The sequence below is a fragment of the Protopterus annectens genome, chromosome 4.part0 (genome assembly GCF_019279795.1).
Source record: "Protopterus annectens isolate FY-2018-M chromosome 4.part0, PAN1.0, whole genome shotgun sequence".
NCBI classification, from domain to species: Eukaryota; Metazoa; Chordata; order Ceratodontiformes; family Protopteridae; genus Protopterus; species Protopterus annectens.
Window position 1 is genome coordinate 811921568 of NC_056733.1, and position 144179 is coordinate 812065746.

Sequence of the window (144179 nt, forward strand, 5' to 3'; positions counted from 1 at the left end):
ACGGACAAAACGTGCCCATGTGACTCATCTAACATTCAGACAGGGTCAGGGCAGTCCGTGCATAGTGGGCGGACAAGACCAAACCCAAAGCACCACAGCAACACCCTGACAATTGAAGGCCTGTATGCGTATGGGATATAAGCACCTGTCATCTGAACAGCCCTGCGTAACGATATATGCATCCTGGGCCATGAGCGAGGGGAATTAGGAATGTTCAACATGCAGTACCGCACCTTTCCCAGCAGGAGAATGGATGCCTGTGATGTGCGTGTGTGCGGGGGGGGAGATATGTAAATGTACATAGGTACCATGGGTATGCATATTAATGACAACGAACAGCTAACGGTACTGGTCACAGTAACCGCAAACGTGAATGCAGTCACGTTTGAATTACGACTATAGAACATATAGATGTGCACGAGTACGTAATGCGTCCATGCTGCAAAGACTGTTACATATATAAAGCTGTAAGTGCTTTCTGCACACGTCCGTCAACCGGATCAGACATATGTTACCGGAATAGTCACAACTAACGCAAAACACGTAACCACACAGACACTGTAAACATATATAAACGGACTACGGATATGCATGTGCGCCTGCGCGTAACCCACAATCCGGACATGCGAGTGTGCGTGTGCGTGTGTGATCCAGTGGAACCAGGGAAGGTTAAGGATGTCTCCTCCACACATTTACATTCATAATTGTAAAATATATGCTTAAATAGTACTTATTGATTCCATGCTTTGTTATCGTAATGCTACTATTATACACATTGATATACAATATCCTGATCAACACACTACATTCTAAGGTGCACTCACAACAATTATCAACTATGTGTCAGGATACTGATTGTATTTACCAATATTGTATATATATTAACACATTGTTGCCGTATTATTGTTTCCATGAAGTAAGGCATGCAACACTGATATGTATATGTCACGTTATAATCAAGACTTGGAGCACTGTCCACCTAACTATGAGCAGGTTTATTGATTATTTCACTTTAAACCGACTCTGAAGGAAGTGTATAAGGGATGGCTATGTCATGCATTCCGTACTCCGACGATGCCCCATGTTAGTAGGTGAAAGAGCTCAGTATCCTTTCACTGTGGAGTCTATCGTATTTGACAGTGTCTGTTTTTGCCGATATATGTTCCATACTGTCGTTTATGAAGGTGGGCAGGACGCAAGGTATGCTGTATTTCCGCATACTGGCACGTGGATATAGATAGGCCATGTAATACAAACGATGGGTAGTCAAGCAGACATCCACGATTGGGGAACATACAGCGGCAGTCAATACCACTGGCCAGATGGTGACAGTCCAACACGTTCTACACTTTACAAATGCACATCGGTGTCCATTGTAGGACTCCAAAAATTATGGCGCTTGTGTTATCCACCGGGATCGGCCAATCAGAGTACTAACCGTGACTACGGCACAGCTAGACATATGCACCACCAGCGTGTTTAAGGTTGATGATACCTGTCCATGACATGCAGGACATATGAACAGAGGTCCCCAGACTGCCGTGTCCATACATGTCGCCCATATCCCAGTTCCGCACACATGAAGGATGTGTCATGCGTGCGTGGGGGGTTGCAGCCATGGTATCCTGGGTATGCAAAATGGGGCTCGGTGTTGTTTGGCAGATAATCCCTTGTCCCACCCCGTGGGAGGGCTGCGGGTACAGGACGTGCCTTAGTCCCCACTAAGGATGCAAAGCATCCACTGGGTAATGCTAAAGGCAGGTGTGAAATGTGTTCAGCCCTACATCAGTGTCCAGTAGGCATTTCCCAATGATGGACAAACGTACAGACAAGATGGCACCCATAATAGCAAACCTGGTGGAATCACACAGCCGTAGTAAGGCATAACACAGGACATACAGATGGAAACAACAGTAGATACACCCCGTAGACATCCATCCTGCCGTGCGAATCCCAGCGTACACAGCAGCCAAGGTGCTATCAAGTATGTGGGGATCACCCGCTTCCACTCTGCGGAACATACGTGCGACCTGTGGAACACATATTAATGGCACACCAACAACGTCAACTAGGAAGGTCATACTATGGTTAAAATATGGCATTACCACACATAAATAACATACTGTCATGAATAAATAGGTTCTACATGTACCGGCTGTGTTATAATGACAATACAGTGGCGGATAGTTCACAATGGTACCTCTGAGGATTACTTAAAGCAGTTGCCAACCTGCAGTACTACAGTAACACCATATGGGTAAATTGTGGAAGGACACGGGTTCCGTAGCACTACATAATATGGGTAGGCGGACAGACATCCGGGACTGGGGAACATACGGCGGCAGTCAAACCCACTGGCCGAATGGACACAGTCCAACATGTTCTAAACTTTACATATGCACATCGGTGTCCATTGCAGGACCCAAAAATTACTCCTTAAGTAAGTGTGAGCAGCATAGTGTGAACCGGAAGAGGTGACAGCCGTGACTACGGCACAGGTAGATATATGCACCACAAGCGTCTTCAAGGGTGATGACAGCCGTCCATGAAATGCAGGACATATGAATAGGACTCCCAGGCTGCTGCGTCCATACACGCACGTTCACATCCCATTCCCGGACACACGAAGCATCTGGAAGGGGTACTGTCGGGGGTTGCAGACATGGTATCGTGGGTATGCAAAATGGGTGTCGGTGTGCATTGGCAGATCATTGGTTGTCCCGCCGCGTGTGCGGGACTTGGCCATGGCATATGCGTTACTCCGCAATACTAATACCGATCATCCACCGAAATGGAGAATGCAGCTGTGAAATGTTGACAGCCCGATACTAGTGTCCAGTAGGCAGTTCCCATGGATGGACAAACGTACGGCCAAGATGGCACCCATAGCTGCAAACCTGGGGGAATCCCACAGCTGTTGCAAGGCATAACCCAGGGAATACAGATAGGGTCTACAGTAGACACTCCCCATTCAAAGCCAGACCGCTGGGCAGATACCGGCGTACACAGCACTCAATCTGCCAGCACATCTATGGGGATCACATGCTTCCATACAGTGGAACAGATGGGTCACCTGTGTAAACATACCAATGGCACAATCTCCACGTCTGCTGGGAATGACATACGATGGTCAAACTATGGCGTTGCCACCAATGAAAGACATCCTTCGGTGAATTAATAGGATTGATGTCAATAGACCATGGCAAACACCCAATGAACAGGGAAGACTTGCTGGCACCCTATGGCCACAAACCATGTCACACATAGGTAGATGGAACAGTCAACTTAAACATTTCGTCCACGACAGGTCGCATATGGTATCCAAAGGTACTTCATAGACATGTATGCGCTATCACCCGTTGGCCCCTGAGACTTACACATAACATGGAAGTATCCAGGCTTTAAATGTCCACCCTTACACTTCCATTTGTCACTGTCTATGCGAGCAATGGAGATGTAGCCACAGCATAGAAAGCAGAGACGCACTGCTAACGAAACACACACATGTCAACATCACAGAAAGCATACTATGAACACACGTATTACATGATATTGTACTATGAAACACAAACAAATCAGCAACCTGCAGCAAGAATAGTCCCCGTAGTTCGACACAACACAAGTCTTCGTAACATTTAAACAGTTCATTAAAACATGCAACGTTTTCGTTGTTTCCACAACGCAGCAGAAAAAGAGCTATGTCTAAGAATGTTCACAATCAACAATGTGAGTCTTAACATGATTTTAAATATCACACTGTTGATTGTGAACACTTTAAGGATTTGCTTATTCAGTTGTATTTGCGAAAGCAACGGAAACACACACACACACGGAAGGGACGGGAGATGAACCTACGCCTATTTACATGAACTCAGTACAGTATGAAGCATTTACAGAACGCGCTACCGAGTTAACTGACGTGAGCGCTGTCAGAGGCATACTTGTAGGCTGGTGACGTCACCCGCAAGACAATAGTTGGCAATAGCCAAGGCATGTGTTGCGGAGCGTCTAAAAGCATAATCAGTCGCAGAGGCAGCTGGAAACACACACACACAGAGACACACACACACACGGAAGGGACGGGGGACGAACCTACGCCTATCTACATGAACACACTACAGTATGAAGCATTTACAGAACGCGCTACCGACTTTACTGAACAGAGTGCTGTCAGAGGCATACTTGTAGGCTGCTGACGTCACCCGCAAGACAATAGTTGGCAATAGCCAAGGCATGTGTTGCGGAGCGTCTAAAAGCATAATCAGTCACAGAGGCAGCTGGAAACACACACACACAGAGACACACACACACGGAAGGGACGGGGACGAACCTACGCCTATCTACATGAACACACTACAGTATGAAGCATTTACAGAACGCGCTACCGACTTTACTGAACAGAGCGCTGTCACACGCATACTTGTAGGCTGCTGACGCCACCCGCAAGACAATAGTTGGCAATAGCCAAGGCATGTGTTGCGGAGCGTCTAAAAGCATAATCAGTCGCAGAGGCAGCTGGAAACACACACACACACACACACTTATCTACATGAACACACTACAGTATGAAGCATTTACAGAACTAAGCATCGACTTTTATTGAGAGGCGCGCTGCCACGCATACTTGTGAGATGGTTGATGTCACCTTGAAGACAATAGGCACAGCCAAGCAAGGCATGTTATGGAGTCATTTAAAAGCATAATCAAATGAGGCAGCTGGAGACACACACACACACACACACACACACACACACACACACGGAAGAGACGGGAGACGAACCTACGCCTATCTACATGAACACACTACAGTATGAAGCATTTACAGAACGCTACCGACTTTACTGAACAGAGCTGTCACACGATACTTGTAGGCTGCTGACGCCACCAAGAAGACAATAGTTGGCAATAGCCAAGGCATGTGCTGCGGAGCCGCCTAAAAGCATAATCAGTCGCAGAGGCAGCTGGAAACACACACACACAGAGACACACACACACACACACACACACACACACGGAAGGGAGGGGGGACGAACCCACGCCTATCTACATGAACACACTACAGTATGAAGCATTTACAGAACGGCTACCGACTTTACTGAACAGAGCGCTGTCACACGATACTTGTAGGCTGCTGACGCCACCAAGAAGACAATAGTTGGCAATAGCCAAGGCATGTGTTGCGGAGCGTCTAAAAGCATAATCAGTCGCAGAGGCAGCTGGAAACACACACACACACACAGAGACACACACACACACACACACACACACACACACACACACACACGGAAGGGACGGGGCACGAACCTACGCCTATCTACATGAACACACTACAGTATGAAGCATTTACAGAACGCGCTACCGACTTTACTGAGCAGAGCGCTGTCAGGAGGCATACCCCTACGTGAGTGGTATCATTTGCAGAGGCAATGCACCCGATTGGGAGTTAGGACAGAGTGCGCAGTCACGCAGTCTGTTACCATCCCAAGGTCGCCGTACACTAACACGTTAGTGCTGCAGTCGGGAATAACAAGTAACTACTGATCAGTACATCACTGCCTACTGGGCATGCTCAGACACTTAGACTCGGCACAGAGCAGACATGCATACACATGGTGCGACGGCATGGGTGGCGGAATGTGGACCGTCGTGTGTCCAGCCACACAACAGAAACCTGGCCATGCCACAGACTTGGCCGTTCGTAGGGGATACAGGCATGCACCGGGTATAACTGCAGACGGGCGCGGTGTGCACTGTGCTGTGTGTCTATCTACACAGCTGCCTACTGGGCATGCTCAGACACTTAGAGTCGGCACAGAGCAGACATGCATACACATGGTGCGACGGCATGGGTGGCGGAATGCGGACCGTCCTGTGTGTCCAGCCACACAACAGCAACCCAGCCATGCCACAGACGTGGCCGTTGCTGCGGGGAATATCTAGGTGCAATTAACCATGTGCAGGACTCGCCTACCGCTTGTTGCATGCTACAGACAACCCTCCCAAACACAGGATACCTTCACAGATGTCCGGAGGACACTGGTGAGTGGGCATGCTCTCACAACAGCACCGTATTGGGTGACATGAACCACCCATACATAGCCTGGGAACATTACCCATGGCACAACACACTACGCCAGCAGTCCCAGGTGTTCACACACCTGGCCACTGTTAAACAGCCATGCACCATACATACTAGGGGGGGATGTCTGACAGTTCTGCCCATCACACATGGTGAGGATATGCCCCACACAGGATGTACAGCCCTCAATGGTGATGCAAGACCGTATAGTGGATCCACTGGTCATCCACACCCTGTAACCAACACCAGCATGGGGGACCTCAGTGATGACCTCTCCACAGAAAACCACACACATCATACGACCGGTGTGGTACCCTACAAGTCCTCCATGCCAGTGTTGAACACAGGCCAGACCGGCAAACGCCTAACAAATGCCTTCCCCGACCACCCACATGCATGTCTGCAACAGGCAAACATGATGACATCAGGACCTTGTCCACCACAGGTAGGCACATGGTGTGGTGGACCGCAGCCACTGACTACCTGTACATCAACAGTTGGAGCTAATACATGGCAGAGCAATGACAGTACCAGGGAAACCATCACCCATTCATACCGGCGTCACCATACGGCCCCACATACCATCATCCACGGCCACTTGTGGGAGTGGTACTGCAGAGGGCACATGAGACAACCATAGGGCCTTCCCTAACTGTGGTAAGGACATGGTTGGGGGCACACAGACTTGGCTGGAAATGGTCCAGAATGGTACAACAGTCACTGCACCCACACACATTGTCTGCAAACCAGAGGACATGTTCCATGCATACATCCCCCCCCCCAAGAGGGAACATATCCATCCCACCAGAGTGTATCCTCCCAAACATCTCATATGGCCTGGAGTGATCCCATATCTCTATGGCGGTTGACACGTCAGCAATGGGCACCGATGGTGTCCCTGGCTGTGTGCTACCCATCCTCATTGAGGCCCTCGGCCCACACATGCGGCCACTGTGTCATGTTAGCCTTACTATGGGCTATGTCCCCAATGGATGCCATATGGCATCTGTGGTCCCACTATGCCAGGGTAGTGCTCTTATGGACTGTCAACAGCCACACCCTATACGCTTGACAAGCGTTGTCTGCAAAGCTGTGGGGAGGTCCATACAGGTGGCCATGGTTACAGATAGCGGTGTACAGCCAATACCGGAACATACCCACAACTACATAGTCAAGGCGGATCCTGCCTCCCGAACCTGCTCGCCCAGTCTGGAGTGGTCACCAAGGCCATTGATGGGGATACGTGGGTTTGCACACAGTACCATGACCTGTTGGGAGCGTTCAGAGCACACTACACATGGGACCCATGGAAAGGCTCGCCAGCATACATGTGGGGACATATGTCACCCGATGCTTCTCAGACAGGTTGGAGGTCACACCACACAGGGTTGGTGCTCAAGGTGCCTTGTCACACTCATATCTGGACCCAGTGGAGGCCCACAGGGCTCACTCCTGGGCCCCTGCCATATGGCATCCGACCTTCCAATGTGCATGCAATCATAGGGGATTGTAGCAGACAAGGTATGCAGATGACTACGCACCGCCAACATACCCAACACCCCATGTTACACGGACATCCACCTAGGGCGCCATAGACATGGATGCCTGGTGCCAGAGCCATGGCCTGCTACTAAATGCCAGAGAAGGTGCAGCCCTACCCAGTGTGAAGGACATGTTCGTCCCAATGTCACATGTAGGTGGTACGCCATTAAAGATGGTGGACATGTTCAGGGAAATGGCTACCACACCTGTCGGCAACCTCTGTCAACACACACAATGGCAATGTGGGTGTGAAGACATTCCATTGTGGCCTCCTGGTCTGGATGGAATCGCAACCACATCAGGGGTGTTCATTGTACCCCTGTACACATCACACACCAGAGCAATGACTGCATACAATGGCACATGTGGCCTGTAGCTAACCTGATGCCTGCAGCACTCGGAAGGACCGCAAACATTCCACAAGACGGGGATGACGGTGCTAGGACATGTGTCACAAGCTGCACGGCCAAGGGGACACCGGCTGTAGATCTTCACAGCACATCTGCTCCGTGGTGATCTGTGCCTGACATACACAGCCATGTCTGACCTGGGTGACATGGGCACATTCCACCTCCCAGGCTCCATGCAAACACGGGCACAGAAGTGACTGTCAAACACCTCAACACAAAGATGAGTGGGACGTGCTGGGGGAACAGGGTTAACGGCCAGACACCCCCTACAACATGGGGAGGAGTGCCAGGCCATGTGAAGGAAAGGCCCTGACTGCCTTCGTCCAGGACTGCTAATGACGTGTGGATGTGTGACGATAGTTATGTGCCAGGCAACATCTGTGTGTCACTGCTAGACCAGGGACTGGGGACTGATGGATATGGCATCCCCATCCTGAGGGGTGTTAGACGCCACACACAGTCATGCTAGGTCCACACATGTCGTAGGGCACATATCCTGTTACGTTCATGTGCGCCTATGTACCTATGTAGGGGTCCATGCCGGATGCGGGTAACTGTGCTATGCTGATGTTGCCAGACATGCCTGTGGGTACCCCATGACTACACGTGGGGAACTAATTACAGTGCTCCCAGTAGGCACGTGCAAGTACACCATCAGTATCATACGGGTTAACTGCACCGACATGGTGCTACACATGTAACCACCACACATACTGTGTACACATATCAATGAATGCTGCACCTGTCCTGCATGGTATGTCTGCTGCATGATGTCCGTGCACAACCCACATCACATACACACCTGTCGCCAGCCATACACACACACCACAACATACACATCACGTACTATGCGGACACAGGTATCACATACACCTCTCACTATCGTGTCCACCCTGTGCATCAGAATATGTTAGCTTAACCGCAGTGATGGTGTAGCTCACAGTTATGCGGCAGAGACTTCATCATATGCACAGGGTGATATGTGTGCCACAGGCATGGGCTGTACCAATGGATGACATCATGTGTGTGTGTACGGGCCTGTGCATTGAGTGGGCATGACTATGTAGATTGCATGTGGGTGTGGTGGAGCCCTACAGTTGTGTCTGCTGTGTGTGGGTGTGTGTGTACACAGTTCAGTCATCTGTGATGCCTACACGAGGTATGCTTGGCAGCCCCTGACTGTACAGTGCAGGTGTTATGGCTCACTGTGTCTGCCGGCGGCGTGACCGCGCCTGCCTGGGGTCGCACGGCACGACCGGGTGGAGGTACGGACTGTCCACTCTCCGATGTCACATGTCCGCTGGAAGCGTGCCACGACGGGCCATCCAGGGCCACGCCCACGCGGCCTGCTCTGTCCTGGTGTGGATGGTGTAGTAGCAGCTGCACTGCTGCTGCTACCAGCACTGTCTGGGTGGGCATGGGAGGTGGCACGCACGCTGACCTGCAGCAGGTGGTGTTGCTGGCACGCCCACGTGCCCTATGCCTCACCCCTACCTGGTGTTCCTGCACGGACTGCGCGCTCAAGGAAGGCCATGCCTCTGTCGAGGATACCAGCCATGTCACCCAATCTCCTATCCAGAACATCGGCAAGATGCTGTTGTGCATTCGCCAATGCCTGGATGTTGTCATTCAAGGTACGGATTGCGGACCTCTGCAGCCTCTGCCCTTCCTGGTTCTGCCATTCGGCACGTGCCTGCGCCATTACAGTCTGGAACATGCATCTGGTTATACCAGCTGCTGCACCCTGTATGGCAGGTGTATGTCTAGCGGTGCTCCCCCTACGAGCAGCACCTGCCACATGCCTGCGTGGCACTGCACCAGTCCTTACACTGGCAACATCGTGTGTACCCACACCTTCTGCAGCCACCACACATTCCTGCTCGGGGCCAAGAGACGCTGACTGACCGTCATCTATGGGCAACGGTGTTGGGGTATGTGTCGGCATCTGAACCGTGAGCGGGGTTGAAAGGGACGTATGTGTGATGTTCTCCAGTGGCACAGTGTCTGCCTGTGACGACCCTGCCTGTGCCTCATGCACATGGTCATCACCACTAGTATCTGTGGGGACACTAGCATCAGATTGACCGCAGGAGGAACTCATCTACAGCACCTGTCAATACAAAGACATACCATCGGTTACAATACAGACACACACACACACACACACACACACACACACACACACACACACACACACACACACACACACACACACAGACACACACAGCATGCATGTGATAATGCAGGTGGCATGCAGCATTCACACAACACAGACCAGTGAATGCAGACCAGACATTCATAGTGGCAGTATGTACACTGCCCTGGTGGGGACAGTACAACAGGCAGGTGTCATTTAGTAGGCATGCAGTACACACATTCATGGTAGTTCGCATGCATCAGCGTGATACACCGTGTGGCCACGGGCGAGTTGAGAGTACACATGGCTGCCGACACTATGTAATGTACACCGCAAACATGTGCGGTATCATGTGGACATGTGAAGATGGTGTCCCACCGCATGCACCACATCACAACGGCTGTCACGGTGCAGTGTTATGTGTAGAGTCTACAGATACAATGTATGGGTAACAGTGATGTCTGTGCAGGTACGTTGCTGTCAGCTGTGTTCATAGCTATACAGTGTGGACTGCGGGCTCTGTGCCACTGCACAGTAGCAGGACACAGCTATGTGTCTGTCCCATGAGTCACCTGGACGCATTACATTGCTATGTCTCTAAGTCAGTTCTGCTGCTCAGCAGCATGCATATGGTGGACATTGGAGGCACCTGTAGTAGCTGTGGAGAGGCATTCCATGTCACTGGTGTACTACATCGGATGTCCAGGGGGTCCACTACAGTGATGAACCCACTATGTGTGTACAGGGTGCAACGGTGACTACCCACTGTGGATGTGCTGTGTGGCACCATGCCTGTAGGTATCGACCATGGCCTTGTCTGTCTGAGTCATTGACAATTGTGTGTGGTAGACATCGTGCACACGGCCCTGTGGTGGCCCATGTGACATACAACCATACTAGTGTGAGGTGTCACATTCTCTATGGATATGCTGACAGTGTGGATGTCTGCTATGTTGTGCATAGGTCATGTCATGGTGTGACAATGCTGCAGCCAGACATCCACGTGCATGGGACATGGCATGTGCCATGTCACAACGCAGCACCGATGCAGGGGCATGGGTCACATTGGTAACACCTGTGCTCTGGCCAGATCACAGCTCACTATGTGGTACTGTGTGCATACTGCACTGGCATACCAATGCATACTACACATGCAGCCATTGTGTAACACCTACACCATTGTATGCATAGCTGAATGCACGTAACACACCAATAGGTTGTGTGGTGTCATACCACTCACGCTAACAGGTGTATCTACTGTACATGGGTGGTGTGTGTCGGGTGGTGCGAGCTGTATACCGTGACTGGGGCACACACAGGTGAGCATGTCATGCCTAGACACATGGGGAATATCAATACAGCAGAACATGCCTTTGACTAGCAACAGACTTACCTGCAACAGACCCTTGTCCTTGCGACACGCCAGATGTACCTGTAAAGGCATTACACAAAGGTATACACATTAGCCATTACTATCTCCACGGTCAGCACTGTGCATGTCACATCATGCATGTGTGTGGTAGCAAGTGCTATGCACATGTCTGCTAACACAACATAGCATACTATGGTTTGCATCTTGTGTGGCCATATACCTGGCATGTATTGCTATATCATGTGTTGTACTATGACACCCACACCCATGTCGCTCATCATACAAACATGCAACACTGACTTACCATGCGGCTCCAGGCTCATAGCTCGGGAGACACCCACCTCCACGATGGACGCAAGTGTTTCTGCGTGTTGTTCCGTGGGTGTCGCCAGACTGGCCAGGAGCTCCTCCATGGCTGTGAGTGGGGGCTGGGTTGGTGGCCCACCACCTGTCCCACGTTGTTGCCTGGCGATTGCAGCGGCACGCTGTCTTGCATGCCGGATCAGGTCTGTGCAGTGCCTGCGGATTTGCTGATACCTGCGGTTGTATCCACCCACGCTGTTCACCCTCCTGCACATCTCCTCCCACATCTCCTGCCATTCCTGTGCCTGCTGTGGCACATGGCTAAATAGCGCGGTGTGGTTACTATGGAGGTATGGAATGATCACCTCCTCCTCCTGTCGGCTGAAAGGTGGAAGCCGGGAACGTGGCATTATCTGGAAGACATAATGATGGTGGCAGGTCACATTCACACTGCTGTGCTGGCATACTGTTGGAAATACATTGCTATGACATGTACGACATCTGCACAGTGATCTGTGAAGGGCATCGTGGCAGTGACACAGCCGATGTTGTGGCTTCACACCATTGAGCACTGGGTGTCACATCATATCTGTGTGCCACCCCATCACACTGTACATGCACCATGTAGATGTTAGCCTGCCGTGGACATGTGTACCTGGCTGCACCTATGTCCATATCAGTTGGCATAGGTCCCCATGTGACGTCTGTGCTACTGTTCACCTGGATGCTGTGTATATGTCAGTACACATCACGTCTGTGTCCATTGTGAACGTCAGCAGCGGCACTGTACACATACACATGGACACCTGCACATGCATGTGTTGTGCCATGTACTTCCACACAGCACTGTACGGGTGCTGGACAACTTGCCACAGCTCACCTGTGTTGCACATGTGATAGACATGGAGCAATGTGTAACCATGACACATTAGCAGGAAAGGCCATGCATAGCATGTACACACACACATTGTGCAGAGCATCACACAGCACCTGTAACATGACAGGGTGCATCACCGCCACATTACTGCTGTGTATGGTTGATAGTGAGAGTGCCTTTGTCCATTGCACCATGTAGGACTGTGATAGCTCATGCAGCCTTGCTGGTCAGGTCTGCATGATATGGCAGGGTATGCCACATACATGGCACTGGGTGTGATCCACCTGGGGTTGACGGTATTGGCAGGGTGGCTGTCCATTGCATATGTCATAGCTGTGTGAATATGGACATTCAACATGTTTATCACCATGGTGTGGACACTGTCCTCAAGCGAGGTATGCTGTACGCTGCTTGCTGAGGGTGTGTCTGGTGCATCACACATCCATGCATACACTGTAGCCCTGGCAGGTGCTATGTGCTGGGATATTGATCGACACAGTGCTGTATGTGGACACACACCGCTATCCCATGCACATGGATGGCTGCCTGCACTGATGTGGGTACCACATATGTGTACATCCAGTGCCCGCTGCCACCCACATGTCTGCTGCTGCACTACACACCGCCATCCCTCCCTCTGTGAATGTGGTGTTGGGCACAGCAGAGGTATCCATGTATGGGGACAGGGATGTTCACATAGCAGGCCCACTGATGGTATCGTCGATCTGACCATACACATATGACGCACCCCTCACACATACAACCCATTCATATTGTTGTTCACAACGGTGACACAGCTATATTGCTATGCCGGAGCCATTCACAGACATACATACACAGAGGCATGCACGTCCATCTGTGGCATTGCCTGGACTATTGCTGTGGTTCAGCACCTAACGTGTTTGACTGCAGCTGGCGCAGACCTACTGTGCACATGTCTACACGGTAGGCCTGTTCTACGGTAGGCATCTGTGATGTGCTGTGCACATCTCATATCTGCACATTTGGTTGGTGTCCATCGGTCCACGGGCCAGTGGTGGGACATACAGGGATGTTGCTGAACATATATGCATGCAACCCTGTACAGCTGTGATGCTAGCCTCTCAGATGCTCATGTGTCGTGGACGTGAACACCGTACACACATGTGGTTGTGGGCTGGCGTCCGTACCCATCTCCACCTGTGGGTTGCTATCATCCCACACACTCCTTGTACTGTATGTTCAGGCTATGCACCTATGTGGGGCTTGTGTGCATGCAATACGATACTATATGCCTTTGCACCCTTCACAGACAATGTCACACAGGTACACCGGCAGCTGTACACATCGCAGGTTGTTGTCAGCACGTCACATGTGGTACACACCTAACACATCTCCTGTGGGACATGGTCATTTGTACGGGCATGTCCAGTAGTCACAGACCACAGCTACCCCTACATGACGGCTATGCAGGACATGTGTGTACAGCTACTGTGACATGTACACGCAATGCCCCCTACCTACATCACATGGTACTACCTGTGGAGTATGTGTGTCTGCATCCATGCTATGGCCATAGATGACAATTGTACATCAATATGTGCAACATACCTCATTGGGGGTTGTCATGTGCACATGTTCCATGTGTCAATGCATTGTTTGTGTCTGTTGGGCGGTCATTGTTGTGCATGGTTTACATGGCTGACATAGCGTACTGTGTCTGATTCCAGGTACTCCATTGGGCTACCAGCATTGTACATTTCTACAGCACATTCCAGCCATCATGTAGCCAGCTTAGATGACAGTGGGAGGTGTTCCGCCATGTGCACATATGTCACACAGTACAAGGGTGACTGACACACATTGTCAGGACTGGGTTCTGACTGCTGTGGATGTGTGTACTGGTGTTGACAACCATGACTGCACCAGATGGTGTCTTCTGGATGTGTAACATTCACAACACACACCTACATTCACATAGCAGCACATCGTCCACGACAATGGACATTCCTGCATGAACACTGTGTGCGGTATGTCTGTATGACCACTGCATATATCACTGGTAGCCACCAGCATGGCTGCCTACAACAGCAGTGTGTATCCTGTGCAAACATGGGTTACACCAGTCACAACACACCTGTGTCAGATGGCCCTGTAGTGGGTGACAGTGCAGTTCCATTCATCATGTAACAGTATACATCGTGCACCAGTATGTTGCAGACATGTGAACGGCTGTGCTAGTCGACATATGCACACATGACACATCACCTGGTACACCGTGTCTGCCTTGCCACCTGCTATTGTGACCACCCTGTGATGACATTGTACGGCCACATGGACTGGGACATGTGATGGCTCAATGGTGAATTAACCCTCCAGGTGTGTGTCTAGCCAGGTGTCCAGTAGCCAGTGGTCTGCACGCAGGGACAGTGTACATTGGCCTACTCTGTCACTGGGACTGTTGACTATGGTCATACTGTAGTTATGCAGGCATGTGGTGTTTGTCTAGTCTGATAGTCGTGTTCAACCACACTACCGTGGCACACATGACCTGTGGACATCTGCCTAAGGTGTGCAGCCCACATGTACATCTTCACATGCTATGCTGCCTGTGCAGCGGTGTCACATGTCTTTCTCCGGCAGGGCTGTCACAGGTAGGCACGGCATGCAGTGATGTGTGACAATGCTTACACCCTCCACTGTGCTGTACACAAGCACTGCACACACAGTACAGCACACATGTCATTTATCTGCAGTGCCTGGGACCTGCCTCCATGCCCTACACGGCACACCTGCCAGTCCAGATTGTACACAGATCATACCTCCCAGGCACATACCTGGACTGCAACACACACGGGTGGGTGGTTCCCACACCACACCGTGATTTACTCACATACTGCATATTCCCATGACACATTGCATCATAGGTAATCCATGTTCAGATACCCATGTTCGTGACCGCCACGACATTGTGACACGCGACAGTGAATACACTGTGCACCACAGGTTACATGCCGGTCGTGTTGGCATACTGTACATTGTACCTAGGACAGTTGCTACTGCTATGTATTGACAGCAACACGCCCTTCCCTAGTATGGACTCCCATGTACCCACACATGCTTGGCCATGCAGTACGCATAGCTGGGTGACACATTACACGACACATACCATACCTACACTGCCTCAGCATGCACCAAACCTCCATGTGTCTGTATGCTAGGCCTACACACCTCCCCTCTGTTTGCTGAACATCCATGCTTCTCATCCCTGCTAGCCACACCCTAAACACACAACCATAGCAGCATGCATGGTACATACACACTACAGCCGGTATTACTGACATCCACTGACAGAGGTAGTTGATGGCATGGCACTATACGATGGACAGTCTACGTGCCTATGCCAACACTGATCACAGTGCACTTCTGCTACATTTACACACTGGTAGGGACCATGCTATTCCACACTGAGACATGGTGGTACTGGCCTTTTCACAGACGCCACAGTGGTATTCCTGTTCCATGCACACGTGCTGTATGGGCACATGTGCAGGCTGTTGCACGGTAGTTATGTTCACCTGTGTGTTGTGTGTCACTTGACAGTCATGGTGTGTCCTCATGGTGCATGACATACTCCACAGCTAGCTACCTACACATGACTGCCAGACATTGCAGTGTGGGCCCTCATGCAGTGTGGTGGTATGTCTCTGCTGTTTGACTACATCCACATTCAATGCGGCATACCACAGTCATGCAGGCATTGCCAACACAGATGTTGCTGGCATCGTGCCTGCCAGTGGGGTACCTACCAACAATACACACTCTCACTCAGTACAGGGTTCCAATCCTTGGCTGGACATTGTATTAACCCTGTGGACACATACATAGTACTGCCATGCACATGTTATGTCCGGGAACACAGTCCCAATGTCACCTCAAACCGCCATAGTTGTTGTATCCCGCCAACCTGGCTGTTACATGTCTCTGCAGCAGCACACTGCAGTGACTGCTAGCCCATTCATGTACGTTGTGTACCCTGACCACCACACTACCACATCTATCACACTACACATGGATGGTACTGCATTGCACATATGGGGCTGCATCTCTACACCCATGACTGGGCCATTCAGTATGGCACTGGGCCACATCTTGACATACATGCTTCACACACTCATTGACTACCTGCATGCCTTTACTGGCACCCTTGTTGGGCTTCTGTGTGCAACAGCACCACATCCCATGCTGGCCACCTGTCATACTATTGCATGGGTGGTTGGGGTGGTACAGAGGGTATCACATCAGACATGCTCCGCTCTTTGCCCTTCAGCACCATTCCACTTTATGCTATTGCCAATGTACACATCCAGCATCACATCGTACCCTATGTCTCGGGATGTTACGCCATGTGCCTTCTGTACAGTTCACACAGTGGTGCAGGCATATCATGCTAACTACAACAAGTCAAGGACGTGTGACATTGCACAGTCCTCAGACATGTGGCCCCTCATGCTCAGTATTTGCATATGTACACTACCTGCTGTCACACAGTACTGTACATGCCTACATATACCACTTCTACATACCTGGCAGCATTCTAGCTCATCCTACTCATGTTGCTGACACCCATACAGGTGTCAGTGTGGCAGATATATCATGTAGATATCATTGCATCAGTTACATCACACATAGTGCATACACATCACCTTTGCATACTGACAGTCATGCGGTGTGTATCACATGGATACTGTCCCTATACAGACATATCACATTGTACATGGTTGATGTACACACACATGCCCCACATGGTGCTGTGGTTGCCATATTCCACCATGGCGTGGGTACACATGTGCAGGATGACGCATTTCTGGACCGTATGTCTAGCTGATACCTTGGGTGCCCTTGTACCTGTGCCATACACACATGTACACGCAGGCCATGTTACAATAACACATGTGTGGTGTACCTTACACAATGGATACAACGTTACATGTCTCAGTATGGTCATGCTGTGCTCTCTACCCAGCTCAGACAGTTTACATATGCAAATGACAGTCATGTAACACATCTGTACTCACCTACATGCCACTAACACAGGGGTGTAATCTACTCTGCCATGGGCCATGTTCTCCACAGTACTGATGCATGTAGTACTCCTACATGGCGTTTGCAGTGGGCAGGGTGGGAGGAGCAGTCCTGCATGTGTGCACACATGCCACATTTCTCGGCCCGGGCGTCTGTGTGACATCCACAGACTGGACACACACCGTGCTGTGGGACATAGGTCCTGTGCACATCCCACAGGGGCACACTGTGTCACTAGTCATGTGATAGCTCCCTTGCTGGTAGGGTGACACAGACCCATGGTACCACCACAGCGGACGTACTGTATAGACATAACAGTTGACATCCACTTCTGCCGTTCAGTGGACACTACCATGGGGGGGATGTCACTACTGTGTACATTGCACATGTGTTTACACACAGCCCTGCTGGACATCATTGTGGCACACATTGCACCTGCTACGGAACGTTTGGACATGGTTACTTGCTGTTGCCTCCATTTCGGGTACCTATTCTGCTACTACATTGTCCCATATGTGCAGGCCATACATATCTTGTGTATGTACATAACATTAGGCCATCCCTCCATCATGCATGCTGTGCCTGTGATACTGTCTATGATTTCTGAACATATCCATCATGACAGCTTTGCATTACACATAATTGACATAGTCACCCCTACTGCGTGGGATACGCGCACGTCGTGCGCACATTCCGTATGACATCGACGGTATATGCCCATGCACATGTGTGCTGTGCCACTATACATACATGTCCTATCCTGCTGTGGCACTTCATTGTTGGATATCCACTGCCAGCATCAGCGTGGGTGGTGGCATTGTTCTGTGTTTGCAACCCCTATGGCAGACCTGGGGTAGGGTTACCACCTGTGCCACTTTGCAAGGGACAGTCCCTCTTTGGGCAGTTGTGTCCTGACAAAACATATTACAAATGGCAAATGTCCTGAGATTGTAGGACATAATTATGTCCCATTTTTATGTAAGAGTTGCATAACATAGTTATTTATGTATGTACATTCCTAAATGTTACAAGACACACAATAAGCAACTTAACTGCTACAAGACTACGCTTTTATTTAGGCAAATGAGTACAGTTCTACCCTTTGTACTGACCATGGGTATGTGTCCACCTGTAACATCTGATGTGTGTCCCGAAGATGTCCCACTTTGGCCATTTGAAAAGGTGGCAAGCCTAACCTGGGGTTATCCCGTGTGTACATGTTGTCCCACTGCTCTGCACACGTTGTCCACAGTCGTTGGTATGCTGCGGCTTAGCATTACATAACCAACCTTCACCTCTCTCTGCCTGATGGACAGGTATCTTTACCTACACACACCGCTCACATACTGTACAGATTCGTCATACCTATATGCGTTACACACCAGTACATGTCGTGGGTTCAACATACCTTTCCGCCTTTGGTTCATGCGTTCTTCTGTATTTACTTGTTAGTCCTTTAGTATTCCTTCTTTGTTCGGTATGAACATACGGTTTGAATATCCAGGAGTCTTCCTTATATTCGTCACCTGAGGCATGTGGGTTAATCAGGCCAATAGCTGTTCCTCGGTGTGTACTTATGCGCATATCACCGGTGATCCCCCTCCTTTCGTTACTTACGTCGGCACTAGGACATGGTTCTTTCCTCGTGTGGCCGTTGGTTATTTGCAATACCTTCGTGAGGATGGTATGTATTGTATCATGTTTGTGTGACTGCATCCGCTATGTGTGGTGTCGGGTACATTTTGCTGTGGTGTTAGCCGTGGATTGTGTGTGTTGGGTATGGTATTCTGTTCGACATGTGGGTGTCCGTGTCCTGGCGGTGGCTGTCGATGGCGTTGTGCATTCAGATGTGTAACATAGCTGTTATATTCCTGTACACAACGGATGCAAGGATGCATCAGCCGCTGCTAGTGTTTCCCACGAGCTTGTTGTGGGTATGCCACTGTCATTGACTGCCTGTATGTTTTTGCTACGGTTTTAGCTGTTATCCCTTTGATATGTGCGATGGGGTATATCTGCGGATGTGGGTAAGGGGTACGGGGTGTGAGTCTTGCATTTATACATACGGGATATGCTTGTGTGTGTGCTCCATCCCTGCTTGGGGGGCTGCAGGTTACCTGTCTGTTGTTCCGGGAATGTTTTTTTGTTGATGTCATGTGCTGTCGGTATCGCCTGCATGTGTGCTTCCTGCACGTATTCCTCCTTCACATGGGTTATATATCTGCAGATGTTCGTCCGTGCCTACTATCCATTGGCATTTTGTCACTGATAGTTACGGTGAATGTGGTCCTATACTTGGGACGGCCTGTATGCTACCGGTAGCCTCCTATTCGTGTGCCGCTTGCTTACTTCACGGTCGTGGAACACACAGCGGTATTTACGGGACCGTAAGTGTTCCCGATCGGTGCCGGGATAGCACATTCGTATTTTCGCCGTACATGCCTGATGCTGTGTAACGTTGCCGACGGACCGTGTTGAGTGTACCTTATGGCCGCCATACATACGGTCATGGTTTGTACATGCGTCCTTTGCATCTCCTGTTGGCTATGGCCCTGTGGTACATTCTGGGACATTTCCGCTTTGCATCGTTTTACGTCGCCATGTGCATAGCCACTGAGGAGATGTCAGTACTACTTTGTGGGTACTGCTGTACATACGCCTATGGTTCCTGTACTGTATTACACTCCGCCTGTGACATGTCATCTACATACACATTTTACAGTGGCACACACATTACACACACACAGCGGAACACACGACAACCTCACCTCACACATACACATATTGCCGCCATGGCTCTCAACCTTCTATTTCCAGAGTGAGGAACACACACATTAGTAATGTGAAACAAATGGGCATAATGTGGAACACATAGTAATGGCATAGTGACAAATTCAGCTAAGTAGGTCATAGGTTGATTATAATATGCTGATTTACTTACAGTGAAGAACCTTTAATGAATTACTATGATTACATTCTATTTACCAGGATGTCATTTATATACATTCCTAACAATGGATGTTTGACAGACATTTTCAATGTGGAACTTTGAGGAACTGCGAGGAACATGAACTGTTTTACACCCCAAATGAGGTACGTTCCTCATAATGTCGTACACTTCACTGGTATGCTTGCCGCTTTCGCACCGACGGTTGAACACAATACGTACGTTGGCCGCATCGCCGGTGGCGGCATGTATCTCCGCACTCATATCCTATGGATATGACACGCATATCCGTTACTGTACCGTGGACTGGTGACCATCCCGACACGCGGATATGTATTGATGCAGGTTGACATTTCCATGGCTGGCGTTACCTGCTCTGCCACCCTCCCGGATGATCGGGTTGTCGGTCACTATGTTTACTATGTGGTGATTTCGCGTCTTACTTATCTGTGAACTTGCATCCCTGGGTTCCATATTACCCTGTTGTACTTTATATCTGTGTATGCATATATTTCTACATGTGTACTGATATCTATTTCCGTATCTGTGTATGCACATGAGTACATATGTGGTCGACTTGCGGCGATAGTGGCAGCATCGGCTACGCCGTGTGCTGTAGAACCGGCGGTGAGGGGTTGGCGTTCCATGCTCTGCTGGCTATTGGGTGTGCAGTGTTTGGGCGGTGCCTTTGTTGGAGTCACACATACGTCCGCGCATACGGTACACATTACGGGCGGACATGTTTGTGTGGCGTCCATTTTACTGTGTGTGCAGGTCAGGAGGTGTCAGTCCATGGGGCCTACACTGTCAAAGTATGTGCTATCGTTCCCTCTTTGCCAGGGCGTAGGCATATTGATGCGCCTCTGTCTACCTACTGGGGCTGGCTCAGTGTGTCCATGGCGCTGAACGCCCTGTGCCTGTGCTTGCCCTGGCAGTTGTGGTGGGCTTGGTGGCCCTCCGGCATTATGTCCCTGCTCCAGCTGTTTCCGAGAATCATATTGTGTAGCATACAACATACTATGAATATGTGGGCACTTGTGCCTGGAGAGTACTGCAAGGCTCCACGGATGTATCCAAGCACCGGAACCGTGATTTCAACATCCCAACACACGCTCTATGATTATTCTTGTTTGTGCGTGTGCCTCATTATGGCGTTCTTGCATGTGTGTGTGTGCATTTCTGATGGGTGTCATCAACCACAGCTCCAGTGCGTAGCCAGCATTCCCCACAAGGTGACCTTGTGTGCTGTCCCCTGGCGGATACCTGATACAGCTGTGAGGCATGCCAGATATGGGAGTTGTGGTAGCTTTCAGGGCTGCCAGCACACACATCCATGATAATGCCCTGCGCATTGCACACGACCTGGCAATTGATGGAGGGGTATCCCTTGCGGTTTATGTAGCGTCTACCCTGCTCCCGGTGGTGACTTAATTTCTATGTGCGCACAGTCTATCGCACCCAGGACCTCCGGTATTGTGCCACCGCGGTGGAAGCGCATATTGCTAGCCAACTCCTCCTGAGATGTGGGGAAATTTATGTGCTCATGGGCATGTGGTAACATGGCATCCAGGAACTGGTGTAGTACCCTGGATGCTGATGCCTGTGAGATGCCCATTATGTCCCCGGTTGGCCTTTGAAAGGTACCTGTAGCCAGTATTCGCAAGCTCACACATACCTTTGTGTCCACTGGGATGGGCTCCCCTCTGTTGTCTCTTGTTCTCAGGCGCGGCCAGCACAGCTCCACTATTTGCTGTAATGTGTCCCTGTCCACCCTGTAGCGCTCTACTATCTCCAGGTCTCGCAGCCCCTGGTAGGTCACCCTTGGTCTGAACACTCTCCTTCTCCTGTGAGGCCTACGGTAGTTGTCGGCACCACCCTCCGCAACTCCGTCTGTCTCTGCCACATACCTATGCATCACGCCACAGCGGCACCCAGCATATACATATTAAAAGTTCCCGTCTGTTTACACCCTACGGTGCGGCGTTTGGGAAATCGCTGTGTGTTGTGTGCATTCACACTTAATACTGTTGTGCTGTATACCCGGTGATGTCATTGGGTGTGTCTGTGCAGCCGTATCCATGGCTTATTTCCGTGGTTTTACGGTTGCAACTGCAACGGTACTGCCTGTAGTGTTACATTACAGTTGCCTGCATTGCCTTGGCTTTGCATCTTACATTACTGCATCCTGCAGGCACATGGCATATGATGCATTTTATCTGCAGCCGCAGTTATGCTACCTCTGTACTTGGCTGTGCTATTTCGGTTATTTGCTCTTTGCATTTCTGCTACATCCCCTACTATCTTTGCATTCATATGCCTCCCTTTCCTGTTATGCAGGAGTCTGCATGCAGAGTTATCAGCTGCCGCCGTTTGCCCTTCCTAGATTGATTGGTGTTGATTGCTCATTACGGCTCCATTTACACTGCTTCCGCATTTCCTCGTATTCTCCATTACCTTCCTATATCCGTGGTTGTTGACGGGAGGCCGTCACATGACTGGTTTAGGGAACGTAGTCATCCTCGTGCACATGCATCTGTACGCGCATTATGTACTCTCAGCGCATCTATTTCCTAACACGCCAGTCCTGATGCTGTGATGTGCATTGTACAGCCCAGATTTGCTGACCTCCAATATCCTTCCTCCAAATGTGGCACACCCTCTGTGGTTGACATGTATCTCGTGTAGGCTACTCCTCGGTGTAGTACCGCTACGCTAATTGCTCCATCCTTACACCGGCGCCGTTTTTGCGATTCACTATTATCTGCCTCATTTGCATGGAATTGACTACTAATACATGGTTACGGTGCCGAACACCGCCACCACTCCTTGACAACCATTGCGCTGGGGTTGACGCTTTACATACATACTATGGTGTGTGGTGGCTGTGCAGCTGATGTGTGTTATACTGCTCTTTTAGGACATTGTCATATTATTTCATTGCTTTGCAACTTCTGTGCACATATCCCGGGGGTCTGCTGTTCTTTCTACGTACGTGCCATTTATGTCGTTTTTTACATTTTGTGCATATTTTCTTTGGACATTCTCGGTGCCTTTCCACATTGGCATATTGCACCTATATGATACCTGACTTTGACAGCCTTCCATTACTCCTCGGTCATGTTTGGGTAAATGTAAACCGTTTTTTTTGGTTTACATTGCCGTTATACGCTACGCCTGCGCCACTTCGTGGATTGCTATTTGCCCTCATTTGCATGGTGCAATACCGCACACAGTGTGTTTTGCATACCTACGCCGGGGGAGGAGATGGTCCGGCGCACGCCGGTAGTGCACGTGGAATTCATTCATACCTGAATCGCTCAGCAGCCATATTTGGCGTTATAACGCCGACGCTATGCTGGCGCCTGGCGCAAGGTTCATGAATCCCGGAGACAGTTTACAGGTATTTCCATTCAGTGCAGCATGATCAACTGTCTGTAAAATAAAGATCTGAGGTTTCTTGTGTTTTTACATTAGAAGGGGGGGCAGTTTGCATGCAGATGTTTTAATTTCAGGTTTTGAGGTGTTGGAAGAAGTCAGATTAGTTATAAGAGGGGCTCCATATAGTAAAGAAGGTAGAAGGTAGGTAGTTGCCAAGGTATGCCTAGAGGAGTTGGAGAGAAAGAGGTTATTCCTATAGAGCATACCTAACTTTTGGTGGGTTTTCTTTATGTTTTGTTGTATGTGGATATTGAATTTAAGGTGTTCATCTATGGTAATGCCAAGAAGTTTTGCAAAAGGGACCACTTCTATAGCAGTGTTGGTTTGGCTTAGGACTTTGAAAGCATTTTTGTCATAAGAGAAAGCCCTGAGGGAGAGAAAAGTAGGATTTTAGATTTATTTGAGTTGAGAGAGAGATGGTTTTGGTGCATCCAGTTCTCAGTGGTTGAAAATGCAGTTTGGGTTTTAGTAAGAAGTTCAGGAAGGTTAGAGGCAGCACAGACTAAAGTTGAGTCATCAGCGTATTGGATAACTGTTGTGTCAGGGATGACAGTGTGAAGGTTATTAATGAAGATGTTGAAAAGCATGGGTCCGAGGATGGACCCCTGGGGAACGCCGGTGGGTGTTGGCAAGAAGGAAGCGGTAGAGTTCTTCCATCTGACAGCTTGAGATCTGTCTGATAGGTAACTGGAGAACCAGGATAGAGTATTAGGAGAGAGATTAAGTTTGGCAAGATGAAAGAGAAGGGGTTTGTGGGAAATGGTGTCAAATGCTTTAGAGAGATCTAGGAGTACTGTGGATACTAGTAGTCCAGAATCTCGGGCTTGATTGACTGTTTCTAGGAAGGCTAGTAGGGCAGTTATGGTGCTGTGGCTGGGGCAGAAGCCATGCTGGGCGGGTGTTAGGAGTTGATTCTGGGTTAAGAAAGGCATAAGTTGGTGGTGGACACATTTTTCTAGAATTTTGGATATTGGAGAGAATAGGGCAATGGGGCAGAAATTGGAAATATTGGTGTTTTTGCCTCCTTTGTGAAGAGGAAGAATATAGGCTGAGTGCCAGAGTTTGGGTACATATGACTCTTTTAAGGATCTGTTTATTAGGATGCTGATTGGGAGAGCAATACCATCAGCAGCACATTTGAGGAAGGAGGAGGATATGTTTTCAGGTGCATTGGAGCATGGCTTTAGTTTGGATATGAACCTTTTTATAATAATGGTTGAAACTGGTTTGAGCTGGAAATTAAGGGGACAGTTATTAGGGTTGTTGGGTACTGAAGAATGAGAGTTGTGTGGATTGTTGTTTGTGAAAGTTTTGGTTAGGTTAGCTATGGATTCTGTAAAGAATAAGTTGAAATGTGAGCTCAGTTCAATGTCAGTTATACTTGGGTTAGGGCAGGGATTATTCCTGGACCCTGGATGAAGAAGGGAATTAACTGATTTCCAGAATTGTTTTGGGTTCTTATTATTGCTGGACTGAAGCTTATTGTAGTAGTTTTTTTTTGTCCATGGTGATTAGTTTTTTTTACATGGTTGCAGAGTTGGGTGTATTGAAGCAAGGTAGTAGGCATTTTATTTTTCTGGTAAAGCTTCCAGGATTTGTCCCTGTGGTGCATGATTTGTTTTTTTTTTCTTTGGACAGCCAAGGAGCAGAATTAGCTTTGATTCATTTGTTTCTTAGAGGGGCTAGGGAGTTAACAGTATTTAGGAAGACAGCGTTGAAATGTTCTGCAGCTTTGTCAAGGAGAAGCGTATTTAGGATTTGCCAATTCATTTGTTTAAAAATGTTTGAGAAAGTTGTGGGGTTGAAGTTACTAAGATTACGAGTGGGAATGTAACGGTGTAGATATTGGGTAGAGTTAGCTGAGTGACGAATGAAAGCAGGGAGATGGTCACTAAAGGTGTCTGGGATAGTGCCAGAGTGAATTATTTTGTTTGGATGGGAGACTAGGATCCAATCTATGATGGATCCTGGCAGGTGAATTTTGTTAGGACGGGTGGTTGAGTGGATTACGTGGGTGAAGTTGTAGAGGTTAATGGATAGGGAGGGAAAGGGCATGTTGATTTTATTCCAATCAATATTAACGTCACCTAGAATGTAAGTTTCATACTTTATTTCAGTTGAGGCCCAATAAAGAATATTTTCAAGGGTAGAGATGTTGTCACCTGGGGAGCTATATAGGAAAATAATGCAGATATTCTTATGTTTATTCAATCGTAGGAGACTTGCTGTTAGTTCAGTATTTTTGAATTGTGAAGTTGGATTTGAAGAGGGATTAAGGAAAGAAGGTTAGAGTAGATTAGAGCAGAGCCGCCACCTTTTTTATTTAATCGGTCATTTCTGTGGATATGGAAACCAGGAGGTAAGATTTCAGAGTCCGCAATATGGGGTTTTAGCCAGGTTTCGGAGATGGCTAAGATGTCAGGTTGGTTGTGGTTAATCCAAGCTTGTACTTGGTGTACTTTGTTATTAAGGCTCTGGGCATTGATAGTGAAGAACTTAAGAGTGTTGTGAGAGAAGGCAGAGGAAGAAGGGGAAGGGGGAAAGGGTTATATGTAGTGGGAGAAGTAGGAGGTGGGGAGAAGGAGTGTTTGTAGTGAGACAAGGGCCAGGGTTGGGATGGATATCTCCAGATAAGGCTAGGACATTACAGGAAATAACTTTTAGCCTTTTGGGTTTGTATAATATGAAGCTGTTTGAGGCTAGCAGTAGTTTATGAGTAAAAGTTTTTGTTGTGGTGGAGAAGTGTTTGGGATAGAATAGGTACAGTAGGTTAGGTGGAATAAGAGAAGAGGATATAGAGTGGAAGTGAGTGCATAAATGTGGTTGCAGGTGAGTGTAAGGGATAGTTTGAGTAGAGGGTAGGCTTGGGGGTGCTTTGGAAGAGTAAGACGTAGCATAATAAAGAAGAATTAGTAGTACAAGAAGGGAGCAAGGGACCCGGACAGTATAGAGGATTGGGGAGGGCATGTTTAGAATGGGGTGTATTGAAGGGAGTATTATAGTGGAAGTGAACTGGCTTATTGAGGAGGAGAGGTATGGAAGTAGATGGGGTTATATTAATTTACAAGGAGGAGAGGAGGAGACTAAGAGTAGAGAGGGGTATGGGATAATGGAGTGGGAGGAGTAAGAGTCGGAGGGGTAATAAGGATAGGACTATGATTAGTTAATTGATATGGGTGGGAGGAGTATGGGAAGAATAAATGTAGAGGTGCTGGGGGCGGGTGGAATTTGGGGGCAGGGTAGGGGTGTGGAGTGGGCCCGCAGGGCAAATGGAGTGGTAGAGACAAATGAAGGGAACAGTTCAGAAAGAACAATCAGTAAGAAAGCAGACTACTGAAGGTAAGTCAAAGGTAGGTACGTAAAGAGGTGAGGGAGCCAGGAGTTACAGCTGTAGGAGGACAGTTGGATGGTTGTAGTAAAAAAAACTAAGAGGAAGAAAGAGGTTATGCCATAATTAAGTGTTGAGGCCAGAGGAATGAAAATAATTATATTATAAGCTGTGGGATAGGCATATAATGTAGGGCAAGATACTGGTGCCACCTAGTGGACAGATATTATATTGCAACAGATGTTCCTTCAAGGAAAAGGCTAGGCAGGGAATTTGGAAGGCAATATATTCAGCTAAGGGGAAAAAATAGAGGTGAGAAAGGAATACTGGTTACCATATAGAGGGTAGGGGGGAGTGAGGCTGCTGGCTGCCCCGGCTGGGAAGCATTCTTTAAACAACTTTGAAATGTTAAGGTTACTAACGTATTCTTTTATTGCCAGCTTGGTTAATAACATACTTTCTTGCTTCCTTTTCAGTGAGGGTACAGGGATATGAAGGCAGTAGGATGAGACTGCAGGTAGCTTGAAAGGGTCCTTGGTCATCAGGTAGGCAGGTACTTAATGTCCTGGTTCAGGAGTAGCAGGTTGGGAAGTTGGGAACTTTTTAGGAGAGATAGAAAAATGTATAGGCAAGAAATTAACAGGAAGTCCTTAGTAAAAAGTACAGGCAAAAATATCCTAGGCAGTTGAAGTAAAACACCATTTTTGTCACTCAGCAGACATAGATACCATGGAATAACAATTGCAAGCTAGATATACCTTTTGCCTAAGTTAGTTAGGTGCATGTATTTAGACAGAAGCAGTGCAGTGAAACTCTAGAAGACACAATTACACATTCACAAAATGCTCATACTTAACCAAAAATATAATAATATTACTGAGGTACCAATTATGCAGATAGTAATTGAAACAATGTAAGCATGTCTCAACAGACAGCTACACTAGGTATTCACATACTAGACTAGAATGTCATAAAGCAAGTTATACCAAACAATAAAAACTCCAAAACTGTTAAAGACAACAAACTAAACACACCGGCTCCAAGATAAAAACAGTCCTGCACATGAAAAGTTCCTTTGAAAATAAAACGGCACTCCAATTATAAGCTGCACATGTAAAAGTTCCTTTTAAAATAACGGCACTCCATATATATTACTATTCAAATATATAAATTCGATAAATGTGATGAAAACAAGACAGGCAACTCTACTGTGAACTTAGGATTAGCAGAAAAAATCAGTGTACCAGGATAAGAAAAACTTCTTTCTAAATTTACAAAGAAAATATCAAAGAAATCCACAAAAATTCTGGGCAGGGATAAATAAGGTACTTCAACCAGGCAAACCTACTACTCCATCCCCAACAGTTACCAGTAACCAACCAGGTGACATAGCTGATAGCTTTAATAGATACTTTACAGAAGTTATACTATCCCTTGCCAACCAGCTACCAAACCAAATAACCAGCCTTCCCCCAACTTCCCCAATACCAGACCTCTCTTTTAGACTCCAATCAGTATCAACAGATTATATCAAAAATCAACTGGCCAAACTAAAACCTACAACCCTAGCTGCTGATCAACTCCCAGCTGAATTCCTTCAAATTGCATCAGATGCCATAGCTGTGCCAATTTCAGTCCTTATTAATAGATCAATAACTGAATCAACTATTCTCTCTATTTGGAAAATTGCCCATGTTATCCCCCTGCACAAAGGTGGATATATCCAATTATATACCTATAGCTATACTCTCTCCTTTAGCCAAAATCTTGGAACGGTGTATTCACAAGCAACTCATGCAATACCTCATCAAAAACAATCTCCTATCCCATTCTCAACATGGATTCAGACCATCCCACAGCACAACTACTGCATTACTGACATTTACAAATACCATTAACCTTTATAGAAACAGTGGAAAGTTATCATCTGCTCTCTTCCTAGACCTTTCAAAAGCTTTTGATATGGTGAACCACTCAAAACTGTTATACTCTCTACAAAACCTGGCCTTAGACAATCACTCTATTGCTTGTTTTAAAAATTATATAGAGGGTAGACAACAAGCAGTTCTCTGGCAGAAAAGCCTATCCTCTTTACTCCCAGTATCCATAGGAGTTCCACAAGGCTCAATTATTGGCCCCCTTCTATTTTCCATCTTTATAAATGACGGGAATACTGCCTGTCCAGAAGCTAACATCATTCAATATGCAGATGATTCTAGACTCATCTGCTCTGCATCCTCAATGAGTGAATTGCAGGAAATTACCCAGTCCAATTTTACTTCTATTGAAAACTGGATAATTAATAACTGCCTAATATTAAATCCTAAAAAAAAAACAAGTTGTTACTGTTCACACCCACTCATATCAAATCTCTTCCAAACTTTTGTATCACTTCCAGTAATGGCACATTAATTGCCTCTGACTACCATACTAAACTGCTGGAAGTGGAAATTGATAACAACCTAAAATATGACCTGCATGTAAATCAGATAATCAAAAATACACATAAGAAACTGGGCTGCCTTTACAGGAACCAATCCTTCCTATCTCATAATGCCAAAGTTACCATTGCTCATACTCATCTCCTTTCAACTCTGTTGTATGCATCTCCCATCTTAACTAACCTATCCAAGTCTGAACGAAACAAACTTTGAGCATGCTATAATAGAATTGCAAGATTTGCCACTACATCCGCCAATCAAACTCATTAATGTCTTTCTCTCAAACAACTTAATTGACTGGAATTTCCCCACATCCTCCATTATAACCAACTTGTATTTGAATATAAAATATGGGTCTATATTACAACATCAAAGTTTCAAAACTATGAATATTCTAATATCGACCCCTATTCAGCGAAACTGAAAATATTGAAGCAAGAGAAAACCAAATTTTTTCCTAGGGAAAGAATTCTGTTGTCCATTTCTGTTGCTTCAGATAATTTCAGCGCTGTGGTGGAAAGTTACTGGTCAGGTTCAGGTAAGTGTGCAATTGAGTGCGGGTTAGGCTAGTTAGGGTTAGGGTGCAGGTTAGGTATGTGTGCGATTGTGTGGATGTAAGGGTTAGGGTGGGGTAGGTGAGTTAGGGTTAGGGCACAGGTGAGGTGAGTGTGCGATAGTAACAGACCTTTGGGTTAGGGTTTGGGTTAACGGGTTAAGGTAAGTAGACAGTTAGTGGTGTGTGTATAGTTTAGTGTAGCGTTAGGTGTAAGATTTTAGGTGTATGTGTGTGGATTGCTGTTTGTTTGGTGTGCTTGTGTTGTGTGTATGTGTTTTGGAACAGCAAATTTTTTCCCTAGGAAAAAATTTGCTGTTCTGTATGTTCAATGTTTTCAGCTTTCGCTGAATAGGGGTCAATATTAGAACATTCAAAGTTTTGAAACTTCGATGTTCTAATATAGACCCTAAAATACTATATCAACCAGACAGAGTTCAATCACTAAAAACATAATTATGCCTCATACCACTGCAAGACCTCTCCGGTCAAGTGACAAGCTTCTACTTAAGGTCTCCAAATCAAATAACTCAGCTGGGGATTCTTTATTTTCCACTTATGTTGCTAAATTATGGAATTCTCTCCCAGTTGCCTTAACTATTGAATCCTCTCACATAGCTTTCAAAAAAGCTGTTAAGTCACACTTACTGGATCACTGGATCTGCCTCTGTTCATCCCTTGGTTGATTCTATTTCCTCAATACTTACCCTGTAAATATCTTTCTTTACCTACTTTCAACTTCCCTTCTACTTGAGACTAATATCCTCCATGTTAACTAGCCATTAAATGCACCCAACACCCATTTAAGTATTAGATATCCTAATCTGGCTCTTACTTTATAAGGAATCTAACTAACTAGTATTTTATGAAGAATTTATCACTATTAATGTCATTATTTCAATATATGTAAATTTTGATGTATAGCTGCAACTTAATGCATGTTCACGCTGCACTGATTTTGATTGTATTCCATATCTTGTTATATGTATACTGATGTTATATATTTGCCTTATTTTTTGTATGCCTTGTTTACTTATTAGTTGGAGCTTTTCTCCCCGGGCCTCTGCTGAAAATGGATTTGTATCCAGTTGGACTTTCCCAGTTAACAAATGTAAAATAAATAAAATAAATAATGAATAATTTTACTGTATGTGCAAGTCAGAGAGAGGTGTCATTCCCTGGGCCCCTATCATGTCAGTATTTGTGCTATGCGTTGCCTCTTTGCTAAGGCCTGAGCATACTGGGCACGCCTTCTTCTGCCTAGATGGGCGGGCTCAGTTAGTTCCTCCTCTGAGTCACTCTGTGCCTCTGATGGCCTTGGCAATGATGGGGGATGTCTGGCCTTGCCCTGTGCTGTTTCTGCTGCAGCTGTTTCCACAGGATCATATTGTGTAGCATGGCGCATGCTATGAATATTTGTGTAACTGTAGCTGGAAAGTACTGCAAGGCTCCACCAGATATGTCCAAGCAGTGGAACCGTGACTTGAGCATCCCAAAGACATGCTCTATTATTATTCTGGCTTGTGGGTATGCCACATTATAGAGTTTTTCAGGTGTGTGTGTGCATTTTTGAGGGATGTCATCAGCCATGGTTCCAGTGTGTAGTTATGTCCCCACTGGCAAATGACTTGTACAGCTGAGTCATATGCCAGATGTGGGAGTTGTAATAGCTTCCAGGGCTGCCAGCACACACATTCAAGATAATGCCCTGGGCATCTCACACAACCTGGCAGTTGATGGAATGGAAGCCCTTGCAGTTTATGTAGACCCTACCTTGCTCACCGGCTGGTGCTTTGATGTGTATGTGCAGTCTATAGCACCCACTACCTCAGGGTATTCTGCTATATGGTGGAAGAGATGCATATTGCTGGTCAACACCTCACGGGTGTTGAAGAAATATATGTGCTCACCAGCATGTGTTGACATGGCATCAAGGAACTTGTGGAGTACCCTGGATGCTGATGCCTGTGACATCCCCATGATATCCCCATTTGGCCTTTGGAAGGTACCTGTGGCTAGTATTCTTAAGCATAGACATACCTTGGTATCCACTGGGATGGGTTTCCCTCTGCTGGTTCTGTGTGTGAGGCGTGGCTGGCACAGATCAACAATTTGCTGTAGAATATCCCTGTCTACCCTTTAGTGCTCCACTATCTCCAGCTCATGTAGCCCCTGGTAGGTTACTCTAGGTATGTACACTCTTCTCCTCCTCCTCACTGTGGGTTGGTCATCAGCATTCACATCCTCACCACCCTCAGCCTCTTGCACATATTGATGTATGAAAGCGACAGCAGCTCCTAACATTTTTTTAGTTTTGTCAGGTAAAATTTCCCCATCTGTATGCACCAGTGGTGTAGAGTTTGTGTGAAAAGCCAGACTGGTAGATGTTTGCATAGGTTATAGTAGTGTGCTAGGTTGTCTCATGTGTAATTGGCTGATTCTGATACATTTCACCTGCCAGCTATGCTAGTTCTCCTTGATTGCCTTCCTACTGCTATTTTCCCTTCTCATTGCCTTCCCGTTTAAGCCCTGAGGCATGGTGCACATATCCAGTGCTCAGATGTGAACAGAGCTGCTATTTCCTGTTTTTTTTTTTTTTTGTTTCTTTGTTTAAAACTCGGTGCGTGGCATGCACACATTTAGGCAATGCAAACACTGCTAGGCAGCCTCAGACACACACCCTTCCTTAGTTGTGCTTAGCTATGGGCAAACACAGGCCACAGAGCTCCAATAAGCTTACAGCATGCATGACACTCGCCGTTATAAGGTCCTCCACCTCTTAGACTTATACAATGGTGTTGCTGCACATACACGGCTGGGCGCAAGCTAACACTGAGAGGACATCTGTGATTCAGTATCAGTCCCCTCATTTGCATAAAACAGAAGGCTAATTCATAGTTACCACACTCACACTGACCCTTCTCCCTTAGCAACCACTATTCCCTGGTATTGTTGTCTAATGCATGCTATTTACTATTATGGCAAAATGCTGATTTGGGTTTAAAAGCTTATTTCCCTCATTTTTCTTATTTTTAGGGCGATTACGTTTGCGCACCACTGGCCTATGCTTAAACAGCCAAGATCAGCCAAAAAAAAAAAAAACTTATTTTTTATAAATTTGCAACAATTTCTCATGTCAATATCCATATATTTAGCCATTGGCATACCTACTACATTGAATACATGATTTATTTTGAGCTGTCATGCCTCCGTTTTGTAATTTGTAAAAATTTATTCAGTTAGTAACTGAATACATTTCTGCAGTTACAGTATTCCTGCACTGATGCCTGCCTGCTTCCTGGATCACTAATTCACCTCATTTGCATAGTTTTAACCAGCAAATGAGGTAATTAGCATATAGCAGTGGTATCCATGCAGGAATAGTGTAGGTGTGCTTGTGCACGTCTCGGGGTCTCGTTCCTGGATCGTTTGGTGGCCATATTGCATGCAGCAGCTCTTACAGTATTCTGGCACTCCATGCAGAGTTTACTGAATCTGGGGGATTTTGTAGAGAGGTTGGTGAATATCCATACTTTGTTTATAAAACAGGGCAAAACATGAAAAAGCTATGTGAACAGAATAACAACTATCATTAAACAAACAAGGTATCAGAAAGTGTGGGTTTTGTTCGCAATGTTCTAAAAATTTTAAAGGATGAATGTGTTGTTCTGGACAACATTAACAACATAAAGATTTATTTGTGCCATGGAAGTTTTGGGACCAAATAGGTGGTGTGTATTGGAAGATGTTCAATGTGTATGAGTTTTTATTTCAGTAAAATAGGATTCTTCACAAGAGAATTTATGAGCACTATTATGACATTGCCAAGGGCAATGACAACAATGTGTTATACATTCTTCAAACTGTCCCAGTTTTTGTGGCTTTAAATTTCCTGTATTAGTAAAACTTTTATGAGACCTGTGTGGTAGTATCTGGGAATACAAGTTAAACAAAAGAAAGTAATTTAGCAATTAAGATTGGATACCAGTATCTCCCACCCCAGGTATTAATGAGACTATTTCTACTGCACCAGTGTTAAAGCTGATGGCAGCTAAGTTATAAAATGTAATTGATATTTTTTATGTTGATTACACAACATTGGCAATAATTAGTTACAAGTGTTTAATATGTTTACATATGAGTTTATATTTTATGGAGTATCTGGAAATATTTATTGGATTTTAAAATGTTTTTGGTAAAATGAGTTATACATGAAATTACTATTTTTTAATATGGTACTAACTTTTTAAATAGGGCATCACATATGATTAGTTCTTATATATACACTGTGCTTCACTGAATTTTAACTATGTTCTGATGAAGTCCCTTTCATTTGCTTTTTAAGGATGAAAGTGATTGCTTAACATTTTTAATAAAGTATTTTACTGTTCCATTTTGTGGCCCCTGCCTTGTTCCACACACCTGCAGTTTTTTGTTATTTGTGGGTTTCTGGTGTGCTTCTGCTTTGCATTGTTTCCTGGAGAAGTGTGGATTAGATGATCATGCCACGGGAAAAGTTTTACTACATGTGTGATATGGTACACATTTGAAGAGAAGACCTCATCATTGTGTTACAAAGCAGATATTTGCCCTAAAAGGGATTGAAAATGTAGGGGACCTTACTCCCCATGTAAATGTTACTTTTGATTGAAACTGTATACTCCAGATCCTACCTGCTACTGTAGTCACACACAGTCTCACTAGTTAGTCATTGCTGAATTTGAACACCTGCCTAAGTTCACTGTCTATATAACTTGATATCAACTGATAAAGCCATAGAAAAAAATCTCATGTCAAGCATCAGACAGACTATAGTTGTAGTTTACACAACTTTTGGGTGAATGAGCACTGTATTGTGAAAGACACACAAAATAGCAAAGTGTTGCTCACAACTTACTACATACTGTAGGAATAAGTCACACATCACATCATTTGCAGATAGTGCTGTGTTGTGTAGTGAATGATATATATGTCTGTCATGTTAACTTGTATTGAGCAGTTATGTGATAGCTGACACTTACAGTTGTCAACCAGTGAAGTACCACCCCTACACTCTGGAATGGTCATCTCAACATCATTGTATAAATTCTTGACTTAGTCTGGGAATCAGTGTGAAGACATTATGCTGTGTGTACACTGTGCAAGTAACTACAAGTCATGCATGTAAAACATATGCCACTGCACTCATTAATACCGCTTTGCAGATATGTGCCCAATGATGCCACTTCATTGTAACACATTTGGAAAGGTGATGTGCCTTACTGCAAAACTCATTTAAATTACGGCGTGACTAGACTGCATCACAGTGAACTTATATTTTAAAAACAATAAGCTAGTAAACCTTGCACAATGACTACAAGTCACTGCAATAATTTATTTCTATGAAAATCATTTACTATAACTCACTGCTGGCAAGCACATTTGTGCAGCTGATGGTAAAGTATTATCAGATATATAATTTTTTTTTGAACAAACTTAAAACAGGTAATAACAGTGACCTCATGTGCTTGCTGCTAAGTGTCACACAATGGCAGAGTACAGACATGTACACATTTCAGTTTCTGAGTCATTTCAGAACTTGTCTCTGTTGTGCAAATGTTTTTCCCGTCATTATCACAACATGTGTCATGATCATTACAGCAAAGTTTTCATAATTTGTAGCATGCAGTGCACTACATAATAACATACCTCTATGTGTCAAACTTCATATCATTCAGGAAATGCATGATAATGTTAACCCTGTTATTCTAGCAACTTTCTAAGTTTATAAGAACAATAATTATAATCTGTCCCTATTTCTTGACCCTCTCCCCATTACTTTTGTTTTTGTTCAGAGTTCTTGCACTTAGGGGTTAAAAGGTATGAGCAGGGTGGGATATTGGTTGTTGTTGTGTCTTTCGGCTTTTCCCGGTTAGGGGTCGCCACAGCGGAACTCCGGTCCGCTAATGATTGGCAGTAGATTTTTACTTGCCAAATTGCCGGCTCTGACGCACAACCTTCAACGAAGGTACGCCCATTCATGCATCTCTCCACACAGAAGACGCTCTAGCTGAGAATCGAACTGGACAGCGTCTTACTGTGAGGCTGCAACGCTACTGCAGCACCATTGGTAGACTAAGTAAAATTATTTATTTATTTATTTCTTTATTTGTCTTTATTTATTTGTCTTTGTTTACCAGGAAAGTCCGAATGCTAATATCCATTTAAAGTAGAGGCCCGGGGAGAAATGTTCCATTTGTTTACATTACATTAGACTAAATTACAGTCAAACACAAGAGTAGTTACATTTTTATTTACATTTATACACAAACTTGAGCTACATTTATACATGTAAACAACAAAAACTGAGCGTGTGTCCATGCAGCTCAATTAAAAACTCAGAAAATCCAAAAGAATCTCACATAGTTTAGTCAGAACCAAACAAGCACACTATCTTTAAACCAGTTTAAGTAATAAATTCACAACATCAATATCTTTCAAGAAAAATCTCCTGCAGTGAAAAAACAGGATGCCGAATGTTGAAATAGCAAGACTGGGGTTGCAGCAACATACTGCCTTAAACCAGTTTGAGTACTAAATTCCCAACAATAGTACCTTCGAAGAAAAAACTCTTGAAGTGAAAAAACCAAGTTGCTGAGTGTTGGAAAAACAAGTTTGGAGTTAGCAACAGCTTTACTTTATTTAGAATTAAAAAAAAAACTTGGTTTAGCACTTTAATGCCTGTAATCAGTAATGGGACTTCTTCAGAACCAAGGTTAGTTAAAAATGCACAGTTTAAGTACCTGAAAAGATTACCATGTGACATTCAAAGCCACCATTAACTTAGAGTAAATTTACTTGAATAATGGGTCGAGTTAAAACTTCTAAGTAAAACTTCCTGTGAGATCGGCTGCAGTCTGAACCAGTTTGGCATTTTAGAAATTGTTTCAAGAAATGAATGGGGTCCTTAGGAAATTCTTTTGGAAAAAAAAAAGAATTGTATTGGCAAACTAAGTTGAATGCTTCAGCATACCCAGGAATTAATGAATCTATTACTTTTTCTCCTACCTAAAGCTAAAAGCTTTAAAACTTTAACGTTGTATAGCTTCCATGAATTTCATCAGTCTTAAACATTTTTACTTGCTTTTAAACTAATTACACATATGCACTTCTGTTATTTTTTCTTCTTAGATTCCTTTTCACTGCACTGCATTTCATATTTATAAAAAGATGTTTTTTAACCTGTACTATTTTTTTTTTGTTTGAGCTTAGTGCACTTATTTATTTCTAATTCATCATATAATTAATTGTATTCTCAGATATTTCACTTTTTAACATGTTTACACAAGTTTTATTGGTTTACTTCACAAGGCTGGTTCAGACTGCAGCAGATCTCACAAGTGATGTATGTTAAGCCTCCACAGAGCAAGTTGTACTTTGTTACATCTAGTAGTCAAAGAACTGGTAGAGTAACTGTTGCCAAGTACTACCTTTACTCTGTATTCCAACAGAGCAGCATGTTTAAGCACTTTTGCACAAGGATAACTGGACTACTAAAGCATTGGTAACAACTGACCAGGCTTTGCCATAGGACATGAACAACCATTCACTATCACTCAACACTGGTGCGCAATGTCGATCTCTGATCTCTGTACAAAAGCAGCATCAAAAAGTATAGGCTTTCTTATGGGCCATTTCTGGCCATGTATGTTGTGAGTGATTCTGTTTTTTGACCAGATTTAACATGTGAAAAAGGGTTGATTGGAATTTGATGAAATGTGAGAGGAGGCAAGCAGAAGGGAGGATACTGTGGAAAGAATAGAGGAATCTGCCAGATGGTAATGGAGACAACCATAGCTATCCACTTCTTCACAGCATGTATGTAGAACTGTAGATATAATTTGCTGAATTTGGACTATCACCATACAAAGGGTAGGTGACAACAACAGAATAATGCTGTAGAGACAATTGTACCAAATCAAGTGTGTCAAGAAGACACATAGGTGAAGTGGAGAGAACTTTATTTTTTTGGACAGGTGTCCATTTTTTATTTTTATTTTTTATTTACTTTTTTTTTTACTTTCAAAGAGAGATGAATGTTGAGCAATGGGCTTTGGAATGTGAGGGTCAGGTAGGTTGTGCAGGTCTGGAAGCAGGCACAGACATACAGGACAGACAGGTATGGCAATAAACACAACGTTTGGGAGGCACCATGTTTGGGAATAGGTAGGGGATATCAGAGTCGCACTCACATCAAGCCTGAGAACAGTGAGAATCTATTCCTCTCCCTCAGAACTGTCATCACTGTCTCCTGGCTCAGTTTCCTGTGTTAGTGCTCAATGTGGAATCTGCTTGACAATATGACAAAGCACCTTTTCTGCACGGCCAATTCATGCACTGAGGCCCCTTTCCATTATACCTTCCACCATCCCTGTCAGCTCTTGCCAGGTAACAAAATCATCACCTCCACTACTACTATTTCTACCTCTTCAGGGTACCAGTGCACCAGCAGCTGGGGCATAGCTACCTGATGCAAGTGAGGCAGGTAGAGCAGGGGTTATGAAGGCAATGCTGACAGATTGACCCTGAAAATTTTGAGTGTCAGTGCTGCAACCTGTGGAGATATGGTGGGCTAATCTGCAGTGGTCAGTCCACCTCTCTGTGCTGAAGGTCACTTTTTGCAAGTGGAAATGTATGACAACAGAACATTTTAAGCAATATAAAATATTCCAAAAAATTGAGAGAGTAGGGGTGGGTGCGACAAAAAAGAAATAAATAATTAGATCAATGGCATGCTACATGACTATATAATTTCAGTAAATACTCATTTATTATTATGCAGTGTATACAGCTTTGCTACATCCAGGTATGATGGGAAGGTCTTACTCTGTTGTACAAAGCCTCTGTCATATACTGAGACCAAGTATAGTCCCCCTGCAGTAACCTAAAGCTGTAATGCTTCACAAGGAGTGCCACAAAAATCTCCTCAACACCCCACTTCTGTGCTCTAAATTTACCACCATCTCCCTCATCAACCATGTCTGCAGAAGTCAAGCATCAATTGTATGTCTGAATTGGAGCCAAATTACAATCTTGCATTTAACAGCCAATGCACAAACATGCACACCCATTCCACACATATTTGTGCAATAGAAAGCAGAGAGGTCCATGGCCAAACAGAGAATAAGGTATTTTATCAAACAGCAATAAAGGTGTTAAACATAGCAGTGAAATTTTACATGTGCGATGCTCAACCTATTCACACATTTTTCCATCTATCAACTTTGACATGCTTAATGGCTAGGCTTAGACTTTAAAAGGTTAAATAAGTTGAGTTGGGACTTAACGTTTTGGGTCTTGCACACTGTAAAAAATTACTTCTACAAGATGCGATTCAAAAATGCATAAATTTCAAGGCAGTTTATTATATCTCAGTGAGACTTCTCTTCAGCCATGGTCATTACAGATATACAACATTGAGTATGAATGGAGATATACTTTGTATAGTCCTGTAAGTGTGTGTGACTTTAGAAGTCGTGGAAACTGCATCCCATGAAAGAGGCAGTATTACTGTTTGCAAATATATGTCAGGTGGATAGATTTTCATGAGCTGAGTAATACTGTCCTAAACACAGGGATGGGCTATTTGAGGAGTCATAGATATGCAAGTGCATTTAATTAATTATCATAATTGTTATGCTTAAATCAAGTCCACATCAATCAATTAAGTTTTATAAGTTATTAATTAGATATGTAACCAAGAAAAGTGCAGGCATCAAAGCATTACTGATACATTTCTTGCAATCAACCTATTTATGTTACCCACTTGTATGAAGTGTTACCTTCCTAATCAAAGCATTGTAAGAAGCAGCATTCCGACACCTTTTGTAAAAGATATTTGTTAACTGGATTTGAACAATAGCTCACCAGTGTTTTCTTTCTAAAAGTTACTGTCCTTATACATTGTGCCACAGTGACACAGCAGATGCATGTTCTCCATTCACTGCTGTCCAGAGTACTGATGACTGTGCATCACTACTAAGCCTGTTTGTGCTACAGAAGGCTGCCCAAATAAAATTTGTCACTTTCTTCCTTAAGCAAGTAAGCTTGATTGTGTGACGCTCAGCAGCAAGCAACTGAAATGCAAGAAACAAAAAAGCAAATGAAGTTGTAATGAAATTGAGCCATACATTTAGAGTAATCTTTTCCACATTCCTTTCATACAAGACGGATTTGAACCCAAGAGCAACTCTGTTATGAATCTAAAGTCACTGCATTCACAGTCTGTACTACATCAAGAGGTATATATCATGTGCATATCACTTACTCATTGCAAATACCTTGCAGAGGTGACAGGAGTGTTTACACTAATGAAGACTGTGGAAATTAAATTATTTACCTTTTCCTTCACCTTTGAGCCCTGTTTGCTCTCTGCTAAGCAGTGTGCAAATTACAAATGAAAAAAAAAAAAAAAATATATATATATATATATATATATATATATATATATATATATATATATATATATATATATATATATACATATGAAGCAATTTATAGTCCACTACACAAAACACAAGGAAAAACATGACATGTATTTCCATTCATGATTAATAGTACGATTAAAAAGGCATGGCACATAATGCCTTTTCACATGTGCTGTAAATATTGCAATCACTATGTGACTTCAAGCTGGATTCAAATGCTGCATCCTCCCTCCTGTTTCTTTAAATTCATTTCATTTACACCATGTGCTATAGTGATACTTAGGTGAGATGTAAAATTTCTTCTCTTACCGCTGTTCAGAGTGTTGTAACAAAGCACACCTGTGCCACTCTGAAATACACTAATGATGGTATTCGAAATTAAATTTCTCAATTTGTACCTTGGGCATTGCACTTTTGTTTACTGCCATGAAACACTGCCAGTCCAAAATGCACTTTGCAAAAACACATGCAAATGATGAGCCTAATAAATTAAAAAAAATGTCAGTAGTAGCAAAAATTAGGGAATAATAATGAAAATGGAGGATTGTGTGGTTTCCTATCTTTATGTGTTTGTTACAGCCTGATCATATGTAAGGAAATATGCATTAACTCTCGAACACAACACGTTATCTGGATTTGAACTCTCAATTCAATGCAATAACGAAACACACTCAGTTGTGTTTCCCATCACTCTTTGCCACAAGCACAGACTTAGTGTAGTAATCAGAAAATATAGATACCCTACAGATCTGACTTAGAAGACCACCAATTGCAGGTTTAGCAGAAGAAAGATCAGAAATAGTTCCTTTCTCATTTCTTGAACATGTCTGGATGAATGTGATATTGACAAATAATTTAGACTTATAATACACACACACACACACACACACACACACACACACACACACACACACACACACACTACATTAATGTAAGATTGCCTGCACTGCTAGCTTTTCTCATTATTATCAATGTTATTGGCATGTCTTTGCTTCAGTGTGTAATATAGCTGATTAGCATTGCAGAAACATTTTTAAGCACATGATGGACAGTATGCTATTATTAAAAGAATATCAGTGTTCTTAATATTGTTCCCTCTTAAGTGTACTCTGCATGGTGCACACAATTCCGAGAGAAGAGTCACTTTGGTGTTGTTTTTTTCTGTAGTTAGAGTAATCATTAACATTTGCAAGCCATTAGCAGCTAACAACTGTTATTGTTCCTCCCTGAAGTCTAAGATGTGTGCATCCAGTTGTGCAGCTACTTACACCATCTTTATTTCCCGCAAACCACGTGAGGTTTTTTTGTATTTAGGAATGATAATGATTTAACACCCCATTTGCATCCTCACAATGCTGAGAGGGCTGAATGTACACTATATAAAGGTAATGATGTAGCTATGGAAGTGGAAGGGGAGACTGATTTAATATAGCTAGACTGTTACTGGTATTTACTTGGAAAAAAGATTTTCTACAATTACTGCATTATTTCATAAGGTATGTTTGTTCTCTTTATAAACTGCTTAAATTATCATATTTGGAATGTATTTCAATATGCAATATGTTTTTATCTGTATGCATTTTTTCATTCACTGTTGGTATACTGCAGATTTGTCAGTTCGTTCTGTGCTTTCAAAGGTTATTAATGAATGATATGGTTACAATACAGCATTGTGTTACCATTTGCTCTTGAAATGTTGCCATTTACTGCAGACAAGCATATTGTGTTTGTTATCAACTTTAGGGGGGTGTGCATGTGTAGCTAACAGAGAGGTGTTAGGCTTCTTCGATATCCTGTGATGATCTCCACAACAGTGTAGAGACCAAGAAAATTGCCTTGGAATTTATACTTTGAATTTTTGTCTATTTATTGATAATATTGCCATCCAGTAGTCAGTTACACAACTGCTGTCCTCATTACAGAAATGTCAACAGAATGTATGCATTGCTAATGTATTACAATTTCTCTTTTTTAGGGGGTGGCTGTCTTAGCTTGTGTGTAATCTGAAATGAGCATTATGTATTCAATGGTTTTGTGCTGATGATGGGTGAACATATTTTATTTTGGGAGAATAATTTCTGTATGTGCTACAATTGTGTTTTATATTTTTTTATGTTTATGGCATACAGGATTATGCTACCCAGATCATCTGTTCAATGTAAGTGACCATTCTGTAATACAGAGAATGAAGTCATTGTTGAAGTCTTATGCTGCCATAGACCCTTCCTGCTTCACAGAGGCTGAAGTGATATGTCTGCCGGAAAAAGCATATGGCAGCAGGTGGCTGCTGACATAAACGAATTGGGCAGCCATGCCAGAAACTATGATGAGGTGTACCACCGTGCCACTGATAATGATAACTGAGGCAGTCAGGAGAACAGCTGCAGTACCACGAGAACAGATGGCTATGGGGGGATGATCTCACTACCGAACCACCACTCACTAAAACTGAGGTGTTCCTGTCCACTGTCAGTGATCCCAACAGCTCAACAGAGGGTTCACACAGACTCCTTGATGTTGATGTTGATGTGAATGACAAGCCAAGTGTGTCCCAAGAACTTCTAGTTGTGCTATATATATATATATATATATATATATATATATATATATATATATAAATATAAGGTATTTATTGCCATGCTAGACATCTTTATGTGTTAGTACTTGTGTATTTCTGATGTATCTGGAAACTCTGAGATGTGTGCTTTAGAAGAGACAGAATCCAACAGAGACTGTGTTGTGGGGGCAGAGAAGATGATTAGTCTGATTGATTCGGAGATATTTGTTAAGGGAGGGAGAGATAGGCAGAGCATTATTCTTTGTCCTTGTGTCATTTGCATTTTGATGTTTATTAGCCTTCTGCTGTTGACTTCTTTGTCCAGGGACATCAGAATTACCATCTGAAAGAAAACCCACACATGGTAAGCACAAACGTTCATGGATTAGTTGTAACCATTTGTTACACACAAGTCTGAAGAGGGAGAGTAAGTATTGTATTTCTTTAGCATTTGAAGTTGTTTGACATGCGTGTTTAGAACATAGTTTGGATCATTTCTAGTCACTATTGCTCTCCTTCTTGTATTGGTTGCTTATTATCACAGGTGATCCTGACAGTGGCACAGTAGAAGTCATATCAGCTGATGTCAGAGTATTGGGAGCCTTTGATGATGATGGTGGTGATATAGAGGTACAGAACAGCATACAAAAACAAACTAAACTTTTTAAAATTAAACTTGTCAAGAAAGCCACAGCTGAACCACAAACAATATGTTAGTTGCTTTTAATCCACTGCACACTTTTGTTCGACTCTCTGGCCGAACGTCTTCAGACTATAAAAAAGTTAACCAAAAATATTCCATTTAAAAGCATACAAAGTTAAGTCACATGTTTCAAAAACACCTATGATAATATACTAACCTCACAGTAATCAGCACAATGATTAACACATATCCACCCCTTGCAAACATCCATTACATACCTAATCACAATCAGTGGGCGGATAAATCAAGTCTAACTTCCACATATTTAAAAACAACCTTATTAAAATAAGCATTTAAGATCTAAAGTGAGTATGGCAAAAATATGTCAGACGTGGATAGAATAGATACTTCAATTAAATGCATAAAAAAATATATATATTATATATATATATATATATATATATGTGTGTGTGTGTGTGTGTGTGTGTGTGTGTGTGTATCAGGCACAAATAAGATAAATCCCTTAATTAAATGCATCAAGAATGTATCAGGCATGGATGGAAAAATACATGGTGCCTAGTCACATTTCATAAAAACAGGACACAAAACAAACAGTTATGATGGCGTTGTATCAAACATATTAAAATGTGTTTTAAATACTTTATATTTTGACCTTAATCACATCAGCCTTATTCAAGGCTGGATGAAATGTAAATGCCTTAATATAACTTGTTTTTAGGAAGATTTGCTCAATTCCTAAAGCAGCAGGAGCCAGAGAGTAAATCGGATTCAACCCGACCCTCCAGCAGCTGACGTACTCCCAGATCTCTCATCACAAAACTCCACCCTATAGGGCTCACTCATAACTGGGTGGGTGTGCTGTATTATCACCAGGCTTCCCATTCACAAACCACTAGCCCAGCACTACTCTTCATACTAAAGCAGTTATGGCATGCATCCATCAGTGAAAAACGCTGGTACTAACAATAAGAGCCAAATGTAGTTGTAATAAACATATAGGGTCTATATCAGAACATCGAAGTTTTAAAACTTCAAATGTTCTAATATTGAATCATTTTGAGTGAACGCTGAAAATAGCGAAGCTGCAGAACACCGAATTCTTTCCTAGGGAAAGAATTTGGTTGGCCGGTTCTGTGGCTTCGCTATTTTCAGCACTGTGGTGGAAATGTATGGGTCGGGTTCAGGTAAGTGTGCAATTGTGTGGTTGTTAGGATTAGGGTGCAGGTTAGGTGAGTTAGGGTTAGGGTGTGGGTTAGGTGAGTTAGGGTTAGGGCGCGGGTTAGGTGAATTAGGGTTAGGGGCGGGTTAAGTGAGTTATAGTTAGGGCACGGTTAGGTGAGTGTGTGATAGTGACGGACCTTAGGGTTAGGGTTTGGGTTATGGTAAGTGGATAGATAGTAGTGTATGTATAGTTTAGTGTATGGTTAGTTGTAGAATTATAAGTGTATGTGTGTGTATTGATATTTTTTAGGTGTGCTTGTGTTGTGTGTATGTGTTTCGGAATAGCAATTTTTTTCCCATGGAAAAAATTTACTGTTCTGAATGTTCGATATTATGTGGTTTAGATATTTTAGGTTTGATGAAATAGCGTTTTCTATTTTCATCTTTCGATAACGTGATATAAACGCAACATATAGTGGGCATGTTAAGTTATTATGTAAACGACAAGCTCACAAGATATAGGCATGACATATGCAGTGCATTATGAAGTTAAATTATACAACTAGGTTATATTACAAGCATATAGTGAGCGTGTCAAAATATTACATAAACTACAAACTCACAAAATATAAAAATGACATGCACAGAACCTAATGGAGTTAACTTATATGGTTAAGTTGTAATGTACATTGCAAATATAAACCAATTAAGCTCATATTTAAGTAAGGTTAAAAAACTTAATTGATATTCACCTTATTTCATATTATAAAATATACGTTGCATAATATACATTATCTTCCCAAGCTTTTCAACTTAAGGATACATTTGATCGAGCAAGTGTCATTCAACCCTAGGTATTTATAGGCATCAAGCTTGATTTGCCAAAGCAATTCAAGTTCTTCCAACTTTAAACTCACAGGACCATGCCTTATATTGTGTGCAACATGATCAATAGCTAAATATTTAAATGAATGGCCTGTGAAACATGAGACATAGTTCATCAAAGCGTTCTTCATCTTGCCCTTACTGATTGCATATTGGTGTACATAAATATTTTCATGGACCATCCGTTCCATTTTGCCTATATAATAGGCAGGGCATTGTTGGCATTTAGCGAGACAGATGACAGCTTTTGAGTTACAGTTGAATTTACACCTAATTCTGTATTCCATACCATTTATATGGAATGAATGAGTTACTCCAATATGCCTACAAAAATTACATGTCTCACATCTAAACATGCCGGCCACCTTGGTTTTCCTTGTTATTTTACCCTCCAATAGGTTCTTCAAGTTAGGACCCCCTCTTAAATATAATCTTCGGTGGACCTCCTATTCCACTCGCCAAATCTGCATTGCTATTGATTAGGTCCCAGTTTTTATTTAAAATATACCTAATCATCTGGCTTTTCATGTTAAAGGTAGTGATCAAACATGAGGGGAAGTTAATTACACTATACAAACCAAGCTCTCCGCTGGTATTACTTGGTTCCATTTCGCTAGTGGTATTACCCCAGTTAGTGATACTCAATATGGGAGCATTAATCCCTTTATTCCTCTTGAGTTTCACTTCCAAGGTCAAGAATTTGATCAACTTTTCAGGGTAGGCCAGACTGAGGAACATTCTTTTTAATGTCATGCATTCATTTACAAAATCTTCTAGGGTTACTATCTTTGCCAATCTTACCAATTGCCCTTTACCTACGGAGCATTTCTGGTGATAGGGGTGGCTACTTGAAAAATGTAAGAAGGAGTTTGAGTATGTGGTCTTTCCATATACTCTTGCTGCATAGCCCTGATTATGGACATCATTCTTTAGACTGATGTCCAAATAGCTAATCTCATCTTTACTGAAGCTAAATGTAAATTTTAAAAAGCTTGTGGTGTTACTGAGATAATCAACCAGGGTCTTTGCTTTGTCTCTATCACCCTTGATAATAATGAAAATATCATCAACGAAGCGTGTATAGAAAATTATTTATTCCTAATTCGTTTGATTTTGAAAATAAACTCGAACTCCCACTAGACCATGACTAAATTAGCCACACTTGCTCCACAAGGTGACCCCATAGCCACCCTTATCTTTTGCAAATAATATTCCCTGTCAAATAGGAAAAAAAATATTGGATAAAGTTAAATCCAATAATTCAAGCACCAGACCGATCTCCATTTTAACAGCACCCCTCCTATTCAAGAAATAACTTATTACAGTCAGAAGGTGTAGAGGTTCAGTCTAACAGTGAGGTTGTGGCTCACATATCCACTAGCCTTATTTTGGATGCAGTTAGTATACCTATGCATACCCATTCCTTTGACCCCACAGATATAGGACAGATTGATGGTGACACAGATGACTGTGGTACTGTGGTTACTATAATTGCAGAGCTGGTTGAGTCTGCTCATAACCATTGTGACGGTGTGGTATCACACAGGCTGGTTGGTAGAAGTCTTCAGAGGATTTGCACTGCCCACCCTCCTCCTGATCCTCCTGATCCTTGCTTGTCATTACATGCCACTGGTGGTATACATAGGGCCATCACAGAGGTGCAGGAACATTCTACCAGGGCCCAGAAGAAATAGTGCGAGTCCTAAACATGATACAGTCTGATGTGTGTGACTGTCTAAACCATGTAGGTGACTCCTTGGATAGGAGGAGTGACTCACTGGATCAAGTAGTGTCTGTGATGGAACATCTGCTGGAGACTGTCGTCATCCACATGTCCATAGAGCTGCAACATCTTTTGGTGTGACGTGAATATGCCTGATCCCTCTTTCATAATTGCACTACTTCCACTGCTCTGACAGTGTTTGAAGTACTCACACACAGACTTGATAGGCCACAGGGCCCTGGTCCTGGACATAGTCATGAAACAAGCATGTCCAGCAGACATTGCTCACATTGAGGTAGCACCCCCCCTTTGAAACTGGGATGTGAGAATGGTAGTGCAACTCCTGGCAGAAGCAGTTCCCATAGTCAGTGTAATAACACTGCACTGGCAACTCTACCATGCACAGCTCACACCTGCCTGATATGCCAGGATGTAGTGCTAGCATAGGGCTTGATTGTGTTCATGCAGACACAAACACATTTCACAAAAAGTGCCCATACTGACTTACACACATGCATGCTAAACAAATATTAATGTTGATTGGGATATGTCTCCTGTTAGTGGCCCAGTGATATTTCTTACTTTACTGAATGTTCTGTGCTTCTTACTCACACACTAACTACTTTGGTGTCAGCCTTGGCTACTGCTACCTACCCCCACCCTCTGCAAGTGATGATGACTGTGCCATGCCCTTTGTTCATTCTGGTTTGAGTTAGGGTTGCATAGGTATCTGATGCAAAATGTGTAAATAATGAATACAAAATAGTATGCGAGGCACACACCATAGCAATACAATGTGCAGCCATTCATGAATCCAACCTATAATCCTTGTAAATATTAAAAGAATTCAAACCAAATTACAATATCATTATAGCCAATATAACAATACAACAGTTAGGTAAAGTATGTTTATTAAAAATGCAAATATTGGAAAAATAATTATATAACCAAAACACATGTGCCTTTAAACTCAGCAGATCTTGACAGCTATAACAAAAATCCATTACATTAAACTAACCCTGAAAACAGAGGCAACTGCTCCCCTTTATGACTTGGAAGTATCAGATATCCTATGTGACATACACATACCAGCACTGGCATTGGCATTAACCTCTCTTTTTTCCCCATTTTGTACATGGGATCAGGGTGTCACATCAACAGTGATCATCACCTAGAACCTATGTTCACAATGCCAGGTGGCTAACTATGAAACATTTAGAGTTGCAAAACACAAGACACTGTTAGTTTCTAAATAAGTTATCAAAAGCAATAACATGAAAGTAGGGAATATGAAGATTACTTTAGAAAAACATTTAAACTCTCCAGTGCAAATAAATCTACAATAATCTCTAATAACACATATAGGAGGTTAGGGGCTGCGGGTTGCCATAATGATTAAGGTGTTGACTTCACAGACGCAAGGTAAGAATTTGATCCTCACCTTTGAAAGTGAAATTGTCTTAGCTTAAAATGGCCCAAAAGGGTAGCAGTCCTAGTACCAGCTCATGATTCTACAGGGGGATACCATTTACCAATAAAATACCATTCATAAATAAGCATGCTAAAGAAATCTTAAGATGCACAGACTGAAAGCAATTAAACCCAGTACAGAATACTAATAACCGCAGGTCAAGAAAATGCACACATAAATGCCAAACAATTATTATGCTGTTCTGATGACTCTTATAATAATATCTGAATAGTTTGTTAGCGCTTTCGTTTACTTCTCATAGGTAAACTTCATCAGACCTGATGACGTTTACCTATGAGAAGTAAACGAAAGCACTAACAAAATATTGTGATTGGGTGTTCATTTTTCATTTTTGTGTTTATTTTTGTAATATCTGAATAGTTCTCTTATTTTATAACTTCATACGCTGCATAAACAAAACACCAGTAAACCAAATATTACATTTCACAGACTTTGTGAACTACAAAATTGTTTAATGGAGGAAACTCTGCTCCATGGAAATTAAAACATTATATTAAAGCCCTTGGAAAAATAAATTAATTGCACAATGTCCTCATTCATTTTCTATTGTCACCAGAACATTTCAAAATTTAAGCCTATATAAATGAATTCCGTATTCATGCCTAACTCTTTTAAAGAGTTGCCACAGATATCCATTTTAGGGTAATTATGCTGTAAAACTGTTAAAGCATACCAAACTAAATAGTATAACTAAATGTCAGATAAAATCTACTTTTCTGCCACATTTGAGCACCACAGGCGCACCAATGATGATTCAGGACACATTGGTGATTATGCCATGCATGATGCAGACCATTTAACATTGATGGAATAGCATCTCTTTCTATTCCAAAATGTTATCCTGACTTCACTCAGAAACATGTTTAGGACTACATAGATATAGGGCCAGATTCATGAATGGCAACATGTCACACTATCGTGTGTGAGTCGTGACATGATGTAACATGATAGCATGCTATTTTGTATTCATTAATTGGCTCTACACATTGTGTAGAGCTGCAAAACAAAGGTGAACAGAAGAATATGCTAATGAAAGCACAAATACTTGAATTACATGCTAATTAACTAGTCCTAGAGGGCAGAGCTATTCAGAAAGCTATAAAGTAACCATGTATACTTTGTATAGCTCTTTGCTTAGAATTTCAAAACACTACTGGAGTATAGTCACCATCACACTTAGGGGCTGCTGCTGCTATCTTGCATGTGTATGTGTGCCAGTCTCACATCTGTGTTGCTGATGCTGCTTGATAGACCTCAGCCAAGGAGAAGAAGGGTGTTCAGACCCTGTTTAACACATTATGGACTGCATGATATGGAAACATTAGAGCTACACAGGATTGACAGAGAAACACTACAGGAACTCTGTAACCTCTGCCACCCCACCCCCTGATCCAGAGAAAATAAGGTATGTGTAGCATTACAGATATTAGCTACTGGTACATTACAGCGACCCACAGAAGATATGCTAGCCATGTCACAGTTCTCAGCCTCCAGAATATACCAATGTCTTAATGCTATGCTAGACCATGCAAGGGACTAAATCTATTTTCCATACACACCAGAGGAGAAAGCAAGAATAATGTGAGAATTATATGCTGTAACAAACTTCGGGCCACAGACTACACTCACATAGAAATAAAAGCCCCACCTTATGACAGGAAGGATATACATCAGCAAGAAGGGGTTCCACTCAATAAACTGTAAAGTTGTCTAAAATACCCAAAGGATCAACTTTAATGCATGTGCAGGCAACACAGGCAGTTACCAGGACTCACACATATGGCACACTTCATGACTTTACACAAGGTTTGCTATGGTTGATGTTCCAAAAATACATCTACTGGTGATGCAGGTTATGCACTTTAACCATGACTCAGTACTCCCATCAGAAGTCCACCGACACCAATAGAAGAAGAATATAGTGATACCCATGCTCAAACAAGAAACATCACAGAGCTTGTGTCTGGCATGCTGAAAACACGGTTCCACTATCTGGACACATCAGGAGTTACCTTGCAGTAAGACCCAGGCACCTGCAGAGAAATTCTCATTGTCTGTGCCATGCTGCACAATATCATCTAGAAGAAATGGATGCAACATGGACAGCAAGGGTCAGGACCACATGTTCCTTGACCACAGGCAGGGACAGCACCTCCAACAGATACAGATGAGGATTCTGAGGAAAATCACCAGCTGCAGAAAGAGCTGGCATATGTAGGCTGCACAATATGCCCCTGCCTTGGCTATGAGGCAAAGGATCGCTCACACATTCATGACCTAAGAAGTAAAGGATAGTACACACACTCACCAACTAAGAGGCAAAGGATAACACACACACTCACCAGCTAAGAAATGCACATAACAACCTAAGCGCATATAAATATTAAAACTGATGCCAGCTAATATCCAAAAACTTTACTTACCCATGTAGTGGCTGTGTACAGCTAGTATCAGACAGAGACAGCCCCAAAGGACATGACTCATACCTGTAGCAATGTCAAGGTAAGTGTGGAACTTATAGTACATGGACAAATGTGTAAGAAGATAAAATTAACTGATATACCTGCATACTGTTAGTCATAAATCCACCCAAGTACAACCTGTACAAGATATCCACAAATGGGATTACTGGCTTATAGGAATGATATATGCAATGTACAGCTATGCATTGTACACAATAACCAGCATTAAGTTGGTTACTTACCCACTGTACACAAAACAGCGAACAGGACAATTATATCAACAGTTTCACAAGTACAGCAATAAGGTGGAATGCAATATCAGTGATTTGAATGCATGACTTACAATACTAACTGAAAAAAGCATTGTGAAATGAGCACATGCAAAAACATCCCAAATTTTCTTATGTAATACATATACATAAAATCAACATAGTAAGAAAGACTCATGTAGCTATCCACTCTGTGCATCATACATGCATGCAACCTTAAGTCAGACCAAAATGAACAAAAGCCATGACACAGTTACCATCATTTATACTGGGGGATCAGGAGGCCAAGGCTGACACCAAAGTAGTGAGTGTGTGTGAAGAAGAAACACAGAACATTTAGTACATTAGAAAATGTCTCAGGGCCACTAACAGGAGATGTATCACAATCATCATTAAGGTTTGCTTAGCTTGCACGTGTGTGAATTGGTATGGGCATTATTTCTGGTGTGTGTGTGTGTGTGTGTGTGTGTGTGTGTGTGTGTGTGTGTGTGTGTCTACATGAACACAATCAAGTTCCGTGTTACCATGTTGAACAGGTGTGAGATGCATATGGTAGAGCTGTCAGTGTTCACTGTCATCATTCCTAACCATGTAAAATGCCTCTACCAGAAATTGCACTGACACTTTATGTCCACATTTCAAAGTGGGGTGCTACCTGAATGGGATTGATGTCTGTTGGATGAGCTCTCTTCACATGTATGTCCAGGCCCACAACCTTATGGCTTATGACATCTGTGTGTGGATACCTCAATCACTGATGGAGCAGTGACAGTAGTGCTACTATGGGAGTGGGATCTGATATGGCTGCGTTGACTAACACCAGCAGATGTTGCAGTTCTATGGTCATGTAGATGCCAACCCTCCCCCTGCAAATGTTTCATCAGAGACACTGCCCGATCCAGTGTGTTAGTCATCTTATTCAAGGAGTCACCCACATGATTTAGGCAGTCATGCACATCAGAATGCATCACATTTAGGACTCGCACTAAGTCTTCTGAGGCCATGGGTGAACATGCCTTTGCCTCCAAGATGGTCCTGTAAGTCTGGTAGCACATAATGGCAAACAAGGATCAGGAGGAGGGTCAACAGTAGTCCTCCTCTGAGCACTTCTATTAACCCTCCTGTGTGGTACCACACCCTCACAATGGCTATGGGCAGACTACACCAGCTCTGAAACCAGAGTAACCACACTACCCCAATCAACTGCATCACCATCAATCTTTCCTATATTCGAGGGGTCCGTAGAATGGATATGCATGGGTGGGATCTGTACAGATGCTCGACTGTATCTTTCACCAAATCCCAATTTGATAAGCAAACTTGCAAGAAAGTACTGTTCACCGAAGCAGCACTTGCTTGTAAGTATGCTTGTTGTTCTGGTCGTACTACGGTGCGGTAAGGGAAAATTCCCTTTTTCCCACTGTAGTGCGACCTCAAAGTGAGAATATTAAAGTAGTGGGGGTGGGGGACCATCCTCCTACATCGGGGGGTAGAGGGGCTTGCCCCCCTGCTTTCAGTTAATGAAAGCAATTTTTCATTGAAAGCACTTTTGTTAAAGTGCTTTCGGGGGTATTGGATTTGGGCTTTTGCACTTTCATGCAAAAGTCCTAGATCCACTACTGACTGTGACTGAAATAAGCCTATAGGATGTGTAAGCTACAACTTCAGTGTCAGACTGAACCTCTGCACCCCCTGACTGTGCTTCTGTATCTCCACCATCAACATCACAGTATACTGATACTCTGACATCAGGTGGTACGAGGTTGACACTGTCACTGTCAGGATCACCTGTGATAATAAGCAACAAACACAAGAATGAGAGAAATAGTGAGTAGAAATGATCCAAACTTTGCTCTAAACACTCATGTTAAACACTTGCAGATGCTAAAGGAATACAATATTTTCTGTTGCCTCTGAGTTGCATCTAACTAATGGTTACTACTACCCAAACAACGTTTGTGCTTACCATGTGCAGGTGGTCTTTCAGAGAGTAATTCAAATGTCCCTGGAAAAAAAAAGAAGGCAGAAGAAAAAAGACTAATACATATCACAATGCAAATGACACAAGGGCTAGAGAATAATACTCTGCATATCTTCCCCTTAAGAAGATATCTCAAAGTCCAGCAGACTGACCATTTCCCCAACACAACCTCTGTTGGACTGTGTCTGTTCTAAGACACATGTTTCACTGTTTCCAGATGTAACAAAAGTATACTACTGTTAACACATAAAGTTGTCTAGAATGGCAGTAAATACATTAATTCCTCAGTTTCAGTGAGTGGTGGCCCAGTAGCAGGACCACCCCCTGTAGCCATCTGTTCATCTCCTCCCACAGCTGCCTTCCTGTGTGCTGCTCTAATCATATCAGTGGCATGGTGCCACACCTGATTATAGTTTCTGGCATGGCTGCCCACTGCATTTATACAAATGACCACCTGCTGACATATGCCTTTTCTGACAGATATATCACCTTAGCCTCTTTCAGGCAAGAAGCATCCATTGTAACATAAGGCTGCAATGATGAGATCTTTCTCTTCATCACTGAATGGTGGCTTACGTGGAACAGATGGTCTGGGTACCATAATCCTGCAAGTCATGAAACAGAAAAAAAAACAAAACACATTTGTAACACACACAAAGAAATTATTGCCCTAAAATAAAATTTGTGTACCCATCATCAACACAAAACAATTGAACACATAATGCTTATTTCAGACTACATACAAGCTAAGGCAGCCCCCTCAAACAAAAGAAAAATGTAATACAATAGCATTACATTCATTCTGTTAACATTTCTGTAATGACAGCAGTTGTATAAGTGACTACTGGATGGCAGTAGCCACTGCATCCCTGCAGCATCATCCTCCCTTGTAAGATTTGACCATAAAGCAGTCAGGTTTGGAGTCACCATCTCCCCCGATCCCCCTCTAGCTCGGGTCAGTCAAAAAAACTTCTCCAAAGCTGATTACAGCCTCCTGAGGGATGGTATAAACAGCTTCACAGCCCCCTCCCCCTCTCTAGGAACTGGCACCAGTATCCAAAACTATACCAAATTACCATACAAACATTTATGTAGATGCATGGAATCAGGAATACCTGACAGGACTAAATCATCCTCTCCAAGGAAGAGTAAACCTGTCTGGTAGACATCTGCAATAAACTATAACAGAAGAAAAAAATTGTTGACCAGGACCAAGAAGGAGCAGGTGCCCAATTGGAAGCAATATCTCCTTAGCCTAAACAAGCAAATAAGAGCACTAGTGAAATCCTCCAAAGCAAACTTCGAGTCCAAATTGTCCACATCTACTAGAGACAATCATAAGGCCTTCTTCACATATGTCTGTAATCTCAAACATAGCATCCAGATCTGTTCAGAACTGATAGTCAAGGACACCACATATACAAATGCTGTAGATATAGCAAACTTGCTGGCTGACAGATTCAGTGAGAATTTCACCCCTCTGTCCCCCCCATCAGTAAATCAGGACATTCCTAGTACCTGCCCCCTTCCCCTTATATCTAAGGATCAGGTCATCACTGCTATCTCAAAGGCAAACAATACAGCCTTCATGGGACCTGATGTCATTCCAGGCTGCATCCTACATGAACTCAGGCAGGAACTTGCAGCACCATTAGGCACCCTATTTAATCAAAGCCAGAGTACCGGTTTTGTCCCAGCTGAGTGGAGGACAGCCACTGTCATGCCTTTACACAAAGGTGGAGAGTCCACTGATCTGGGAAATTATAGACCCATAAGCCTAACTAGCCGGATCTGCAAGGCCATGGAGCAGATTATCATGGACCTCATAAACAATGACAATGGCAACCTCCAAACACTTGATCCCACACAGTTTGGCTTCATCAAGGGGAGGTCATGTCTGTTAAATTTGGTCGAATTTTTTGCAACAGTCACCAAAGCCATGGATGAGGGGAAGACAGTGCACACTGCCTACCATGACCCGGACAACTCCTTCGACACTATTCCCCACTCAGGCATAATAGATAAACTCTCTCAACTAGGCATCAATCCGTATGTTACCAGATGGGTAGCAAACTGGCTCACTGATAGAACCCACCTAGTCAAAATAGGGGAAGCAACCTCAAGCAGTAGACCCGTATCGAGTGGCGTACCCCAGGTTTCAGTCTTGGGGACCCTGTTATTTGGGATATACTTTTCTGAGGTACAGGTCAAAACCAGTGGGCTATGGCTGACCAAGTTTGCAGATGACTGCAAGTTGGGAGCTGTCATCAGTTTTCCTAGTGACATGGATATCCTCCGAGATGGTCTCACCCAAACAAATGAATAGTGCCAAGAAATATGGCCTCAAGCTAAATACAAAAAATGCATCATCATCCTCTTTGGGGAAAGAAATGTCCCCACAAAGTATCACATTAATAACAATGTTCTAAGCATGCAGATAGTCGTGAGGGATTTGGGCACCCAGATTGATAGCAGCCTGACTTTTTTTTTTCTCAAATTTTTTTTTTATTTTTCAAATACATTTGAATGAATTCCATATTATTTATACATAACATCTTAAATAACTATGTACACTATTTACATTAGCCTGACACTATAACAGATCTTAATATATACAGTTACTTTATAAGTATGTCCAATCCATTACCAGAGTGTCTGATCAATTATTGTATAGTGTCAATCAGTGATAAGACTTTTCCCCAAGGGTTGTTGATAAATGGCTTTGGATAAATTCTTAGCTCTTTAATTTTAATTTCCAATAATGCTGTGAACTTCAGTCGGCTGTAGAAGTCTTCCAAAGTTGGTATTGTGTTTGTATTCTATCTTCTTGTTATACACTTCCTTGAAATTGCAAGTATAGTCCATACTAGATACATGTTTAACCTATTCAAATGAGGACCTTCATTCACATTTAATAATACAAGAGCTTTAGTCAAATAAAATGATTCATTAAATAAAGCTTGTAGAAAGTTATTAATACCATTCTAAAATGGCTTAATTTTAACACAATCAAAGAAAATGTGGTTCCAATCTGCATCGTGTACTTGTTCACATCTCTAACATATTCCTTTTATAGCAGCCTGACTTTTGACCACCATGTTGCTTCCATTGTAAGGAAAGCTTCCTACATGGCCCACCTCATAAGTAAGGGTATCTCATCCAGGGACAAGGAGGTCATAACATCCCTGTATTCTTCCCTCATAAGGCCCATTATTGAGTACAATGTCCCATTTGGCATGTACCTAGCAAAGCACATGCAGCAGCTAGAGAGACTACAGAGATTCCTCACAGGAGAATCCAGGGCCTCAAAAATCTACCATACACAGATAGGCTAAAAGCTCTATGCCTCTACCCTGTTTCATACAGACTCCTCAGAGATGACCTCTGTCTGGCATACAAGGCAATATCAGACCCTACCTTGATGGGACTGATGAATATCCATAAGTGAAACTCCACTCGAGAAACCCACACACGCGGCCTCAACCTGGTCTGTGACATCAATAGGACTTGCTGGTGGGACAGATTTGCGTCCTAGGGACTGCCCCATCAATGGAATAAACTCCCTCTCCATGTCAAGCAGAGTACCTCTTTACCCCCTTTTAAGCGCAATCTGGATAACTGGATGGAAAAGAGAAAATATATCCCTGGGATTCCACCCATGTCCCTGCTGGACAGGGGCATCGGGTGCTGATTTGTCTATGTATGGGCTAAACTCTTGGCTAGGCTTATAAGAGCCTCAGGATCAATAGCCTAGTAACTTCCTATGATCCTATGAAAAATTCAAAGTAGAAATGCCAAGACAGTTTCCTTGTCTTCTCTGCTGATGTGGGGTCACCATAGGACCTCTGAGAAGCCTAACACCTCTGTTAGCTATACATGCAAACCCCTTGAAGCTGATAATAAACACAATACAGTTGTCTGCAGTAACTGGAGAAATTCCATGAGTAAATGGTAACAGAAAACAGTGCTGTAACAATACCATTCATCAACAAAATTTGAAAACAGAGCAAGAACTGACATACTTACAGTATACCAACAGTGAATAAAAAATAAAATGCATACAGATGAAAAGAAAAAATTCTACTGCACATTGAAATATATTCTAAGCATAAAAATGTGAACAGTTTATGAAGAAGGCGTCATAACTTATGAAATAAAATGCAGTAATTTGTAGAAAAATCTTCTCAAAGTAAATACCAGTAATGGTCTATCTTTATAAAACCAGTCTTCCCCCTTCCACTTCTATAGCTACACCACTACCTTTATATTGTGTAGATTCAGCCCTGACAATTGTTAGCTGCTAATGACTTGCATGTGTTAATGAATACTCTGACTAAAACAACAAGCAATACTGGAGAATCTTCTTTCTGAAATATATGTATCATACAGACTAGACTTAAGAAAAAAATGTGGAAGCACCTTGAGAGCAACTGTAAGAGCACCAATACTATTTTAATAATAGCACACTTTTCATCCTTTGTTTAAAAATTGTTCTGTAATGCTAATTGGCTGTATTATACGTTGAAACAAAGATGTGAAGAAATGCTCATGACATTGAATTTCTTTTAGTTAAGCTGAGAAGAGGGGAACATGCTCAGAAAATAAAGAGAGAAAATAACTGCTAGTGTTGGCACCCTGACATTAATATGGAGGGGCTATTATTATTATAAATATGCTGTCAATATCACAGTCATCTAGACATGCTCAAGCAAATGAGGAAGGAATATTTTCTGATCTTTCTTCTGGTGGAACTGTAATTCGATGGTCTGCTAAGTCAGATCTCTATGGAATGTACATTTTCTGATTCCTCCTCTATGCTTTTGTTGATGGGAAAGAATCATTAGAAACACAACTGAGCATGTGCTGTTATTGCACTGAATTGAGGGTTCAAATCCATATAATGTGCTGAATGGGAGACTTAATGCATATTTCCTGAGCATATATTCAGGTTGCAAGACAAACAACGTAATGAAATTTCCCAGTCCTATATTTTCATTATTATTGCAGGCTGGCTGCCAGTATTTAAATGTTTATGTTTCATTTTTATTGTGTTCAACCGTTGCTCCCATTTTGGCAAAGTGCATTTAGACTGGCAGCATTTAATGGCAGTGAAGAGTCCACTGCCCAAGGTGCAAACTGCAAAATTAAATCTTGAATGCCATTTTTAGTGGTAGAGTTATGCTTTGCTACCGCACTCTAAAAAGTAGTAGGTGAAGAAATTCTGCACCTCACCTAAGTATGACTGTAGCACATGATGGAAGTGAAATGAGGTTAAAAAAACAGGACAGGTGACGCAGGGTTTGAATCTATCTTGCAACTATTTTTATTTTTAAGTGGATATACAAAAACTATAGAATAATAATATGTTTTGCTTGAAATAAGAATGTGATAAATGCTCCATATCTTATCTGTAGATCATCTGACTTGAGTTTGCAAATGTGTTGCTGCTGTCTAGTTACCTATTGTCCAGTATTCTAGCACAAAACGATTAACATGAATACTGTAGACAGATGCATGGCATGCTGTACAGACTTACACAGTCATACCTCATCACAGTAGAAAGTACTTCTTTATGGCATACTTTGTGTCCTGACTAATTGTATGTAGTTTGTTAAGCAAGACCTTGTGTCATTGTCTACATGTCCCCCTCTGATCCATTGACACTACACGACATGCTGATGATGTGTTGGTCACATGCTGCTTGTAATGTCTGAAGCAGATGTAAAAATGCAGCATGTTCCCTTTTAATGCTATAACTGTTGATGAATGGAAATATAAGTCATGATTGTCCTTGGCTTTGTGTGTGGAATATATATTTTATCTGACTTTGCAATTTGCACACTGCTTGGCAGAGTGCAAACAGGCCTCACAGCTGAAGAAAAAAGGGAAACATTTCCATGGTATTCATTAGTGCAAGCACTCCTTACACCACTGCTCAATATTTGCAATGGGTGAGTTATGTGCACCTGATATATACCCCTCTCTGTGCCAGAAACTGTAAATGCAGTGACTTTGGAACCATAACAGAGTTTTTCTGGGGTTCAAACTATACCGTGTGAAGAGAATGCGGAAATTATTACTCAATATTTCTGACTTACTTTCATCACAACGTTTCTGTTTCTTGCTCGCTTCTGCTTCGCTGAGCACCTGCTTAAGAAAAAAAGTGAAAAATATTATTTGGTCAGCCTTCTGAAGTGTAAACAGGCTTAACAATGATGCAGGGACTTCAGCACTCTGGACAGTACTGAGTGGACAACATCCACCTACTGCATAAATATTTCTGTGGCAGGAGGTATAAGTGTAGTGTCTTTAGAGATGGAACACAGGTGGTCACGAGTTCAAATCCATATAACATGCATTTTTAAAAATGGTGTCAGAATGCAATTTTTAATAACACTTACAAATGGCTATTCTAAGAAGGTTGATTGTAAAAGAAGCATTAGTAATGTTTTGATAACTGCAGTTTTCTGTGGAACCATATCTTATGAATTACTTAATTATGAAAACCAGTTGATTGTGTGTGTAATTGCTTATGCATGACAATAACAATAATTAATGAAAAATGCACTATCATACCGCAACCTGTATTACTCAGCTCATGAAAATCTATTTGTAATATTTTTACAAACAGTAATCCTGCCTTTTACATGGAAATGCTGTTCCCAGAACATGCAGGTCTATTGTCAGTAATTCTTCATTCATACCAAATGCATCATATCTGTAATGACCATAGCTGAAAAAGAGTTATTGAAAGAAAAATGATAACCTAGGTTAAAATTTATGCATTAGTTTTTCATGGGTTTGATTCTCACCTTATACAACTAACTTTTTACAGTGAGTAAGTACCAGCAAATCATGGTCCAAGTCATCCAATTTAACCTTCTAAAGACCAAGGCTTACAAGACAAGCTGTTAGGCATGTCATTGTTGACCAGTGGAAAATGTGTGAATAGGTCACACATGGCATTTCTTACTGCCATGTTATGCACCTTCATTCCTGTTTGTTGAAATGCCTGTCTCATTGTCTGACAATTGATTTCTCTGCTTTCCATTGCACAAATGCAATTGACATGGTTGTGCATCTTTGCATACCGGCTGTTAAATGCAAGATTGGAATTTTGTACCAGTTCAGACATAAGAGTTGTTGCTTGACTTCTGCAAACATGGCTGGTGTGGGAGATGATGTTATGTTACTAAAATTAGAGCAAATAGGTAGCGTGTTGTGTAGTCCAATATTTTTGTGGCACTCCATAGGCTGCTGGAGGGGAACTTCTCTGGGAGTCATTGTAAGCTTGAGGCTTGGAACAGCTTAGCCAAGGTTGTGTCCACTGCAATTGGCATCCCGAATTCTGTGTAGAATTGTCATAACCACTATAGTGACCTGAAATGGCGTAAGAAGGACCTCCTTTGCTGATGGGAGGACAAGTTTAGAACTGCTCACACCCCTCACTTATGTAAGTATACCCACCTATCAGCTTTCAATTATATAGAATGCAGTAGACAGCCAAGACTGGTATTTATTATGCTTTCATGTCTCTTCTTCTCTATTGTAAAGCTGCTGAAGACAGTGCAGTGAACAGGGATGTGCATCAAAAAAGGTTGAATCACCTCAGAGATACATAAGGTATGTATGCACCAGCTCTGACTTTAAGCCTCATAAGTATTGTAATTATATGCAATATGGCAATAGTGAAATAAATAGTTGAATTTATGATATTATAGCAGTGTAATCCATTAATGGGACAACAGAGTAAGACCTTCCCCTCATACCTGGATAAAGCAAAAGTGTACAGGCTGGATAATCATTAATGTGTATACAGTGAAATTATATAGTTATGAGACATGCCATGGATCTAATTCTCTATCTTTTTTGTCTCACCCCACCCCATCTCTCTCATTTTTTTATTTGGAATATTTCTATGGCTTAACCATGTTTTGTTATCATGCATTTCTGCTTACAAAAAATGAAACTGAAGACAGTTAAGTAGATTGACCACTGTGGATCGGTTCATCATCGATTGCAGCACTGATACCTGGCACTTGTCCCAAGCTGTCAATGCTGTCAACTCACAGCCCCTGCCCTAGCTGCCCCATCTACATCAGGTAGCTCTGCCCTTGCTGCTGTGTACTGGTACCCTCCAGGAGTAGTAGTACTGGAGTTGGTGATATTGTCACCTGACAAGAGCTGACAGGGCTGGTAGAGGGTATCATGAAAAGGGGCCTTAGTTCCTGAATTATCCATGTAGAAAAAGTGCTTTGTGGTATTGCAAAGATGATGCCACATCAAACAATGACACAGGAAACTGAGATTGGAGACAATTATGACAATTCTTAGGGTAAGAACATCTCAGGCTTGACGTGGGTGCACGTCTGGTGTCCCCTACCTAACCCCAATCATGGTGTCCCCCAACCTCTGTCCATCACCATCCCTGTCTTTCTTGTATGTCCTGTATGTCTGCATCTGCTTTCTCACCTATGCTACCTATGCACCTTTACCAACATTACTTTTTCTTTGAAAGTAAACAAAAAAAAAAACAAAAAAGAATATAATGGGCACATGTCCACAAAAAAGACCCGTACATAGCTGTCCACTTCACCTATATGTCTTCTTGACACACTTGATTTGGTACAATTGGATTGACACACTTGATTTGGTACAATTGGATGTAAAACATTATTCTGTTGTTGTCACCTACCCTTGGTGTGGTGACAGTACGAATTCAGCAAATTCTGACCACACTTGTACATTTATGTAATGATGAAGTGGATGGGTATGTCTCTCCCAATACCTTCCTGCAAATTCCTGTATTCTTTCCCCTGTGACCTCCACTCTTCTTGCCCTCCCCCCAATTTAACCTTTTTCCTAACAACCCCTTTTTCACACATTTAATCTGGTCAAAAAATAAAATCACACACAACACATGTGGCCAGAAATGGCTATAAGAGTCTTCACTTTTTGTCCTCTGCATTTGCGTGGAGTTTGGCATCATGCAACAATGGTGAGTGACTGTGAATGGCTGTTCATGTCTTATGGCAAAACCTGGTCAGTTACTGCCATTAGTTTAGTAGTCCAGATATGCTTACACAACGGTACTTAAACATGCTGTACTACTGGAATACAGAGTAAAGGCAATACTTCCCAACAGTTATTCTAACAGTTCTTTTGACTACCGGATGCAAAGTAATGCAGCTTCCTCTGTCCAGTGGGGAAATAAGTTACATCTGAAGACTGCTTTTTGGCTTTAGCATCAAGGGTTCGATTCCAGATGTGTGCCACATTATTTCTTACTGTAATGTCATACTTATATGATATGTTATGACATCTTAATTTTTATCCAGTTAAGACATTTAATGAACAGATTTTGAATGCTGTTGCAAATAAAAGCATTTGCAAGCATATCCATGCCCATATGGAAGAATTATTATTATTTTTTTTTTTTTACTGAATAAATTTTTATTGATTTTCAGAAACATAAATATATCTACAGTATGTGTATCAAATAAATATTTACATAGTCAAAGCTTAAAGTGGAGAAACAATTCCAAAAACAAACATTGCAAAACCAACTATTTACATAGGATGTCTATACTTGAAAAACTTGTTTTCTTAAATGTATCTTTGAATAAGATTATAATTTATTACAGTCTTTTGTTTCCAGCCCTTGATTTACTTTCTGCCAGGCAATGCTTAAGGAAATAGGTCATTCTGTTCTTTCCTTGATTGTTTTCAATTCTAATTGCTAGACAGATAAAACCATTTTCTTAAAATGTTTAAAATTGGGAGGAGTTACAGCTTTCCAGTTCTGTGTAATATTTTTCCTTGCAATAGCAAGGAGAGGCCACAAAACTACATATTTTTGCCTTGGAACACAAGATGCTATAGGTATATTCAACAAAACTAGAGATTTTGTAAGCTGGAAATTAGAACAGTGTCTGTAACAAATAGTTAATACTTTCCCAATGTTCTTTAAGCAAATGGCATTCATAAAACATGTGTTGCCAATTGGCTAGTGATTGTGATTTACACCTCCAACAATTAATATCTTTATTATATATTAGTTCTAATTTGTGTGGTGTTAAGCATGTTCTGTGTATAAATTGCCATGTGAAAAGTTGCCAATATAATGATAAAGATGTTAGTTTTGGAAATGTACAAATTAGTTTTTTATTTTTATCATCCGACATTTTACCATTAACTGTTTCATAATATTTCCATATATTTTGTTTATTATGAACTCTTGTTTCTTTAACAAAGTTATACAATGCTGATAAAATTCCTTTCCCATTTGTGTGAAATTCCATGAGTGTTATTAACTGCTCTTTGAACCTAGGAACCTTTTCCCTAACAAACGTCTGCATTATTGCCTGTTGGTTTAAAACTGTTTGTCTTAATCACTGCAGTGTTAACCACATGTTATTTTCAAGGTTGTACACACTAATAATTTGCTCTATCTTCTTTCTTCTTCTTCTTCTTCTTTCAGCTTTTCCCGGTTAGGGGTCGCCACAGCGGATCATCTGTCCGCTCATGATTGGCAGTGGAGTTTTATGGTATCGAGTTGCCAGCCCGGCGCCCAACCTTCCATGGAAGGCATACACATGCACACACTCACACCTAGGGCCAATTTAGAGTGTCCAATCCACCTACTGCATGTCTTTGGGATGTGGGAGGAAACCGGAGCACCCGGAGGAAACCCACGCAACCACAGGGAGGACATGCAGACTCCGCACAGAAGGCACTCCAGCCGAGAATCAAACCAGAGAACCCTTTGCTGTGAGGCGGCAATGCTAACCGCTGCACCACCGTGGCTGCCACTTTATTATTATTTATCAACTGATTCCCGTAAATTAGACCATTCTTACGAAGTGTTTTAACTGCTGCTGAGTCCTGATTATAATATTATTTTGTGTATATGCTATTGGGAATATGAAAAAGGACCATGCTTTTATATCTGAATTTTTGTTTACAAAGTACATAAAATACTTTAGGGCATTGATAATGTATTTAGAATTTATATTTTTATGTTTCCCTGTTGCCATATATTCCTTCAATAACCAAAGTAAGCTATTCAGTGCTATTTCCATATGTTTATCTATTGTATCATGAGTGTTTTTTTAACCAGAGTTTTTCAAGTACTAGTTTTAGTTTGGAAGTATATTCTTTGTTTATCCATAGAGAAACTGTAAAACTGACGATTGTATATATCCTTCTAAATCTGGTAAGCCTATTCCACCTTCTACTCATTTGTCAAAAAGATGTCTTAGGGCAACTTTAATAACCAAAGTAAGCTATTCAGTGCTATTTCCATATGTTTAGCTATTGTATCATGAGTGTTTTTTAACCAGAGTTTTTCAAGTACTAGTTTCAGTTTGGAAGTATATTCTTTGTTTATCCATAGAGAAACTGTAAAGTTGACGATTGTATATATCCTTCTAAATCTGGTAAGCCTATTCCACCTTTTTCCCATTTGTCATAATGATGTCTTAGGGCAACTCTAGGTTTTTAGGGTACCATTAGAATTTCATATTAACCCTTCAAAGTGTTTTAAATATGATATAGGTGGAGGTAGCGAGCAAGCTTGTATAAAATACAGAATTTTGGGCAATAGAATCATTTTAATTATATATACCCCAGGATTCATGAAGCTCGGCACAAGGACGGCGGTAGGCTTGCGCTGACAGTGCGGCATGAAGATGGCGCAGTAGCACCAAATGCATATTAATGAAGGCGCGCTGCCGCCACAGCCACGTGCACAGGAAAGGAGTGCGAGTACATAGGGCGTGTCAAATTGCCGCACGGAGGTGTGGAAATGGCAGCTGTCGACGTGCAACCTAAAATGCTTGCATATAACAAGTTGCAAGATATTTAATCACATCTGTCAGTGTCCGTGGATACTGGAACATATGCAAAGCATGCAAGAGTGTTCCTGCAAACACAAAGTGAAGAAGCAAACACAAATGCACGGTATGGAATAACGGGTCCCTATCCCGCGAACAAATGACATGGAAGACAGTGTGGCCATAGTCCAACGCAGTTTAGATAGCTATACCAAGTGGAAGTGAAACACATCATATGTTAGCGAGCCACCAGTAGGTACGTTCAGCCCAATGGTGAGGGTCACCAGCTGACCCATAAGGTGAGGGAGGGTACACAGCTGGGCAGATGTGTCCATAACAAAATACATGATAAATGTAGATATCTAGCAACCGTATGTCCGAATCATATCCCACAAGGCATGTAATAGTCACATACAAAAGGTACATCTGTATTTCACATACCAAATGTGATAGGAAATAGAATAAGCATGTAAACAAAACAAAAGGAGCATATAAACAGCTACAACAATAAGGAAACATGTAGGCTGAAAGCAACAGTATTATCCGTACCGTCAACTGTGGGGACGTGTTGTCCAGTATAGTCGGATATGTGTATGGAATATATCCCTTCCTGGACATATGAAAAGGTGACATCCTACCAATGAGTAGAACAGGCTGCCAAAATCTGGAAATCAGCGTTACAAGCCGAACTTGTCAGGATGTGTCACAGTTGAACGGGTAGTACCTGGGTAAACCAACCATGTAATGAAAGTTAAGTATGGGCGTGTACCTATGTGCGTGAGGTATAGCATGTGGAAAGCAAACATGGCAGGGTAATCCACACAACCAGACAGGTATCTGACACATGTAGGGTATTCAATGTGTTACTCTGGCCGTGTCATGGGCCAACAACCAAAGCAGTGATGTAAGGGGTGTGAGGAATCTGTGTGTGTGGGTGGATGGGTAATGGTACAATCCTCCAAGGTGATACTGTGTCGTATGCAGAATAGGTGAACCGGAGGTGTATGAGGGAGCAGCGGGTGAAGCTGAAATAAACACAAACACATGTATAAACAGCTGCAATACAAGCAGACAGGCCATACTGTAGAACACAATCCCACAAACATATGAATATTGAAATGTGCGATACAAATCGATAGACATGTCACTGGCACATATCCACAGATTGGTCCTGATGGAACTGGCCATAACAAATGCAACACACCTGGATGCATAATGAACTATCCAGCATCCCCTCCACATCACACAACCCGCTCCCGTACCTGAACGTCCACCAAATCCAGCCATACTTGGCCTACTGGTTTGGTGCAGCCACAGCTACACATAGTGACCACTACGCATATGTAGTAGGTAGTGTCACCCTAGGCAGTTGCAGGATTGCACACTATGTATCCCTTGCATGTAAAACCCCCAGCACATTTTCATAACTCCAAAAAGATGTTCGTTAGTTCACTTGTTGTGGATTGGTCCAGTTTTTGGATATCCCTCATGGGATACGTAAACTGTGTAAACATTAGAATGGAAGACACGAAGTCCAGTCCAGTAGATATCTGGACACAAGTTGGAATGTGCATTAGAGGTGAACAACACTGTCCAGCCCTAAGTGGTCATGCATAACCTACCACCCAGGATCAAACACCTGCCCGTGATGCACGTGTCCCGACATGAATAAGCGGGAGAATATATTGCACACATTCACATACTGGCACATGGTATAAGGGTGATGAAGGCACTCACATAAACAGGATACCCCTAATCCACTGTGTGAGGGACAATTAATGTGTGTGTAGGTGTGACCTGACCAACAATGGTACAATGCCAAATGTCTTGTGACAGTAGGGAATAACTATGCACCATACTGCATGTAACTGTTGCCTAAAGTGGTCATGTCAGGATAGAATAAACATAAGTCGTACAAGAAACAGGCAAACAACAAAAGTGAAAAAGGTATAAGGCTTACAACTAGGAAACAAATGACTGTTCTAAACCTGTAGTGACCGGGGCTATGTGTTGGCCCAAAAAATCTGGTGTCCGCAGTAGGGCTGTCATCTGTCCCGCATTGCGAGGGATAGTCCATCATTGGACAGTTTTGTCCTGACAAAAGACATTTCAAATGGCAAATGTCTTGGGATTGTAGGACATAATTATGTCCCATATGTTATGTAAAAGTAGCAGAAAATAATTATTGCAGTATCTACAATACCCAAATGCTACAAAAAACAGAATAAGCAAATAAACCGCTACAACAATAGGCTTTTATGTCGGCAAATAAGTAAAGTTCTATCTGTTGTACTGACCGTAGGTATGTGTCGGCATGTAAAACCAGGTGTGTTCCGAAAATGTCCCATCTTGGCCATGTGAAAAGGTGCCAACCATAGTCACCAGAATACAGCACAACCCTTACATATGACAATGTCAACAATACCAATGGTCAGAGCATTCGCACAATAACTGGCTAGACCCTCAAAAACTCACAAAGCCAGTGCCCTTTGGGGGAAAGGTGTTGAATGAGAATGACTACTCATGCAGGTGTTTGGGCACCTCTTACCACATTATTGGGTCAGTGCTACATAATTTAGGGTGGGGAGTGGTTCCACTACATAATGCAGATTGTCCCTGAGTTGTCATAGCCTTGTCCCTGTCACAGGGTTGGGAGGGTGGCATAATGGTTAAGGTGTTTGCCTTACAAGCACAAGGTTCAGGGTTTGTGTCTCACAAAGGATAATTGGCTAGGCTTAAAATGGCTCGCAAGGGCAGTTAGCTTAGTACTAATCTATGAACCTATGAACAACAATGAAGAGTACTAGATGCATTTAACTGCAGACAATTAGTAGTATTACGAATCTGTCAACATATTCCAAGTTAATAGTACTAATATGGTAGAAGTGTCCATGATTGTCCCTGAGTTGTCATAGCCTTGTCCCTGTCACTGTAGACATGAGTCCCCAACTATCAGAGAGGTCCGTACACAGAAGTACACCAACCAACTGTCCCAGCTGTTGACTAGACTATTGCATACCTGTAGTGATTTCATAACAGATGTCCAGAATAATATTCATTGCATGTATAAATGAATGAAATAGTCAAATGGGAAGGGAAACCACACCCCCCCAACCTGCATTATGTAGTGGAACCACTCCCCACCCTAAATTATGTAGCGCTGACCCAATAATGTGGTAAGAGGTGCCCAAACACCTGTGTCTGTAAACACAGGTAGACTGTGAAACTCTGGACTAACTCTGGCCATGTGCTACGTCTGATCTTTGAACAGCGCCAGGGCAGTGCTAGTCACCAGTCAGCCGAGGGTAAACCTGGACCAGCACATGAAAAACCTGACAATCCAACACGCGTATGTGCGAGGACTATAAGCGTAGGGGTTATGAATATCCTTGGAGTGAGTAGACTCACAGCACGGGTCTAGAACAGTAGGAAACAGGGAATGTTCAAATTGTAGTACTGCGGTTTTCCCAGCAGAATGGATGCCTGCTGTGTAAGGGAAGTGGTGAGGCATATGTCAGAGTATCTATGAACCATGGGTATACATATAAATGAGCCAGAACACCAATAGTGTAGTGGTTACAGCATCCGCCCAACGTAAAGGCATTCCCGGTGCAAGTACGACTATAGCACATATTAATTGTGTAATAAAAGCCTCTGTGCTGTAAAGCCAACAGTTATACATGTAAAGGTGACCGCGTTCACATGGGTCCGTTAACCGGATTCCATCAAAGTGGTACCGTCATAAGGAATAAGGCACATGTAATCCTAAAGACGTGCCTGTAAACATATGTAACTCAGAATAAGTAGATGCAAGTGGGCCTGCGTGGGTGTATGCAGCTATTAGCATAGCAAATGTATGTTGTCTTCTACAGCTGTACCTTTTATATATATATATATATATATATATATATATATATATATATATAGTTATATAGATGTGTGTATAGAGAAATATCCACAGACATAACAGAAATATGCAATTATATAGCTACATATCTATCTATATATACACACACACACACACATATATATATATATATATATATATATATATATATATATATATATATATATATATATATATATATATATATATATATATATATATATATATATATATATATATATATATATATATATATATATATATATATATATATATATATATATATATATATATATATATATATATATATATATATATATATATATATATATATATATATATATATATATATGTATATATAGATATGTTAGGAATGCTGAAAGATGAAAGCAAACCTAACGGTTGTGAAGGGAATCCAGAGCAAGTTAGGAATTATGAAGTGCTCGCAGCGTATGTCACATAAAGCTGCACAAGTGTGGATAGAGCACTGCTCTCCACACCAGAGGCAGGGCTATACCAGGGGCCATAACATCGATGAAGTGCTACGTCAACATTGTAAACAGATGGAATGTAGGACATGTTGTGACCACCTGCACTTGTAACACGCAAATTGTTCATAATGCATAACAGCAGGAAAGGCACGTATGTGCAAATATTAATGGATGGTGAGCCTGTGAATACACGAGGCAGTACAAAATGTGTGTAGGGCCCCAACGCTCATTAGAGGGCAATGTGTAAAGGTGTGTCATGGCTGTGATATCAGGTGTATAATGTCTGTTATGCGGGGAAACTCAACACAGGTGTGCAGGAGAAACCATGGATATGTGAGTATGAACACAGGAGTGATAGGGTATGTTGCGCCAGGTGCAATGGAGCGGCCGGTGGAGGTCAGCTAGTAGGGTTACTACCGTTTCAAATGCTCAAAGTGGGACATTTTCTGTAGAAATGTCAGATTTGCAGGACAAAACATACCCATGACCAGTACAAATGATAGAACTTCATCTTTCTGTCAAAATAAAAGCTTATTTGTGTAGCATTTGAGTTGCATATGCTATTTCATATCACATGTAGGTGTTTCAGAGAAAAAATAACTGTTTTATGCAACTATGAAAGAAAACGTAGCAAATATTTTCGTACAATAATCTCAGGACACCTGCCATTTTGTCAGTTTTTCACAGGACACAACTGCCCAAAGCGAGACTGTCCCTCACAAAGTGGGACAGGTGGTAACCCTAGCTAGTACGTAGTTGTGATTCCCAGATAGAGCGTCGTTTGTGTGGAGACATGCGTGAATGGGTATATCGTTGTCGGACGTTGTGCGTCAGGTCTGGCAGCACGGCACGTAAAACCTATACACCACCCATGAGCGGAACGGAGTTCTGCTGTGACAACCCCAAACCGGGAAAAGCAGAAAGACACAACTACATGAAGACAACAATTTGTCGACGTACAGTCACAGTAACACAAACACACATCCTTTCAACAGTAATAATATGAATGTGTACAGAAACAAACACAGTAGCAGGAATAATAGGCTGCACATACGAGGAATAGGTCGAATGATACTATCAGAACCCAGCTAGCAGCAGCACCCCAGACATGAAAAACCTGCGACATCTGTCCGCTGCACAACGTGCAATATACTGAGCACACTGGAGTGAAGTGCCAGTGTCAGAATGACTAAGGCAATAGTATGCTGTTGAAACAGGGATAAAACCAATACGCATGTGTAAGTATCCATGTCCGGGAAATGTATAGGTTAATGGACACATATATGTATATATAGATAAAAACGTATATATACAAATAGCTATAATAATTGACATACACATATATATCCATACGGACATATATATATATATATATATATATATATATATATATATATATATATATATATATATATATATCTATATCTATATATATATATATATATATATATATATATATATATATATATATATATATATATATATATATATATATATATATATATATATATATATATATATATATATATATATATATATATATATATATATATATCTATATATATATACACACACACACACACACACACACACACACAAACACACACACACACACACACACACACACACACACACACACACCCACAAGGATATACTATGGATATATATAGATAGATAGATATACACAAACAACAGGTAGTGATATATACACATACACACAAAACAAACTATATGTCAGTGTAGATATACACATACACATAAATAGGTTACTTCACAGCAATTAGGGGTAACATATTTACAGCCCAGGCATTTGTGACTGGGAGGTCCAATAAAGAAACGTTGTACCCCCCACATCACCCAGCTAGGCCGGACAGACATACAGACAGGCAATACAGATCAATACACTGCCGCTGTCCAAAACACCATTAGGAAAGGACCAATGGGAAAGTTCTGCAAGGTCTACACTTTAAACATGGATAACGGTGTCCTTTGCGGGACCCCAAAAATTCAGGGTACATGTGAACCTGTAGTCATTGATGCGAGCATGATGTACATGGAACAGTAGGTTGTGCAAGTGTGATAATACATGGGTTGACAAAACATACGACATGTGTCCCGAGATGGGGAGAGTGGGCAATGTGTAGGGGTGTGCTCATACCCCAGCTGCGCTCACAGTAAGTATTTGTCACGACTGCTGTAGAGGGGGTGCCAGGTAGGTGGACCATTGGTATGCATTAATGGGCTTAAGTGTGCAGGTACTGGTTGGCAGAGATGTAGTAGGTCCGCCCAGTGAAAGTCATTAATATTCCTATGTGGGCATAGCATACGCCTACACCTCCCAAACCTGAAGAGCACATCTACCAGATAGTTTGTAAACCATCGGGGAATACATAGAGACCTACACAGTGCCGTGTACCCGAGTAGCATGGACGTCCATAGTTATGTATCAGAATGTAACAAAGTCCAAAGAAACACTGCCAGAACTACTGATATTAGGTGAACAGCTGGCGGAATACAGGTAATGACAGATGACAACATGTATGAGTCATAAGCAGCATGTACCTCCACAAACATGAATGAATACATATGTTCTGTGACTGTGAATGTGTCTCGTTAATAGAACCAATCATCTAAATGTGTCCCGCAGGGTATTATGCATTGTTCCTGATACGGTGTTCAGTCACACCCATTGGTATGTGAGTTCTGCTACTGACGGAAAGTGCATAAGTTGCTGACCACTTCAGGTAGATGATAGCATAATAGAAGAGGTTAAACACCTGTACGCCTGCGAGGGACACACCCATCTGGGCAGTTGTGTCTTGCAAAATGACAGTTATGGCATATGGCCTGTGCATACCTCTCAACTGTCCCTGATTTTCATGGACGTCCCTGATTTCAACCCAAATTTCAACTCTGTCCCTCTTAATCCCTCCTAAAACTAGTGACTTTTGGAGGAAAGGTGGTGAATTACACTTAATGAATAATGACAATAATTAAGAGTTACAATCTCCTTTTCCTTCAGAAAATGTGTATTAATTCATATACTCTGATTCTGTCAATATATCAAGTTAATAGCACTAATATTTTAAAGTTGTCCCTGATTGTCCTTGTCTTTTCCTGACTTGTTCCTGATTCTGTTGAAATTTGTCCCCAATTGGTTGAGAGGTCTGGGCCTATGAGTTCGGGAATGGAGGCATATAGTGTGTGTAGTGGCGTCAGACATCGATTTGTTGTATCAGTAACAGCTACATGTAATAGGAAACAGTATTATCAGTTATAATGCTACATGAATAACCTTAACGTATGCAAACTGTGGAGGTCGTCCGTGTACTACTGGCTGTGGCTCAGACCTCTCAACCAATTGGGGACAAATTGCAACAGAATCACGGATAAGTCAAGTAAACACAAGGACAATCAGGGACACATTTAAAATATTAGAGCTATTAACTGGAAACATTGACAGAATCAGAGCATATGAATTAATACACATTTTCTGAAGTAAAAGAAGTTTGTAACTCTCACTTATTGTCATTATTCATTAAGTGTAATTCACCACCTTTCCTCCAAACATCACTAGTTTTAGGAGGGATTTAGAAGGACAGAGTTAAAATATGATTCAAAATCAGGGACGGCCCTGTAAATCAGGGACAGTTGAGAGGTATGCTGTGGGTATGTGTTGCCTCGACACATGTGATAGCTCTACATATAGGGTCAATAGGTCCGCCACCAGTCTGAACGGCCAAAGTGGAACCTGGTCTGTAGAACTGTCAGATGTACCAGGGCAGAACATACATACAGCCATGCATAGTACAGAAATATACATATTGGAGCAAATCAAAGCATAGTCTAGCAGCAGTATAGTTGCTTATGCTACTACATATGACATATCGATGTGTCAGGTATACAAGACCTGTAACAAGCAACCAGTACACACCTACAACATGAGAAGGTCCCCTAATTAGGACAGTTGCAATGGCTAGAGTATTGTCCATACCACTCAAATATCCCTGAATGTCAGGTATGTCCCTGAGTTTGACTGAAAGTCTAACTGTGTCCCTATTAATCCCTCCTAAATGTAGTGGTTGTTGAAGGAAAGGTGGTGAATTACACTCACTGACTAATGACAATAAGTAAGAGTTATAAACAACTGTTACGTCACAATATGTGTATTATGTCATATGCTCTGATTCTGTCAATATGTCAAGTTAATAGCACTACATTTGTAAATGTGTCCGTGTTTTTCATGACCTGTCCCTGAGTCTGCAGAAATGTGTCCCCGATTGGTGGAGAGTTCTGGTATTGTCACATGTGATGTGTGATGAGGGACTGTCCCATGCAAAGTGGGAAAGGTGTCACTCCTACAGTCTCCCGTCGTGCAATCTGAAAGGTGGTCAACGTGCAGTTGGTATGCGGTAGCATGGCCCGGCAGACCGCTGCGTTAACAAACTCAAGCCACATGTCAGCGTTGCAGAGTATCGGTTCCCATGTATCAGGCAGATGGGAGCAGATCGTATGAGGAACATGCATATAATATGATTACATCACTGGATGGGCCGCAGAGTCCGTACAGTCGAACGGCTGCCGTCGCAAAATGGTTACACATACCCGATACTGTAGTCATGTAGTCTGAAGTAATACGCATCACAAGGGATCGCACACACCCAGCGTGAGTGACAAATGTAAACGGACATGTCGGAGAGCGAGCAGCTGTAAGCGTGTTTGTCTACCAGTATGCCAGTAGTGCCCTGTCAAAGAAATGTGGAGTCTAAACGTGTATAGGATGCTGTGACCAGAGGTCAGCAGTGCTGAACACAGTGCAAACCAATGCACAACAGCTCCCACCTGCTGGACTGTGCCTTACCCAGTTTGTATTCAAAGGCGTTGGCCTGTCCGTAAACAAAGAACCGCCCTATACATGTGATGGTAGACGTACCCTGCGCACATAGCTCATGTGACTGAACAATAGACCATGGCATATGTACAGACAACAGACCACAAACACCATACAGCGCAGACATCCAACAGTATAGCAATGTACTGACAGATACGTTCGGACCACTGGTGTGTGCATGCTTGACCGTCCTGTCTTTCAGTGTGTGAGCATGCCCAGTATGACTGTTGCGCATGTTGTAGACTGACAATACCGTCATGTGTGTGAGCATGCAAAGTATAGTCAACTGTATTGCATGTGTCACATGTCCAGATAGTTAGTACTGTGTGGCTGACCCCTCCGTTCTACACAGACAGGTGACATGCTGTGTCTGCAGAGTAGCTAATGGTCATCTGGCATTGACAGTTGCTACATGTCTGTATAGCATGGGGGACATGCAACCACAGTCCTACACAGCACTGTGGGTGGTGCACATGACTCTCACATGTGTAGGTGTGACGGGGGCACAGCCAACAGTTGTGCACATCTGCCGCTACTGTACTGGTCTGCCAGGTGCTCCATGTCAGTGTGTGGACCTACCTAAATTGCTGGTTGGAGGGATACCAGGGTACGTCAGTTCCCAGCATTAATTACCAGCACAGTGGTGTTGGATGTCCTGTTACACATCCTACATCAAACAGCCTGGCCTGCTGTCATCTGTGTGTGTCATACAGGGTTGGGGTCAGTCAGTGGGCATATCCATAGGCCATCATATATCATTTGTCTGTATTGGTCCACATCTGTCCAGCTGCATGGGGCGTGTGTGGGCTGTATGGAAACACATGATGGTCAGCTCATAATCTGCAGTGGGTAGGACACCCTGTGTACTACAGGCTACCATTGTGAACCCCGTATGTGCTACAGAGGTCATGGTGCCACTATGGATGTGTATTGTCTGCTGCCTTAACATTTGGCCACCACAGTCACTTGTATGCTCACATACATACCAGACCAATGGGTAAGTACACATTGTAATACAACCGCCACTTGTTAGGTCAACAGACATGCCCTGGTTGTGTTACGGACTTGAGGATGGTGCTGGAGTGCTGCCTATGTCAGATGCACACAGTGTACCTCCCATACATGGCTAAGCACAGGTACTGTCATGTTTGGCATCCATTGTACTGTGTGCAAGTCAGAGAGGGGAAATCTGTGGGTACCTACTGTGTCAATGCATATGCCGTGTGTTGCCTCTGTGCCAAGGGCAGGTCATACTGTGCACAGGCTGTCACCGACTGTGTCCTACACAGGTAGTTCCTTCACCAAGTCACACTGTTCCTGTACAGGCCTTGGCAGTGGTGTTGGGCTGTGTGGCCCTGCCCCATGCCGTTTCTGCTGCAACTGTTACTGCAGGCTAACATTGTGTAGCATAGCAAATAACATAACAACATGTATGCATGTAACTTGTGAATACTGCAGAGCCCTCACAGATGTGTCTGGATACCAGAACTGTGAACCGAGCATCCCAAACACATGCACATGTATATGTCTTGCCTGTGCATCCTCCTCAGTATGGTGTGAGTGTTCAGGTGTGTGTGCATTGCTGATGGGTGTTATAAGCCATTACACCAGTGTTTACCTAGCATCCCCCACTGGGAGACTGTAGGGGATGTCTACATAGGCATTGGTGTGCTACCGCTGTGTCAGACACCATATATCGGACACATCACAGCTTCCAGGGCAGACAGCACACACATTCAATGTCATGCCCTGGCCATCAAATAGGGCCTAGCTGTTGGAGGGTATGCCCTGCACTGACTGTAGGCCCTACCCTGCTCCCTGGGTGGTGCTACATGTGCAGGATATAGCACCCAGTACCCCAGGGTACTCATCCATGTGGTGGAACAGATTTATCTTGCTGGTTCACTAATCACATATGTGGAGGACCTGTACGTGCTCACTAGCATGTGTTGACATGGCATCTGTGAAGTGGTGCAACACTCTGGATGCAGATGCCTGTGAGATACCCATGATATCCCCAGTTGTGCTGTGTGAGGTACCTGTGGCTAGTACACCTAGGACAACACATCCCATGGTATCCACTGTGATGCGTTCCCCTCGGCCTGTGTGATGTGTTAGGCACAGGTCAACAAGCTGCTGTAGGAGGTCTCTGTCCACCCCATAATGCTCCAATATCCCCAGCCCATGTAGACCCTGGTAAGTCACCCTCGGTCATTAAAGTCTTATGTCACCCCAGTAAGGGTTGTTTGGCAGCATACACATCCGCACTGCCCCAGCCCCCTGAACATGTTGGTATATGTTGCCTGCTGCAGCCCATGTCATTTGGTTGGACTGTGTCATGAAATGTCCCTGCAAGTATACACCGGTGGTGTAGAGTGTGGATGAAATATGTGTGTATGCTGCTTGCTCGCATTAGTGTACTGTTCATGTGCGGGCTGACCATGTCATCAGCTGATTGTGCTGATCAACACCTGTTTGTGCAGCCTGGACACCCTGACTACCCCACCACTGCTGTCATCCCTCCCAACTTCACCAGGCAGGTATAGACACACCCCTAGCTGAGGTTTGCTAAGGCAGGAGCACTCCTGAGGCACAGTTCTGCAATGTACGTACAGTATGCCTGACCCCCCCTCCCATGCTACCAACTATGTGCAAGACCTGCACCTGGCTGACTACACACATACACTCCAGGGACCAGCAGCACACCCTGGTGATGAATGTGATACACCATACTCAACCTCATCTGCATAGTATAGTCTTCTAATGAATAGTTATATGACCCATACCGAACCTCCAACATATTAACCACTGCTCAGTGTCACTCAGATCCACACACAACTGGCAACAGGTGCCCTACCACCACCATATTCAATGTCCCATGGTCTACCCAGCAACAAAATAACCGGTGTCTACATGACAACAACCCGTGGCCCTGAACACCAAAGACGATGTGCATTAACACCACTCCATGGCAGATATACATAGATCCCAGGTTATCACGTACAGATCATCCGGCACAAATAGTCAATAGTGCTGAACTCCCCAGACATATGTTCACATCTATGTCCACCTCTACATCTACATATATCACATATATTATTTGTAGACATATATAAATGGACATATATATATATATATATATATATATATATATATATATATATATATATATATGCATATATACATACACACATATACATGTTCACATATGTAGATATGGTATTTATGTCACAAAAGCGAACCACATGACAGCAATGCATTAGACAGGAATGGAAAGGTAACCACATGTGCCACCTGCATCATGTAGTGTTGTTAATATCAAGGCACGTGTGTTATGTTGCGTCACACAGCTCAGACCATAGCAAGGGTAAGAGTAGGGCTGCTGACAGTTACTCACCAGACCTATTGGTGACTGTATGTGTTGACAACCCAGTGTCTTGGCAGAATATGTGGGCTGTGGACATTAAATAGGTCAGCAACAAAACAAACTGGACACATCCTGCAGCTAGCCAAACACAGATACCAACACATACAGTATAACCGCCAAACACACACCTGCCATGCCCTGGAATCGAGCATCTCCCTGTCTAGTCTACCACACTACAGCATTATGCAGTAACAGAATGCGTGACCAAGTTCAGGCATCACCGCACTCCCATAGGCATACTTCTAGGCGGATGACATCATCCGGGCAAAAAAGGCAATGATGATAGGGAATGTAGCAAAGATGATAAGAATGTATGTGCTGTGAGCCATCTAAAAGCATTACTCTGTCCCCAGGCAGCTAGAAAAACACACACACACATAGGCACACACCTGGTAGGGTTAGGAGTTGAACATACACCTAACTACCTTATCACACTACAGCAATATGCAGTTACAGAACACGCTACCAAGAATACTGAGCACAGCACTCCCAGAGGCATACTTCTAGGTGGGTGACATCATCCGCAAAGGCAAAGATGCCAATAGGGGATGTATGTGCTGTGAGCCATCTAAAAGCATTACTCTGTCCCCAGGCAGCTGGAAACACACGCACACACACAGGAACACACCTGGCAGGGGCTGGGAGTTGAACATGCACCTCACTACCTTATGACACTACAGCAATACGCAGTTACAGAACGCGCTACCAAAAATACTGAACACAGCACTCCCAGAGGGATACTTCTAGGTGGGTGACATCATCCACAAAGGCAAAGACGCCGATAGGGAATGTATGTGCTGTGAGCTGTCTAAAAGCATTACTCTGTCCCCAGGCAGCTGGAAACGCACGCACACACCTGGCAGGGCTGGGAGTCGAACATACACCTAACTAACTTATCACACTACAGCAATACACAGTTACAGAATGCGCTACCAAGAATACTGAACACAGCACTCCCAGAGGCATACTTCTAGGTGGGTGACATTATCCGCAAAGGCAAAGATGCCGATAGGGAATGTATGTGCTGTGAGTTGTCTAAAAGCATTACTCTGTCCCCAGGCAGCTGGAAACACACGCACACACACAGGTACACACCTGGCAGGGCTGGGAGTTGAACATACACCTAACTACCTTATCACACTACAGCAATATGCAGTTACAGAATGGGCTACCGAGAATACTGAACACAGCACTCCCAGAGGCATACTTCTAGGTGGGTGACATCATCCGCAAAGGTAAAGACGCTGATAGGGAATGTATGTGCTGTGAGCCATATAAAGCATTACTCTGTCCCCAGGCAGCTGAAAACACACGCACACACACAGGCACACACCTGGGAGTCGAACATACACCTAACTACCTTCTCACACTACAGCAATACGCAGTTACAGAATGCGCTACCAAGAATACTGAACACAGATCTCCCAGAGGCATACTTCTAGGTGGGTGACATGATCCACAAAGGCAAAGACTCCGATAGGGAATGTATGTGTTGTGAGCCATCTAAAAGCATTACTCCAGGCAGCTGGAAACACACACACACACCTGGCAGGGCTGGGAGTCGAACATACACCTAACTACCTTATCACACTACAGCAATACGCAGTTACAGAACGCACTACCGAGAATACTGAACACAGCACTCCCAGAGGCATACTTCTAGGTGGGTGACATCATCCGCAAAGGCAAAGACGCCGATAGGGGATGTATGTGCTGTGAGCCGTCTAAAAGCATTGCTCTGTCCCCAGGCAGCTGGAAACACACACACACACCTAGCAGGGCTGGGAGTTGAACATACACCTAACTAACTTAGCACACTACAGCAATACACAGTTAGAGAATGCGCTACCGAGAATACTGAACACAGCACTCCCAGAGGCATACTTCTAGGTGGGTGACATCATCCGCAAAGGCAAAGATGCCGATAGGGAATGTATGTGCTGTGAGCTGGCTAAAAGCATTACTCTGTCCCCAGGCAGCTGGAAACACACGCACACACACAGGCACACACCTGGCAGGGCTGGGAGTTGAACATACACCTAACTACCTTATCACACTACAGCAATATGCAGTTACAGAACGCGCTACCAAGAATACTGAACACAGCACTCCCAGAGGCATACTTCTAGGTGGGTGACATCATCCACAAAGGCAAAGACGCCAATAGGGAATGTATGTGCTGTGAGCCATCTAAAAGCAGTACTCTGCCCCCAGGCACCTGGAAACACATGCACACACACCTGGCAGGGCTGGGAGTCGAACATACACTTAACTACCTTATCACACTACAGCAATACGCAGTTACAGAATGCACTACCAAGAATACTGAACACAGCACTCCCAGAGGCGTACTTCTAGGTGGGTGACATCATCCACAAAGGCAAAGACGCCGATAGGGGATGTATGTGCTGTGAGCCGTCTAAAAGCATTACTCTGTCCCCAGGCAGCTGGAAACATACATACACACACAGAGGCAGGGCTGGGAGTCGAACATACACCTAACTACCTTATCACACTACAGCATTACGCAGTTACAGAATGCACTACCGAGACTACTGAACACAGCACTCCCAGAGGCATACTTCTAGGTGGGTGACATCATCCGCAAAGGCAAAGATGCTGATAGGGAATGTATAGAGAGTGAGCAGTCTGAAAGCATATTACTGTCCCAAGGTAGACGTAGACAAACACATGGCAGTAGTGTGATCGGGGCAACTAAATATCTACGGTGCACTACAAAAACACTACATAGATACGTGACGCGCCACAGACAGTACACCCTTCAAGACAGTCAACCAGTGTGTTCAATGTAGGCATCCATCGTGACGTGGAAAATGGACATCTGTTTCCTGGATGACCATCATCGCTATACAGGATGTCAATGGCCATGCCCATACACAGAGGCACATCACCAACACAAGGTGTCACTAGGCATGTCCACACACTTAGTATCACAAGTCTGTTAGGAATGTACTATGTGTCCATCTACACAACGGCGTACTGGGCATGCTCACACACTTAGCAGTTGCAAAGGGCCGTCTGGCATGCACACAGATTCTAAACACAGAAGGGCGCAGTTTGGAATGTACTGTGTGTCCATCTACACAACGGCGTACTGGGCATGCTCACACACTTAGCAGTTGCAAAGGGTCATCAGCAGTTGCAAAGGGCCGTCTTGCATGCACACGGATTCTAAACACGGAAGGGCACAGTATGGTGTTACTGTCCCCACATACATGAATGCCACTCACATGTACTGACCAGTACACACTCAGGGGCAATAACAGATGTCTCAGGTGCAGATCACAGAGCTACACACCACAGTCTACATTGTAGCCCTCAGACATCACCACGTCGTAGGACCAGCAATACACTGCCATACATTACCACAACACCATGTGACTCATGACCAGTGGACTGTACATAGGTCTACAGCAACTGTGCAGACTACACATGTACCGACAGAGTTCCATCATGTGTTATGCATTGCAATGATACCACTGTAATGACCAAATTGGCTCTACACATACCAGGGGCCCTGGGTCTTACACAGCTGTGACAGATGACTGTCGCTGTACACCAAGGAACACACATGTTTGGATATGACATACATGTAATCGCAGTGGATATGTGCATGGACCACACACACAACACATATGTACATAGCATAGCTTTTGCTGTCCTCCATGCAGACAAGTGGCTACAGCAATCACACACACGCAAATGGAAGGTGGGTCCATGGCTGTTGAATGCTAACAGTACATGAGGTAGCAATGTTGACCAAGGACACATTCCCTCTGTACTAGTTACCCGTGACACCCATCATATCGTACAATAGTCCATGTGTTATGTATGTCATCACACATGTCCACCAATTGCAATGCATACAAACATGGCTACATGACAGGCATGTAGGACCAACACACATGTACAATTTGTAGTGTGCATGCAGCTACCATGCATGTGCAGTAGCTGATGTATGTGACTCATCTCTGCCTAACTACAACATGCAGTTGCAATGCAGCCCCATCATTGACACCTGTATATGGTGACATACTGACAGTACGGTAGGATGTACATCAGGTATGGATGGATGTGTGTACATAAAGTGGTGATCCACCTGTGCAGATGGATGTTTTCCAGGACAGCCCGCAGGTATGTCACACGCCATCCTACCATTACATGTGCAAACAGTACGCTATGTTACTGTTACTTGACGGTGAAGACATAAAACCTACACAGCAGTCAGGTGTTACTGACTGTACGTCACCTGACACCTGTAACACGTACATCCTCCCGTGTGCATATAGCACCACAATTGCCAGACGTAGCGTTGGTACACATAATGCGGCCAATACTGCTGCATGTCTGTCAGACGTATCATCATATAGCAGGTGTATCATTCACACTACTGCCATGTGTGTTTGCTTGTGTGACCATATATGCCACATATGGTGGGGATTACATCCCAATTGTTACACACCCCTGTACACTGTTGTAGAGATCTGTACATACTGCAGTGTGGAAAGCATGACGTAGGCAGGGGTGGTGTGTGTATCACACACATCAGCTATCCATATGTGTATGACATTTGTGGTCTCCACAGTGTGTGTGTGTATGTATGTATGTATGGCTGTCTGGTGCATGGAGTGACGGTGTATGCTACCATACAGAACACACAGGATCCCTAACCCCTCATGGTGATGCAGTCTACTACCCTGTTGATGCCATAGGTCTCGGCCGTACTGGCTACCTGTACATGTTCTTTCTCTGTGTTGCATCGCGTGGGTGCACAGTACTGTGAGGGTAATGACCACATAGGCAGGGGTCCTCACCTTAACACTATGGGGTGTGCGTTATAGTGTTTTTGACCCCTTGAGTGTGGGCATGTTCCTGTAATGTGACAGGATATGACTGCTACACAGTGAGTCCTCATGCTATCAGGTGGCCTCTAACATTATCATAGGCCGGACCGCTGTGTACAACCCCTGCACCATGTCAACATACCTGTGATGTGACCTGGTATGGATGTCACATCTCTAGCCACTGTAGCCTATTAAACTGCCCACATGCATCTGGATCAGTATATGTGTGGACATCTGTGGTATGTTAGCCTTTCCAACAGTCAGGTTGAGGCTACGTATAGCATGCTGATATTACCATACGTGCCTGTGAGTACTCCACAGTTACACATGGAAGACTGCAAACACTGCTACCTGTAGGCACATGCAAGTGGACCATAAGGAGGGAATCAGGGCATCATTACCAACTTGCTGTTACTGTTGTTACCAAGACACATACTGTGAACATATAGCAATGCATGCTAAACCTGTACTACATGGTATGTCTGGTGCATGTTAACAGTACACAACTAATGTAATATACACTTCTCTCACTATTCTTACACAACTAATGTAATATACACTTCTCTCACTATTCTTACACATCTAATGTTATATACACTTCTCTCACTATTCTGTTCACCCTGTGCATCAGACCATTTGAGCATGTCCCTGCACCGATGGTGTGGATTACCGGGATATGGCACAGGCTTCATCATATGCACAGGGTGATAATGTTTGCCAGGGGCATAGGCTGCACCAATGGATGACATCATGTGTGTGGGTAAGGGCCGGTGACATGATTGGACATGTCTGTTCAGTATGCATGTGGGTGTTGTGGTGCCCTACAGATGTGTTTGCTGTGTGCGTGTATGTGTGCACACAGTTCTGCCTTTTGTGAGGCCTACACAGGGGTATTATTGACAGCTCCAAATTGTACAGACCAGGTTGCACAGCTCACTGTGTCCGGCCATGGCCTCGTGACCTGTGCCTGCCAGGGGTTGCACGGGCACTACCAGCCAGAGGTACAGATTGGCTACTGTCTGACGACACATGTCCACTGGAACCGTGTCCCCACTGGGAATGTCCAGGGCCACGTCCGTCCACATAGCCTGCTGTGTCCTGGTGTGGACAGCGCAGCACCAGCTGCACTGTTACTGCTACCGGCACTATGTGAGCAGGCATGTGAGGTGGCACGCTCACGTTGACCTGCACTAGGTGGTGTAGCTGGTCTACGTCCACGTGGCCTATGCCTCACTTCTACCAGATGTTCCAGCACAGACAGCTCATGCTCGCGGATTGCCATGTCACCCAATCACCTGTCCAGAACATCAGCAATCTGCTGTTGAGCATTTGCCAATGCCTGGATGTTGTCGTTTAGGGTAATGATAGCAGCCCTCTGCAGCCTCTGCCCTTCTCTGTTCTGCTGTTCAGCACATGCCTGTGCCACTATTACAGTCTGGAACATGTGTCTGGTGATACCAGCTGCTGCGCTCTGTCCTGCAGGTGCATGTCTGCCAGAGGTCCTCCTACGAACAGCACTGGCCACATGCCTGTGTGGCACATCTGCAGTCATTACACTGACACCATGGTGTGGAGACACACCTTCTGTAGCCACCACGCATTCCTGTTCCAAGCTAACAGACGCTGACTGTCCTTCCTCTATGGCCACTGGTGATGCGGTATGTGTTGGCAGCACAACTGTGTGCGGGGAAGAGGGGAACATAGCTGGGATGGCGATCATTGGCACAGATTCATCCCCTGACAACCCTGCCTGTACCTCATGCATATGTTCTTCACTGCTAGTATCTGTGGGGACCCTAACATCAGATGGACCGCAGGAGGGTAATGCACCTACATCACCTGTGAATGCAAAGAAAGACTCTAAATTACAATAGACACACACACACACACACACACACACACACACACACACACACACACACACACACACAGACACACCATGCATGTGATTTGACAGACGGCATGCAGCATGCCTGTGATACAGCAGACGGCATGCAGCTCAGACATTAATAGTGTTAGTTACCATACCTCCCTGGGGTGCACACTACAGCAAGCAGGTGTCATATCAGTAGCCATGCAGTTCACACAATCATGGTAGTAATGTATGCATCCCTGTGATACACCATGTGGACCAGAACAGGATAACAGTACACATGGCTGACGTGACCTTGACATGTAATATGCTGACGTGTGCATTAACATGCATACATGTTTGACACAATGGTGTCCTGACACATGTACAGCGTCGTAATGGGCATCACATTGTGGTGTTGTCTGTATGCCCTACAGATAGAATGCATGTTTAGCAAATGTGCATGAGCATGGAAGGGAAGTGTGAGCCATTTACATTGCTATACAGTGTGAAGTACAGACACTGTGTCATTGCATGGCATCATGAGGCGTCTATATTGCTATACAGTGCATAATATGTACACATTGCATAGCCATAACTGCATGCATACCCATGACATAACTTTGGATTGTGACCCATGATGCTGAGGTGTATACACACCAAACCATGCTGTGTCATGTGACAGGTCACTGGAGGACCTACAGATGACACCCCTGCACAACTACTACAGAGTCTTAGCTGCCTGGCAACCATGTCCACACATAGCAGACTTGTCAATTCACCATGTCCCACATGACATTGATGTACCACACACACATGAGGTGGACAGCTAATGGTGATGTCCTACAGCAACAAGGGAAATGTACAGTATCTGTGGCCTGATGTGGTGTCAATGTCTGTGGAAGCTGTACAGGTGACTACTGTCATGCTATGACACAGTCGTGATGTTCAACACATCTTATATGGTAGATGTCAGTGACACCTCCACTAGCTGTGCACAGGCTTTTAGGATGTCCAGTGTACCACATCAACTGTATAATCAGTCAACTAAGGCTATAATTGGACCATGTGTGGACAATGTGCAACAGGGTGTATACACATCACATCTACTGTGTGGCTACATGTCTGTGGCCATCCCCCATGGCCATGTGTGCACATGTTGGACAAATGTGTGTGATGGCCGTTTATCACACATGTCTGTGTTGTCCCATATGACATACACCCATAGATGTCAGATATGTCACCATCCACAGGGCTATGCAGACAACGAGTTGTATGTTTGGTATGTGGGGTATGGGTTATGGGATAGTGTGACAATATTGCAGCCAACACACTACATGTCTGGGACATGTCAGATGGCACCTGTTATCCTTCGGATATCATCACCATATATGTGTGTCACCTCATTACATTGTTCATTCTCCATGTGAATGCTGTCTTGATGTGGGCATGTCTGTTTGCCTGCACTGGAGTTCTTACCTATCAGCACATGCCTGGATGTGTCCACGGTAATGCTGTTGACCTTGATGCTGTGTATATGTCACATATCAACACATACACTGCCTTAATGGACTTGAGCAGTGACAATGCACTCATACGCATGGAAACCTTTACATGCATGTGTTTTGCCATATACATCTACACAGCACTGTACAGCTGTTCAACATCCTGCCATGGATCGCCTGTGTTGCACATGTGATAGACATGGGACAATGGCTAGTCGGACGTCATTCGCAGGGATGGTTATCAACTATAGCATGTACGGGCAAGGTTTCCTAGCTGTATCCGACAGCCATTATGCCACCGTGAGGTGCATCAGTGCCAAATTACTGATTCAGACAGTTGATACTACATCTACCATGCGGCCATCACACCATGTATGACAGGGATGACATGTGCAGCTTTGATCGACAGAGTTACATGGTATGGTGGGAGTATGTCACATGTATGGCACAGGGATCTGTCCAGCATGTGGCAATCCTAGTAGAAGGACGGTGTTTGTCCATGAGGTATGTCTTTCAGATCAGGATATGGACATGTAGCATGTCCAACATCATAGTGTAGCAAACGTTGTTATGCAAGGTAGACAGCGTGCTGCATAGTGGAGGTGAGGATTGTGAAGGCTGGTATCGCCCATCTACGCATGGCCAATACCCCTTAAAGGTGATATGTGATCCAATATTGGTCACCAGAGTGCTGTGTATGCCTGTCCAATGATCTCTGTGCTCATGGATAGCACCCTGTCATGACATGGGTACCTCGTATGACTACCTAAGGGGCCTGGAGACATCACCAACTCAGGGAGGTGTACTGCACAGCACCATCCCTTACACAGTGTCCATAATGTTGACCACAGCCTAGGTGGTAGTTAATGGGTACAGGGATATTCACCTAGCGGTGACAATGCTGATATCATCCATCATAATGTGCACATATGTCACATACCTCACCCACACAGCCCATTCTGTATGTTGTTCACAACACTGAGACAGATATTTCTCATAGATCATGGCCATTCACATCCTTACATACACAGATGCCTGACATTTGTCTGTGTGGTATGGGCTACAATGAGGGTGGAGTACAACACATTGTCCCTGTTTTACTGTAGCTGGCACTGGTGTGATATGCACATGTCACTCTGGCACCTTTTGTAGTGTTGATTCTGTCAACAGGCCACTGGTGGAACACTCCTGTGACATACAAAGGTATATGTAGTCAAACATCTGTACTGTCATGAACATCTGTACTGCTAACATCTACATTGATAATGGTTCATGGTCTTGCAGACCATACTCAGCAGGGTTATAGTGCGGTGCCACCAATTATGACTGTCGTCACCACTTGTGGGTTGATATTATCCAACACCCTATCTGTATTGTATGTTCATGCTCAGCACTTGTTCAAAACTTGTGAGCAAGTCATGAGCTACTGATTAATATAGCGCCCATTCCACACCATTTCTCACAGGTACACTGCCTGTCCTTACATTTCCAGCTTGCTTACAGTACAACAGCTGTTGTACACACGTAACTCACATATCTTGTGAGACATGGTTGTATATACAGGCATGTCCAACTGTCACGTACCAGTGCTATTGCCTGTCTATATGATGAATATGTCATACATGTGGCAATAGAGCAATTGTCTCATGTACACAGTCAATGCTCACCTCCCAACATACGACACTACAACCTGTGGGGGACCAGACAGTCATGTGGGGATGTGTAACATTCGCAACACACCCCACTCATCACATAGTCTCACAAGATCTCCACCACCACAGGCCACACATATGAGGACAACTTGTGCAGTACCTCTCCATACTGTGTGTAGGCACCAAAGGCAGCCCCCATCACCAAACACAACAACACCAACTTATAGCCACAGACTCATGTGTGCCCATCACATACAGCCAATAGGGTGTTATAACATACACAAAACACCTGTCATAGGTGACTCTGTGGGCAATCACACTGATGTTCCACTCAGCAGGCTACACAAGGCGATAGTCGCTTACATCTTGCTGTCAGGTAACTGATTCTGCAACATAACCTATGCACCCATGCCACACCTCACCAGGTACAATGTGACTGTCATTCTTCATGTTAGTGTGACTGCCCTGAGATGCAACTTCACAGACTATGTTTGCAAGGACATGCAATAGCTCACCAGTCTTGTAGCCCTGAAGGTATGGGCCAAGCCCTGGGGAGCATTATGCATTCATCCGGACCTGATACCACTGTACAATGACTGACTGTGTCACTTCAACAGTTGCCTATGCTTCTGCTGTCATTCCACTGGCATCTGGTATCTGTCCACTTTGACTGACATAGTCAAACAACACGATGCTTTGGCACAGATGACCTGCACCTGTCAGCCCTGGGAGTACAGATCACATGTATGGCTCTTGCTGCTTCTATACTGCCTGTCTTGCATAGTTTCCAATAACATTCACCACCAGAACGGGAACTGGCAAGCAAAACACGGGGTCATGTGACGCAATGCTTGACATCTTCATCTCTGACGCACACAGGCAAGGCACTCCTTATAATGAACCACTTCAATATCTCTGCAGTGACTGGGACCTGCCTCTAGGCTCTGCAGAGCACACCTGCAATGACAGGTTATACACAGACCATACCTTTCAGTCATGTAACCTGGACTGGCACACCCACGGCTGAGGTGTTCCCATATTCCACTATGTTGTACACACATCCTGGCTAGTTACTTAGCACAATGCATCAGAGGTGCTCCACGTGCAACTAACTGTGTCCAGAACTGCTATACACATTGTAACAAGCTACAGATTCAACAACATACCCCACGGTTACCAGACCTCATTTCTTGGTGTACTGGACAGTAGGGCTCAGACAGGTACTACTGATGTGAGACAGACACTACCCCACACTTAACTGGGACAGCCACTCATGTACCAACACATTAGGCCAACACTGTCCGTAATTCATAACCTCCACTTGGCTGGATCAACCCATACACACCACCTCCAAGAGCAACAATATCCTTGACATGGACACTACCAACATGTGACTGGTGTTCCACACCTAGGGTTATCCCCTCATTGGTGGATTCCAAACATATGCTAATCACCCTTGTTATCCACATCCTGGCACCACACCCTTCACGGCATACACAGTACATGAGTACTACAACACCTACTACAGACGTCTTATGACAGTGGTAGTTAACGTCATGACACCTGTGCAGATGGACAATGCACATACAAATGCTGAAACATACCCCAGTGCACTTCATTAGCATGTACACGACTGCATGGATCATGCTATTCCACACAGAGCCATGATGGTACCCACCAGATAACGGACGCCACTCTGGGGGTCCAGTTCCATGGACATAATTTACAACAACAGGTGGAGGCTGTTGCAAAGTGGAGTACAATCCCATGGGTGGGGTAGCTCACTGGTCAGCCTTGGTAGGGCCACAAGATCCCTCATCACATACTCCAAAACTAGCTACGTACACATTACTGTGACACATTCCGGGGTGTACCACAAGGCATTATGTTGGTATGTCAGTAGTCAATGGTAATACCCACATCTGCTCTCACATACAACAGTTACTCAGGAACATTACAGAACCAGGTGATGTTGGCAACATGCTGGCGGATGGATTCAATGCTAACATTACACCTTCTCACTCCCTACAGGGCCACAATCCATGCAGGAACATTGTGGTGTCCCATGTGGTCACATCTACACCGTACTAACCTGCACTCTATATGTCCTGGGACACTGGCCCCATGTGACCATCCAAAATCCCAGGCTGTGATGTACACAAACATCTGAACAACATGTCTCTCCACTAGGCCACCATATTCAGTAATAGCCTTGTATCAGACAGTGTGGCCCCTGAATGGACACAGCAACAGTTATCACACTCCACACAGGTGGCGCCACAGTGCACGAGTGGGACTATTGCCCTACACACCTGACTGGACTGTTCTGCAAGGCTATGGGGCACATCATCATGGATGTCATTCACAGAGACATTGTTGGGCTCCAGTCCTTTGATGCCACCCAGGTTGGACTTGTTAGGGCCAGAGCATGGCTCCTACACCTGGTGGACTCCTTTCATACAGTTACCAGGGTAGTTGATGATGGTACGGGGGTCCACACAGCCTACATTGTCCTATCATTGCCTTTCAGCACCGTTCTCCATTTTGGTATTGATAACATACATATACACCTGCACATCAACCCCTATGTCTCAGGATGTTATGCAAAGTGGCTCATGGACAGAACACACACAATGAGGGTAGCATACCATAGTACCTACTGTATTTCAGTTACACATGGCATACTACAGTCCTCAGTCATAGGGCCCCTCATGTTCGGTATATGCTTCCCTGAGGTACAGGCTAGCACAGAGGGACTTTCCCTGCATAGCTTTGCAGACCACTGCATACAAAGTGCCATGATTGATCCACCAGCTGATACTGACTCCCTCCATAAGGGTGTCACTGTGACGCATACCTGATATCAATATCATGGCCTCTAGCTGCATGACACAAGGTGCATGAACATCCCCTTTGCATTACACCATTCACCCACTGACTATCACATAGGTGGTAGTCCCCTACATACATGTCACATTGTCCGTGATCGTAATACACACGTATGTCACACCCACTCCTGTGATAACCATATTGCCACTGTGGCATGGATATCCTTCTACGTCGCCACACTTATCTGTACTGGGTGTGTAGCTGGAACATAGGCACCCATTGTACCTCTGAACTCCAGACGTATACACACATTCAAGGGTACAACACCCCATTTAGGGTGTACCTTACACAACAGCTATGGCTTTACATACCACAACATTAACACGCCATGATGTTTATTGAGCTCCGACAGTTAAAGTATGCGGCAGAACTATAGACACCACGTCTGTACACATTTGCATGCTACTAACTCAGGGGTGACCTCTGCTGAACAGACAGGGCCTGTGTCCACAACAATATTAATGGATATACTCCACATAAGCGACATAAGCAAAGGCCACTGTGAGCAACATGCTCATGGATATGTGCACACATGCAATGATGAGTGGGATGTGCTTGAGGGTTACATTCCCAAACCGGACACTCACCATGCTTTGGAACATGATTCCTATGTACATCATGCAGGGACACTCAGTAGCACTGTTCATGTGATACTTCACTTGGTGGATGGGAGACACATGTACGACAGGGATCACTGCAGTGGCTGTACTGTGCAGAGGTGCAGGTAACACATGGCTCTGCTGTTCACAGGACACTACCCTAGAGAGGTGCCGCTGGTGTGAACACTGTAGTTGTGCTTACACATAGACTTGCCAGACTGCATAGTACCCCACTATGAACCTGTGAAGCTATTACATGTCCTTTGTGCATGGTTAATTGAGTAGCCCTTCCATTTAGATTAGCTATCATGCTATTACAGTGCCCCATGACTACAAGCCATATGTCTCCTGTTATTGTACATTGTACATGCCAATAGACGATACCTTTGGTAAGCATGATATGCCTGTTATGCTGTGCAGCATATCTGACATATCTACCTACAATACTATACATTACACATATTTTACATAGTATCCCATAATGCAAAGCATACTTGCACAGCGGGACCACCTTAGACATGTCATTGTCGTTATATGCCCATACACATGCCTACTATGACATAGGTTTATAGGTTCATAGGTTCATGGGTTCATACTAGGCTATCTTCCCTAGGGCATTTATAAGCCTAGCCAGAATGTGCTTGGCTTTCGCCACCCATTTTAAATTAATTTTGCTATGCCCTTTTTCGAGGTTAGTATACTGTGCCTCTGTCTAACAGTGACAAAGAAGTGATACCCGGGGTAAACCTACGATCTCCCATCCACTCATCAAGATTCCTCTTGAAGAGAGTCAATGAGGGACTCTGCCTAACCTGGACTGGGATTTTATTCCAGAGTAAAGGGAGCCTCTGGGTTATGAATCTGTCCCTCCAGCATGTCCTATTTATTTCAGTGCTGAGGTTCAAGTCTCGAGTGCATAGCTCGATGGGATTTGGATTTTCTAAGATGCAGCATGTCTATTAATTCGGGTTGGACATGGCTTTATCGTCAGGCACAGATCGCCTCTGAGCAGGCGGTATGCCACTGAATAGAGCTGGAGTTTCTTTAACCGGGCAGCATATGGCATCTGTTTGAGCCCTTTGATCCTCTTGGTGAGGTACTTTTGGGGTCTTTCCAGTTGCTGCAGGTGTCTGGTAAGGTACATCCCAAAAGGCGCATTGTACTCAATTATGGGCCTGATGAGGGATGAGTAAAGAGGCACGATGACCTCCCCTGATCTAGATGTGAATCCCTTCATGATTAGGTGGGCTATATAAAATGTTTTTCTTAACCACTTTGGCCACGTGGTTGTCAAATGAGAGATTGCTATCAACTTGGGTCCCCAGGTCCCTAATTACTTCTTCTGTACTTAATGGATTACCACCTATGGGGTAATTTGTGGGCACTTTGTTTTTGCCAAAGGGGATGACTATACACTTTTTGGTGTTTAGCTTGAGGCCATGGCTCTGGCACCAGTTGTCTGTTTCTATGAGGCCTTTTTGGAGGATGCTTGTGTCGGCTGGAGAGTCGATTATGGAGCCCAGTTTGCAGTCATCTGTGAACTTGGTCAGCCACAGTCCTTCCGTGTTGGCCTGTATGTCCGAGAAATATATACCGAACAAGAGTGGTCCCAGGACTGAGCCTTGTGGGACGCCACTTGTAACTGGTTTGGAGTCTGACATGGCTCCAGCAATTCTAACCATGTGGGTTCTGTCCTTGAGCCAGTTTGCAACCCATCTAGTGACATAGGGGTTTATATTTAAGCTGGTGAGCTTATCTATAATGCCCGAGTGGGGTATTGTATCAAAGGCTTTTGAGAGGTCCAGGTAGGCTGTGTGGACCACCTTCCCCTCATCAATGGCCTTGGTGACTGTTTCAAAGAAATCAACCAGGTTTAAGAGGCAGGATCTGCCCTTAACAAAGCCGAACTGGATAAGATCCAGTGTCTGTAGGTCCCCAATATCTTTATTTATGAGGTGCATGATGATCCTTTCCATAGCTTTCCAGACCAAGCTAGTCAGGCTTATGGGGCGATAGTTTCCAGGATCCGTTGAGGCACCACCTTTGTGGAGAGGGACCACTGTTGCTGTACTCCACTCTTTGGGTACATATCCTGTAGTAAGGCTGAGATTGAACAGTAGTTTTATGTTTGGGTTTAGCTCTTCTTGGAGTTCATGTAGGACAGCCGGGACACCGTCTGGTCTCATTGATGCTGTGTTTTTTGCTTTAGAGAGGGCGGCTCTTACCTGAGCATCTGAGATGTCAGGGGGGCAGCACTCTGCTGGGATAGATATTTGCACTTTTGGTGGGGAGGGGTGGAGAAGTTTGCACTGAACCTGTCAGCTAGGATGTTGGCAATGTCTGTGGGTTCGATGTATTTTTTGTCATTTTGGACTAATTCTGAGCATATCTGGGAATTCCCACCCAGGTTCCTAACATAACTAAAGAAAGCCCTGTGATTATTCTTAGTGTCCTGTGCAATTTTTCTCTCGAAGCTGGCCTTAGACGATTTTATGAGTGCCCGTAGTTTTTTGCTAATACTGATCAGAGATGCCTTCCCTTTTTGGGATTTTGCTCTATCATGTAGTAGCTTCCTCCTTCTATTGTATAGTTTGTTTATGGCTGGGGTCCACCAGACAGGATGTCTGCCTTTGGAGGATTGGGTCTTAGTTTTATTTGGGATTGCATGATCCATGCATTCCCGAAGGTGTTCATAGAATGCGTTTATAAATAATTCTGTGGTCTGGGCCGTATTTTCCACAGGCTCGGGGGCTTTGAAGGATTCCACCTCGGTTTTGAGGAGTGTGAAATTTGCTTTAGAGAAGTTTTTCACTGTGGTTTTCTGGGCAGGGGGTGGGGTTGGGATGTGAATATCCAGTGAGATTAGTTTATGGTCTGATCTTACCAGTGAGGGATACACTTCTGGTCTGGAGCATAGAGTCCCCATGTTGGTAATGATCAGGTCCAGTATGTTTTCCCCTCTTGTGGGAGTGGTAACAAGTTGTTCCATAGCATTTGAGTTTATAAATTCTAGGAACCTTTGGGCTATGGTGTTGTAGCTAGAGTAATGCTCCCAGTCTATGTTTGGGTAGTTGAAGTCACCCAATATAATGGTGTTTGGAGAGACCTTCATATTTTCCAGTGTTCTCAGGAAGGCTGAGTGGGGTTCCTGGGTTTGGGAGGGTGGTCTGTAGCAGGCTATAAACTGGAAGGCAGTTTTACCCACTGTTAGTTGCACATGGATAGTCTCTGATGCTTCATGCTATGCCACCAACCTGGAGGTGTGGGTATCTTTGACGAATATTGATACTCCCCCTCCTTTTGTGGTTCGGTCCAAGTTTTGGGGCCGAAAAGCATGGTATGAGGTATAACCTGGTAGTGCTGGGGTGCTGTCGGGAGCCTTGAACCAGGTTTCTGTTACTGCACAGATATCAATGTTCTCCATGCTAAGGAGAGTTTCGAGTGCATGCATCTTGAGGTTTAGACTTCTGGCGTTGAGTAGCATTACTCTTAGTTTCTTATCCCTTGTGATACCTATGGAGGTGGGTTTGTCTTTTGAGCCTTGCCTAAAAAAGGCACTATGGGGGAAGCAAGACCCTTTGCCAATATCCGAAAGCCCAGGGGTGACAGGTGCAAGCCGTCCTAAGCGGCATCGTGGCTTGTCGAGCATGTCATCCCAGGCTGACAGGCATTGGATCCCCTTTGAATGACACCAATACTTAAGCCAATTGTTGAAATTGATCATCTTGTCTTCATATTGTGGCATCATTCTTGATGAGAGTAAGATGCTACTCAAAGTCATGGTCATACCGGCCTGGGCTACATGCTCAGAGAGCTCCTCTATGTCTCTTTTCATGTAGTCCAGGGAAGTACATCTCAGGTCATTCACACCAGCATGGACAATGACCGAGTCATATTTGTACTTGCCTTGGAGTGACCTGAGTGCTTGTGTTATGTGGAGGATCCTAGCGCCCAACAGGCAGCTCACCATGACCTTCTCCTTGTTCAGCCTGGTGAGCGGGACGTCAGTGTGCCTGACGATAGAGTCACCTATTACAGGTGTATCAGGTGTGTTGTTTAGCCTTAAGGGCTGTGACTGTTCAGCACACTGGCTTTGTGAGCTATGTGTTGCATGTGTTTTGTTTTGGTGTAGCGGTTGCTTTGGTGTTTACTTTGGAGGTCTCTGCTGCTTAAACAGATTTTTATTTAGAGCCTCCGAGTATGTTTTTGTGTGTTTATGTGTTTGGTTTCCTGTCGTGGTAGGTCTATGTGAGACTGGAATTGTAGTGAGTGTGGTTTCCTTCTCCTCCTGACTGGTTATGCCAGTACTGAGTTGAGAGAGCTTAGCCTCCAGTTTGGCTATATGGTTGCATCTCTCACATGTGTTGGAATTTGTTGGGAGGAGGAGAGGGTTGTTTGTGTACATGAGGCAGTTGTAACATTGCCTCAAGATTCCCAAATTCACCAGCTGGACCGGAGAGGAGATTGACAACTGACCTGTGGATATGCTAGAATAGTATTGGGAATTCCTTTATAATTGAAAAAAAGGGCCAATGGGGAACAAGGTACTCAAGGGGAGTTTGTGAGGGTGTAGTGCTTTTAATTTTTTAGTGCTGACTTATGTAATTGCTTTAGTGAGCAAGTGCCAGGTAATGTAAATGCAATGTGTTACAGTAACTTAAATGCAAAAATGACTAACAGTAACTTTCTTTCAAGTGAAACAAGGAAATAGGTACAGTAAGCAATGCAGATATCACTAGGAATCCACAGAAGCGCTGAAAAGCCATGTTTTAGGTGGAATTAGCATTTCAGGGAAATAACAAGCAAACAAACAAAGCTAGATTCAGCAGGCCTGGATCTAGTCTATGCTACAGCAAACAAGGTGTACCAATTTCAGTAAGAAACAGTTCAAATATGCAGGCTCTATAAGCCTTTAACCAGAAATTCCCAGCTCAGAAGGGCAGAGTCCAGCCTCTCCTCCCACAAGAGTGCAGATCACGAACCTTCTTAATGTAAAATAACTGGCCTGAAGCCCAAGTGCTTAAACCAGAACTAATACATTTTTAAAATAACAGACACTGAGCCCTCAATCAGCAGTTCCCAACTTAGAAGGATGCAAGCTACCTGTCCTGCCACCACAGTGCAGGCCACAAACCTTCCTAATGTAAAACAACTGGTCTGAAGCCCAAGTGCTTAATCCAAAAGACTTAGAATGATAGCTACACTTTAATCAAGTTACTACCAAGCAGTAATAAATACAATTGAATACTTTAAAGAATGCCTGGATTAGTGCTCAAGTTATACAAACAAAGCTAGATTCGGCAGGCCTGGATCTAGTCTATGCTACAGGAAACAAGGTGTACCAATTTCAGTAAGAAGCAGTTCAAATATGCAGGCACTATAAGCCTTTAACCAGAAATTCCCAGCTCAGAAGGGCAGAGTCCAGCCTCTCCTCCCACAAGAGTGCAGACCACGAACCTTCTTAATGTAAAATAATGGCCCTGAAGTCCAAGTGCTTAAACCAGAATTAATACACTTTTAGAATAAAAGGCAATGAACCCTCAATCAGCAGTTCCCAACTTAGAAGGATGTAAGCTACCTGTTCTACCACTACAGTGCAGACCACAAACCTTCTTAATGTAAAACAACTGGTTTGAAGCCCAAGTGCTTAAACTAAAAGGCTTAGAATGAGTTACACCAAGCAGTAATAAATACAATTGAGTACTTTTAAGATGATGCAAAAGCAAAATAAAGTAGGAAAAAACACAAATACAGTAAAAGCAGATACATTTTTTTTTTGTTTTTTTTTTGAGTGAGCAAATGAGATGGGCCCAGGAGTTACCGGACAGAAACAAGTGCAAATGCAGGCCTTCAAATCAGAAAGTTGAGAGAGATGGAAGACTGGCCAAACGGTCAATAACTACAAATTCTGGGCCAGAACCACTCCTTATGTGGTAGACAGGTTACCTAATGCTTACCACTCCCACTGATAAGCTAGAAGGCTTCCCTCCAACACAGAAAGGCTTGGGGGGCAGCATATCAACATATACTATCCCCTGCTATGGCACGTACTTGTTGGACATACCCTACCATTGACGGTGGGTGGTATGGAATTGTTCTGTTTAAAGCCCTCATGTAGCATCCCTTGTGGTGTCTGTGATGTTTACCTTGTGGCCCACTGCAGGACGCACAATTTCTACAAGCGTTAGTATGCTCAGCAAGACATCACTACATAAATACCTTTTCCCACTTTATGCATTGCGGACACTTTTAATTAATACAAAACAGGCTATACATACACTAACACAATTAATACAAAACAGGCTATACATACACTTACATACCGAGTGTTCTACATACCTTGTTATCATTACGGACTTTTGTATCTATCTCTCTTACACTGTTTAAACAGTTCTATGGTATGAGCATACGGTTTGAATGTCTGGCAAGTCATCCTTATATACGTCGATACCTGTAACGTGGTTTCCTGCCACCAATTGGTGTTCCTGAGTGACTTATTACTTGCACATCAGCTGTGCAGCTATTCCATTCACCAATTATGTGGCAACAGTGGGGTATAATTGAATTCTCCACTTGGGCGTTGCCCATTTTCCCTACCTTCGGGGAGACGGCCTGTATTGTGATTTGTTGTGTGTAATTGCAACTGCTATGTGTAGAGACATGTACAGTTTGGATTCATGTCCCCTGTGGATTGTGTGTGATGGCTAGAGTATGTGGTTCTACATGTGAGTGTACCTGTCATCCCAACCATCTGATAAGGAACTATTGCAAACAAAACCTGTAACATCGCCGTTTGTTCCATTATACAATGGCTACGATTTTACATGTTGCCTTTAAATGTGTCTCTCACAAGGTATGTTAACGCTTCCGCAGATGTAATTGACTGACTGGAAGTTTGTGCTGTATTTACAGTCTGTATTGCTATAGTTTCTAGTGTGGGGGATGTAGGTGGATGTACGTAGCATATACAGGTTTCTGGGGCTTGCATTTCTACATATTCCATATATATGTGTGTGGGCTCCTTCCCTAATTGAAGAGCTATCAGTTAGTAGACTTATGTTACGGGATTATACATTGGGCTGTTGTTAATTGGTTTCTATATAGTATTCAGGTGAGGTTGATACTTCCATACCTCCGGAATTACAGCGGTATGCAAAGGATTGATTCTAAATGACAGCTATCCCATGTATTTCTGTCCCAGATATTTGCAGTCATTGCAGTTGTGTTGGTAACAGAACATCTTTGGCATGGGTTGCCACCTTTTCAAATGGCCATTGTGGGACACTTGCGGGACACACATTGGTGTTTACAGGCCGATACATACCCACTGTCAGTACACAGGATAGCACATAGTGTTATCCTCAATACATACTTATTGTTGTGGGACTTTGGCTACTTATCATATTGCATGTAACATTTACGTTTCCTACATACAGGCATAACTATTTAATGCAACTATTACATAATCTATGGGACATAATAATGTCCTACAATCTCGGACAGTTGCCCTTTGTAATGTTTTATGTCAGGATACAACTGCCCAGGGAGGGGCTGTCCCACCTAATGTGGGACAAGTGGTAACCGTATGTCCACGGCTAGCTATACCCACACCTACCGTAATGATCTACCTCCGAGTTGGCACTAACAGACACACGATGCGGACACACACACACACACATTACAGTCACACGGAAATGCACACGGCACCCTCAACACACACATACACAGACTATGGCAATCACAAACACAGTTGAACACAGTACCTACGTGGACCGCAACACTGGCAGTGGTAACTAGATGTCCCGTCATATCATGATAATATTACTCACGGTTCTACTGTTCTGGTACTGTTCTTTTGGTCTTTCAGCCTCGTGGTTATGTGTGTCAGTATGTGACACATTCCATAGTTGGCAGTATCCTATTTATTTGTACCTCCAAGGTTTTCTGAATGTCGTTGACCTATCTATATGTTTGCAGATAACGGTGAATCTGTATATATCAACATATATCGCTCTATCGCCCTTTCTATCTGTATTATATATATGTATATATATATATATATATATATATATATATATATATATATATATATATATGTATATATATATATATATATATATATATATATATATATATATATATATATATATATATATATATATATATATATCTGACAGGGAAAGTGACAGGCAAGCTACACCTTTCATTGTGTACTTGTCGGTGTATACTGTTTCCTGGACTCCGCACGTTTGTGTCTGAACCTGTCACATTACACACCTGCCGTAGGTACAGCTTGGCTACCATAGTGTTAGGTGATTGTATACATGATTGCGTGTTCTACTCCTGGCAGTGGTCGTTTTACCCTTCTGAGCAGGCGCTATTAGTACAGGGGTGAATAATGCTGGTTTCACCTGTTCTGGACATCACTGACTGTGATCTGCGCGATATTCGGAGAAGCTTAGCCCTGTTTCACCCATATCCGTATAGTCATATTTAAACAACTCTTACCAGCAGTGGGCAACGCATATTCCCGCTAATGTGTGCTACACATGCTCTGATGACCTGCATCCACCATGCATTATTCGTGCCTTCGGGATTACGTTACATCCCTTGCAGGACGTGGGATCGGGAACATGCACGACGGTCACTGCATTTACCACTTGGCCATCTGGGATTTGTACATGTGTTATGGCGTTTTGTATGTGGAGTATACTACGGCCGTTACTCCATACTGCACTCACATGGGTAACTCAGTTAGTTCACATATGGATGAGTCCAGTTAATGGTATGTCCATGTGATGTTTACTAGATGTGCTCCAGCATTGGGTATGTATATCACAGTGAGCCACACACGATAATGTGCTACACCTTCAAACGACCATAGGTGGAGCATGCTGGGGTGACAAATACCTGTCATGGGTACACCCCATGCCTTGACACAACATTCATGATTGCATTATGTGGAGCCCATCATTAACGCAGCTGGGAAAACGTGCAGAGTGTGTGCAGAACAGTGCTTACACACATGTGATCCCGCGATTGCCTCTGCTCCACTGAGCGACAGTTGGTTACTCGATGTTGTGGCGACAGCAGACACTGTTTGCCTCATTTGGTGTGTGGCCTCTGACAATTGGGCGTGTACCTACCGATGTACCTAGGAACCTATACACACAGCACCAACATATGCTGATAGGCGCATGTACTGTTCAGGTGTTGACATTCCTTGTTCCAATAGCTGTTGTGTGTACAATATTTGAGGGCTGCCTATGTAGGATTCACACAGTGGGCCACCTATACATTACAATTTACAGGTGGTCGTGTGTGTGTGCCATCCATTTTACTGTGTGTGCAGGTGGAGAGGTGAGTCAGTCCGTAGGGGCCTACACTGTCAGAGCATTTGCTATACGTTCCCTCTTTGCCAAGGTGTAGGCATATTGGGCATGCCTCCGTCTGCCTACTGGGGCTGGCACAGTGTGTTCGTGGTCTGAATCCCTCTGTGCCTGTGATGGCCTTGGCAATTGCAGTGGGCTATGAGGGCCTTCACCATTTTGTCCCTGCTGCAGCTGTTTCCACAGGATCATATTATGCAGCATGGCACATACTATGAAAATGTGGGCACACGTGCCTGGAGAGTACTGCAAGGCTCCACCAGATGTGTCCAAGCAATGGAACTGTGATTTCAGCTTCCCGTACACACGCTCTATGATGATTCTGGTTTGTGCGTGTGCCTCATTATTGGGTTCTTGCATGGGTGTGTGTGCATTTCTGATGGGAGTCATCATCCATGGCTCCAGTGCATAGCCAGCATCCCCCACAAGGTGGCCATGTGGGATGTCCCCCCTGACAAATACCTGATACAGCTGTGAGGCATGCCAGATATGGGAGTCATGGTAGCATCCAGGGCTGCCAGCACACACATCCATGATAATGCCCTGGACATTGCACATGACCTGGCAGTTGATGGAGTGGAATCCCTTGTGGTTTATGTAGTGCCTACCATGCTCACTGGGTGGTGACTTGATATGTATGTGCATGCAGTCTATCGCACCCAGTACCTCTGAGTAGTGTGCCACATGGTGGAAGTGACACATATTGCAGACCAACTCCTCCTGAGTTCGAGGGAAGTATATATGCTCATTGGCATGTGGTAACATGGCATCCAGGAATTGGTGTAGTACCCTGGATGCTGATGCCTGTGAGATCCCCATTATATCTCCAGCTGGCCTTTGAAAGGTACCTGTGGCTAGTATTCGCAAGCTTACACATACCTTTGTGTCCACTGGGATGGGTTCCCCTCTGTTGTTTCTGGTTCTCAGGCGTGGCCAGCACAGCTCAACTATTTGCTGTAAGATGTCCCTGTCCACCCTGTAACACTCTACTATCTCCAGATCATGTAGCCCCTGGTAGGTTACCCTTGGTCTGAACACTCTTCTCCTCCTCCGGGGCCTGCGGTGGTTGTCGGCATCATCCTCCAGAACACCATCAGTCTCTAACACATGGTGATGAATCACAGCTACGGCAGCTCCCAACATGTACATTTTAAAAGTTCCCTGTGTGTTTACACCTATGGTGCAGTGTTTGGGAATACACAGGTGTGTGTAGGGTGCTTTCACACTTTATACTATTGTGCTGTGAACACCGATGATGTCATAGGGTGTGTATGTATGATCGTAGCTACAGGGTATCTTATGTGTTTTACTACAGGAACTACTATTGTGGTGCCTTTGGTGTTGAATTACATTAGGCTGCCGTGGATTACCTCTTGCCCTTCCCTTTACATTTCTTCATGCTTCACCTACCATTTTCTGGCATGCATCCAGCAGCCTGCTTTCATTTGTACTTTCCTAGACCTGGCTTATCTTGCGTAATGTGTTTTATTGCCGGTCTACTGTCGGTTTGCTTTGCTCTGCTATGACAGTTCTCCTATCTTTGCAATCCAATGCCTCCCCTCCTTTCTTTGCAATCCAATGCCTCCCCTATCCTGTTTTGCAGGTTTCTGCGAGCAGACTTGTCAGCTGCCGTCGATTGGCTGCCGTGAGTTGATAGGTGTCAATTGCTCAGTTGTACTCCAATTACCCTACTGCGGCATTTCCTTCTTTTCTTCCCCTGACCTTCCTGTTTGTGCTATTGTTCGCGGCGCATGCATCCCCTTACTGGGTTTGGGGCATGTTTTCATCCCCGTACACATGCACTTTCGGGCACCATATCTGCTCTCAGCTAAACAATTCTATACCTACCTCCCCACCCCTGTCCTGCAGCTTTGCTTAGCAATGGCCAGGCCAGATTTGCATTGCTCCAATGTGCTTACAGCTACGGTGGCACACCCCTCTGCTGATGTCATGTATCACCTCTGAGCCACTCCTCAGTGTTATAGCTCTGCGACGTATGGTACATCCTCCATCTGACGGGACGTTTGCGATTCAGTATTACCTGCCTTATTTGCATGTCATTGACTACTAATTCATAGTTACTGCACTGAACACTGTCACAGACCCTTAGCAACCCTTGCAGCTTGGTTGTGGTGTACCATGCATACCATTGCGTATTATGGTGAAATCCTGATTTGTATTACATTGCAATTTTATGACATTTGTATATATTTTCTTTGTGTTCCAGTTTGCGCACACATGCCCTGTGGTTGTACTGTGCGTTACTGTGGACATGACATTAAATGTTGTTTTTTAGGTGTTGTGCATCATTTTTTATGCCATTGGCTGTGTATTTAGCCATTGGCATATGTTAACTTTGTAATACACGAGTCTGGGCTGCTTACATAGCTCCGATGTTCTGTTTGGGAAAATGTAAACCATGCTTTTTGGTTTACATTTCCGTAGGCTTACGCTACGCCTGCACCACTTCATGAATCGCTATATGCTTTCATTTGCATGGTGCGACACTGCGCATGGGGTGATTAGCATACCTAAGCCAAGGGCTGCACAGTTCTGGCGTATGCCAGTAGTGCACGTGGAATTGGATTGTACCTGAATCGCTCGACGGTCATATTTGGCGTTATACCGCCTACGCTACACCTGCGCCTGGCGCAAGTTTCATGAATCCCGGGGATAGTCTTTCCTCCATGGTAAAAAATAGCATATTCCATTTTTGTATGCATTCTTTGATATTATCCAAAATCTCTGTATAGTTTAGTTGTATTGTTGCATCTATGTCATTTGTAATTTTAATTCCTAAGTATTTGATTGTATCATTTCTAGATAGATATTTATGATAGTTATTATTTAATTCTTCTTTGTTCATATTTATTAGTAACATATTGGTTTTATTTTCATTAAATGATAGTCCAGAAATCTTCTTAAATTGTTTTATTGTTTTCCATAGTTCTTTTAGTGTGTTATTATCTTCTTTTAAAGTCAATAAAATGTCATCTGCAAATAGTTGATTCTTTACCTCAAGGTCAGTATCTAGTTGAATTCCTTGAATGTTTGGGTTTGCACGTATGAAATTTGCTAATGGTTCTAGTACTAATGCAAATAACAAAAGAGAAAGTGGATAACACTGCTTTGTACCTTTTGTAATGGTAATAGGCTTCGACAAACATGATCCTATGTTTACATAAGTCAAAGATTTATCATAAAGAGACCTTATTAGCGAGGAAAAAATTTTCAACAATCCATACTCCACCAGTCCAAGCCAAAGGTAATCCAAATTCACGGAACTGAATGCACTGTTAATATCTAAACAAATGACATTCCTTTTATTTTTTTGTTTTGCTTATGAAATCACTAAGGGACAAAATTCTTTTTATATTGTCATATGTCGTTCTGTTTTTAATGAATCCTGTTTGAGCATTCTCTATCAATAATGGCAATATTTGTTTTATTCTGTTTGCATGAACTGTTATAAATATTTTTTAATCTATATTAAATAAACTTATGGGTCGATATGAGGTACACACATCAGGTGTTTTATCTTGTTTCAAAATTGGTGATACTTGAGTATATTTAAATTAAACTATACTTATTCTGCTTATGTCTTAATCAGGTTATCTCCTCTCCTACAGCTTCTTGATCCCCAGAGCCATCAGTTAATGATACAAAAGATGACAGATGAATAATGAGGACACACCACAAAGATGTGAATTAATGACTCATAATGCCAAGCATTAAGATGTGCCTGTCCATTTGTGCAGCTGTCTCTATCTTCACCCCCCTCCCCTTTGCACTATTGACAATTCATTAAGCTGATGGGTGTAAATTTCATCTATTGGTATTTGTATACTATCATTTCTTTGCTGAAGGCTAATACCTACATCTTCCATTGGCTCAAAAGGTTATCATTGTCCCTTCAATGTTGTGATTTTGACATGTGTAGATTAGGATTTCCTTTGTGGTGTCTTGCGATAATGATCAAGTCTGTAAACTTAATTTGGCTTTTTTTGAAGTGTTCAAATCCAGCATGAGGTGAAACTCTTTTTGCCTGTTTTTATAAGTTTCTTTCATATGCATGTGTTGTCTATGTATCTGTCTAACCCCCTTTCTGTTTTATCAGTTTTATACCTCAGCATTCACTCAATGTTTGGCAACAAGCAAGTGTACCATGTGATGTTCAATGAATTTTCAAATATTATTGTAAAAGGTGAATTTTTGCCTTAGACCCCATTGCCACTATTAACTTAGCAGAAATAGCACGATATCTCCTGCACTATAGTAAAACAGACTTAAGGTAATAAACTTTTATAAAGTTACTCTTTCATATATATCAGGCTGCTGGATATCATGTAAAGTGTTAGAGAGGCAATAATGAATACTGCAGGTTACTTAATGCTTTTATTGAATTTGCTGTGAGTGTCTATTACAATGTGTGATTGAAAGTTAGTACAGTATAATCTCTTCTATGGTGAGCTAAGATAATCAACCTGTCTGTAAAGTTTTATTTTTGCTACCAAATTTTCGAATCCTGACATATGTTATACAGTATTTATTTTTTCTCCATATTAATATTACTTGTGTATGCTACATCTGTTATCAACACCATCCTCATGTCAACATCATGTTTCTGATTTCCTACACATTTTTTAACCTCATGGATGCAGATGTATTATTTAGTGTCACTCCTTCATCTTCTCTATCCTTATATCAGTCACTTAGTGGTGTAGAACAGGACTCATTCTGAATGAGGAAACAAGTAATGCAAACACACCATAAAGATGTTCATACATGTCCCATAACATAAACTCTTATGTGTCTCTCCAGCTCTGTGTCCCTCATCACCTCTCCTGGCTCATTACATTATAATGTAACATATTTAGTGGGCTGATATATGAAATAGTCATCTTATATCATTTGCCTCCTGGGCTTACTGTGAGGAAGCATAATGTCCACATTTCACAAGGCGCCCATAGTCAGGATGTGTGCAGAGTCATAATAATTATTCCAAAATACACTCCATTCTTGCTATGTTTAACAAATTTGTGCACCCAATTAACCTGATATTTGTCTTCAAGCACTGCTGATATATAGTAGGTATAACAGTTTATTTCAGTAGGCATCACTGATACAATTTGAGCAATCAACATATTTGAGATGGTCATACCTATGTTGTCTTACAGTCATAATCAAAATTACTTATGATAATCACATTCTGACACCATTTGTAAAATTATCTGCATAATGGCCTCAAATACTGCTTCACTTCTGCTTTTTCATTTTAATAGGTTACACATTGTACCACAGATAAATTTAGATGACAGACCATGCATTACTGCTAAGCCTGTTTGTGCTACAAAAGGCTAACCAAATTAAAGTTTTCACTTTTTTCCTTCAGTGGTGATACCTATTTGATTGACACCTAATATCATGTAAATTGTGAAGGCAAGCACAACAATTCATTTTTTGGATTAAGCTTTGACCCTAGCATGTCAAAAGTAGACTCCAAAATGCAAAGTGTATATCTACAAGGTACTGAGAGTGCTGATATGACAAACGTTTACATTATGACATATTAAACATTAACATAAAATAGATCTTTGCTGCGTTTAATTGCAATCGGATCATTTTCTCTCTGCTTCTTATTTGCACAAAGCTTAGCAAGGAGCACTGCTGAGTACTGTTAATTCACTTTCCAAGTTCAACACCTCAAAGTAGAATCATGCATGTGCTCATACTTTGCCATATGCACAAATCAGTTTATCAGCATTGCACATTACCAAGAGATTTTGAACAAAAATAAGTCTTGTTAGTGGATTTGATCACTTCATTAAATCAAAATGGCTTACTGTACTTAAGTAAACTGTACTGAACTGTGTGGTTGACTGAGAACTTACTCATACAAATGATATACAACCACACAAAGCATTGAAGCACATACTTCATTGTTATTTAGTGCTACAGCATTGGAATATTTAGGATTGCTTTGTATTGACAGTGTACATTGCCCATGCTTGAACAGATACCATTATTAATATCAGTGGCATCCATTAAGGTTTGTATACCATCATCCTAACTTGATGATTCATAACTGCTTCATTGTCCATCCTGTGTTTTACACATGTGCATTTTGCATCTACACATCACCATTTAAAAAAGATGCATGTCAGTCTCAGCTCTGCAATATACATTAATAACAGCATAGCTGACCTAAGTCAGCAGTATGTATTTATTATTGATCAGAAGATTACATTTAGTTCTTCATATCAATAAATATCAACAGCACAGTATCTTCTCTGACACAGAATGAAAAACTCATCCTATGTACAATGCACTCTCACACTGTAGAAATCAAACTTCTGTGGTGGTGCTTGAATTAATTACTGTATCCTCTAGACTGTGTAACTAGATAGGTAGGAGATTCTATTATAGCAGCAATCAACGTGTGTGTGTGTGTGTGTGTGTGTGTGTGTGTGTGTGCGTGTTTGTGTGTGTGTGTGTGTGTGTGTGTGTGTGTGTGTGTGTGTGTGTGTGTGTGTGTGTGTGTGTGTGTGTGTATGTGTGAGTTGTGTATAGAGCCATATAAATATGACCTTGCATACTGCTGACCTCACTGAATTATCAGTATGGATGAACTTTTATGCATCAAGGTGAGTCCACATCAATGTCAGATCCTTTTCACAAAATCATCTTCTCTGCAACATGGCACTGATGTCATCCACTATAAAGTGCACTCTGACACCATATAAGTCTGACTTCTGTTGAGGCACTTGTGTTAAGAACTATTTCCCCTAGAATGTATATCGTAGATAGGTATGAGGTTCTACTTTTACAACAATCAACTTGTGTATGTTTGTGGATTGTGTATAGAGGCATGTAAATATAACCTTATGTATTGATGATCTTACTGAACTACCAGTTTAGGTAAATAGTCTTCTTTGCAAAACAACTTTGATGTTAACCTTGTAAAGTGCACTTTCACACTGTAGAAGTCAGACTTCTGCAGTGGCACTTGTATTAAGTATTGTGTTCTCTAGATAGGTATGGTGTTCTATTGTCCCAATGGTCAACTTGTAGGTGAGACAGTATGAGGCAGTAACATCACTGGAGGATTGATTCAACAGCTGTGCTCATTTGACTCCCACTCATGAGAAAAATTTGCAAGTTTGGATCAATTCCACATCCCCTTTTCCCTCTGTCCACAAACACATGCTGTCTGCAACACATTGATGAGGTCATCCTTTTAAAAATGCACTCTCACACCAGTAAAGTCAGACCTCTCTTGTGACATGTGCATATAATAGACTTGTATGTAGATTGTGTCAGTAGAAAAGTAGGGAGTTCAAATACAGCAGTGACAACCTCCTAACTGTATGTATGTGTGTGTGTGTGTGTGTGTGTGTGTGTGTGTGTGTGTGTGTGTGTGTGTGTGTGTGTGTGTGTGTGTGTGTGTGTGTGTGTGAATGCAAATGGATGCAGTCATGTCTTACACCTCTTAGTACTGACAATATTTAGAATCCCACATGGCTGTAGAAGTCATTTTTGTACACACATCTCCTTTTCAAGACATAGCCTACATCAGCCCTGTCAAAGATGAACTGTGACTCACATGCAGTCAGATGTTTTCTGTGATGTGTGCCTGTAATACACTTGTGTGTTGATTGTCAATAGTTAGGTAAGAAGTTTGAATACATGAGTAAATATCTTCTGTGAGTGTGTGTTTCATCCTCTTATTGTGCAGAACAGGCTGAAAATACATATATGATGTATATTTATGCAACGTTCTTGTGCTGTACAACCACTTTTTAGTGGAAACATTGAAGTAATACACAATGGTGATGTCATCAATTGAAATGTGGAGCATCACAGATGTAAAATAAATCTTGAGTGGCACTTGTGTTTCAGCAAATTTTCAGTAGTTTGTGATGTTTGGCATATAGTTCAAATTCTGACATCGTTGCTTATACTTAGTGTACATGTAGTCAAATGTGTTGTCACCCACATGTGCTATGTTCATCTGTAGGTGTTGTTTCCTCTTAAGCGAGTTCATTCTTTATTATTATTTATTATTTAATATTATTATTATTTTATTTATTATTTTTATTTTATTTTTATTAGTATTTATTATTATTTTTATTATTATTAACAAATGTCAATAAATAATTAGTTTCTAAATTTAATTTTGAAACATTGTATTAAAGACTGATGCTGTTACTTTTATAGATTGTCCTTCCATATCAATTGTAGTAAGACTCCTCCTCAGGACTGAGGACATGAGATGATATAATGTACATTGTTGCCTAAGTAAGGCATGCGTTCTAATATGGGATTATGTTCACATTGTACATAATTGTTGTTCTACCATCACAGAGACAACAGCAGGAGGCCACAGATGTGCTTGGGTATACCTAACATTAGGCAATGTTGTCCGACATACAGCAAGATTATTTCTAAGTAATTACAGGGGAGACAAATTCTTTGATTCATACCCATGCTGTAAGGCATTCACATAACCACACATATGACAATTGGCAGTGCACTTATACCATGGCACATTCATTGATCCCATGGTGGTGTTGCTGATGATCTTCTCAGTGCTTAGTCATGTGTTCCAAACCAACACTGAGTAAGTGTGAGCATTTGTGTCCTTAACTGCTCTGCATAAAGGACATCCCCCCATTCTAATGTGTATGTGTAGAGGGGAGAGACCTCCCCCATCTGTTTAATAAGAAAAACATTATGGGCAAACAAATACATCTGATTTTATGACTTCACATATGTGGAATTTAACAGCTGTGATAGCAGTTCCACTGCGGTGCATGTGATTAATAGCTATATTGTTAGTTGGAGGAGTTGTGCAGCTTGATGTTTTATTCTAGCATAGGGAATAAGTGTGTGTGCACTTACTGATGTGACACAACCGTTACATCACATCAGTATTACCCCATGATATGTTGCATGAACACAGGTGAATTTAGCTTTGGATTTTATGACAGTAGACATTTGTTCAGCCAATGCCATGGTAAGAGTGATAAAGTTCCACATGCATTGAGCACTGGCGTGTACATAAGTGTGCATACAATATCTTGGCTGGTATGTGTGCAAAATACAGAGAAACCTTCCTTTACCAAGGATAATTGATATAGGATTAATTGCAACTGTGTGCACAGGAGCGTAGTCAATTAATTGACATGTTGATATGACATTCATTTTCAGGGATCCTTTCTTACTTCACAGATTAATTTCAGTTGTTTGCAACAATATCCATTGCTACCTCTAGGGGCAGTTGATGCCAATACACAGCTCTGTGAAATATATCACATCATAGTGTGGTGTTTGCATCTGCTCTTTTCTGTCTGCACAATAAATGTGTCATGCAGGAGTGCCTTAGGCAAGGGTATTATGTGTGTCATACTCTTTTCCCACATTTGTAACATCACATACACCTGTTTATGGGATACATAATGATTAGAATTTGAAAGTGCATAATTCCCTTCAAGGGTGATCCTCCTCATACCTATGTTATATTTATTTTTGTGGCATATGCAATGAATACATGACTAAGTGGTAATAATGATGGCATGGGTTAGATTTTTCAAAAGGAGATTGAGGCTTCTGAGCAATTTGTATTTTCCAGCGTGTTATACTGACGACATTCACGCTATGCAAATATCCCCTAATGTAGGTACTGTCCTTGCTGCCATCTCAGTTCAGCATGTTAATGACATTAATATCTCATGTAATCCTCTCTATTATAATGTCACATCCTATGATACCATGTCTGCTTTTATTTATTTATATTTGCTCCTGATGTGTGACCACTGTTAATTATTATGACATATATATTGCACAATTTTATTATTACAAAATTGTGTTTATGTATAAGCACCTTTAAGTCAATTATATTAGTACAATCTGAACATTTACCCTCCAAGTTACATATTTCTGTATACATCTCTTTGATTTCTGTGCATATTCTCCTCAGTACACTTTCCACGCCTGGTAACCCATCTATTGTAGTCACCCTTGCCGCTTACTCTCCCTTCTTACTTATTTCTGTATTCATATGTTTCATTTATGTGCACATTACACTCTGTACATTGGCCAGTTCCATGCAGCTTGTGTTATTTGTCTTTTGTCGCTTTTCATGCTGTCCATATCAGCACACTTAACAGGTTTGCCTTTTAGGCAAGCATGTTTGTTTACTGTGTGTGCTGGTGCTACTCAGCACATTTTTGTGGCCTCCAACACTGCTGCTGACTATGGAAATGTGCTTGTACTCATGTAAACATAATGAGCAACATGTGTATGTGACTAGCACTACTACTCATCGTGCTAACATATAAACATCATGTACGCTACATATGACGCCTACACAATTGTTCATGAATCCATGGGATAATATTTTGCAGAGTCCCACTGGCAGGCACCCAACCCTTTTGAATGCTTGCATGGAGGTTCTCTACTCCAGAGAGGTCTTCCTTAATGTGATGCAGTCTGCCATTTGCATCACCATGCAGCCGAGGACAGCATGTAGTATCCTTAATGAAAATAACCGAATATGCCAAGTGTGTCACCTGTGTCCACTATAGTGCCCATATAGTTAAATTGTGAAACACTGCTGTAAGCCCTGGTGACTGTATACCATAATGTACAAATGCTGAGTGGATATCATACCATCTGGACTGCAGTGATGACATGTCACAATCACCCCCACTAAGATTTGAGCAGTATTTTATTATTTTCAAACATCCTGGCTTTCTTCTTCTGCAGTATAGCACTCCCTAACATGCAATGGCCTCATTTTAATCAACCACTTTGTTTAATAACTTGCTGTACTAGTTTTAAGTATTAATGTATATATAACTAAGTTGTACAGTGCTTGTAATAATCCGTGTTGCAATGGTTAACAATCCTGCCTCACAGCTCTCGTTTTTTCATTTTACTTCTCAGCTTGGATGCCTTTTCTGCAGAGTCTGCGCATTCATTCTGCAGAGTCTGCACATCCATTCTTTGTCCATGCAGCATTTTACTAGCCGTTTCATTTTTCCCACATCCTAAAGATGTGCCATAGGTAAGCTGATGAGCCTCTAAATTGTTTATAGCTGTACATGCATGTGAGACTGAGTGGATGCTAATGTCCTGCAATGGGCTGTCACCTTGTCCAGCATAGGCTTCTATGCCATACACCCACTGCTTGCTGGTTGTGGCTCCAGCCATCTCATGACCCTGTACAACATCAAGCAGGTAATTGGAGAATGAATGAATGAAGTCAGCTATCATACACTTGTGTGATGATGGGCATTATTTTCTAAAACTGAAAGGGTTGGATAGGGACACTATTTTGTATTTTCAAAATTAAAAAGCACTAAAGTTGCAAAAGGAAGAAAAGGTCATGCAAGATAAAAGAAAATGAAACCAAATGAAAATGTATATGCCATGATTGTTACTATAGTATAAAATTTTGTTTTAAAGCATTTTATATGATACTGCACATTTTTTATATAAAAAGAACAGACAATATTGAGCTTTCTAATTGCCCAGCTTTAATAGCTTTACAAAGCAGCACACCGTTGTTTTACATTCTACATTCATTCAGATGTTGTTTAGCTGCTTTTCCATTATTTTTTTTCCTTTGCAATGAGCTTGCCCTACATTCATGCCTTTCACTAAGCCTGAAAGACATGCTTGGATTGTTTTAATAATAGACAGTTAATAAAGGATGAAATGACTGATAAAGTATTTCCCATCTTGTGTTACATAAATGCTTCCACTGTTTAAAAGAGTAATTAAGGTTAAATAAAGTATGAAATTACTGTACATGTTCACAAAAATAAACACTGGATGTAAATATTCGCTTCAAATGGTGCATTAATTTTTATTTAAGAGTTTCCTTGAGTATTACAAATGTTTTTTGGACTGAGATCATTCTTGCAATGAAACCATGTTGATACTTTTTGTTTCAGTACAAGAAGAAGCAAGTCTTGTGAATAACAATTGGAGTTATAATGCATATTACCTGTCTCTCTAACCATGACATTTAGCAGGAATTCCTGAGTAATTAGATTAAAATTTTTTATTCATTTTATCCCTGACCTTAACATTTTTTTTGTAATAGCACATTAAGTTCTCTGGTCTGTATATTTTATATATATTTAGATATTCAGGGTATTTTCTAGGAAAACCTGCAAATTATTTGTAAAATATCATGATTTACTATGAATAATCATATTTAAATTAACTGATAAGCAATTAAGAAAACATAAAAAATAAAATATCTAAATCCATAGGAGTTCACAATTCAAAACAGTGACACTTACATGGTAATAACATAAATAAAAAGATGTTTGTTTTCAGGAGGTAATCCCCCCCCCAATGTGATTGCAAGCCCCCACACTCTCAAACTATATTATACTAACTCCAAGACTGCGCAGACTCTTAGAAAAGGAAGAATGTGTGATAAAGCATAGCATTAATCTTATCCCTCTTCTCTGACTCTACCATCAATTAAACTAAGCTAGTGATCTTCCAGTTACAAGATTCTGAACTTTGCTTAAATTAAGGTCAGCAAAAAGGTTTCCCAAAATACTGTATTCTAAATACAAGCAACCCTGACATATGACCATCAGACATACAGTCTTATAAAGGGTGGAATGTATTCTTTAGGTTCATACAGCATTGTGCAGGCAATCATATATGCAAATCTGAACACCTGTGATGGAACAGCTGCCGATATTGTGGCTGCAAAGGTACATTTCTCTTTTATTCATCTGTACTCAAGTATGACTCACTAGGTACAAAATGGAATCCTGTAAGAAGCAAACCAGCAGAATTGATCTTGCCAAGTTACTTCATCAAAGTCATATGGTAGTGAAGTAGCAGCTGGGAGAATCAACTCTGCACTACAGGACGAAGGTCATTACTATGTTATAACATAGCACTACACTGCTGTATCATAGCAATGTCACATGTGTGATAGTGACACAGTGTCCAGTCTATGGTGAGCAAACACTGTGATACAACAGCTTATCAAGGTACACAGTGCTGCTCTAGTGATATGTATAATGATTTGTATACATCTTCATTGCAACAAAGATTTTTAATGCAGAAGTTAAGGTTCATGACAAGGTAGAAAAATGTATAGAAATCTGTAACAGGTATGGGAAAAGCAATTAGGGTTGCTTGCCTACTCCTACACCTCATAATAGTGGATGCACTTCCTCTTTTTAAGCATAACATGTCACAGCATTACCTCTATAACATCCCACATTTGCATTACTCCTCCTAGATTAAAGGCTCAAAGATAGTAGTTGCTATTCTCAAGTCCGTATTGATGAAGCAAATCCTATACTCCAGTTCTTACCACATCAGAGAACAACTAATTTCCCCATGTCATGGTTTTCTGGTGTTGATTATAAGAGGGAGACAGAGATGATACAGTCAGTCTCCCCTTGCAAATGTGTGTAGATAGCAAAGCTCCACCACACAAAATAAATTCTCCCATACGTTTTTTGCTTGTGCAAGTGCCTTTTCAGCTAACTGTATTTGCTAAACTGGTCCTTTAAGTTTTATGTTGTCAGTTTACCACAATGCAGAACAAAGGTATAAAAACTAAGATGGGACAGTGAAGCAGAATACAGTGTCAGCACTGTAAAGTACTGTGAATATACTTCCTGCTGCACTGCAAAGGCTGTGGAATTATAAAATTAGTGATAATCCTAATGAAGGTGGATTTACATACCTTTGACTGCATGAAATCAATCCATAAGTCAATGTTTCATATTTCTGAAGACTTGAAATGAACCTTAACTGGTGTACTATGGATATTTTATTACAATGAATGTGCTAACTTTTGGAATTACAATGAAAAGATGACAACATGACCTTTAGCTTTGCATTTTATACCACAAAGGGCATAAATGGAAGAGTGATATGAAGCCTAAGGACATGGCGACCATATCAATCATATTTTGTTTAACAATGCAGGTTATCACTCCATACATATACCTTTGATTTAAAATGATCTGAATTAGTATATTGATTGACTTCTGTATGTATAAGTTTCATAGCTTTGAAAATACACCCAATATATTATCACATTAGAAGTAATTGCAGGTAGATTCAGACATTAGATTTAAGAACAGGATTAAGATTTTATCACTATAGTTAGGACTGAATTTATTAGGACTTGGGTTATGACTTATGCATGCATCTTATATTTAATATTAAGGTTGTGCCACATAACCACACAGCCCATATATGCAACATTAATCTTAGCTAGAGCTAGGACATTTGGATGAACACTGATTTGACTAAATTCCAAATGACTGACATTCAAATGATTGAAAGAATAATTGGTCGAATGCCACTTAGCTGAAAGTACAGTTACAGCAATGTGACAGAGATATACATAGTTTTGTAATACAAAAGTAGAAATATGAAGAGATATCTGAAGAAGTGTTGTCTGGTGGTCAGTGCTGCCTACATATAATCAGTGCCAGTGTAGCTTCTATTTTATCTGATATCAATTATTTCCCTGCATGCTGTCTTGTCACTTTTCTCTAAGGCTGGGTTGCTGTAGAGAAAGTATATTTAACTAAGGAGGTTGATCGGGTTACTTTAGGCACTTTTGACTACATGAATTTTCACTCAGTTGAAACTCTACAAAATGGGCTTTCAGTCAAATGGGCTTTCAACCATTTGGAGTGCAAACAACTGTTACATGCTTAGGTAGATAGTAAGATTGTGGCAAAACATTATATGCTCCCCGATGGTGCTGCAGTAATAGCCTTTGATAGCATAAATTCTATGAGGTTTCTTCATCATTACCACCACCATCATCGTCATCATCATAGGAGCATAGGAAATACAAGGCTAAGGAGTCACAAGATCTTGCCAATACCAACTATCAAGGTGTGTCCTTCTTCTCAATTAGACCAAAGCAGGACAGTCCTGGACTACATTTATGGGTACCCTTCCAATCATCCAGAGTTAATATGAACGATGTTGCATAGTAAGTTTATTCCCAGGGTAGGGTAGACTCTGGGTAATACTTTTTTTTTCTCCTAAGCTTATTTTATTTATGTGTGGATGGTGATTTAAGTCTCTAGTTCTAGTATTAGTGGAGCTGTTTGACTTGTGAAGACTCAAAGTATCATGGAGGATGTGGTCTTGATGCCACCAAATCAAAGGCATAGATCACCCCACAGTAGCCTATAAGAAACAATTTAAAAGTATAGCAGTTCAAGCCATTCCTGTTAGTGCAGGGACATTAGGCTAACAATTTTCTTGGTTTGGAACATCTGGAGCTTTTCCAGTTGCCTAATATACCTCAAAAGCTATATCCGGACAATGGAGATTGTACTCAGTAGCTGGTCTAATTAGGGCTGCATAAAGAGGGATGATAACTCCTTTTGACCTAGATGATATGCCATTAAATGTTAGTTGTGTTAAAATGATTTTCTGAGAACTGTTGCTACATGATGGTCACAATAAAGATAATTATAAACCGTGGTTACATGATTCCTGATTATATTATAATTTTGGAAGGTGATATTGGTAATACTATAAACTGAGGGAGAGAGTTCATAATTCAGATGGCAGTTCAAAATCTTCTTTATTCCAAGTAACAAGACAAATGTGCAAGAATTAAAGACAAGCGCTTTCGCCTGGATCCTTCCAGGCTTTATCAAGTCAAAACCATGAAAAATCCTAAGCAAATGCTTAAATACAATCCTTAATTGGTCACATGTCAATCATTACAACCCATTTATTTCAGAATTTTTTTATAAACATTAATTAAAAATCGTTTAAAAGACATTATAGACACGTGTTGCTGTTTAAAAAACCATGCATTTGAAGCTAGTGTAGAATGTTATAAATATGTGGTTGTCCGTGCATTAGCACGGTTTATAATTTAATCAAAAGTTTTGGGTGCATCCTAAAGTGTAAAGTGCATGATGTCCGTGCAGGTCAATATGTGTGAACATAGTAATAAGTTAATTGAAAATGTAAATGGCAACAATGACAAGTTTGGATGTTTTTATTATTTAGTTTTTGGGCTTACTATTATTCCCAATTTAATTCATAATATTTATATGATCATGTGCAATGAAATAACTTGATCTGAAAAAATTTTTTAATGTTAAAACTCGTAAAACATCATAAATAAGTTAAAATCTAAGAAAAGCAACCCCCTAAATGGTGAAATCAAATGAAATCAAATGATAGCTTTTAGGAAGATATCATTACTTGTAAACCTAAATTTGTGAGGAAAAGGGGTCAGAATCTCAAAGAAATATTTGAGAGGAGACCCCACATACAGAAAAACAGACAACACCCCCACAAGGGCACCTATAAGTGTGGGGCTTGCAAACAGTGTGGTTTAATACTTAATGACTCACACATCTTCCTAAAAGCTCGCCACACCAACATTCGATCCTCAGGGCATTTTTCATGTGGCACCAAAGGAGTGATTTATATAGGGGGTTGTGTCACTTGTGGCAGTTTTTACATAGGGAAAACAGAAAGAGAATTTAGAAGAAGACTATACGAACACACCTATGAAATAGAAAAAAAGAAAGAAAGTAATGCCTTCTTCAAACATTCCCTCGATTGTCCTAATTACAAATTAACATTCATGATTCTTGAACAGGTGACTCCCAACATTAGAGGAGGGGACTGGAAGTCCACGCTAGAATATAGAGAGCTGATATGGCAGCTCAAACTTGATGCAGCCAAAACTCCAGGCCTCAATGGCACCTAGAGCATTGGCTCTGTCTTAAGACTCAGAAGGGCTAGACTTTAATTGACCGTAGCACAATTAGTGTTATGCCCCCCTATTTTTCATTTGATTTCACCATTTAGGGGGTTGTTTTTCTTAGATTTTAACTTATTTATGATGTTTTACGAGTTTTAACATTAAAAAATTTTTTCAGATCAAGTTATTTCATTGCACATGATCATATAAATATTATGAATTAAATTGGGAATAATAGTAAGCCCACAAACTAAATAATAAAAACATCCAAACTTGTCATTGTTGCCATTTACATTTTCAATTAACTTATTACTATGTTCACACATATTGACCTGCACGGACATCATGCACTTTACACTTTAGGATGCACCCAAAACTTTTGATTAAATTATAAACCGTGCTAATGCACAGACAACCACATATTTATAACATTCTACACTAGCTTCAAATGCATGGTTTTTTAAACAGCAACACGTGTCTATAATGTCTTTTAAACGATTTTTAATTAATGTTTATAAAAAATTTCTGAAATAAATGGGTTGTAATGATTGACATGTGACCAATTAAGGATTGTATTTAAGCATTTGCTTAGGATTTTTCATGGTTTTGACTTGATAAAGCCTGGAAGGATCCGGGCGAAAGCGCTTGTCTTTAATTCTTGCACATTTGTCTCGTTACTTGGAATAAAGAAGATTTTGAACTGCCATCTGAATTATTGTCTCTGCTGGTGGCGTGGATATCTTTTTTCCCTGGTCTTTCTTCCTTTTACTGTGGTGAGGGAGAGAGTTGCTTACCAAATGTGACAATTCTCCACTTGTTTGCATTTAATTTTAGCCATTTTCTTGTACATCACTTGCTTATGAAGGTCAGTTCCCACTGTAGTGAATGGTTTTCAGAGGGGCATTTGACAAGAATGCCCAATTTGCAATAATTTGCAGACTTAGCTAAAGATCTCAATTTTTGATATGGAGATCAGAGCAGTTGATGCCAAAAAGGAGGGGGTCACAGTACTGAGCCCCAGGACATCATTTATTAGTTATATTTGATGAGCTAAAAGTAACTAATGAAATACATTTCATTCAGTCTCAAAGATTTCTGCGGCATATTGAGTGTGAAGAACTGTCCTACTGAAACCATAAAATTCACATTTTCCACAGGGTTTATTACCACAGCAACCTTAATCAATCGTGACCTAAAGGAGGGCTTCATGTGAGTGGTAATTATTTAATAATTCTTTGCCAGGTCATTATGGCTATAAACTGCTCCATCATAAGTGTCTTGAACCATGGATGAAAAAGTTATGACCATCAAGTGGTAAAAAGTATGTCCACTGATAGACTGCTCACTCATGCTGCCAAATATCTACCTCCAATACCTCCTTGATTTTTAAGGCAATGGTGGTAGTATTTTTGTGAAACATGTATTTTCTTTTTTAGTTCAGGACAGAAAATTGACAAGTTGAAATTATCAAAGGATATTACTGGCTTTGGAGTTTAAATAAAAGGTGTAAAGGTTGACTATATCTTAATCAAAATGACAGTTAAATAAAACAAAAGCTAAAGAGGCACTCATCAATTCATGTTATTTATACTGAACAGAGCCCAAACAGTACACTTAGATTCAAAGGACCACTGCATAAAATGTATTCTCTTCCAAGAAGTGCCAGATATATCATCCCCCCTAAGACGGAGTGCATGCGTCTGACAACCTAAGAAACACTGATAATTTACCAGCAGACACCAAAACTAATACATATGTCATGAGCAAATTATCTTTTAATATTGTTTCAGTCTGTTTAAACTCAAAAGCAGATTCAAAATGACAAATAAATTGCTAAACTTTAGGATAGGCAGAATGTTTATACACAAATTAGTCTAGATTTCAATAGCTATCTTTCTTAGAAAAGTCTCTAAAAGATTTAAAATAAAGCAGGCAAATATAAACTTTTTTTCAGAAACATTAAATTGTCTTTTGGTAAGCAAAAAACAAGAAAGTGCATTTTAAAATATTGTGTTATATCTGGAATGAGTATGCATCCACGTATAAAGAGTAACATTTCAGTTTTATCTGATCTGCCTCTATGGTGTAGAGGAATGGAGCTCTGACTATGACTTGGGTGAAAAGGGTTTGATCAGTAGCCCTGGCACTGTAGGTGCCTGATGGAGATCTGAAAGAGTGAAAGGGTAGAGCCTGGTCATCTGCCTCATAGGAATGATTTATGATATATTCTTGGGCAAACTCTAGGTGGAATCACCGTTGAAGATTGGTAGTCAGTGTGAAGTTGTGCCTACAAATGTGGGTTGGGAGGTTTAATTACATGCTCATGGTGGTATATGTGTGCATCACTGAGCCCGGACTGCATACCACCCCCTTGGATATTACAAGAATTGACAAAGTGAAATTAGTAAGGCTAAAGGATAATGCATAACCATCTACACATGTGATGGTCCCACTCCTGATGTGCTTAAACCTCATCTTAGAAATGAATGAGCTACAGAGATCCCACCAGGGGAATATATGCAAAACCAAGGCATCTGAGTGGTAGGGAGGATGAGAGTTAGTGAAGAATAAGGAAAGTAGAGTACAAAAAATGTAAATATTATGGCAATCAATGGCATATTTATGTTCTAATGCATATGATACTGCTAAATATCCAAATATAGGTTCATAGGTTGGTACTAGGCTATCGGCCTTAGGGCCTATACAAGCCTAGCCATAACAGTTCCCTGGCTATTTCTTCCTACAATATTTACTTCTCTGGATCCCTGTCTAGCAGGGCAACTGACGTGATCTCCAAGGTGAATTTCCTGTCTCCCATCCAATTGTCAAGGTTCCTTTTGAAGATGACCAAAGAGGCAGTCTGCTTGACATGTATGGGCACTCTATTTCAGAGTCTGGGGAGTCTCTGGGTCACGAGCCTATCCCTCCAGCATGTTTTGTTCATTGTGATGACAAGGTTTAGATCCCTGGAGCATGTGTCTCTGGGGGATTGAGATTTCTTTAAGTGTAGCAAGTCAAACAGCTATAGGTTTGATATGGCCTTGTTAAGCAGAGATTGCCTCTGAGTAGACGACATGCGACAGAGTATAGCTGGAGTTTTTTAGATGGTCAGCAAAGGGCATCTGCTTTAGGCCTGTGATTCTTTTAGTGAGGTATTTATGTGGCCTTTCCAGCTGTTGCAGATGTATTGTGAGGTACATGCCAAATGGGGGATTGTACTCTATAATGTGTCTAATAAGGAATGAGTACAGTGGGACAATGACCTCCTTTTTTCTGGATGAAAAGCCCTTAGTGATGAGGTGTGCCACATAGAAGGATTTCCTGACTGTTGTCGCAATGTGGTTATCAACAGTGAGACCACTGTCCACCTGTGTCCCTAAGCCTCTTATCACACTTTTGCTGTTTAGTGTACTGCCACCTGTGTGGTAATTCATGGGTACATGTTTTTTTTTCCAAAGGGGATCACTATACATTTCTTGGCATTGAGCTTGAGCCCATGGCTCTGGCACCAAGCATCTGTTTCTGTAAGGCCCTTTTGTAGAATATCCACATAATTTGTTGATTCAATAATAGCTCCCAGTTTGCAGTCATCTGCGAACTTTGTTAGTCAGAGTCCCTTAGTCTTGGCCTGTACTTCAGAGAAGTGGATGCCAAACAAGAGCGGTCCCAGGACTGAACCCAGAGATACTCCACTTGTCACTTGTCTGGAACTGGATTTGGAGTCGGCTACATTTACAGTCTTGGTTCTGTCAGTAAGCCAGTTGACAACCCATTGAGTGACGTAGGGATTAATGCCCAGCTTAGTAAGTTTATCTATGATTCCAGAGTGGGAGATGGTGTTGAAGGCCTTGGCGAGGTCCAGATGGGCTGTGTGGACTGCCTTATCATTAAATATAAGCTAAAAATATTAACCATTAACAAATGCATTTACTCAAACATCACATCTGGATGATGCAGCTTAAGTGGTCAAAAATTTCATTTTTTTTTCATTAGTTGAAGGGTGAAGCAAGTGACTTTTTTTCTCAATTCACAATTTGGCAATTAACAAAGATTATAGGACAGGAATTATTGCAATATTGGCAGAGGGCATTTTCCTTTTTTCCTAGCACTCAAATTGGTAAACATAAATAGCAGTTGGTCTAGGGAACAGCCCCTCACATCAGGTAATACAGGGGGGGTTTACTTAACCCCCCTGCAAAAAACTTTTTTTGTCTTTTAGTGCAAGGTATACTCATTATATGATCGACACAGATTTGGCAGTCATCTTAGTGTCAGTGAAATTTGTGTCCACTATTTGAGTGATGTTAAAACTTAAGTTCAGGAATTACTACTGGACTCATACATCTATCTCTAAATATGTATATGTAACTAAATAAATAAATATATATATATGTATATCTATTTTATATATATATATATATATATATATATATATATATATATATATATATATATATATATACATGGATTCACTTTATAATCCCGAAATTCTGAAATACCGAATTTCAGATTTTTAAGATCATAAAGCCGAAAGTGTACAATACTGAATCCCCAGAAGCACGAATTTTGAAATCCTGAATATTACATACACACGTGCACATACACACAACTCCCCCACACACACAAACACATGAACCTACACTACAGACAGGCCCCCTGCACCCCCCACACCCCTACTTAAATATTCTAACTCTAAGGTTGCACTACACAGACACACACGAAAACACCACCATACAAGCTACATTCCACTTGCACACACACACATCATAGTAACACAACACACTGACACACTCTAAATCCACTAAACAAAAAACTTAAACATAAATACTTACCTGAATCTCCACCTATCCATTCATACAGCGCAACACCAGAAGCGCTAATTCAAAATCTCTGAACTTTGGGATTTTGAATTTCGCGCTTCTGGTGTTTCGGTATTGTCAGCCTTTGGCTTTATGATCTCGAGATTCTGAAATTCGGTATTTCAGAATTTCGGGATTATAAAGTGTTTCCATACACATATATCTGTAGTTCCCCTTTATAACATCATCTAACCACAAGGCCAACTTGCTTAACAGCAAGATGACAACTACTAAAGTTTAGAACAGTGAATTGTCAGAACGGCAAATTTTGCCTCTGGGAAACTAACCACTTGCTCTGCACTGACGACCTTTGCCTTTTCTCCACTGTAGTGCAATCTTGGAGTTGAAATATTTCAGTAGGGGGGTGTGGGAGGCGAAGCCCCCACTTTGGTGGATTTAACTGTTTTATTTTTTTTTTTGTCAGTGGTGACCAAGTGGTTAGTTTCCTGCAGGTGAAATTTGCTGTTCCGGGAATTCGCTGTTCTAAACTTTAGATATTGTCGTCTCACTGTTAAGTGAGTCGACGTTATGGTCAGATGATGTATAAAGTAAAACTCTGCATGTATATATATATATATATATATATATATATATATATATATATATATATATACATATATATATATATATATATATATATATATATATATATATATATATATGTGTGTGTGTGTGTGTGTGTGTGTGTGTGTGCGTATTTGTATATATGGATCTACGTCATGTGCCTTTAAACTCATTTGACAGAATTTCATTTGACTGAGACCAAAGTACCTGATTTTCAAAATACTAAAACCCATTTCACTGAAAGCTTACAATGCTGAATTTCAAAATACTAAATTTTAAACCATAGACATGCTCACTTACAACACCAATAGCTAACTCTTTCTAGAACTTAAAAATTACTTACTTACCCTCTTAACAGAAACTGGATGATATAAAACTGAACTGGGGGGGCTGTGCCCCCCCCACCCCACTAACTATATATACTAACTCCAGGACTGCACTACAGTGGGGAAAATGGCATATACATTGTACTTGCCTTACAGTACTCTACACGCTGCCACTACTCCTGATAATGCACAAAACATCCGATATATTACCTTATATACTTCCCATAAAAATGTAGAGACATACCCACATTTAGAAACACTACAGCACTGCTTTATGCATGACTATTGGTATTTTGACAGTCAGCACTTAAGTTACAGTAATTCTTTTTATCACAAGCAAGTCACAGGTGAAAGGAAACCCACATCATGTCTATGGCTTAAAATTCAGTGAAATGAGATTCGGTAAAATGAGTTTTCAGTATTTTGAAAATTAGGTTTTTTTGGTCTCGATAAAATGAAATTCTGTCAAATGAGATTTCAGTCATGTGAAGTAAACCCATATATATATATATATATATATATATATATATATATATATATATATGTTGTTGTGTCTTTCGGCTTTTCCCAGTTAGGGGTTGCCACAGCGGAACTCCGGTCAGCTAATGATTGGCAGTAGATTTTTAGGTGCTGAGCTACTGACCCTGATGCACAACCTTCAACGAAGGTACGCCCTTTCACACATCTCCACACAGAAGACACTCTAGCTGAGAATCGAACAGGACAAAGTCTTAACTGTGAGGCGACAACGCTACCGCAGCACCACCACCACATATTTATACATATTCGCATACACAGACATATATACAGATATGTCAGAGGCATAGTGAGGGTGCGGTGAAGGCAACCGCTACCCCATGCACAAGGTCTTAAGGAACATGATTAGCAGAAGCTGTTTGGTCTTTTGTGTATCCACAACAGAATGGCTGGTATTGCATTTGCAAACAGGATTGAAATATTTTAGTGCTAAGAGTGTGGTAAAAGCTGTGGAAACCACTTGTGAAAAATGAGGGTACCAGATTTGCGAATGGAACAGAATGCCATAATTGCTGGCTATGGCACACACACACACACACACACACACACACACACACACACACACACACACACACACACACACACACACACACACACACTTGAATAAATAATAAAGGAAAGATTCCACTTGGAAACATCACCCTGAAGAAATTAAAATGCTCTCTGTTCTAAAAGATTTGAAAAAGTAAATATGAAATCATTTTGCCAAGTAAGCCAGCTGGGTGTGCTTCAAGGATACTGGTTAACTCTCTAATCAGTTTGTCTAAAATCTCCTTGGCATGTTGACTTCTCTCTTTGATGATGCACTCTACTCAACAATGGTGCAACTAATGAAAATTGTAAATTTTGTACATAACAGGTTTTGTACTCTTTATTTATTTCTAGTTCATGACTATTGCATAATTTTGTATTGCATTACTGCCATTCTGTTTTATCCACAACTGCATTTTGTATTACTCTGTCAAATGATTGCCATACACTTTGGGCCAGATTCAGGAAGCCTCCGTGTAAGAGTTATAACTCTTACACGGAGGCTGCAGTTAAACTGTGTGATGTCAGCATGTCATGCATATGCATGAGGTGCATGAGGCATGCTGAATCACACTAGTAACTCTTACACTGTCCGTGTAAGAGAGTAGGGGGCGTGTCTGTACGCTAAGCTCTGCAAGTGGACACGCCCGAAAACTAGAATGGCTGAAAGTAAACAGCCACGAGAAAGGCCATGAAAATGTGAATAAACACACTATACAACACATGCCCCGACTGGCCATCAGTGTATAAAGTGAAGAGATGTCATAAAAGTAAATGAAAACCTTTTTTTTTTGTTAAACCCCGTAAATGTTTGCTACTGTGTGCTGGTGTGCTACTAGCGCAATCACAGTTAGCAGTCAGTGGAAAAGGATATAAGAACTAAATATGCAAAGTAAGCCAAGAAATAATAGCTTAGTGGTAGAGTACCCACCCTATGAGTAGGCAGGCAGGGTTCGAGCCCCTACAACAACCTTTTTATTTTTGTAAATAAGCACTAAAAGCCCCAGACAGTATTGTACAAATGTAAATGTATTCCCTTTTGTAAAATGGAATGAAATAGAGCATATATTTTGAAGTAACATAAGAATAAAAATAGTCAGAAATGTACTGATAGCTAAGCTGCCGTGAGACAGAGTGCCCGTAGCCGAGTAGTGTTTAAAAAGCTGCAAACTGCGTTCCCGTTGCCAAGCAGCGGGTAAACAGGCTGAAACTGTGTGCAATTAGCTGAACATGTGTGTCACTAGCCAATTAAGATTTATCGCAGCGCACACCCTTGGCGCGCCGCTCTCACAAGCTAACTGCCAGTGCGCGTTACCTCCGCAAACGCGCAGAACAGGTTTAAAGTGCTTAAAAGTGCTTTTGGCATGTTTGATTGACAGGTCTTCAACTCATTTCTGTCAGGAAAAGCAAAGAGCAGTTGCTAGATTCGAACACAGGATACCATGCACTAGAGTCAAGGAACTAAACCACCAAGCCATGACAGCAATACCTAGAAAAGCAGAAATAGCATATTTATGGGATAAAACCCAGAATGGAGCATGAGAAAGCATTTTCAGTGAAGTAGATACAATTCCAAAACGGCCAATCAGAGAAATGTGCGGGAAAAGCGGCATATATAAGCCCCATAGGCGGGAATACACAGCATAACTGATTGTAGAACAGACTTGCAGTCAGCATGAGTGGAGTAGGTGAGGGACGTTGCTTTCGAGCACAGCGTTGGGACGTTGAGGAGTCCAGATACATGGTCTGGCTCCTTGTCCATAATCACGAGGCCCAACTCATGCAGGGCCAGGTCTCATGGGGAGTATATAGGGCTGAGGCGTGGGACCAGTTGGCTCGTGAGCTGACCAGTGCTACTGGCATTCCACGCACTGGTGAGCAGGTCCGTCACCACCATGCGGACCTGAAGAGACGCAAGCAGGACCAATTGAACCGTTGGATCCAGGAGGCCCGGCAGATGCCCAACGCCCCACTACTGAGTAAGTCACATTTTATCCCTGTATGTAAGGATTTCAACCAGCTGATACCATGGAGATGTGTAGTCCAATATTATTCCCTTTGTATTACAGCTGCAGGTGTCCGCTCTGCGAATGTCGAGATGCACGCCAGAAGGCTGGTGCGGCGGCGCCACCATGCAGGTTAGTAACCCCACCCAGTACTTGTAAATAAATATTATTATGTACCATGTATCAGAACAGTGCAGTGTATTGATTAAAAGTAATATAATGTGCAAGCAGGAATTGAACGTCTGCAGGTATGGCTGCAACAAGTTCATCAGTATGCAAGTGTAACTGGAAATATAATTGATAGAATTAAACAGTGCTGTAATACAGATGTCCCATCATTAATTAAATATACTGTAACCTGCAGTATAGTCTCAAGAGTACAGCTTCAGAATCTGAGGTAGTCACATGTGAGATATATCCCCTGTTGAAATGCTGAATCATGACAGAAGTGAGGCTGTTGGAAAGTGTTTGAATCACCACAGGTCTAATATGTGAACAAAGCCTAGAAGTACCAACCTGAACTGTGAAGTTGCAGAATGTATGAGAGTGAAAGAAATGCTCATGTATGAATAAATAAAGTAGTAATAACCCTGAATATATAAGCCTCAGTGTGTTTTACAGAACTAAATGCATGTGGGAAGTACAAATTAACATCCCAAACTGATTTCAGTGTGTCTGAATCTGAATGTCTAGCTCAAAATCTGTATATGGTGATAACAGTAAACAATTTGCAGATAGAATGAATGATTATCTGACAGACTAAACAGCCATAGTTGTCCCCTGTCCTGTCATCAAAGTGTAGCAGGATGATGTATCTGATCAAATTCAAAATAAGTAGGATAGTGATGTATGTGTAACAGGTGTAGCATGACAGTCAAATAAAGATTATTTTGAAACATCAGCCTCAACTTAATTGTGTATCTATGATAAATGTGAATTAATGTTTAACATATGAATGTGTCATCACTTTCTATCCCCACCCAACCCTGTAATTCCATATAACAACATCCACTAAATAATAGTATGTGAACATTTCATTAATCATGGACATTTGTCCGTTCCAAACATATATGCATGTCTGTTCGTGCATGTGCCCTGTTCATACCTGCAAATACGATGGCCTGTTGCCATTAATCAACCCTGCATGTCGTTTGACTGTGTTTTGCTGTTCAAATAATGCATGTGATATTGATATGCCCCTTGTTCAATGGTGTCCATATCTGGGTGTTTGTTTGATGGGAATACCAATGCATGCTGTTACAACTAATCTGAATGGAATAAAATGCCACTAACCCAAACTAACATAACTACTCACAAACCTAGAACGCTTGGGAAGGCAGGTCCCAGCGGACCCACCTCTCCCACCTCAGCTGGTGACTGCACCTGGCACTAGTGCCCAGGCGGACCCTCCGGTGGCCCTGTGCCACCTTCGGGTGGAAGCGCTGCAGGATGGGGCCCGTCCCCTCTGCAAGTGTGGCGGAGGGGTTCGGCCACTCACCCTCCGTGGTGTCCGGTCTGTGGTGCGAGGGAGATCCAAGACACTGTTCTTGGACCCCACGCCAGCTCGAGGCTCGTGTGGCACAGCTAACGGCCCGGCCGTTGCCCGCCTACACAGCCCCAGCACAGCCCCGTCCTGGGCTGTGAAGGAACAGTGGCAACTGCCTATGGGTGGGGATATCAGTTCCACTGTTGCCATCTGTGGGCTCGTGCATCTCGGATATCCCAACCTCCGTCCCGTCAATTGTGTAACCCCCACGTGTGTCATACACCGTCCCTGTATGCGCCTTGTCTGTCTTGTCTGTTAACCTACCCAACCTACCTCCCCAGCTTTACCGACTTCCTTCACCTGTCATACCACTCTCACCTGTAAAAAAAAAAAAGGGCACTCTGTCCCACAAAAATTACGCCCCATACATAGCTGTCCATGTCGCAGACATGTCCGCTGGACATCTAAACTGTTAATTACAATTGGCTGTACAACAAATATTAATGTTGTCCTGACACCTCTCTCAGAGGTGGAAGGTTTCAAATGTCTCACCAAAATACACAGAAATATACAGCTGTTGCTGCAAAAGACATGGGCATCTATGGGCCTTACCTACACCCTTCCTGCAAATCCCACGCTTCTTTCCCTACTGTCTTTCCCTCTTTGTGACCCCTTTTCACCACTTTCCTGTCACCCCTTTTTCTTTTCTTTCAAAGAAAATAGCTGGTGTGCTTGTGTTAGCGGAGCTCACCGCCAGTCGTCGTGAGCTCCGCGAAACGAATGCAGACCTGGTTTAAAGTGCTTAAAAGTGCCTTTATGGCACTTTGATTGACAGGTCCTGTACTCAGTTCGAAAGTTTGCTAAGAAAAATAAATTCCCACTGTCAGTCTCGAACCCAGTACCTTGATAACATTAGTCCGTATGACCTACCACTAAGCCATGCCCGCTTTACAAGAACACACTGCTAAAATAAATATAACATGTAATAGTAGGAATCAGTATAAAGGTAATATAGGAGATGTACTATCCAAAGCATGTCTGGTAGAGTTTTAATGGCCAGATTACTGGATTCCCATACTAGTTCAGTGTGAGCAGAAACAGCACTGCTACCTGTTAGCTTGTACATAATAATGTAAGGTAATGTACATATGTGAAGGTATGTATATCTACACATACATATATATAAATATATATTAATACATATGAAATATAATCGTAGGTCTCAGTAGCCATACACACTCACTACAGGAAAAAGTTAACATAATTGCTGCAACCTGAATCTGCAACACAGCCTGACCCCTGTGTGACCTACTTACCCTTCTAACTGCTTACAGGTGGCCTCAACACTTTGATTGACAGGTCCTGTACTCAGTTTGAAAGTTTGCAAAGTAAAAAAATCCCACTGTCAGTCTTGAAACCAGGACCTAGGTAACATCAGTCTGTTTGACCTACCACTAAGCCATGCCTGCTGGAAGAGCACACTGCTAAAATAAATATAACATGTAATAGTAGGAATCAGTATAAAGGCAATATAGGAGATGTACTATCCAAAGCATGTTTGGTAGAGTTTTAATGGCCAAATTACTGGATTCCCATACTAGTTCAGTGTGAGCAGAAACAGCCCTGCTACCTGTTAGCTTGTACATAATAATGTAAGGTAATGTACATATGTGAAGGTATGTATATCAACACATACATATATATAAATATATATTAATACATATGAAATATAATCGTAGGTCTCAGTAGCCATACACACTCACTACAGGAAACAGTGAAGATATATGCAGCAACCAGAATCTGCAACACAGCCTGGCTCCTGTGAGACCTACTAAGCCCTTTAACTGCTTAAAGGTGCCTCTAGCACTGTGATTGATAGGCCCTATACTCAACTCAAAAGCAGAATATGAGCATACTAGTAGGCCCTACCACAAGACCATTGTAACACTAGTCTGTATGACCTACCACTAAGCCATGACTCTCATACAGGAATATAGTGCTAAATAAGTGGAACATGTAATAGTAGGAATGAAGATAAAGGCAATATAGTATGTCTACTACCCAAAGCATGTCAGGCAGACTTTTATAGTCCCAATTACTGGATTCCCATACTAGAGTAGTGTTAATGGAAACAGCCCTGCTAATTGTTAGCTTGTACCCAATAATGTCAGCTAATGTACATATATGAAAGTATGTATATGTACACAGATATATATATATATATATATATATATATTCATATAGCAATACATATGACATATAGTTGTAGGTGTCAGTATGCATACACACTCACTACAGGGAACAGGCAAGATAAATGCAGCAACCTGAATCTACAACACAGCATGAAGCATGGGAGATGTACTAACCTTCACACTCACAGAACACTGTCAACAGCATACCAGCATGGTCCACGCCCTACAATCTGAAAGGGCAATGCCTATCTCACATACCCTTTTATAGCAGTGTCCTGAAATCACAGTGAGACATGCAATTAGTACACACCCAGCTGCTTGCAATTAGCAAATGCTGCCTTACAATTGGTGCAGAGGCCATCACATGGATCTATGCAGATACCTACAAAAGTATTCAGTACCCACACTCCACTCATGCAATACAGTCATTGCACTAACCGAATGAGAAAGAGAGAGAGAGAGAGAGACAGAGAGAGAAAACAAAATATACTGACAGCCAGCAGCAAAACAGCAGCAGCAGCAGCAGCAACAGCAGCAAAATACAAGCAGCACAACTGACTCACCAAAAGCTGCCACAAACACAGGTAATGCAAAGTAGCAGGTTAATCCTGTGTATACTGTGACACCTCCAAATGTATCACAGTTCACTATCAATAGGTATGTCCATGAGATAGGTTGTGTGTAGATAGTCATGAAATATAAACATATGTAATATTGTTGTACATGTGGGCCATAACTAACACTTCCATAGCTTAGAACACAAGGCCAGTTGTGCATATGATGCAGTAGTTCCCAGGGTCAGTAGAGGTTCCTCCTCATTGATGTGGGACCACTGTGTATGTATGGCACTGTTCAGGTACATATCCTGTAGTATGGCCATGGATTAATATCAGTCTGTGATGTGGTGCTATGTCCTCCAGGGGTGAATGTAGCACACATCCAGGGATACCATTCCGTAACAGTGATGATATGTGTTCTGCAATGATGAGGGTGGCTCTCACCTGGACATGTGAGAGGATAGGGAGGTTACAGTCATCTGGGATAACTAATAACACGTGTGTAGGACAATGGGGGGGGGGTACCTGCACCTAAACTGTCTGCAAAATTGTTGGCAATATCTGTGAATTTGGTGAATGTGAAGCATCTTAACACTGCAGACAACAGATGCCTTCCGTCATGTGAATCTATCGTGTACTGCTGCCCCTCACAAACACACATACACACACATGTCAATTGGTGTTACCAGTGGCCGGCTTGGGCATACCTAACCCACACCCTGTGCATATGATGACACTGTGCCACCCCCTGCATACTACAACATTGGTGCAGGTAAAGGTAAACACGTTGCTGATGCACAGGGTGACTATAGATGTGTATAAGTAGTAACATGTTGGTAACTGTTGTGTGTTGCAGTATAAATGTGTGTATATCCCATCAGTCCTGCTGCAGTAACTGTATGAATGTCCTCAATTGTTATCTGCACCCATACTACTTAACAAAGTGTACCTGCTGCACACCATCACATGCTAACATTGACTATGGCAATGTGCATCTTGTGCTGTTATGTAGATTCAGCTACATGTATCTGTTCTGTCACACATGCATTTATACACACCCTGCTACCCACACACATGCACACGCTCACCTGCCATTCCCATTATTTATCACCCTACATGAGTAGCTGTTGATACATGACAGGTACACATTTCAGAAGTGCACTATGTTGTTTACTACTGGCATCCCCTTCTCTACCTGTACTCACAGGGTGCAGGCAACCTCATCATTTGGAAGATGTAATGTGCATCAGGTACTGTAGTACCCTGAGTGCCACAGCAAACATGCTTCCCATACGGAAATGCACACACAGACACATCCCACATCCACACACTTGCCACATTCAGGCTTCAGAACACTATCTAGGTATATTCGGTACATGTGCATGTTCAAGTAGCATGTAACACTATACTGAGTACTGGCACTTAGTTGTCTGTAGTCATGTTGTCTGTATAGAATAAAAGAAATGTTTTATTATCCCACTCCGTTTTGTGGACATTACTTGAACAAGTGTTACCTTACATGTGTTATCAGTACCAACACCTTCTGTTTTGTAGTTTTGTTTGTATAGGGTGCTATCAACATCACTGCTTGTTAAGGGTAATGACCACCCTGCAGTGCATAGCCCCATGTGGCAAAAGCCACATCCCACCCCATCATTGTGCACACACACTAACCCCACCAACAGTAAAACACATACTTTCCATTTGCAAGGTTCAAACCCACACCTAACTGTGCAATGACAGTAGAAACAGACACATCAGCAGAGTGTGCTATTTGCAGTAGTTGGAGAAACCTTTACTAATGCTGTACTTAGAGGGTGCTGACATCATCTGTGTGTAGGAGGAGGGATGTGCACCCTGTAGTGTGTTCTCCCAGTTGGCAAAAGGCAGTTAACCCTCCCAGCATAGTGCACACACATAAACCACACTCATACATTCCCTTTGCAGGATTCAAACCCCCACCTAACTACGTTATGACACTGAAGAAAGACACATTAGCAGAGCACGCTATGCAAATTACTGGAGGACTTTACTACAGGTGATATAGTTATACAGTCCTGACATCATCACCAACACAAACGAACTCACACCGCTTTTACTCCGATACCAATCAAAAAAACTGTTTAAAAAAACTGTTTGAAAGTAATAAAACCTTTCTTAAAAGAACATTTTTAAAAGAATATTTTAAAAGAATATTTTATTAATTAGATTTATATAGACATAGATTTACGTAAATAGTTCGGACATCAACATTAACGTTTCAACTTTTCAACTTTATTTCATCAAATCAAATAGAATTTTATCCATAAGAATTTTATTCATAAGAAAAGTTAGGTCAACAATGAGATTAAATATATATGTACACAAGTACAGTTAGTGATAAGTATATAGAAAATAAATAAATAATAAAAAATAGAAACGAAAAACAGAGAACCTAAAAAGATGATACAAAAGAACAGTTGAGGAATGAGCCTCACTGTTATTCAAAGCATTCAGCACATAGTCACTTTAAGACTGTTTTTTAGACAGGTATTTCAATTCTTAATTGGTGCTAATTAATTAACAGATCAACTGCGTAGAGAAGATATATTAGTGAAGCGTAGAGGGGGTGGTTTGTACTTCTGATGAAGTTGGGACAGGGGTCCCGACGAAAAATGTATGTTTAAACAAGCGCATTTAAAGTTTTAAATTTTAAATAATAAAAGATTTTGCTTCAAACATCAAGCAAGGACAGTCTTGTGTTTACGGAGACGTGCTATTAGTACGTGGAAGGAGTGGTGATTGGTATCGGAGTAAAAGCGGTGTGAGTTCGTTTGTGTTGGTGAAGTTGCTATTTTCCTGAGTCCTTGCATCATCACTATTTCAAAAGGGGGATCTGCATCCCGTACGATACTGTCACGGTTGCTAATAGGGACATTTTCCACACACACACATCGATGTGTTGGAGGTTTGCATATGTGGGGGATCCAGAACACCAGTGTGATTAGTATATGGTCTGATTGCAACAATGAGGGATATACTCCCAGTGGTGATTAGTTTTTACTCATGTTTGTAAAGATCAGCTGTAGTATATCTGCCCCTCTTGTGGGAAGGTTGGTTACCTGTTCCATAGCCAAAGAATGTCTGATCAATGGGAATCTTAGAGCTTGGGTATTGTGGCCTGTGTAATGTACACAGTCTGTTGTAGCTGGCATCACCCAGTATGATGGTGTCTGCAGAGTAATCTAAACTCTCCTGTGTCAGCATGAAGGCTGTGTGGGAGACCTGAGTTTGAGAGGGTGCTGTAAGAGCTCCTCTGTGTCTCTTTCCATGTGGTCCAGGGAGGTACGTCCCAACAGGTAGCTGACTGTGACCCTCCCTTGCTCTGTCTGGAGGCGGCACGTCTGTCAACAGCTCATGTCAAGCAACTGCACACCCTCATAAATGATGTGGAAACCTTCAAAGGCCCTAGGCCTGTTGAAAATATGGACCAGACTGCAGATACCTGTATAGAGGCATTCTGTGGACACATTCAGGAATGCATGGATCATGAAGCCACATATGAACGCATGACCCAATTCTCCAAAGGCAGATGTCCTGGGCCGGACACCAGCCATAAACACACTATACAATAGAAGGATGGCCACTACATGATACAACAACCTCCCAAAATGTGAAGGCACCACTGAGGAGTATTGGAAGACAACTACAGGCACCCATATGATTGTCTAAGGCCATCTTTGAGAGAGGATTCCACAAGCCACTGAGGATAATCACAAGGCTGCCTGTAGTTATGTTAGTAACCTGGGTGGTACTACCCAGATATGCTCAGAGGTAATACAATATGTCACACAAAATATAAAACACACAGACATTGCCATCATCCTAGTGGACAGGTTCAATGCTGCCTTCTCACCCCACCACACCAAAGGGAACATATGTCTCGCATCACAGTGCTTCCCCCCCTGACATCACAGATGCTCAGGTAAGAGATGCCCTTCCCGAAGCAGTAAACACTGCATCAATGGGACCAGACAGTGTCCCAGGCTGTGTCCTACATGAACCACAAGAAGAGCTACACCCAGACATAACACCACTGTTCAATCCCAGCCTTAATACATGATATGTGGCCAGAGAGTGGCATACAGCAACAGTGGTCCCTCAACATGCAGGTGGTGCCGTCACGGATCCTGGACACTACTCCCGGCATATGTCTGACTAGCTTTGTCTGCAAAGCTATGGCAAGAATCATCAAGAACCTCACATATCTAGATATTGTGGACCTACAGACATGTCACCATACACAGTTTGGCTTTGTCAATGGCAAATCCTGCCTATCAAACCTGTTTGCTTTGTTTGAAACAGTCACCAAGGCCACTGTCAAGGGGTAGGAGGTCCACACAGCCTACCTGGACCTTGCATAAGCCTTGGCTACAATACCCCACTTGTGCATTCTAGTGGAGCTCACCAGTGTACATATTAACCCCTATGTCACTATGGGTATTGCACAGTGGCTCAAGGGCAGAACACACATGGTAGAATTGCTGGAGCCATGTCAGCCTCCAACCTGGTACAAGTGGTGTCCCACAAGGCAAAGCCCTAGGGGCTGTCATGTTCATTATATATTTGTCATAGGTACAGGCCAACATGGAAGTACTGTGGCTCAGCAAGTCACAGGTGACTGCAGACTCAACACCATAATCAACTCAACAGCTAACACACGCATCCTCCAAAGGGACTCTTGCAAACACATGACTTGTGCCACAGCCATGGCCTCAACGTGAATGACAGAAAGAGTCTAGTCATCCCCTTTGTCAAACACTAAATGACCACAATGTACCACATATGTCTTAATCCAGTAAGTGCAGACCAAGGAATTATGGGCCTTGGGGTACACAGGTTGATAGCATTCTACCATTTGACAACAACATGGACAAAGTGGTTAGGTAAGCATGTGATATGGGCCACATCATCATGGGATCCACATGTAGGCCAGGGAGGACATTGTGCCCTTTACTCATCCCTCATCATGCCCATAATTGACTATGATGAACCTGTCGGCATGCACCTTACCAGACACCTGCAGCAACTGGGGCTAACACATATCTACCTCGACAAGGGGATCAAAGTGCTCAAACAGATGCCACATACTGACTGGTTAAAGTAGCAGCAGCTGTACTCAGTGACATACTGCCTCTTCATAGGCAATCTGTGCCTGACATAGAAGGCCAGGTCATACCCTCATGTAATGGCCATGCTGCATCCCAGAATATCCAGATCCCACCAGGATACACACTGGAAATACTTGAACTTCAGGAGTGATATACATAGGACATGGTGGAGGGGCACATTCACAACTCAGAGGCACCCTTCATTCCTGATTATTATCCCAATAGAGGTTAGGTGGACTGACTCAGTGACTATCTTCAAGAGCGATAGTAATGACTGGATGTGACATTGTAGGGTTACGCTGGGTATCACTTATGTGTCACTGTGAGAAAGAGGCACAGTATACTAACCTTGGAAAAGGGCATAGCAAGACACATTCACAATGCATGTTGAAAGGCACGCACATTCTGGCTAGGTGGATACATGCCCTGGGCAGATATCCCTGGACCTATGTCTCTTTTTCACCATTGGCCCTATGTGCTGTCAATCACCAATGTAATCTCAATACTCCGGTAGCATGTGCAAAGGTCAGTTGTCAGTCACCTCTATGGCACAGTTGTGGAATATGTGTGTCATGTAGTAATGTCACAGCTGCCACATGTACACAGTCAACCCTATCCCCTACCCATTGATGTACACCACATGTATGAGATGGAAACACATGGCCAAACTGTAACAGCAACATACAAGTCAGTCTGATGCATGGACACATATGACTCAGTCATTGTCCATGCCACCACAGCTGATGTGGCATGTCGCTCACTGGGATACGTGATAGGGAACATGGAAGGGATCACTGAGCAAGTGACACAGGCTGGTAGACCCCTGACCTTGGTTGGCATCAGGCCCTCACCAGGGATTCCGACAAATTACTGAATGCTGATGAATAAGTGTATCTACAACACCATAGCTGCATGGTTCTTAGCATGCAGTCACTGCATTGCTATGGAATACTGTCTTACCACTCCCACAAAAGGTGAGAACATGCAGCTCCTGTACATTAACAACATGTAGACTTTATGCCCCAGACCAGGTGTGCATCCCTCACTACTAGGCTGATAGCATCTACATCTCACACTGTATATACACATCCCATATGCAGCATCTGCACAGAAGACCACGGTCATAATGTTACCCTGTGCATATACCATGTATTCACATGTGGCAGGCATCACACATGGTAAATATTGAAAGTCTCAGGTACATATGTGTATTTGGCACACACATACATCATGTGTTCATTGCCATAACCGGTGTAATCAATGTCATGCATTATTGTGAGGGACAACCCACACACATGGGCATTCTGTGTGTGCACAACACACATGGCATGTCTGTAATCAAAAGCCATACATAATTGTGATATTGTTTAGAAATGGGTATGTGCATCCTGTAGTGTGTTTTCCCAGTTACCAAAAGGGATGTTTCTTTCATACATACTTACCCCCCTTCACACACACACTTGCCACCTGCTGGATTCAAACCCCTACCTAACTATGTTATGACACTAGAGACGGATGCATTAGCACAGCGCGCTATTCGCATTACTGGGGAATGTCCTCTCCCCTGATATACTTGTAGGGTGCTGACATCATCAGAGTTTAGAAAGTGGAATGATCATCCTGTGGTGTGTTTTCCCAGTTGCCAAAAGGGATGTTTTTTTCATACACACTTACCCCGCTTCACACACACACTTGCCACCTGCTGGATTCAAACCCCTACCTCACTATGTTATGACACTAGAGACGGACGCATTAGCACAGCACGCTATTCGCATTACTGGGGAATGTCCTTTCCCCTGATATACTTGTAGGGTGCTGACATCATCAGAGTTTAGAAAGTGGAATGATCATCCTGTGGTGTGTTTTCCCAGTTGCCAAAAGGGATGTTTCTTTCATACACACTTACCCCCCTTCACACACACTTGCTACCGGCTGGATTCAAACCCCTACCTAACTATGTTATGACACTAGAGATGGACGCATTAGCAGAGTGCGCTATTCGCATTACTGAGAGATCTTTCCTCCAATATACTTATAGGGTGCTGACATCATCAGAGTCTAGAAAGTGGAATGATCATCCTGTGGTGTGTTTTCCCAGTTGCCAAAAGGGATGTTTCTTTCATACACACTTACACACACACTTACCCCCTTCACACACACTTGCCACCTGCTGGATTCAAACCCCTACCTAACTATGTTATAACACTAGAGACGGACGCATTAGCACGGCGCGCTATTCGGATTACTGAGAAAATCCTTTCCTCCAATATACTTATAGGGTGCTGACATCATCAGAGTCTAGAAAGTGGAAAGATCATCCTGTGGTGTGTTTTCCCAGTTGCCAAAAGGGATGTTTCTTTCATACACACTTACACACACACTTACCCCCCTTCACACACACTTGCCACCTGCTGGATTCAAACCCCTACCTAACTATGTTATGACACTAGAGACGGACGCATTAGCACGGCGCACTATTCGGATTACTGAGAGAATCCTTTCCTCCAATATACTTATAGGGTGCTGACATCATCAGAGTCTAGAAAGTGGAATGATCATCCTGTGGTGTGTTTTCCCAGTTGCCAAAAGGGATGTGCTTCTCATACACACTTATACAGACACTTACCCCCATTCACACACACACATGCCACTTGCTGGATTCAAACCCCTACCTAACTATGTTATGACACTAGAGACAGATTCATTAGCAGAGCGCGCTATTCGGATTACTGGTAGGTTATATTTCTACTGATCTACTTATAGGGTGCTGACATCTTCATTGTTTGGAATGGGGAATGTACATCCTGTGGTGTGTTTTCACAGTTGTTAAGAGGAACATTTGAACTAAGTGTGTGAGCATGCCCACTTCAGCCTTCCCATGGCATGTTGTGTGAATGATGTCTCATTTATCAAAGTGTGTGAGCATGCCCAGTGTGAGCTTTCCATATGTTGAACTATGCAGCCCATCACAGTTGTGGATGAGTGTGAACTCCAACAAATAACTCCTGTTTAAGGTTGTGTGTTCTGTGACATGTTGTGTAGTTACTGTCCAGATGCTTCCTGTGAACACAACAGGGATTATACTGTGCCTGCAGCTTTTGCATGGGATACTTTGCATACAATTGTTAACATCCATTCATACTGACCTAGCACTGTTGTACTGTATAGTGTAGTGGTTCAGTACTTTCACTGTGGTGGACATTATCCTGGGCTTTAGTCCTATCACTGATTTACATTTCCATACTGTGCACAACAGCCTCTTTAGGGTCCAGTTGTGCATGTCTGCACAAAGGCAGTGCCTCTATGGACTCTGGTAATTACTGCCCCATAAGCTTAACAAGTGTAGTCTGCAAAGCTATGGAGAGGATCATAATGGAGCTCATGAAGAAAGATATGGAGGACATGCAGACATTGTACCTGTCCCAGTTTGTGTTGATCAAGGGCAAGTCATGCCTTTTGTACTTGGTTGACATTATCAAAACAGTAACTAAGGCCATTGATGAGGGAAAGGCAGTCCATAGAGCCTACCTTGCCCTTGAAAACCCTTTCAACACAATACCCCACTCAGGTATTGTAGGAAACCCTACCAACAGAAATGTACACCCATATGTCACAAGATCAGGTTTCAAACTGTCTTACGGACAGGACCCACAGGGTTAGTGTTGCTGGCACTATGTCAGACACCATGCCAGTCACATGTGGTCTCACACAGGGCTCAGTCCTTGGCCCCCTATTGTTTGTTATCTACTTCTCAGAAGTACAGTCCAACATGGGAGGACTTTGGCTGACAAAGTTTGCAGATGACTGCACACTGGGTGCCATAGTGGACAGTGCATCAGACACGGATATCCTTCAGAAGGGGCTCACGGACACTGATAGCTGGTGCCAGAGCCATGGCCTGAAGTCAACTTGCAAAATATGTGTAGTCATACCCTTCAGGGAAAGCAAGGTAACCCCAAGCTACCATATAGGTGGCAATCCTCTAAGCACAGGAAGGTTATCATGGACCTGGGGACCCAGGTTGACAGTCACTGTTCTGATGACACTCACATTGCTAAAGTGGCTAGTAGGACCTTCTACATTGTCCACATGATCAGGAAGGGATCCACATCCAGATCTAGTGGGTCATTGTTCCCTGTACTCTTCACTTATCGGACCGGTGATCTGGTACACTGCCTTATCTGGATGTATCTCACCTGACATCTGCAGCAAGTGTGGAGACCCTGAATGTCCCCCAACAAAAGGATAAAGGGTCTCCAACATCTGTCATATGCTGCCAGATTGAAAACACTACAGCTCTATTCAGTCACATACTGTCTGCTTAGTGGTGACATGTGCATGACATGCAAGCATGTCCAACCAGGGATTAATGGACATGCTCCACCTCAAAATCTTCAGATCCACCTGAACCACTAGTGCAAGTGACTTCCACCGTAGCAGGGATGTACATTGGACATGTTGGAGGGGTGGATTTATCACTCTGAGACTCCCTATGCTGTGGAATACAATCACGGTCCATGTGAGTCACAGCACCTTGCTGGCTCTGTTCAAGAGGTATCCTGACCTGTGGATGGGAAATCATAGGTTTACCGGGGATCGTCACTGTGTCACTGCTGGAGACAGGCACGTCAAACTAATGGGCACAGTACTGTTTCCATATAGAGGGTGGCGTACGCAACCAGACTCTGGACTAGGCTTAGAACTGCCTTGGGGCAGATAGCCTAGTATGAACCTATGAACCTATCTGACCATGTTGCATTATGTTCAGATGTGAACTACTTACAGGCCTCAACCAACCGCAGTAGTGTATTCCACAACATGGGTGTACATTGGCAAACACTACCGATGTGCCCAAGGCCATTTATAATGGTTATTGGATAGTGTGTTTGTCCATCAACACATCATAAGTGCAGTTTGGCATGACATATGTCTTGTTTTGTATACTGTGCCTCTGTCTACCTGTGACACAACATTGATACCCAGGGTATACCTACCATCTCCCATCCACTCGTTAGGATCCCTGTTGAGTAGAATAAATGAGTGACTCTATGGATAACCTGTACTGGTAGTTTACTCATGCGTGGTGGTGGCTTCTGTGTTATGGATAATGCAGTACAGCTTGTCCTATGTATGTCAGTGCTGGGGTTCAGGTCCCTCATGTGCATATCTCCCTGCCATTCACATTGTACAAGGTACGGCATGTGCATTGCTGACAGCTTGGACATGGCTTTCTACATCAGGCACAGCTTGTGTCTGGGTGGCCAGCATGGCAGTGTGTGGAACTGCATTCTGTTTAATCAGGGACACATTACATGTGTTCCAGCTCTTTGATACTCCTGGTGAGGTACTGTTGTGGACTTTACAGTTGCTGAATGTATCTGCTGAGGTACACCACACAGGCTGTTGTGGTCATTTGTAATGCTGCTGAAAGATAACTGCAAAACCACAATGACCTCCCTTAGCTAGATGTCATAACCCTCATGATTAGGTTGGTATATGGATTGTTGCTGTTAACCCTACAGCCACATTTTTGTCCAATGCAGGATATCTATCACCTTGTGTCCCCCATTCTGGCATTACATGTTAGGTATGTCATGGGTCGACACCTATGTGGAATTGGTGGTCACTTACTGGATTATCCACAGAGGCTGACTATACTGTTTTCACCATTTAACATGCTGACATGGCTATGGCACCAGCTGTCTGTTTCTATGTGGCCCTTTCATGGGATGCTTGTGTCAGCTGGTGTATCAGATATGTCAGGCGGCTTGTTGTCCTCTACAAACATGTTCCAGCACAGTCCTTACTTGTTGGCCTGTACCTATGGGGCATATATACCAGATGGTGAAGGTCCCAGGACCAAGCTTTGTGGGATGCCTGTTATATGTGGTTTGTAGTCTGACATGGCTGCTGCATGTCTGACCATGTCAGTTCTGTCGTTGGTCTGGTTTGCAACCCCTCCCATGACATTGGGGTGTATATATCAGCTGGTGAGCAAATCTATACGGAGCACATAGGGTATTGTACAGAAGGCTTTGCAAGGTCCGGCTACACTGTGTGGACCACATTGCCCTCATCACTGACTTCAAGTACTGTTTCAACTGAGTCACACATGTTTAGGGGTGGGGTCTGCACTTTGTAAACCCACACTGGGTAGGGTCGGGTGTCAATAGATCCACAATATCATTATGTCTGTGGTACATGCTGGTCCTTTCCATAGCTGTGCAGACCAAACCTCTCATGATTCTGTGGTGGTTGTTTTACCTATCCATTCAGGAGACACCTTTGTTGAGAACACCCACTGTTGTTGTACACTGCTCTTTGATGCGTGCCCTGTGGTAAGGGTGACATAATGTCAGGAGGCGGCAGTCTGCTGGGAAGGTATTTGGCATTATGGGGGTTTGCACTGCACATGTCAGGATGTATGTTGGCCATACCTGTGTGTGTCTGGTATGTTGTTTGTAATATCGGTGTGATCCGGAGCATATCCAGGAATCAACAACATGCTTACTACCATCATTTGCAACAGCCTTGGGGTTATCTGTAGTGTCCTGTACAATCTGTATCATAATGGGTTCATACTAGGCTACCCACCTAGGGCATCTGTAAGCCTGCATGTCCATTTTGTTTGATGGATTCTGGGGAATTGTTTACACCTGTGTCAGTGCTAGTATGATACCAGGGTATAGTGACAAACAGCTCAGAAGCTGACTTCACACTTCTTCGGACTGAGATGGTATCCATTAAGCCCACTGGGCCAGTGGAAACCACAACACACAATGGTGACTCCTGCACAGACACTTTCACGGACATCTCCGAGTAAGCATGGACCATGCAATCACAAATGAGAATGACACCTTCACCACCAAGGGAAAGTGGCCTGTCTGGTGGACCCCAGCCATAAACAAACTGTATAACAGATGAAGGATACTAATGCAAGACAGAGCTACATCTCCAGAATGTAAGGCAGCTGTGATCAGCAGTAGTAGAAAGCTACATTCTCACATAAAGACACCCAAGTTCAACTTGGGGACATAAATCACCACAGACGATGAAGGTAACCACACTGCTTTCTTCAGTTATGTCTGACTCCTGGGTGGGAACCCTCATATATGCTCAGATTTGGTACACAACAACTTATATCCCAGGGACCTGACAGATATTACTGACACCCTGGCAGACCAGTTCAGTGCAATGTACACCCTCCTCACCCCGACACATGATAGTTATCACAGCTGTATGTAACCTCACTGTCATCCTGGATGTCCATGTGAGAGCCGTGAGTCAGCAAGAGGCAGTACACAGCATCAATGGGACCTGATGGTATCCCCAGTTGCATGCTATGTGAACTACAGATGGAGATAAACCTGTATATGCAGATCCTATTTAACCTTAGCCTTGCTACAGGATCTGTACCTGAACACTGGCGACGGGCAACAGTGGTCCCACTCCACAAAGGAGATGCCTCCACAGACCCTGGCAGCTACCACCACACAAGCTTAAACAGCCTTGTCTGCAAAGCTTTGTGAAGGGTCATTATGGAGCTTCCACACAGAGACATTGGTGTCCTGCAGACCCTTGATCACACCCAATTCAGCTTTGTACAGTGCAGATCCTGCGTTTTGCACCAAGTTGACTACTTTGAAACTGTCAGTAGAGCCGTTGATGAGGGCTACACAGTCCACACAACCTACCTGCGCTTGGCTAAGGCCTTTGACACAATACCCCACTCAGGCATCATAGACAAGCTCAACAGCTGAAATATAACACCATATGTCACAGCATAG